Below are 144,179 nucleotides of genomic sequence, written 5' to 3'. Positions count from 1 at the left end.
ATCGATATAGCAGCTGGTGGTTCCATATGAAGAAAACCGCAACTGACGCTTACAAAATTATTGATAACACTGCTTCCCACTCACATGAGTGGCATCAAGAAAAAGATATCGTTAGATCATCTAAAGCAGCTAGAGCCGATTCTAGCCATGACTTTGATTCCATTTATGCAAAGATAGATGCTGTCGAGAGACGAATGGAAAAGATGACTAAAGATATCCACTCAATACGAATTAGTTGTGAGCAGTGTGGAGGACCACATTTGACAAAAGATTGTCTTAGTATTGAACAAACAATGGAACAAAGAGAGAATGTTTCATACATGAACCAAAGGCCTGGAAATAATTATCAGAATAATTATCAACCGCCAAGACCGATCGACAATCAAAATTAGAATTATAACCGAAATGTTCCATACAGCAACCAACAAGGTCTTAGCAATCAGCAAGTATCCAACAATACTTACAATCAGCAAAGACTATTTTTCAAAACATACCACCACAAACCGATGATAAAAAGCCAAATTTAAAAGATATGATGTCGAAGCTAGTTGAATCTCAAACGCAGTTTTTCACATCTCAGAAACAAACCAATGAACAAAATGCTCAAGCATTTAGAAATTAATAAGCTTCTATTCAAAATTTGGAACAAGAAGTGAGCAACCTAGCAAGATTGATAGGTGAAAGAAAACCGGGAAGTCTACCTAGTGATACAAATGCTAACCCCCGGAATGAAACAGCTAAAGCCATTACCACAAGAAGTGGTATTACACTTAAACCACCTGAAATGCCTGTAATTTCTGATGACTCTATTCCTACTCCACAAGAACCACAACATGAGCAAGATAAGGAAACAGAACCGGTAGTTGAAAAGGTTAATGAAAATAACACAGTTAAGGCTAAACCTTATGTTAAACCATACCAACCACCACTTCCTTACCCGAGTAAAATGAGAAAAGAAAGACTTGAATCCGAGCAATCCAAATTCTTGGATATGTTTAAACAAATAAATGTCAATCTTCTTTTCATTGATGTAATTTCAGGAATGCCAAGATATGCTAAATTCTTGAAAGATCTAGTCACAAATAGAAAGAAAATGGAAGAACTCTCAGCTGTTACTATGAATGCAAATTGTTCTGCAGTGCTGTTGAATAAGATACCAGAAAAACTCTCTGATCCAGGAAGTTTCACGATTCCATGTTTTCTAGGTAGTCTTAGTTCAATAGAAGCATTGGTAGACTTAGGTGCTAGTATAAATTTAATGCCGTATTCACTATACGCTAAACTAGACCTTGAAGAATTGAAACCAACACGAATAAGCATACAACTAGCCGATCGATCAGTAAAATATCCTAGAGGGATAATGGAGAACATGCTAGTTAAAGTTGGTACTTTAGTATTTCCAGTAGATTTTGTTATTCTGGACATGGAAGAAGATTCTCGAGTTCCTCTCATATTAGGAAGACCATTCTTAAACACGGCTAAAGTAATAATAGACGTGTTCGATAAGAAACTGACCCTAGGTATAGAGGACGAGAGTGTTACCTTTTCAGTTGATAGAGCTATGCAACAACCGCAATCTGCAGATGATACATGTTATTATATTCAAACTATAGATTCACATACAGAATTGTTAGAAGAATTTCCAGAATTACAAGGAACAGGAGAATATTCTTTAGGAGAAGGAACTGAACCAATTGATGAAACTGAAATGTTAGCTACACTTATGACTAATGGATATGAACCAACAACAGAAGAAATTCAAATGCTAAAAGAGGAAGACAGATATCGATATAAATCATCAATAGAAGAACCACCGAAATTAGAGTTAAAGCCACTTCCAAACCATTTGAAATACGCTTATTTACATGGTGAATCTGAATTACCTGTAATAATATCGTCTTCTCTTACTGTAAATGAAAAATATCAAATCATTTATATGCTAAAAGCTCATAAACCAGCTATTGCATGGAAGATTCATGATATTAAAGGCATAAGTCCTTCGTATTGCACACATAAAATCCTTATGGAAGAAGGTCATAAAACGTATGTGCAATGCCAACGAAGACTAAATCCTAATATGCAAGATGTTGTTAAGAAAGAAATAATTAAATTGCTAGATGCAGGTTTAATTTATCAAATCTCTGATAGTCCATGGGTAAGCCCAGTTCAATTCGTACCTAAGAAGGGTGTCATGACTGTCATCACAAATGAAAAAAATGAGCTTATTCCTACTAGGACTGTAACAGGATGACGTGTTTATATAGATTATAGAAATTAAATGACGCTACCAGAAAAGATCACTTTCCCTTACCTTTCATTGATCAAATGTTGGAAAGATTAGCTGAAAATAGTTACTATTGTTTTCTTGATGGTTTCTCCGGATATTTTCAAATCCCAATCGCACCCGAGGATCAAGAGAAAATCACATTCACATGCCCTTATAGTACTTTTGCTTACAAACGCATGCAATTTGGACTTTGCAACGCCCCTGCAACCTTTCAAAGGTGCATGATGGCGATTTTTCACGACATGATAGAAGAATGCATGGAAGTTTTCATGGATGACTTTTCAGTCTTCAGTGATACTTTTGAAACATGTCTAGTCAATCTTGAACGAATGCTTATTAGATGCGAACAATCAAATCTAGTTCTTAATTGGGAGAAATGCCATTTCATGGTTAAAGAAGGCATCGTTCTTGGTCAAAAAATTTCAAAGGAAGGAATTGAAGTGGATAGAGCTAAAGTAGATATAATTGCTAAACTTCCACATCCCACCAATGTTAGAGGAGTTAGGAGTTTTCTAGGGCATGCCAGTTTTTACCGACGTTTCATAAAAGATTTTTCTAAAATCGCCACTCCTATGAATAAACTCCTAGAAAAGGAGGCTCCATTCATATTTTCAGATGAATGCATCAAATCTTTTAATATTCTTAAAGAAAAACTCACTAATGCGCCGATCATGATAACTCCAAATTGGAATCTACCGTTTGAACTCATGTGCGATGCAAGTGATTTTGCAATTGGAGCCGTTTTAGGACAAAGGATTGAAAAACGATTTCAACCTATATATTATACTAGTAAGACGTTACAAGGAGCACAAATGAACTACACAACTACTGAAAAAGAACTCCTTGCTATTGTCTTTGTTTTTGACAAATTTCGTTCATATCTCGTTCTAGCTAAAACGGTGGTCTATACTGACCATTCTGCTCTTAGATACCTATTTTCGAAACAAGATGCCAAACCACGATTAATCCGTTGGATCTTACTCTTACAAGAGTTCGTTATTGAAATCCGAGATAAAAAGGGAGCAGAAAATCTCGCCGCTGATCATCTTTCTCGTCTTGAAAATCCCGAATTAGAAGTTCTAAATGAATCGGCCATACAAGATAACTTTCCTGATGAATATCTATTGAAGATAGATTATAGTGAAATTCCATGGTTTGCAGACTATGCAAACTACTTAGTATGTGGATTCCTTGAAAAAGGGTTGTCGTACCAAAAACGAAAGAAATTCTTTAGTGATATAAAACACTATTTCTGGGAAGATCCACATTTGTTTAAAAGTTGTCCCGATGGAATAATACGCCGATGTGTATTCGGAGATGAAGCTAGTCAAATCTTAAACCATTGTCACACAGGACCAACATGAGGACATTATGGGCCTCAACTTACAGCAAGAAAAGTTTACGATGCTGGATTCTATTGGCCTACAATTTTCAAAGATGTACACCTTCTTTGCAAATCCTGTGATGCTTGTCACAGGGCCAAAAAAATAAGTTAACATGATGAAATGTCACAAAATGTCATTCAAGTATGTGAAGTATTTGACGTTTGGGGTATTGACTTTATGAGTCCATTTCCAAAATCTCATAATAATCTCTACATTCTCGTTGCCATTGATTATGTATCTAAATGGGCGGAAGCACAAGCTCTCCCGACTAACGATGCACGAGTTGTAGTCAACTTTTTAAAACGTCTTTTTGCAAGGTTTGGAACACCGAAAGCTTTAATAAGTGATCGGGGTACTCATTTTTGTAATAATCAACTTGAAAAAGTTCTTAAAAAATATGGAGTAACTCATAAAATCTCTACTGCTTATCATCCACAAACAAGTGGACAAGTTGAAAATACCAACCAAGCTTTAAAACGTATTCTAGAGAAAACCGTAGGATCAAATCCGAAAGAATGGTCCATGAAATTGGAGGATGCACTCTGGGCTTTTAGAACAGCCTACAAAACTCCAATTGGAACCACACCTTTTAGGCTTGTTTATGGAAAAGCATGTCACCTTCCAGTAGAAATTGAACACAAAGCATTTTGGGCTTTGAAGACATGTAATCTTGATTTACATGAAGCCGGACGCCTACGGTTAAGTCAACTAAACGAATTAGAAGAATTAAGACATGAAGCATATGAAAATTCGTTAATCTATAAAGAAAGAATGAAGAAATGGCATGATAAAAGAATCAGAAGTTCAAAAGAATTTAAAGAAGGAGACAGAGTTCTTCTTTTCAATTCACGATTCAAGCTATTTCCTGGAAAATTGAAATCAAGATGGTCTGGACCATTCATCGTCAAAAGAGTTTTCCCGTACGGAACAGTAGAGTTAATAAATTCAAATGGGATTGAATCTAAAGTTAATGGTCACAGAGTTAAACATTACATAGATAATCCAATGGAAGTTGAAGATGAAGTTAATCACAATTTCGACACCACAGCTAACTAAGTGTGAGAAGGTTCGAATCTTTTTAGGGAAATATATATTTCTGTTAGAGTTAGATATTCTGTTTTCGTGTAGTTCTCGAGAAAGGAATCCGAATGGTCTTTCCCTAGCAGACCCTAAAGAACTAGTCTTCTCCCCCCATTCTGAATTTTTATTTTTTTTAGGTTTTACGAGATGAAGAATTACTTTGATCTGAACCATGGTCTAATGCTACACGCTATGATTACTAAACGTAATAATGACACACTTCCGAGTGACTTGGTGTCAGTAATAAGAAGCAGATGTGATGAAGTAAGGAAAGAACTCAGAAAAGATCATCATAAGATACATTTTGGTAAAGAAAAATCAAAATCCGCAACAAAAAGAAGAGCACGACACCTTGAAAGATGTTACAAATGCGGAAAATGGTCACATGAAGGTAAATGTTCAAATAATCAAACATATTCAAACACCGAATTTGTTACTATATGCAGAGAAGGACCGTTTATATGTTTAGAAGAAAAGATATTGAAGATTCGAGGTTATGCTTACGTAGCTATGGAGAACCAAATCACACGACTCTCTTATGAGTCGGCTAAAGCAGGTCTCTGAGAATTCTATCTCACAGGTAAGTATGTACAGTTTTTATTTTTACTTTTTATTGCTTTTAACCTTTTGATAATAAACGCTGAATCGTTCGCTATAAAGTATTAAAATGGTATTCAATAAAATTAGGTATGCGTAACCGAAATTATTGATATCATACAAAAATTTATTACATCACTGCGAAATTTACCATTTATTCTTAAGGTATAAATATCTTTAATCAATCAACCCAAAATATTTCAAAAATTCGTCAGGAGTAAAACTAGGTTATGGAACCGAAATTACTTTACCGAAAAGAGGGGCGTATATTTTTGATAATATTTGATTGATTAAAGTGGAATAAAAGACCAAAAAGATTTTTAATTTTAATTTTTACCATGTTTTTAAAATTAATATATAAATATTAAATTAATATTGTAAATTTTTTAAAATAAATATATTTAAGTTTGTAAATATTTGAAAAATTAATATTTTTAATATAAGTTTATATATGTATAAAAACAAAAATATAATATAAATTTGGTGTAAATTTTTAATTTTAATTATATGAATTTTTAATTTTATGCATTTTAAATTTAAGTTTGGTGTGAATTTAAAAACAAAAATGTACTTTATTTCATTAAGTTAAAAATATGATTTTTTAAAATTCGTCGTGAGTTGAAAACTAGGTCGTTGAACCGAAATTGCTTTACCCGAGGGCGGGACGAGAACTTTTATTATCATTATTTTTAATCTTATTGAATTAAAGTATGCCAAAAATATTAAAAAACCAAAAATCTTTGCTTTTAAAACGATGCTTAAAAAGTAACAAATTTTAAAATTTTGTCAAGGGACGGACTAGGACATCGATCCGAAACAACCTCATCCTAAATAACAAGGAAAACAAAATTTTTAAAATTTAATTAATTTATGTTTTATTAGTTAAAAGATTTATATATAAAAAAAAATGCCAGACCCCATGCGATCGCATGGGATTTCTTTGAAAAACTCATGCGGTCGCATGAGGACCGAATTCTGGTCAGGTATCAAAAGGTCATTCGAGTTCTGCTGTTTCCTCACTCCACACACAAATACACGAACATACTCTCCAAATCCTCTCATTTTTCATCAATTTTTCACCAAAATCAACCAAATTTCTTGCTATAATCCGCTATAATCATGAATTTGATAAGAAGTTTATCAAGAAGGGTAACAATTACACCCCTAAACCTCTTTAAATTTGATTTTTATTGTTCTTGAGATATATTTTACCTAATTTGATTTTGTTAATTTCTAGTGTAATTAGAGTTAAATTTTTAGTATATTATGCATGTATAACCTAGATTGATGCTATTTAACATGATTTGAAGCCAAAAACTTCAAAATTTTTAGGAATCTAGGGTTTGCGTTCTTGAGCAATTTAGGGCTTTTTGATATAAACAGGTTATGGCCGATTTTTATCATGAATTATTGCTAAATTAAGTAGTGTAACATGTTTAGGTAGCTAAATAATCCAAACTTTGATCCTAAACATGATTTTTGAGAATTAAAGTGGACTTTTTAGGTATAAAATTCATGAACTTAACTAAATTGATGTAAATGTCATTTGAAACTTGTTTAATTGCTAGTAATGGTTATTTTAACATGTTATTTGAGTTGAATGCTTATGAACTTTGTAAACATTTTCATATATGCTTATTTGAAAAAGTGTAGAATTGTAAAAATTGTGAAAATGTGTATAAGTTTAATTTTGATTGAACATGTTATTGTAATTGTTTCAAGTTGTTATTTTGCTAACACCAATGCATATTTGGATGCACAAAATTTGTGTTTAATGTGTTTTGCAGAGATTTACTAATACTGATGGTGCATCATCATCATCTAGACAACCTGCTCCAGAACCTGAACCAAAAATGCAATATGAACCTGAACAGGAGCAACAACAGGAACAACAACAACAACTTGATCAACACGTACCTTATTATGATCCGCAACAAGAATATATTGATGCCTACGTAGTATTTCCGATACATCCAATAGTACAACACCCAACGATTCATGAAGAACAGTTGCATCCCAATTTGAGATTTGATAGGAGTTGGAGAGATTACCCGACATATCAAAGTAACAAATTCAAATTGGTGACGAAAAATGTAGAAGTGCCAAGGGTAATTGATTGGGAGCCTTTGGAAAGGGTCCAACTAGTTATCTCAGTTAGACAGCATTTGATCCAAAGGTATGGCAGCTCTTCTTTTCCCGATTGGGAACGTTTATTCACCATTCGTAGGCCTATATATAAGGAATGGTGCATTGAGCTTATGAGTACTATTTCACTTAATGCGAATGTAGTTAGATTAGATGATAGGAGTTTTTTTAGATTTATACTTGGCCGTAGGATGCATAGGATGTCCATGCTGGACATGGCTAGGGCTTTACAGATATATACGCCCGCTGAATTACTACTACCTGATTGTATGAATTTGATTTATCATGGTGAAAGGGTAGATAGGAATTTTGATTCTAACGCCGTCTGGAGGCGTATGTCAGATTATAATGTTTTTGGGCGGGCAGGAACACACTCCTACTTACATATTCACAGAGCCGAGCTTCGTATAATTCATAGATTTCTGGCTAACTCGATTACACAGAGAGGTCACAACAAGGAGAAAATGACCTTACATGATTTATTCTACCTTAAGTGTATTCGAGACCTAAGAGGCTTTGTTAATATCCCCTACTGTATTGGTTTTTATTTGTCTAAGATAGTGGAAGGAATACAGGAAGGGGGAATAATAGAAGGAGGTATTTTTGTTACTCTCATTGGAGAGTATTTAGGTGTAGATAGGGATCAAGGGGGTCCACTCTTGGTTTGTAGGGAACAGGATGATACTTTAGGATTGAAGGTCTATCAGGGTGCTAAGGTATTGAAGAGCAGACGAAATCAGGCAGTACCATATGTTGGTCGTCATCCACATGTAGAGAGAGGTTCAGATGAGGAAATGGAGGAAGCGGATGACATTAGGGATGTCATTAGGGAGGCTATGACTGACGTCTACCAGCGTATAGATGAGGTAGAAATGACAAATGAGGATAGATTTAGTCGGTTAGAGCAGTGGCAAGCTCGGAATGAGTACGAGCATTCTAGGAAACGACAACATGATAGATGGGACTATCATCAGCGTCAGATCATGAGTCGGCTATCACCTCAGGATCACTACGTACCGACCCGACCCGCTTACTATCCTCCACACCAGCCCGAGATGAGACCACCATTTACTCTCTACGACCCTAACCAGGCCTACCAGTACACCTATCACCAACCGTGGAACCCGACCGATGACATGAATTGGAACCCCTATCCAGATTGATATAGTTCCCGTTGGTGATTATATGATTTTATCTTTTGATTATTTATTATTTCTATTTATTTATGTTTAAACATATAATATTGTGATACTTTAATGTAATGCTTAATATTTTTATTATGTTGTACTAATATTTCATATTTTGATTTGAAAGTGGGATTTTAAGCCTCATTTCAAATTACCATGCATGTTATTTGTATGTATGTATATTGTCAATTGTACACAACAGGGTAAAACAGCGCATTTTCAAAGACTGGCATTAAGTTCAGCAAAAGCTACTAATTTTGACGACAAAACAAAAAACAAATGTGATGAAACAACAAGACGGAATGAACAAATGATGTGCACCATTTATCATTTAGCAAACAAACGCCAATATGTTTGGAAATTTTGGTAAAATTTAATCATTTTTCTACGCTAATAACCCTCAATAATTTAAATTATTACTGATTTCTTGCAAATGAGGGCATTGCAAGATCTTAAGTGTGGGAAGGGGTTAAATTCTTTCGGATTTTTAAAATTTTAACTTATACACTTGGTTACCATTAAAAATACTAGTAACGCAGTAGTTGTATTAGAATCTAGTGCTCTCTGATAATAAAGAACAGCCCTAGTCTTATATACTGACTACCCAATTCTAGTAAAATTTTTAAAATTTTCAATTAAATGAATTCAAAATCATGTTTATACATATTTATGAACGATAAAACTAGGTGTTAACACCGAAATTATTGTTACCTCGGAAAGGACATAAATTGAGAAACAATCCAAAATGTTAGAATTAATTTAAAATAGAATAGAGGACAATAAAAAAGCAAAGAAAGGAAAATAAAAGCCAAGTGTGGGAAAAATTTACCAAGTTATTTAAAACATATATCACATATTTTTGTAAGTATAATTGAAGATACTTTTGTTTTGGACAAAATTAACCGTTTTACCCGGTAAATTGTAATATATTTGAAAGAAAGATGGATCTACACGATGAATCAATTCCATCATTAAAAGGAAGTAAAGTCTTCCAAAAAAGACACGCGCTTCTTGATTTAGGCCAGGAAGTTGTCGTCCAGACCAGTTGTAGAGTCTACGAAAAACCTTGAAAAGTTTTCTCGAAAATCAACTGGAAATCCACGGACCTCAGCATCAAACAGGGTCGCCAAGTGGTCAGACTTATCCTAACCATGAGAGGATCTGTCTCGTAAAATGGGGAGGGCGCCGTGCAAATTAGCTTGATAAGACTAACGAATCAGACTCCCAGAAAGGATAATCTCCTTAAAGATCAAAAATCAGCTTTTAAGACTGATATCTAAACTCAAGCTTGAACGAGAAAATATTTTGATCAAAATTACAAACCGATTTGTTTTCTGAAAACCCATTTTTAATGCGTTCATTACCATTGAACGTAAAATCCTAGGAATTCACCTGGAATTCATTAGGTCACCTGAACCAAATCGGGTGTCAACCGTAAGAACGGTGGTTACGTAGCATGGTCAAAGACAGGACCTTGTGCCAGACCGAAAAACTAAAGTGATCTTTACTATTGCTCCTACCAAGGATAGTAATTGCATCCGACACATTATAGACCATAATTAAAAGCATGTCAAGGGACATTGCCTTAACAGTTACTTATTCAACGCTTTCCTTTACAACCGGGTGGTAGTTTACCGAAAGGTAATATACGGAGCAAGTATACTGGGCGTGTTGCTTTCCCAATACAAGGTTAGCAAGTGGGTGACACAAAACCGCAAATTTTGAACTAAAATTTTCAAATCTGAAACCCACAGAAACAATTTGCAAACACCGGTGAAGGGTTATTCCGGAAAACTTATCTAGGGTAAAAGTTAGATTAAATTTTCAAAAGATCAAATGTTTTCATAAAGATCCAATTTCCTTAAGGATCTAAATTTTCATAGTCATATGGGACTGTAAACTACATCGCTACTACCATTGTTCATACCACCGCATAGAATTCACAGATGTACAAAGTGTGAAGAATAAAGAAGTGATTATAGTATTTTTATTTCAAGACTATATTGCTTGAGGACAAGCAACACTCAAGTGTGGGAATATTTGATAATGCTAAAAATGAACATATATTTCATAGCATTATCCCTCAAGAAAGACAAGCTTTTAGTTGCAATTGCTCTATTTACAAGTGATATTCGTTTAAATAATAAAAGGTGAAGACAAAAGAAAGATTCGACGAATTGAAGACGCAAACGACCAAAAAGCTCAAAAATACAAAGTACAATCAAAGTGGTTCAAATTATTGATGAGAAACATCTCAAAATTACAAGAGTACGAGTCGCAAAATGCAAAATACAAGATATTAAATTGTACGCAAGGACGTTCGAAAATCCGAAACCGGGACTAGGGTCAACACTCAACGCTCGACACAACGAACAAAAAATTATAAGTCAACTATGCACATGAATATAATATAATATATAATTAATTCTTAAAATTATATATATATATATTATATTATTATATAAAACTGTCGACAAGAAAGCAAACAAATCTGTTTGAGCTGGAAAAGCAGGCCATGTGATCGCATGGCCTGGAAGTGCAATTTCCATGCGATCGCATGGCCCCAATTTGAGGGTCAGGTCCTATAAATTTTGCAGTTTTGGTTGAACAAAAACACATCTTTTTCTCATCTCTCTATCTCACGTATATATATATATATATATATATATATATATATATATATATATATATTATAATTTTAATTTTAATTTTAATTTTAATAATAAGGGTATGTTAGCGAATGTTGTAAGGGTGTAAGTTGAAATTCTGTCCGTGTAACGCTACGCTATTATTAATCATTGTAAGTTATGTTCAACCTTTCTAAATTAATGTCTCGTAGCTAAGTTATTATTATGCTTATTTAAGCCGAAGTAATCGTGATGTTGGGCTAAATATTAAAATTGGGTAATTGGGCTTTGTACCATAATTGGGGTTTAGACAAAAGAACGACACTTGTGGAAATTAGACTATGGGCTATTAATGGGCTTTATATTTGTTTAATTAAATGATAGTTTGTTAATTTAATATAAAGATTTACAATTGGACGTACCTATAAATAACCATATACACTCGATCGGACACGATGGGCGGGATATTTATAAGTACTAATAATCGTTCATTTAAACGGATACAGGAATGGATTAATAGTCAATGGACTTATTAAAACAGGGGTGAATTATATACAAGGACACTTGGTGTAATTATAGTTTAAGTCCCCAGTTAGTTGGAATATTTGACTTCGGATATAAGGATAATTTGACGAGGACACTCGCACTTTATATTTATGACTGATGGACTGTTATGGACAAAAACCAGACGGACATATTGAATAATCCAGGACAAAGGACAATTAACCCATGGGAATAAACTAAAATCGACACGTCAAACATCATGATTACGGAAGTTTAAATAAGCATAATTCCTTTATTTCATATTTAATTGCACTTTTAATTATCGCACTTTAATTTATTGTCATTTTATTTATCGTACTTTTTAATTATCGCAATTTTATTTATCGTCATTTTATTTATCGCACTTTTATTTATCGCAATTTCATTATCGTTATTTACTTTACGCTTTAATTTAAGTTATATTTATTTTTAATATTTTACATTAGGTTTTAACTGCGACTAAAGTTTTAAAATCGACAAACCGGTCATTAAACGGTAAAAAAAACCCCCTTTTTATAATAATAATACTACTTATATATATATATATATATATATATATATATATATATATATATATATATATATATATATATATATATATATATATATATATATATATATATATATATATATATATATATATATTTTTTACAAATATAGTTTTTAAAAATATAGCGTTAAACTTGGCTAAGATCCCTGTGGAACGAACCGGACTTACTAAAAACTACACTAATGTACGATTAGGTACACTTCCTATAAGTGTTGTAGCAAGGTTTAGGTATATCCACTCTATAAATAAATAAATAACTTGTGTAAAATTGTATCGTATTTAATAGTATTTTGTAGTAAAAATATAACTATTTTGTATACACCTCGCATAACATCAAAGAACTTCCAAGCCATCAAAGATCCTTTGAAGCTCAAGTTATTTTTCTCATCATTTCTAGTAGGTTTACCTACTATACTTGAGGTAGTAATGATGTTCATAACATCATTCGATTCATATATATATATATAACTATCTTATTCGAATATTTAAACTTGTAATCACTAGAACATAGTTTAGTTAATTCTAAACTTGTTCGCAAACAAAGTTAATCCTTCTAACATAACTTTTAAAATCCACTAAACACATGTTTGATATCTATGTGATATGCTAACTTAATGATTTAAAACCTGTAAACACGAAGAACACCGTAAAACCGGACATACGCCGTCGTAGTAAAACCGGAGGCTGTTTTGGGTTGGATAATTAAAAACTATGATAAACTTTGATTTAAAAGTTGTTCTTCTGAGAAAATTATATTTCTTATGAACATGAAACTATATCCAAAAATCATGGTTAAACTCAAAGTGGAAGTATGTTTTTCAAAATGGTCAACAAGATGTCGTCTTTCGACGGAAATGACTACCTCTTTCAAATATGACTTGTAACTTATAACTTCGACTATAAACCACTAATTTTTAAGTTTATTTCTAAATACTACAGTTCATTATGAAACCATAGCAATTTGATTCACTTTAAACGGAGTTGTAATGAATATTTGGCGAGCAAAACAAAATCTGCTAAAATTAACGTTGTATGGACGAAATTTATATTGTAAAAACTATATTAATCATATCCTTGCTAACTTTTCCTATATATATTTGGACATGTTATCATTAGTATAACAAAATATTATAATCTTAGTTAATTCCGAGATTGTATATATATATATAATAATCTTGGTACATTCCATGACAATAAGTATACAATACATTTTGATAAATCCTAAGACAATAAGTATACAATACGTTTTGATAAATTCTAAGATAATACATATATAATACGTCTCTGGGTTGATGCAAAGACAATACGTATACAATACGTCGTGGGGATAATTCTAAGATTATATATATACCGATTATTGGACTGTTGGACATTTCGGACTATTTTGGACTACTAACAAAGAACTACTAACATAAAAATGATAAAAATTAATATATAAGTATTCTATGAACTTGTTTTATTTTATTCACATGTCGTATTATTATCTGAATTATTATTATTGTTATAGGTTCGTGAATCCAAGGACGACGACCATATTTTTAATAAGCTAAAAACTTATTATTAATATACTTTTACTACTGTGAGTATATAGTCCCATTTTTAAACTCTAAAAATATTTTGGAAAGAGAATACATGCATTTTATGTTTTACGCCATGGACGCAAGTACTTAAAATATATTCTACGTTGAGTTGTACCACATTGCATATCTTCCCTAATAGCTTGGTAACTAATATTTACATGTTGTAAAAACATGCAAGCGCGAATCCTATTGATAGATCTATCGGGTTTGACAACCCCAATGGGCTAGTCGCTCTAGTATCGTAAACGGTTGTATAGTACTTCGTTTTTACTACACTTGGTACAGTGTAGGGAGATTTCATAATAAAGGGAATATGCTACATTTATGGTTAAGTATGGTTACCGAAGCCCTCAACAACTTATAGAATATCTTTATTGAAATATTTATAACTATAAAATCTTGTGGTCTATATTTATATCGATGCTAGCTTTAAACCTATATATCTCACCAACTTTTGTGTTGACTGTTTAAGCATGTTTATTCTCAGGTCCTTAAGAAAGTCTTCCGCTGTTGCATTATCTGAGCAAGCTGTGCATGGAGTCTCATGCTTTTGTTTAACTAAAGTGTTGCATTCAATAAAACCTTTGTCAGGTATTATATTCGACTGTTATGTCACGTGTGTAATATTTGAAAACCGATGTATTATGGGGATTATTTCTTAAATAATCGACCACTTGTTTAAAACATGCATTATGTATAATAAGGGTGTGTCTTTTTATGAAATGAATGCAATATTTTCTAAAATGTATCATATAGAGGTCAAATACCTCGCTATGGGACCAATGAATAACGTACCGCGTTTATAGTAATATGGACGAGTCATTTCAGTTGGTATCAGAGCAGAGGTCTTAGCGAACCAGAAATTGCATTAGTGTGTCTGACCGGTATTTGTTATGATGCATTAGTGAGTATGGACTTTGACCGAACTTGTTTTTGAAAACCTTTACTTATCATTTTTGGTCGGAAATTAAATATTATAACATGTAAATATTATGTGGTATATTACTAATGTGGTAGTTAACGTGTGATGGATGTCTACTTCTAGCACCAATCTCATTATCACATTCAGAGACTCCGAAGTTGAATCTCCAGCAAAAGTACCAATCATCGAATTATCTGATAACGACGATGACCCGAAGGAAGGTGTATCAATCATCTATATAACTGATGACGATGATGACCTGGAGTCGGATGCATTTTTGGAAGACTCACAATTCCCAGAGGAACCTATAATCGACAACCCAGAAATTTCAAAAGCAGAAACTAATAAAACAATTATTGTACCAAGTGCTCCCGATACTACCATACCTAGTCAACCATGTCTTACCAATACTACAGAAATGTCATCTACTGAACCCCAACTAAAACCTAGACTTACCGCTGAAATACGCACTCTGACAGTAGGGAAGCGAAAATTCTATGATTTCCCAGATTTCTTTGAATTCCCAAGGAAGCCTCGTCGTTTCTAATTTGTTTTTGCAGCTATTCGACTTCACACCTTATATAATAATATATCATGTGCTATATTTCATCTTACATATGTTTTATGTAAATAGTGGTATTGAATTATTGTAAAATATTGTACTAAAAGAATAAGCGTGAAGTATTAATGCATTAAGTTTTTCATGATAGAATATTATCATGATTGTAGTAGTTAATTTGTGTACTAGCTATTAAGTATGAACTTTAACGGGTAGGTACTACCCGAGCTACAATTATAAAACGCTAATAAGAAGAAAATGCTTTTATAATAATTGGTTCATATTATTAATATGCAGCGATGTACCATTAATTACTTGCTACATCTATAATATTCTATGTGATTAATTATCTTATATGTTTATTGAAGAAACATGGCTCGATTAAATCGAATGACGGAACAAGAAATTGAGGAGCTTATCAACCAACGCGTAAACGACCGAATGCTTTGGGTCGAAGCGGCAAGAGCAGTAGCAAACAACACAAACCCTTGTGTTGGATGCTCATATAAAGAATTTCAAGGTTGCAAACCTTCATCATTCAGTGGAATAGAAGGACAAGTCGGTTTAACCCGATGGTTCGAAAAACTGGAGTTCGTATTTAAAATCAGTGGTTGTGCGGAAGGGGATCGGACAAAGTATGCTTCATGCACATTACAGGATGGTGCACTTACATGGTGGAAAAACTATGTAAAAGCTGTAGGGGGCGATGAAGCATATGATACTCCTTGGGAGGAATTGAAAAATATGCTAATCAACGAATACTGCCCAAGGAAAGAGGTTAGGAAGATGGAAGCCGAGTTACGAAATCTGAAAGTTGTCGGAACGGAACTTACCAACAATAACAGGTGATTCATGGAATTAGCCTTGTTATGTCCTGAATTGGTACCAACAGAAGAGCGAAAGATTGAATTGTACAAAGATGGTCTGCCAAAGAACATCAAGGCCAATATTACAACATCCAAACCCAAGACAATTCATGAAGCTATCACCATGGCAAACGAGCTAATGGATCAGATCATCCTGGATAAGGACGCATCAAATACTGATGCCAAGGTAGCGAATAACAAAAGAAAGTGGGATGGAAACCGTGATCAAGGTCACCAGCAACAATCTCACAAGAAACAGGAAACCACGCAAGGTGCGGGTAGTGGTTCAAGCTCGGGTTACAAAGGGCGTAATCTCTTATGTAACAGATGCCACAAATATCACACTAGTTTTTGCAATGTGGTGTGCAACAAATGTAATCGAATGAGTCATCTTGCTGAAGATTGTTGGGTACCTGTTACAAATACAAATGGCACCAAGACTCCTGCCACCAATGCAAATAGAACTGCCCTGGCTACTATTACTTGTTACGGGTGTGGGAAACAGGGTCATATTAAGAGCCAGTGCCAGAATCCAGAGAAGAATAACGGACCTGCGCGAGGAAGAGCATTTGTTATTAATGCTAGAGAGGCATGTGAAGACCCGGAGCTTGTTACGGGTACGTTTACCATTAATGACTTATTAGCATCTATTATATTTGATACTGGTGCCGATAGAAGTTACATGTGTAGAGACTTTTACGCTAAATTGAATTGTTCATCATTACCTTTAGATGCTAAGTACATGATTGAGTTAGCTAATGGTAAACTAATTAAAGCCGATAAAATTTGCCGTGATTGTAAAATAAAGTTAGCCGGAGAAACATTTAAAATTGATTTGATACCCGTAGAATTAGGAAGTTTTGATGTAATAGTCGGCATAGACTGGATGTCCAAAATAGGAGTTGAAGTTGTGTGTGCCAAGAAGGCAATTCGCATTCCTCGTAAGGATAAAACGGCAGTAATGATATATGGAGAGAAGGGTAACTCAAAGCTAAAACTCATTAGCTGCTTGAAAGTCCAAAAGTGCTTGAAGAAAGGGTACTATGCTATCTTATCACATGTTAATAAAGTCGAAACAAAGGAAAAAGAGAAGAGCATCAACGACGTGCCTGTGGCAAGAGATTTTCCTGAAGTCTTTCCGGAAGAGTTTCTGGGAATACCTCCATTTAGATCTGTAGAGTTTCAAATAGATCTAGTACCAGGAGCTGCACCAGTGGCTCGTACTCCATACAGACTTACACCTTCTGAGATGAAAGATTTACAAAGCCAGTTACAAGAATTACTGGACCGTGGATTCATTCGACCGAGTACTTCACCGTGGGGAGCTCCAATTTTATTCGTCAAGAAGAAAGATGGATCCTTCCGAATGTGTATAGATTACCGCCAATTAAACAAGTTAACTATCAAGAATCGGTACCCATTACCGAGAATTGATGACTTGTTTGATCAGCTGCAAGGATCACGTGTTTACTCCAAAATCGATCAAAGATCGGGATATCATCAGTTGCGTGTCAAAGAAGAAGATATTCCGAAAACCGCATTTCGGACACGCTACGGTCATTATGAATTTTTACTCATGCCGTTTGGGCTGACAAACGCACCAGCTGTATTCATGGACCTCATGAATCGAGTATGCAGTCCGTATTTGGATAAGTTTGTTATCGTCTTTATTGATGATATTCTTATTTATTCCAAAAATGAACAAGAACATGAGCAACATTTAGGGTTGGTGCTGGAACTGTTGAAGAAAGAACAGTTATACGCAAAGTTTTCAAAGTGCGCCTTTTGGTTAAAGGAAGTATAATTCCTTGGTCACATCGTGAGTAGTTAAGGAATTCAGGTCGATCCTGCGAAGGTTGAAGCCATTGAAAAATGGTAAACCCCAAAGACTCCGACGCAAATACGCCAATTTTTGGGTATTGCTGGCTATTACAGAAGGTTTATTCAAGATTTTTCCCGGATAGCCAAACCATTGACAGCATTAACACATTAAGGGAAGAAGTATGAATGGACTTCTGAGCAGGAAGCCGCATTTCAATTATTGAAGAAGAAGTTGACTACATCGCCTATTCTATCGTTACCTGAAGGAAACGATGATTTTGTAATTTATTGTGATGCTTCGCGACAAGGTTTTGGTTGTGTCTTCATGCAACGAAAGAAGGTTATTGCATATGCATCCCGACAACTGAAGATTCATGAACAAAATTATACGACTCATGATCTAGAATTGGGAGCAGTGGTGTTTGCATTAAAGATTTGGAGACACTACTTGTACGGGGTTAAATGTACTGTGTATACCGACCATAAAAGCCTTCAAAATATCTTCAAACAAAAACAACTGAACATGAGGCAACGTAGGTGGGTCGAGCTGATAAATGACTATGATTGTGAAATTCGCTATCATCCCGGGAAAGCAAATGTAGTAACAGATGCTTTAAGCAGGAAGGAAAGAGAGCCGATTCGAGTACGGGCAATGAATATGAAGATTCATACAAACCTGACTACACAAATAAAGGAGGCTCAACGTGGAGCTCTTACTGAAGAAAACTTTGAAAATGAGATGCTCAAGGGTTTAGTCAAGCAACTTGAGATACGAGAAGATGGAACCCGGTATTTTAATGGACATATTTGGGTACCGAGGTTTAAAGGGTTAAGAAAATTGGTTTTGGATGAGGCATATAAGACGAGATACTCGATACATCCCGGAGCTGGAAAGATGTATCAAGATCTTAAGGCACACTTTTGGTGGCCAAATTTGAAAGCTGATATTGCAACATACATTGGAGAATGTTTGACTTGCTCCAAAGTCAAGGCGGAACATCAGAAACCATCAGGTTTGCTTCAACAACCAGAAATCCCTGAATGGAAATGAGAATGTATTACTATGGATTTCATCATGAAGCTACCAAAGACTGCATGGGGTTATGACACCATTTGGGTAATTGTCGATCGTCTCACAAAATCTGCACATTTCCTACCTATGAAGGAAATGGATAAGATGGAGAAATTGGTACGATTATACATGAAGGAAGTTGTTTTAAGACATGGAGTACCTATTTCCATTATATCTGATCGCGACAGTAGGTTTACGTCAAGGTTTTGGCAATCACTACATGAAGCTCTAGGGACTCGTCTGAATATGAGCACTGCATATCATCCTCAGACCGATGGGCAAAGTGAAAGGACCATTCAAACTCTTGAAGACATGCTTAGAGCATGTGTGATCGATTTCGGAAACGGATGAGATAAATATTTACCATTGGCAGAATTCTCGTATAACAACAGTTATCATACGAGTATTAATGCTGCACCATTCGAAGCACTTTATGGAAGAAAGTGTAGATCCCCTATCTATTGGAATGAAGTAGGTGACAGACAACTGACTGGTCCCGAGATCATACAGGAGACTACTGAAAAGATTGTGCAAATCAAGGAGAGATTGAATACCGCCCAAAGTCGTCAAAAGAGCTATGCTGATGTTCGAAGGAAGCCGTTAGAATTTTAGGTTGATGACTTGGTTATGTTAAAGGTGTCACATTGGAAAGGTGTGATACACTTTGGTAAGAGGGGTAAATTGAACCCAAGATACGTAGGACCATTCAAGATCATTGAACGTATTGGACCGATGGCTTATCGACTTAAGCTACCACAACAACTTACTGGAGTACACAATACCTTTCATGTCTCGAACCTAAGGAAATGCCTTGCAAAAGAAAACCTCACTGTTCCTCTTGAAGAAATCCAAATCGACGAGAAACTGCATTTTATAGAAGAGCCTGTCGAAATCATGGACCGTGAAGTCAAACGGCTCAAGCAAAGTAACATACCTATAGTTAGGGTTCGTTGGAATGCTTGAAGAGGTCTTGAGTTCACTTGGGAAAGAGAGGACCAGATGAAATAGAAATATCCACAACTATTTACAAACACCGCCCATTGAATAGGTATTACTTCAAATTTTGAGACGAAATTTCTTTAACGGGTAGGTACTGTCATGACCCGGATTTTTCCATGATTATATATTGAACAATATTAATATTTACATGATTAAATGTTTCCAACATATTAAGTAATCAAACTTTTTAAGACTTGATTAATTGAAACGAATTTTATGTAAACGTGTGACCACCCAACTTGTCCGATGATTCACGAACGTTATAACTTGTAAATAACATGATAATATATATATGAACTTATATATATATATTTAACATGATGAAATGATAATTAAGTATCTCATTAAGTATATTAACAATGAACTATATACATAAAATGAGACTACTAACTTAAGGATTTCGAAACGATATATATACGTAACGATTATCGTTGTAATAACGTCTTAATATTTATATATCGTATTAATATATATTAACACATTATGTTATCATGATAATATAACAATTTAACATCCCATTATATATAATAACAATGGGATTAATTACATTTAACAAGGTCGTTAACTTAAAGGTTTCGAAACAACACTTACATGTAACGACTAACGATGATTTAACGACTCAGTTAAAATGTATATATATATAGTGTATTAAGATGTATTAATACACATTTGAAGGACTTAAATACAAATATCAAAACACTCTTACTTAACAAAAATAATCACAATTGTATTCCCATTTGTTTTCATCAAGAATTCTACTCGTATTCGCTCGGTATTTGCACTCGCATTATACCCAGATTCTAGATATATTTACTATTGGTATATACCAATAAAAATCTACTCCTTAGCAGCCTTAAATGATTAAGGAATATGTGGAACCAATCATTTGTCAAGTAGCATAAATTATTTAGCAAGAAAACAAAATTAGGAATCTTTTCTTTCTTTATAAACTAAAAACATTTTTATGCATACATACCATTTCTTCATTCCATTTTCTCATACTTATACTCCCAATTCTCTCTCAAAATACTCCTAACTTCATACTTGATCATCTCCAAGTATTTTTTCCATCATTTAGCTTCAATTACAAGCTTTAATCATCATAAAACAACCTAGAATCAAGAAGTTGCAAGATTACTTCCAATCTTTTTAATCCAATCCAAAAACTCATCAAAGATCAAGAACTTCCATCTAATCTCAGTCACTTTTCATTCTTAATCAAGGTAATAATCATATCCAAGCTTTGGTTTAATTCCTATAAACATAACTACCTTAAATCAAGTAGTAATCTTACTTGAACTTGTTTTCGTGTCATGATTCTGCTTCAAGAACTTCCAAGCCATCAAAGATCCTTTGAAGCTCAAGTTATTTTTCTCATCATTTCCAGTAGGTTTACCTACTATACTTGAGGTAGTAATGATGTTCATAACATCATTCGATTCATATATATATAACTATCTTATTCGAAGATTTAAACTTGTAATCCCTAGAACATAGTTTAGTTAATTCTAAACTTGTTCGCAAACAAAGTTAATCCTTCTAACATAACTTTTAAAATCCACTAAACACATGTTCTATATCTATGTCATATGCTAACTTAATGATTTAAAACCTGTAAACACGAAGAACACCGTAAAACCGGACATACGCTGTCGTAGTAAAACCGGAGGCTGTTTTGGGTTGGATAATTAAAAACTATGATAAACTTTGATTTAAAAGTTGTTCTTCTGAGAAAATTATATTTCTTATGAACATGAAACTATATCCAAAAATCATGGTTAAACTCAAAGTGGAAGTATGTTTTTCAAAATGGTCAACAAGATGTCGTTTTTTGACGGAAATGACTACCTCTTTCAAATATGACTTGTAACCTATAAATTCGACTATAAACCACTACTTTTTCAGTTTAGTTCTAAATACTACAGTTCATTATAAAACCATAGTAATTTGATTCACTTTAAACGGAGTTGTAATGAATATTTGGCGAGCAAAACAAAATCTGCTAAAATTAACGTTGTATGAACGAAATTTATATTGTAAAAACTATATTAACCATATCCTTGCTAACTTTTCCTATATATATTTGGACATGTTATCATTAGTATAACAAAATATTATAATCTTAGTTAATTCCGAGATTGTATATATATATAATAATCTTGGTACATTCCATCACAATAAGTATACAATACGTTTTGATAAATCCTAAGACAATAAGTATACAATACGTTTTGATAAATTCTAAGACAATGCGTATACAATATGTCTCTGGGTTGATGCAAAGACAATACGTATACAATACGTCGTGGGGTAATTCTAAGATTATATATATACCGATTATTGGACTGTTGGACATTTCGGACTATTTTGGACTACTAACAAAGGACTACTAACATAAAAATGATAAAAATTTACGAGTTAAAACCATTGTCTAAAACAACCTGGAATTAATGATTATCAATTTACGAGTCAAAGATTTTGAGTAAAAAGTCAACCGAAAGTTCTAAGATCAAATTTGAGCTCTAGGTGTCGTTTCTGTTAAAATTAATGATTCATAAAGTTTTATCAAATCATTTGCAACACAATTCGTGTTAAAACCTTTGTCTAAAACAACCTGGAATTTGAAATAGGATAATGAGTTCATCGTGACCATTCGAAGACTGTTACAGTCTTTAATTCTTTATTTATTTTTTTTTTTTTTGCTGTGTTGATAAATCAATTTCCTCACTTTCGGCTTATTCACGTTTCATTTTCACGAATTAATTAAATCCTTAAATTGTTGATTGATTCACACGATGGTCGATTTCCAAGTTTGAAGAAGAGGAATAGAGATAATAAATAATACGGTTAAATAAGTCTGGTTCTGTAATATTTCGGAAATAGGGCAGCAGCCCAAATGGTTTAGAGTGTTTGAGGGTGTGCTAGTGTGACGACCCAGAAATTTCAGACCAAATGTAAACTTAATCTTTAAATGATTTCGATACGATAAGCAAAGTCTGTAATATTGAAGTCTCAGAAATTTTGAACTATGTTCATGTAATCATTTACCCTTTGACAAATCCCGATGATTCACGAACCAGTGTTTGTAAATATATATATATATATATAAATATGTGTAGATATATATATATAAATATTACTTGTATATATATATATATATATATATATATATATATATATATATATATATATATATATATATATATATATATATATATATATGTTGGTCCCTTGATAACAACAGGAGTATTGTAGAGGGGGGGTGAATACAATATTCCTTTCAATTAACTAAACAGTTAAACTCGATTAGTATTCAAGCATGCAAGTAAATAGAGTCACAGGTAATTTTCAACAGTTATTTTTTATTGATTGAATCACAAAGAATCACAACTATCCTTGGCGGAATGATAGTTGGTTGATACAGATTACCTAGATTATAGCTAAGAGGTAAACTAACAGCTATTACACGTTTTGACTCTATAAAATAAACCCACACCACTAGTTGTAACAATAGTGGATACAACAATTTATAGTAGTCCTATTAACCGTGTAATGGTTCTATTGTCCACTGGTACATAGGATGTCTGTACTTGTGGAGACAACTATATCAGAGAGCATGCTCTCTTCTTTCCTCTTTGGTAGCTATTTGCAGGAACACCCCAATTCGGTTTGGCACCACTATTTAATTAAACAAATAGAATGTTGTGTTCCCTGGGTGATGACAAAGTATAACCCATGTCTGCACATGCGTTAACCTTCTGCATTCCCACGTGGTCTTGTAAGGTCACTTGTCAGCCGCCGACGCGTGTCCTTTTCTGTTCAACTTTGTCTTTGACTTCTGTTGAATAGTACCATTGATGTAGACCACTCGGGAAATGACTATGCTTATAATGGAGCATAGCTGTCTTGTGTAGTGAGCTGCATTCCAGCTGTGCTGGTTCTTCATTGCTGAGCCACTTCATGTTCTTGATTTGCTGAGTACACATCCTGTGCTGATTGAAGAACACTATCTACCTTGTGCTGGTAGACTGAGCAGCAAACTAAACACTCGACACAACAATATCTGCTGTCTATACATGAACAAACTTGTGCTAACTGCACATAACACTTTAGTGCAAATAAATTACAGTTTTGTCATAATTAAATCCTTAATTATTTTGGGGACTCAACAATCTCCCCCTATTTGATGATGACAAAAACTATGACATGTAGAGAAAACACTAAAGTCAGCACGGAGGGACCTAAAAAAAATAGGCAGTAAATTTGTCCATTTTTAAGTTTGTTTTGGGATCTTTTGCTGAGTTATCCACATCTTATAATTTGATATGATTTTGAAGATAAACTCATTTCACTTTCATTGCAGCACAATATGTACATTAATTACAACAACAGCAGAATGAAAAGTGAATTAAACAAAAGCTACAATTTGAGCACATATGAGACTATCTATCTTTATCTTTTTCTCGTTCTTCTTCAGATAGCTCCTCTTGTTTGATTCTCCAGGCTTCAGGGAACAGATAAGGTACATCAGCAGGGTCAAACATAGGGATATGAGGAGGTAGAATGATTGGGCCTTTTCCGGTTGGTCCTTCACCAGTGGATTGCTTTCCTTTAGGTTTTTGAGAGAGGACTTCATCTATATTTACCACTGGTGCATTCCCAAACCTTGTTGCTTTCTTGAAGAGCTGTTGGAGTTCAGATTTAAGTGTATTTTTGATAGCACTTTCACCTTTACCAATGAAATACTCCAAGATCTCCATCCATTCACTAAATCCAAGGGATCTTAACTCATCATAGTTTATTCTTTCTTGAACTTTATTCTCCCTTACAACATTGAACGCTCTTTTTGACCCTCTATTTACTTTGATGATCCTGCTGGGATTGGATCTTCTATTCATCACATCACCATACCTACTCCTATAATAATGATCAAGAAATTCACTGGTATGAACAGATTCTATAGGAGCAGTAGCAGGTGCTTTCTCAGCAGCTTCAATCTTATCAAATGCCTTATCCTGTTCTTTGACAATGGCTTTGGCTAATTCTAGAGACTCAGCCTCTTGCTTTCTATCAGCAGCCAATTTGTCTTCTATATCCTGGAGCCTTACCCTCTCAGTGAGTTCAGCATCAGCAGCTTCCCTTCTTTGAATTTCATCTTGTAGACCCAACAAATACACGTCGGCAGTGATTTTTAGGGATTTTGCTGTTTCAATCATCTTTCTACCCTCTTCAGTTCTAAGGGCAGCACGATACTCCCTTAGATCCATACCCAGCTGGTGAGCCTCTTGAAATTGAGCTTTCTCCTCATCAGTAGAGAGCCTTTGACCACTGTTGTTTAAGTATACACCAATTTCAATGCCATAAGTCAAGGCAGTGATTTAGAGTGGCTGATCAAGGGGATGATGCAGCAATCTAACTTGGCGTATCCTTTCATTGATAGCAGCTTGTCTTTGCTCAAGCAATTCCTGTACAGTGATCTCCAGCCGGTAAGCATCTCTTTCATCTGGATTCATTTTAAATAAGTCTAGCTCACCACGGGTAACTGAATCATCTTCCCAAGTTCTGTGTTTATCATGACGTTTTAGGGAAGATGGAGGATACATGATTGATTCACCTATGCCAGATGAACTCACTGGAAACTGATTGACACGATTATCATTTGTTATGTTAAAATAGGTGAGGGTCTGGGGAGAGATAGGTGATTGAACAAATAAATGATCTCCACTACCCCAGACTGTAAAGTCAGTAGGAATAACCGTATCATCATCTTGATTAGCACCCAGCTCAACCACCTTGGCTGGGTCTTCAACACTTGTAACACCCAGCAGCACACTTCTGGCTGGGTCTTCATTTACAGCACTCCTTGCTGTGTCTTCAGTACCAGCTGACTGATTAGTATCAGCTGGCATAACCACCTCAGTATCTTCATCAGCTGCCTCAAATAAGGGTCCTTTCCTTAGGGGCTAATTGTCCCTAGGAGCAGATTTCACCCTTTGTTTATCTATGGGCATGGGTTCAGCTGATGGTTCTTGTGTTGATACTGGCTCAAGTGGAGGCAGGTAGGGAACGATAGTAAGATGCTCCCCCTGAATATCATCATCATCAAGATTGATTGTTTCTTCTGGCTTATGTTGTGTAGCTGGCTGTGCAGAAGATGTTGGGCGGGAAGATGAGCTGGTTTCTAACATAGCATCTAACCACTTCATATAAATGTCAGCTCTAACTCCTCCCCCTGACTCAGTAGATGCAAGATAATCTTTCATTTCTTTTGGAGTCATCCGTTTGATCCTATCTGCTCGCTCAGCATACAATTTTGCCCTCTTTTTGTCGTATTTGACCATGAATTTGGAATTTCTTTTTCGTGCATCCTTTTTGAATTTATCAATGCCAATCAGGTCATCATCAATGTCCCTCTTTTTCGGGGTCAGCCATCTCCTATGCTCAATTCTGTGGCGTTTAAGAGCAACATAGGCATCCCATTTGACATTGAAGGCGTCATTTAATTCTTGCTGTCTCTTCTGATGTCTCTCTAGTTTTCTTTTCATTCTTCTTTCAATAGTTTGAGAGACAACAAAAACTTCAGCAAAAGCCAGTGTAGAAACATCACTGGGCTTACTACCAGAACCAATATCATCCACTGATGTGGCAGACACACTGGGTTGAGATTCACCAGCTGCCTGTACACCAGCTTCAGTATGAGCGTTGCTGGGCTTAGTGCCAGAGTCTTGACCAGTAGAACCATCACCACCATCATCATCACCATCTCTCCTTGGTTGTTTTGGAGCCTTTTCATGCTCATGCTCCCCCTCTGATTGTTTTCTCTTTTTGAGTTTCTTTTTAGATTTCTTCTCCCCCTTTTTGTCATCAGCAGGGGCAGAAAGGTGAACAGGGGAGACCTGTGCATCAAGGTCACTATCTGAATCTGGAACAGAGAATGCAAAATTGTTCCAGTCAGCAACTTCAGGAGTAAGATGGGCATCAGGATCCACGCCAAATTGTCGAAGAAGGAGGTTGGAAGACCTAACTTCATTCCTTGCAACACCCATCGCCATCTGCTCAACCATGGCCCTAACATCACCCTGTAGGGTAGCCAGTCGATGCATATTTTCAACCATTTGAACATAGGCAGAAGCAGGAATCATGTTAGCCATTTGCTGTTCCTGTGAATCCAATCTCTCATGTAGCACCGTATTTTCTTCATTAAGAAAAAGAATTCTGCGATTAGCAGCATCTAAATCAGCTTGAAGACGGGCAATGTCCTCAGTATACTCATTATGAGAGATGATTCGTTTCTTTAAATCCTCCTCCTCTTCATGTTGTTTGACAATGGCAGCCACCGCAAGATCTGCAAAGGCACATACTTGTTTGAGCTGGGCTTCAATATTAGAAGTGGTAACCTGCCCAGCATTACGTATGGCTTCAGTCACACTATCAACAATAGCAGTGCGAATGGTGGCCTGTAGATCAGGTGTAACCTCGGCGAGTGTCTTGTAGACAGCCAGGGTGGAGATGTCAGCCACATCATCAACATTAAATTTAACATAGCTGGTTGAGGGGTGGTCAGAAGCAGCTAACACAGAACTACCTCCGTGGGGTGGTGGAGGTGGAAGGTCAGAATCTGACTCGTCACCATGATCACCATCATTTTTACCTTCACCCGAAGGTTTAGAACCACTGGTATTCTTGTCAGTATCATGAACAGCATCATCAGTGAGATCCACTGGTTTATATTTGGTACCAGGCACATTATCATGAGTGACTGGTTCATCCTTACCAGTACCTTTATCAGCATCACCATCAGAAGAAGAAGATGATGAGGAAGAAGCTGATGAATCAGAAGGTACTGGTGAATCAGGAATATTCTGCATAACATATTTACCAGTAGAGGGATCTCTGATGAACTTGAGAGGCCTCCATGTACCAGGCCATGGAGAAGCAGTTGGAGCTATGCCAAAAAAATGATAATATGGCTGCTCGTTGATCCGTTCCCACAGAGCCAACGGTGGATACTGATGCTACTACTGGAGATGCTACTTCTTCACCTACTGCACAGTTACCTACCACTGCTACTGGTTCTACGGAACCCGTTATGGATGCTGGTATCTCTGTTTCTGCCACTACTGACTCTTTTCAGGCTACTGTTTCTGCTGAGAAGAAACCTTATGTGTGCCAGGTGCTCTCTTCTTTCCTCTTTGGTAGCTATTTGCAGGAACACCCCAATTCGGTTTGGCACCACTATTTGATTAAACAAATAGAATGTTGTATTCCCTAGGTGATGACAAAGTATAACCTATGTCTGCACATGCGTTAACCTTCTGCATTCCCACGTGGTCTTGTAAGGTCACTTGTCAGCCGCCGACGCGTGTCCTTTTCTGTTCAACTTTGTCTTTGACTTCTGTTGAATAGTACCATTGATGTAGAACACTCGGGAAACGACTATGCTTATAATGGAGCATAGCTGTCTAGTGTAGTGAGCTGTATTCCAGCTGTGCTGGTTCTTCATTGCTGAGCCACTTTATGTTCTTGATTTACTGAGTAAACATCCTGTGCTGATTGAAGAACACTGTCTACCGTGTGCTGGTACACTGAGCGGCAAACTAAACACTCGACACAGCAATATCTGCTGTCTATACATGAACAAACTTGTGCTGACTGTACATAACACTTTAGTGCAAATAAATTAGAGTTTTGTCATAATTAAATCCTTAATTATTTTGAGGACTGAACAATACATATATATATATATATATATATATATATATATATATATATATATATATATATATATATATATATATATATATATATATATATATATATATATATATATATATTGTTATATCAAATTTAATTGTTTAAAATATATAATTAATAAATGTATTTACTTAGTAAAATTTATTATTTAAAACTGTTCTTATATATATAAAGAGCATATTGAATAAATATGATTTTGGACCTATTCTGAAAACGTCTGTAACACTCGGTTGATATTTCGTTAGTGTTCATATAGATATAATATATATATATACGAAAGATCAAGATAAAAGTTGGACTGTAAATTGATTACAAAGATTTTAGATTTGTTAAAAATATTTTTACCTTTTTAAGTTTAAATATCAGTACTCCGTACATATAAATTGGAACAGAAAATAAATAATTATCAAACCTTTTTGATCAGGTTTCAAACAGATAATGACTGAAATACTTAAATATATTTACGCCAAAAATTTGGGATTTTTAGGAACACTTTTATATGTTAACTGTTTAGCAAAGGACAAGATATTTCCATCCGTGATAAACTGTCGGTAGGTTAATTTAAATATCTTCGGCTGCTGTCCTATTGAATGATTGTTAGGCATGTGTTAAACTTCTTAAATATTAAATTATATTATTATAATATATTATGTCATTTACTATATACATATAGGTGAGCATATATCACTTGATAAACAAAATTATCCACACTACAACCATCAAATACCTTCACATCCGGATTTAAACCTACCATCACCATGGTTACTACTTACTAGCTATTTACTTGTTGTTCTTAATCGATTTACCGTTGGAACAACACCATCGAAAGAAACACCATCATCTAGTACTCATTTCTTTTCTATTTTAAAATCGCAATACCAAACCAACATCAAAAACCACCCACTTAATTCACCACTGATCAGTTGTTTTCGTTTAATCATCCACCACTAGACAACCACCCTATCCGCCACACTAGAATCACATAACCACTACCATCTCTATAAATCAAAACCCACTTTATTTTTCTTCTTTGTATCGAGCCACAAGTCACAACCAAGACCATACATCTTCTTCGTGATCCACTGCTACTAGCATTCCTATAAAATGTTTGGGTTGACGTGCTAGACAAAAATACAAATCAAAACTAACTTTAAGATTTACGACTACTACTACTATTACTTTGGTTATTTTCCTTCAGGGATGTACACCCATTTAATATTACTGTTAACTACCTCTTTTTAATCAAACAACAAACTAAACATTACACATCAGTTTTCTAACTGCTACTATCTTGGGCCGCCATTAACTACCCTCGTCTACTGATTTCATCCGCTGCTATAACTGATCTTGGTTTCATCAACACATACAACGAATTACTCATTGTCGACTTGATAAAATCCACCACCATCATAAAACTTCTGCTGCTATCTTATACGTTTTCTGTTACTATCGTGAAACAACCAGCCTTAAGCCACCATATTCACACTACTGCTCGTTTCTTAGTTGCAGCTCAAACACCATACAACCCATCGAACGTGCTATTGATCTTCTTGGATACTTGTTGTTGTTCAAACTAAACTGCAGGTCGAACGGCTAAGGATACAAATTGGAACTGTTCATCATCTTCTTGAGCTACCGTCGATCACTGTTCCTGTTTCTGTCGAAAGCCCAACCACAATCATCCTCACCATCTTCATCAATCGCCACCGGACTCCATTCAACCATCATGAAACAACCTGCCATTCGATAATCTTTGTTACTTAATTATATTTTTTTCTTGCTACGCTATTCTAGCCATTACTACTGTTATCCACGATCAAACTACAATTCGAATTGCTTTTGCGTGTTTCCTTTTTACTTATTGGCCGACAGTTCATAAATAAGAAAACCCCACATTAAACCCTAGTGTATATATTCGAATGCAATTACAGGCATACCGTTTATATATATATATTTTGGGTCAATGATTGAGATTTTAATTGGATCACTCAAGGTACTTGAGCCGTATTTATTGGTGTAGTTGGGCCAAGGTTGTTTGGGCCATGTATAGATTTTCGGTTGGGCCAGATGTTATGAGGAATAAGTGAACGGAAACAAATACGGGATATATATTTATAGTAGTTTATTTAATTCAGAAAAGCTGAAACAGTGTTATGGTTAAGGGTGATGTTGGGGAGTGAGAGGTCGCGGGTTCGAGCCCGTGCTGGGGCATTATTTTAAAAAGCCTATTCTTTTGAGGTAGCATGTTATTATTATTATTATTACTCTTATCATTGTTATTTTTAATATTGTCATAAGTATTAGTATTATTATTAGTGTTATTATTATCATTATAGTTATTAAAATAAAAATTAGTATTATTATTAGTAGTAAAATCATTATTTTTATAAGTATTATTATTATTATTATTATCATTATATTTTATGACCATTACTATTTATTATTATAAATATTACTAATAGTATTACTAATATATCAGATAAAGATTTTTTTATATAAAAATATATTATTAACATAAAACATAACTATATTGAGATTTTTGTAATAAATACTAGTTATCTATTTAATGTATATAAAGTAAATATATTAATTAAGTTATTAACAAAACATATAATTTATTAAGACAACATTTATATCACTAATAATATATAATTTTGTTCGATTACAATTATGTGTGTTAATATATATATAATTGACATAGGTTCGTGAATCCAAGGCCAACCCTGCATTGTTCAGTATCGTCGTATGAATATTTTTACTACAAAATATCGTATTGTAAGTTCATTTGATTCCCTTTTACTCTTTACATTTTTGGGACTGAGAATATATGCGTTACTTTTACAACTGCTTTATTAAATGTTTTTGAAATACATTTTGAACTGCGAATACATGAAATGCTTTTATAAATGTTTGACGAGATAGACACAAGCAAAACATTCCTCGAATGAATTATGTAGACGTGATAATTGCCACCATTTAATTATGTAGACGTGATAATTGCCACAATTGATATGAATATTTTTCCCCTGATTATTATTGCTTGGTAACCTAAGAATTAGGAAACATCACTAATTTTGAGAATTAGTGCACTCCTAATTGACGTGAATCCTAAAGGTAGCTACCGGGTTTAACACACCCACCTAGAATGTTCACTAGATGGAAGGGCTAGTAGGCGTGGTGTTTAGTACTTCAAAGTTTATATGATTATTATACAGACAAGATGTTCTATTTTGGGGATATTATTATGCGCATTATATATTAAGGTCGGTTACCAAGCCAAGCTATGAAAGAAATGAAAAGTGAATGTTATGTATCGAGAGAATGATTTTATACACATGTTATGTGTATGTTATTTTTGTGCATGAGATATGTGTACGGTTACTAAAATTTATGAAAGATTATTTCGTACACAAGAAAGGTGTACTGTATTTAAAAGATATCGCATGTACATTACAGGTGGGTATAGGATTCGGGCCCATTTGTACCATGCAGGATTTAAATCTTGTGGTCTATCAAAATGATGAATTTTATTGTTTTATGATAAACTAATGAACTCACCAACCTTTTGGTTGACACTTGAAAGCATGTTTATTCTCAGGTATGAAAGAAATCTTCCGCTGTGCATTTGCTCATTTTAGAGATATTACTTGGAGTCATTCATGACATATTTCAAAAGACATTGCATTCGAGTCGTCGAATTCTTCAAGATTATTATTAAGTCAATTATAGTTGGATATATTATGAAATGGTATGCATGCCGTCAACTTTCGATGTAAAGAAAGTTTGTCTTTTAAAAATAAATGCAATGTTTGTAAAATGTATCATATAGAGGTTAAGAACCTTGCTATGTAATCAACTATTGTGAATCATTTATAATCGATATGAACGGGGAATTTCAGTTGGTATCAGAGCGGTGGTCTTAGCGAACCAGGTCTTGCATTAGTGTGTCTAACTGATAGTTGTTTAGATGCATTAGTGAGTCTGGACTTCGACCGTGTCTGCATGTCAAAAGTTTTTCTTATCATTTCGTATCGAAAATTATTTGCTTTTCATCCTTAAAGTCTAGACACGTCTTACTGCCTCTATTGCATAGACAGTGTATAGATAAATTCATATCTTAGCGTATCTGTTATTGTTACCATTGCCTGACAGCTTTCGTAGATTCCTCCGTAACTTATGGGATTTTAGTATTATATATGTATATATAAATTATGTATTGCAGGGTACTAATCTACATCCTATAATCTCTTTCTTATCAAAAATCCTTCATCTGATCGTACGAGGTGAATCCCTCAACTAGTTCGAGTCCCTTAGATTCCGACAGCTATTCCGACATGGATGTTCACCTAAGCTCCGGAAGCAGCGTCACCAAAATGAATAAACCAATCAGCCATCCCCAATTCATCTGATGGGTTCGTAGTCGACTTAATCAATGGAGACGTGAAGAAGGCGATCCTTTTCACCAACCGAACTTACCTCTTGGCGATGAACCTGAAGCACTTACCGGTGAACCTGTTCGTAACACCATTTCCACCCTCATTTCCCGAATATCTCGCCATGACTATATCATAACTCAGATTCTAAACCTTATTCATTCACCCGTTCTTACCGACAATCATCCCGGAGTAAAAAGTCAACGAACTACGCGCCCGAATTGTAGCCTTGAAAAATATGGTGCAAAACGTACCAGCTTCAGCAACATCAACGGCACCAACAGTACCACCAACATCAATACCAGTACCATCAACAACACACGTAATAATGCTAAAAACGAACATATATTTCACAGCATTATCCCTCAAGGAAGACAAGCTTTTAGTTGCAATTGTTCTATTTACAAGTGATATTCGTTTAAATAATAAAAGGTGAAGACAAAAGATTGATTCGACAAATTGAAGACGCAAACGACCAAAAAGCTCAAAAGTACAAAATACAATCAAAGTGGTTCTAATTATTGATAAGAAACGTCTCAAAATTACAAGAGTACAAGACGCAAAACGCAAAGTACAAGATATTAAATTATACGCAAGGACGTTCGAAAATCCGGAACCGGGACCAAAGTCAACTCTCAACGCGCGACGCAACGGAGCTAAAATTACAAGTCAACGGAGTACAAGAATATAATATAATATATATAATTATATTTAATTATATATATTATATTATATAATAAATAAATAAGCAGCCCACATTTTTAAAGACTTTTGAGCTCTCCCAGCTGGCTATGCGATCGCATGGCCTGGAAGAACAAAAACCATGCGATCACATGACCCTGAAATCCAGGCCTGGTCCTATAAATTCGCGTGTTTTGGCTCAGTTTATATATCATATATCCATCTCTCTATCTATACGTAAATATATTTATATTTATATTATAATTTTAATTTTAATTTTAATTCTAATAATAAGGGTATGTTAGCGAATGTTGTAAGGGTGTAAGTCGAAATTCTGTCCGTGTAACGCTACGCTATTTTTAATCACTGTAAGTTATGGTTAATGTTATTTTTAAATTAATGTCTCGTAGCTAAGTTATTATTATACTTATTTAAAATGAAGTAATCATGATGTTGGGCCAAAATATTTAAGATTGGGTAATTGGGTTTTGGACCATAATTGGGGTTTGGATAAAAGAACGACACTTGTGTAAATTAGACTATGGGCTATTAATGGGCTTTATATTAACTAAATGATACCTCGTTAATTTAATATATAGACTTATAATTTGACGTATTTATATATAACCGCATACGCTTGACTGGGCACGGTGGGCGGGATATCTATAAATACCAATAATTGTTCATTTTACCGGACACGGAACTGGATTAATAGTTAATAGACTTGTTGAAATAGGGGTGGATTACATTCAAGGGTAATTGGTGTAATTGTTAACAAAGTATTAAAACCTTGGATTACACGCAGTCGATATCCTGGTGTAATTATTAAACAAAGTATTAAGACCTTGTTAAAGTTTAAGTCCCCAATTAGTTGGAATATTTGACTTCGGATATAAGGATAATTTGACGAGGACACTCGCACTTTATATTTATGACTGATGGACTGTTATGGACAAAAACCAGACGGGCATATTAAATAATCCAGGACAAAGGATAATTAACCCATGGGAATAACCTAAAATCAACACATCAAACATCATGATTATGGAAGTTTAAATAAGCATAATTCTTTTATTTTTATATTTAATTGCACTTCTAATTATCGCACTTTTATTTATTGTCATTGTATTTAATTGTACTTTTAATTATCGTACTTTTTAATTATCGCACTTTTATTTATCGCAATTTCATTATCGTTATTTATTTTACGCTTTAAATTAAGTCTTTTATTTATTTAATATTTTACATTAGGTTTTAACTGCGATTAAAGTTTTAAAAATCGACAAATCGGTCATTAAATGGTAAAAACCCCCTTTTTATAATAATAATATTACTTATATATATATATTTGTTTTTTTATAAATTAAAACTAATATAGCGTTAAGCTTGTTTAAGTGTATCCCTGTGGAACGAACCGGACTTACTAAAAACTACACTACTGTACGATTAGGTACACTGCCTATAAGTGTTGTAGCAAGGTTTAGGTATATCCATTCTATAAATAAATAAATATCTTGTGTAAAATTGTATCATATTTAATAGTATTTCGTTATAAAAATAATACTATTTCCTAGTACACCTCGCACACATCAAGTATTTTTGGGTCCGCTGCCGGGGACAATTCTGCTTAAATGCAGGAAGCGCAAAGCTATATATAAAAAAAAGATTTTTATTAATTTTTAGTTTACTTTTATAAAAATACGTTTTTGTAAAAATACATTTTAAATATACAAAAATATAAAAGAAAAACAAAAATATAAATATTTTTAAGAGTTTGTTAAATATATAAGTTTTATAAAGTTTCTTTATTTTTATTTTTAAGTTTGTAAAAATATAAATTTTATTTAAATATTTTTTATTTATTTAAAACAGAAATTTAAAACAGAAAATTGAAAAAAATATATAATAAAAACACTCGAGGCCCGTACTGTAGCAGCCCAAAGTCTGGCCCGAAATCTTTATCCATGCGATCGCATGGATTTTTAAGTTGAGGACCATGCGATCGCATGGCCCTGTCAGACACGCCAGAGTTGACTAAAACTGCAATAATTACGGAGTATTATTATTAATTATAAAACCCTAATTAGGGTTTTATTATTTAATTAATTAAGTTAGTTTTAGTATTTTAATTTGTATTATTTAGTTAATTTGGTATAATTAAATTATAAAATTAATACTTTTATAAAATAAATAATATAAAAATAATATTTTTATAAAAATTGTGCTTTTTACAACTTTAAGTATTTTTTTATATTTTGTGTCTTTTTATTTGTTTTAGCGTAATATTTATATTTTTTGCTCGTTTTTAGTTTTAAGTCATAGTTTTTGCCATAGTTATTTTTATTTCTAGATTTTTAGGCTTCGCCGTAAAATCCCTTAAGTGCTTTTTCTTTAGACTAAGATTTAGGTGCTTTAGAATTTTGCGACACCGTTTTTAAGTGTTAGTACCTTTTTAAGTTATTGCCATTTGGGATATAGTATTTCTTTTAAGCTTTAATATTTTTAGACGCAACTTTTAATTCTTAGTTTTTAGTTTCTTTTTAAGTTTCGACGCGCTACTTTCTTATTTTTATTTTTCGACCTTTTATTTTTTTTCAACGTTTTTCGACGCGCTCTTTTTCTTTCTTATTTCTCAACGCTCTAGTTTATAGGACATAGAATTGTTTTTCTATTTCTTATCTAAAATTTCTTTAAATTTAAACGAAAAATTATTTTAAGTTGTTAAATTGATAGACATCAAAATTTTCTGGTTCGTAGTAATAGTTGGATTTGTACGTGAACCGGGTTATTGGAGCCAAACAGTATTCAATTATATTGAGACCAAATGAATCATGCCCCTCTGCTGCATTTTTTGGCTATTCAAAATGTGGGCAAAATCAGAAAAGTCTATTAATTTGATAACTTATATAATTTTTCTTATTTTTAAAAACTAATAGGATATTCAGTGAATGCACCGAGCAAAACTTTCACCACCTTTTGTACGTTCACCACCTGTAACTCGATCAAGACATCTAACAAATATTGTCGCCGTTGATTTTTCTTTAGAATCGTCATCCAGTCGACCAAGTACTCCAATTTAAATTTTCAATAATCCATTTTTTGAACCCGACCTCACAATTGAGAATCCGGAGAATATTCAGGGACGATTCTGAGATCCTGAACCACTAATCTTTCCTCCGGAACCACCAATCATTCAAACAGAGATTGTTGAGGAACCAACCATTAAATCAGAATACTCTAGTGATTCAGATTCAACAAATTCAATTATGGAAAATCTGGAACCTCTAAATATGGAAGACCGAATGAGAGCTAAACGCACTGGCCAAGGTCACGCAATTACTCAACCAGACATTAATGCGCCAGATTATGAAATCAAAGAAAAAATTCTACACATGGTAACTAATCAATGCCAATTTAGTGGTGCACCGAAGGAAGATCCAAATGAACATCTTCGTACCTTTAATAGGATCTGCACACTATTTAAAATAAGAGAAGTGGAGGATGAACAGATATATCTCATGTTATTTCCCTGGACTTTAAAGGGAGAAGCCAAAGATTGGTTGGAATCGTTACCTGAAGGGGGGATTGATACATGGGATGTTTTAGTTGAAAAATTTCTTAAACAATTCTTTCCGGCATCTAAAGCCGTGAGACTTCAAGGAGAAATTGTTACGTTTACACAAAAGCCAAATGAAACTCTATATGAGGCGTGGACCAGATTTGGAAAATTATTAAGAGGATGTCCGCAACATGGTTTAGACACCTGTCAAATAGTACAAATATTCTACCAAGGATGCGACATCACTACAAGGAAAGATATCGATATAGCAGCTGGTGATTCCATTATGAAGAAAACAGCAACTGATGCTTACAAAATTATTGATAACACTGCTTCCCACTCACATGAGTGGCACCAAGAAAAAGATATGGTTAGATCATCTAAAGCAGCTAGAGCCGATTCTAGCCATGACTTAGATTCCATTTCTGCAAAGATAGATGCTGTCGAGAGACGAATGGAAAAGATGACTAAGGATATTCACTCAATACGAATTAGTTGTGAGCAGTGTGGAGGACCACATTTGACAAAAGATTGTCTCAGTATTGAACTAACAATGGAACAAAGAGAGAATGTTTCATACATAAACCAAAGGTCTAGAAATAATTATCAGAATAATTATCAACCGCCAAGACCAATTTACAATCAAAACCAGAATTATAACCGAAATGTTCCATACAACAACCAACAAGGTCCTAGTAATCAACAAGTATCCAATAATACTTACAATCAGCAAAGACCTAATTTTCAAAACAAATCACCACAAACTGATGATAAAAAGACAAATTTAGAAGATATGATGTCGAAGCTAGTTGATTCTCAAACTCAATTTTTCACATCTCAGAAACAAACGAATGAACAAAATGCTCAAGCATTTAGAAATCAACAAGCTTCTATTCAAAATTTGGAACAATAAGTAAGCAACCTAGCAAGGTTAATAGGTGAAAGAAAATCGGAAAGTCTACCTAGTGATACAAATGCTAACCCCCGAAATGAAACAGCTAAAGCCATTACCACAAGAAGTGCTATTACACTTAAACCACTTGAAATACCTGTAATTTCTGATGAAGCTATTCCTACTCCACAAGAACCATAACCTGAACAAGATAAGGAAACAGAACCGGTAGTTGAAAAGGTTAATGAAGATAACACAGTTAAGGCTAAACCTTATGTTAAACCATACCAACCACCATTTCCTTACCCGAGTAAAATGAGAAAAGAAAGACTTGAAGCCGAGCAATCCAAATTCTTGGATATGTTTAAACAAATAAATGTAAATCTTCCTTTCATGGATGTGATTTCAGGAATGCCTAGATATGCTAAATTTCTGAAAGATCTAATCACAAATAGAAAGAAAATGAAAGAACTCTCGGCTGTTACTATGAATGCTAATTGTTCAGCAGTGCTGTTGAATAAGATACCAGAAAAATTATCTGATCCAGGAAGTTTCACAATTCCATGTTTTCTGGGTAGTCTTAGTTCAATAGAAGCATTGGCAGACTTAGGTGCTAGTATAAATCTAATGCTGTATTCACTATACACTAAACTAGACCTTGGAGAATTGAAACCAACAAGAATAAGCATACAACTAGCCGATCGATCAGTAAAATATCCTAGAGGGATAATGGAGAACATGCTAGTTAAAGTTGGTACTTTAGTATTTCCAGTAGATTTTGTTATTCTGGACATGGAAGAAGATTCTCGAGTACCTCTCATATTAGGAAGACCATTCTTAAACACGGCTAAAGCAATGATAGACGTGTTCGGTAAGAAACTGACCCTAAGTATAGAGGACGAAAGTGTTACCTTTTCAGTTGATAGAGCCATGCAACAACCGCAATCTGCAGATGATACATGTTATTATATTCAAACTATAGAATCACATGCAGAATTGTTAGAAGAATTTCCAGAATTACAAGGAACAGGAGAATGTTCTTTAGGAGAAGGAACTGAACCAATTGATGAAACTGAAATGTTAGCTACACTTATGGCTAATGGATATGAACCAACAACAGAAGAAATTCAAATGCTAAAAGAAGAAGACAGATATCGATACAAATCATCAATAGAAGAACCACCGACATTAGAGTTAAAGACACTTCCAAACCATTTGGAATACGCTTATTTACATGGTGAATCTGAATTACCTTTAATAATATCGTCTTCTCTTACTGAAAATGAAAAATCTCAACTCATTTCTGTGCTAACAACTCATAAACCAGCCATTACATGGAAAATTCATGATATTAAAGGAATAAGTCCTTCATATTGCACACATAAAATCCTTATGGAAGAAGGTCATAAAACGTATGTTTAACGTCAATGAAGACTAAATCCTAATATGCAAGATGTTGTTAAGAAAGAAATTATTAAACTACTTGATGCAGGTTTAATTTATCCAATTTCTGATAGTCCATGGGTAAGCCCAGTTCAATGCGTACCTAAGAAAGGTGGCATGACTGTCATCACGAATGAGAAAAATGAGCTTATTCCTACTAGGACTGTAACAGGATGGCGTGTTTGTATTGATTATAGAAAATTAAATGACGCCACCAGAAAAGATTACTTTCCCTTACCTTTCATTGATCAAATGTTGGAAAGATTAGCCGAAAATAGTTACTATTGTTTTCTTGATGGTTTTTCCGGATATTTTCAAATTCCAATAGCACCCGAGGACCAAGAGAAAACCACGTTCACGTGCCCTTATGGTACCTTTGCTTACAAACGCATGCCATTTGGACTTTGCAACGCCCCTGCAACCTTTCAAAGGTGCATGATGGCGATTTTTCACGACATGATAGAAGAATGCATGGAAGTTTTCATGGATGACTTTTCAGTTTTCGGTGATACATTTGAATCATGTCTAGTTAATCTTGAATGAATACTTATTAGATGCGAACAATCAAATCTAGTTCTTAATTGGGAGAAATGTCATTTCATGGTTAAAGAAGGCATCGTTCTTGGTCATAAAATCTCAAAGGAAGGAATTGAAGTGGATAGAGCTAAAATAGATGTAATTGCTAAACTTCCACATCCCACCAATGTTAGAGGAGTTAGGAGTTTTCTAGGGCATGCCGGTTTTTACCGACGTTTCATAAAAGATTTTTCTAAAATTGCCACTCCTATGAATAAACTCCTAGAAAAGGATGCTCCATTCATCTTTTCAGATGAATGCATCAAATCTTTTAATATACTTAAAGAAAAACTCACTAATGCGCCGATCATGATAACTCCAAATTGGAATCTACCGTTTGAACTTATGTGTGATGCAAGTGATTTTGCAATGGGAGCCGTTTTAGGACAAAGGATTGAAAAACGATTTCAACCTATATATTATGCTAGTAAGATGTTACAAGGAGCACAAACAAATTACACAACTATTGAAAAAGAACTCCTTGCTATTGTCTTTGCTTTTGACAAATTTCGTTCATATCTTGTTCTAGCTAAATCGGTGGTCTATACCGACCATTCTGCTCTTAGATACCTATTTTCGAAACAAGATTCTAAACCACGATTAATCCGTTAGATCTTACTCTTACAAGAGTTTGATATTGAAATCCTAGATAAAAAGGGAGCAGAAAATCTCGCCGCTGATCATCTTTCACGTCTTGAAAATCCCGAATTAGAAGTTCTAAATGAATCGGCCATACAAGACAACTTTCCTAATGAATATCTATTGAAGATAAATTATAATGAAATTCTATGGTTTGCAGACTATGCAAACTACTTAGTATGTGGATTCCTTGAAAAAGGATTATCGTACCAAAAACGAAAGAAATTCTTTAGTGATATAAAACACTATTTCTGGGAAGATCCACATCTGTTTAAAATTGTCCCGATGGAATAATACGCCGATGTGTATTCGGAGATGAAGCTAGTAAAATCTTAAACCATTGTCACACAGGACCAATAGGAGGGCATTATGGGCCTCAACTAACAGCAAGAAAAGTTTACGATGCTGGATTCTATTGGCCTACAATTTACAAAGACACACACCTTCTTTGCAAATTATGTGATGCATGTCAAAGGGCCGGAAAAATAAGTCAACGTGATGAAATGCCACAAAATATCATTCAAGTATCTGAAGTATTTGACATTTGGGGTATTGAATTTATGGGTCCATTTCCAAAATCTCATAATAATCTATACATTCTCGTTGCCATTGATTATGTATCTAAATGGGCGGAAGCACAAGCTCTCCCAACTAACGATGCACGAGTTGTAGTCAACTTTTTAAAACGTCTTTTTGCAAGGTTTGGAACATCGAAAGCTTTAATAAGTGATCGGGGTACTCATTTTTGTAACAATCAACTTGAGAAAGTTCTTAAAAGATATGGGGTAACTCATAAAATCTCCACCGCATATCATCCACAAACAAGTGGACAAGTTGAAAATACCAACCGAGCATTAAAACGTATTCTAAAAAAAAACCGTAGGATCAAATCCGAAGGAATGGTCCATTAAATTGGAGGATGCACTCTGGGCTTTTAGAACAGCCTACAAAACTTCAATTGGTACCACACCTTTTAAACTCGTTTACGGAAAAGCATGTCATCTTCCAGTAGAAATTGAACACAAAGCATTTTGGACTTTGAAGACATGTAATCTTGATTTACATGAAGCCAGACGTCTACGGTTAAGTCAATTAAACGAATTAGAAGAATTAAGACATGAAGCATACGAAAATTCGTTAATCTATAAAGAAAGAACGAAGAAATGGCATGATAAAAGAATCAGAAGTTCAAAAGAATTTAAAGAAGGAGATAGAGTTCTTATTTTCAATTCACGATTCAAGCTATTTTCTGGAAAATTGAAATCAAGATGGTCTGGACCATTTATAGTCAAAAGAGTTTTCCCGTACGGAACAGTAGAATTAATAAATTAAAATGGGATTGAATTTAAGGTTAATGGTCACAGAGTTAAACATTACATAGATAGTCCAATGGAAGTTGACAACGAAGTTAATCACAATTTCAACACCACAGCTAACTAAGTGTGGGGAGAATCAAGTCTTTAAAGGATAATATGTATTTCTGTTAGAGTTAGATGTTCTGTTTTCATGTAGTTCTCGAAAATGGAATCCGAATGGTCTTTCCCTAGCCGACCCTAAAGAACTAGTCTTCTCCCTCCATTCTGAATTTTTATTTTTTTAGGTTTTACGAGATGAAGACTTCCTGTGAACTAAACCATGGTCTAATGCTACACGCTTTGATCACTAAACGTAATAATGACATCCTTTCAAGTGAAATAGTATCATTAATCAGAGGTAAATTGGACGAAGTAAGAAAAGAATTCAGGAACGAAAATAATAAGTTACAGTTTGGTAAAGGAAAATCAAAATCCGCAGCGAAAAGAAGAGCACGACACCTTGAAAGATGTCATAAATGCGAAAAATGGTCACACAAAGGAAAATGTTCGACGAATCAGACATATTCCAATACCGAATTTGTTACTTTATGCAGAGATGAACCGTTCATATGTTTAGAAGAAAAAACATTGAATGCTCGAGGTTACGCCTATGTATCTATGGAAAATCAATTAGTCCGACTATCTTATGAGTAGGCTAAAGCATATCACTAAGAATACTATCTCACAGGTAAGTATGTACAGTTTTTATTTTTATTTTTATTTTTAACCTTTTGATAATAAACGCTAATTTGTTCCCTATAAAGTATTAAATTGGTATTCGATAAAATTAGGTATGCGTGACCGAAATTATTGATATCATACAAAAATTTATTACATCACTGCGAAATTTACCGTTTATTCTTAAGGTATAAATATCTTTAATCAATCAATCCAAAATATTTCAGAAATTCATCAGGAGTAAAACTAGGTAATATAGCCGAAATTACTTTATCAAAAATAGGAGCGTATGTTTTTGATAATATTTGATTGATTAAAGTGGGATAAAAGACCAAAAATATTTTTAATTTTATTTTTACTTTGTTTTTAAAATTAATATTAAAATAATATTGTAAACTTTTTAAATCAATATATTTAAAATTGTAAATATTTGAAAAAATTAATATTTTTAATATAAGTTTGTATATATAAAAACAAAAATATAATTTAAGTTTGGTGTGAATTTTTAATATGAATTTTTAATTTTATGCATTTTAAATTTAAGTTTGTTGTGAATTTAAAAACAAAAAAAAATTTACTTTATTTCGTTAAGTTAAAAATTTGATTTTTAAAATTCGTCGTGAGTTGAAGACTAGGTCGTTTAACCGAAATTGATTTACCCGAGGGAGGGACGAGAACTTTTATTATCATTATTTTTAATCTTATTGAACTAAAGTATGCCAAAAACATTTAAAAAACCCAAAAATCTTTACTTTTAAAACCACGCTTTGAATTGACGAATTTTAAAATTTTGTCGAGGGACAGACTAGGACATCGTTCCGAAAAGCCCTCGTCCTAAAAATGAACAAATTTTTAAAATTTTATTAATTATATGTTTTATTAGTAAAGGTTTTTATATATAAAAAAAAAGCAAATGGTACTGTACCCGGACCCCCATGCGATCGCATGGGAAGTGAACTTCAACCTCATGCGATCGCATGAGGCTGGATTCCAGGCCACAAACAAAAAGCTCAGCGAGTTCTGTCTTCTCCACAAACACACACACATATACACGAAACTCTCTCAAATCTTCACCAAATTTCACCATTTTTTCACTATAATTCGTCAAATTTCTCGCTCTAATCATGAAATTGTTCAGAAGTTTATCAAGAAAGGTAACAATTACACCCCTAAACCTCTTTAAATTTAATTTTTAGTGTTCTTGAGCTATATTTTTCATAATTTTATTTTGTTAATTTCTAGTGTAATTAGTGTTAAATTGTTAGTATTTTATGCATGTATAACCTAGATTGATGCTATTTAACATGATTTGAAGCCAAAAACTTCAAAATTTTTAAAAATCTAGGGTTTGTGTTCTTGAGCAATTTGGGGCTTTTTGATATAAACAGGTTATGGCCGATTTTTGTCATGAATTATTGCTAACTTAAGTAGTGTAACATGTTTAGGTAGCTAAATGATCCAAACATTGATCCTAAACATGATTTTTGGAGATTAAAGTGGACTTTTTAGGTGCAAAATTCATGAACTTGATTAATTTGATATAATTGCCATTTGAGACTTGTTTAATTGTTAGTAATGACTATTTTAACATGTTATTTGAGTTAAATGCTTATGAACTTTGTATACATTTTCATATGTGCTTATTTGAAAAAGTGTAGAATTGTAAAAAAATTGTGAAAATGTGTATAAGTTTAAGTTTGATTTAACATTTTATTGTGATTGTTTTAAGTTGTTATTTTGCTAACACTAATACATATATGGATGCACAAATTTTGTGTTTAATGTGTTTTGCAGAGAGCTGATACTGGAGGTTCATCATCGTCATCATCTAGACGACCCGCTCCAGCTCCAGAACCAGAACCAGAAATGCAATATGAACCCGAACAAGAACCACAACAGGAACAACAACATCAGCCTGATCAACACGTACCTTATTATTACCCGCTACAGTTACCTAATGAATTCATAGTATTTCCGATGCATCCGCCTGTAGAATACCCAACGATTCCTGAACACACGTTGCATCCTAATTTGAGATTCGATAGACGATGGAGAGATTACCCGACATATCAAAGTAATAAATTCAAATTAATAACGAAAGATATAGAGGTGCCTAGGGTAATTGATTGGGATCCTTTGGAAAGGGTCCAACTTGCTGACCGTGTTAGGGAGCATTTGATACAAAGGTATGGCAGTTCTTCTTTTACAGATTGGGAACAATTATTCACCATTCGTAGACCTGTATATAAGGAATGGTGTGTAGAACTTATGAGTACTATAGCGTTAAATGTAGATGTAGATAGATTAGATGATATAAGTTTTCTTAGGTTTATACTTGGCTGTAGTATGTACAGGATGTCCATGCTGGACATGGCTAGGGCATTACAGATATATACGCCCGCTGAATTGCTACTACCCGATTGTATGAATTTGATTTATCGTGTTGAAAGGGTAGATAGGAATTTTGACGCGAACGCTGTCTGGAGGCGTATGTCTGACTATAATGTTTTTGGGCGGGGAGGAACACATACCTACTTACATATTAACAAAGCCGAGCTTCGCATAATTCATAGATTTTTGGCTAACTCGATTACACAGAGAGGTCACAACAAGGAAAAATTAACCTTACATGATTTATTTTACCTAAAGTGTATTCGAGACCCAAGAGGCTTTGTTAATATCCCCTACTGTGTTGGTTTTTATTTATCTAAGATGGTTGAAGGAATACAGAAAGGGGGGATAATTGGAGGAGTTATTTTTGTTACTCTCATTGGAGAGTATTTAGGTGTAGATAAGAACCAAGGGGGTCCACTTATGGAATGTAGGGAACAGGTAGAGCTTTTAGGATTGAGGGTTTATGCGGGTGCTAAGGTATTGAAGAGTAGACGCAACCAGGCAATACCCTATGTAGGTAGTCATCCTCAGGTAGAGAGAGGCTCAGATGAGGAGATGGAGGAAGCAGATGACATTAGGGATGTCATTCGAGAGGCTATGACTGATGTCTACTAGCTTGTAGATGAGGTAGACATGACAAACGCGGAGAGATTTCGTCGGATGGAGCAGTGGCAAGCCCGGAATGATTACTAGCATTTCAGGCAACGACAGCATGATAGATGGGACTATCATCAGCATCAAATTATGAGCCGGCTGTCACCTCAAGAGCCCTACATCCCGACCAGACCAGCTTACTATCCTCCACACCAGCCCGAGATGAGACCGCCTTATACTCTCTACGACCCTAACCAGGCATACCATTACACCTATCACCAATCATGAAACCCGGACGATGACATGAACTAGAACCCCTATCCATGATTGATATAGTTCCTGTTGGTAATTTTTATGATTGTTATTTTTTTTTATTATTTCTGTTTATTTATGTTTAAACTTATGATATCGTGATACTTTTATTGTAATATTTAATATTTTTAATTGTTGTACTAATGTTTAATATTTGATTTGAAAGTGAGATTTTAAGTCCCATTTCAAATTACCATGCATGTTTATATTTGTATGTATGTATATTGTCAATTGTACAAAACATGGTAAAACAGCGCATTTTCAAAGACTGTCATTAAGTTCTGCAAAAGCTAGTACTTTTGACGATAAAACGAAAAACAAATGTGATGTAACAACAAGACGGAATGAACAAATGATGTGCACCATTTATCATTCAGCAAACAAACGCCAATATGTTTGGAAACTTTGATAAAATTTAATCATTTTTGTACGCTAATCACCCTCAATAATTTAAATTGTTACTAATTTCTTGCAAATGAGGGCATTGCAAGATCTTAAGTGTGGGAAGGGTTAAATTCTTTCGGATTTTTAAATTTTTTTTATTTATACACTTGGTTACCATTAAAAATACTAGTAAAGCAGTAGTTGTATTAGAATCTAGTGCTCTCTGATAAAAAAAGAACAGCCCTAGTCTTATATACTGACTACCCAATTCTAGTAAAAAATTTCAAAATTTTCAATTAAATGAACTCAAAATCATGTTTATACATATTTATGAACGATAAAACTAGGTGTTAACACCGAAATTATTGTTACCTCGGAAAGGACATAAATTGAGAAACAAACCAAAATGTTAGAATTCATTTAAAATGGAATAGAGGACAATAAAAAGGCAAATAAAAGGAAATAAAAGCCAAGTGTGGGAAAAAATTACCAAGTTATTTTGAACATATATCACATATTTTTGTACAAATAACTGAAGATACTTTTGCTTTAGACTAATCTAAATAGTTTTACCCAATTTACTGTAATATATTTGAAAGAAAGATGGATCTACACGATGAATCAATTCCATCATTAAAAGGAAGTAAAGTCTTCTGAAAAAGAAACGCGCTTCTTGATTTAAGTCAAGAAGTTGTCGTCCAGACCAGCTGTAGGTTGACGAAAAATCTAGAAAAGTCATCACTAAAATCAGCAGAAAATTCACGGACCTCAGCATCAAACAGGGTCGCCAAGTGGTCAGACTTATCCTAACCATGAGAGGATCTGTCTCGTAAAATGGGGAGGACGCCGTGCAAATTAGCTGGATAAGACTAATGAATCAGATCCCCAGAAAGGATAATCTCCTTAAAAGATCAAAAATCAGCTTTTAAGACTGATATTACTCAATCCTAAAGATTGACTTTTAAAGATTGAGAATTACAAACTCATGAAATTCGATGATATCTAAACTCGAGCTTGAACGAGAAAATATTTTGATCAAAATTACAAACCGATTTGTTTTCTGAAAACCCATTTTCAATGCGTTCATTACTATTGAACGTAAAATCTTAGGAATTCATCTGGAATTCATTAGGTCACCTGAACCAAATCAGGTGTCAACCGTAAGAATGGTGGTTGCATAGCAGGGTCGAAGACAGGACCTTGTGCCAAACCAAAAAAATTATAAGGGTGAGCTTTACTATTGCTCCTACCAAGGATAGTAATTGCATCCGACACGTTATAGACCATAATTAAAAGCATGTCAGGGGACATTACCTTAACAGTTGCTTGTTCAATGCTTTCCTTTACAACCGGACGGTAGTTTACCGAAAGGTAATATACAGAGCAAGTATACTGGACGTGTTGGTTTTCCAATACAAGGATAGCAAGTGGGTGACACAAAACCACAAGTTTTGAGCTAAAATTTTCAAATCTGAAACCCACCAAACCCACAAAAATATTTTGCAAACACTGGTGAAGGGTTATTCCGGAAAACCTATCTAGGGTAAAAGCTAGATTTAATTTTCAAAAGATCAAATGTTTTCATAAAGATCCAATTTCCTTAATGGATCTAAATTTTCATAGTCATGTGGGACTGTAAACCACATCGTTACTACCATTGTTTATACCGCCGTAAAGAATTCACTGATGTACAAAGTGTGAAGAATAAAGAAGTGATTCTAGTATTTTTATTTCAAGACTATATTGCTTGAGGACAAGCAACACTCAAGTGTGGGAATATTTGATAATGCTAAAAACGAACATATATTTCATAGCATTATCCCTCAAGGAAGACAAGCTTTTAGTTGCAATTGTTCTATTTACAAGTGATATTTGTTTAAATAATAAAAGGTGAAGATAAAAGACATATTCGACAAATTGAAGACGCAAACGACCAAAAAGCTCAAAAGTACAAAATACAATCAAAGTGGTTCCAATTATTGATAAGAAACGTCTCAAAATTACAAGAGTACAAGACGCAAAATGCAAAGTACAAGATATTAAATTATACGCAAGGACGTTCGAAAATCCGGAACCGGGACCAAAGTCAACTCTCAACGCGCAACGCAACGGAGCTAAAATTACAAGTCAACGGAGTACAATAATATAATATAATATATATATAATTATATTTAATTATATATATTATATTATATAATAAATAAATAAGCAGCCCACATTTTTAAAGACTTTTGAGCTCTCCCAGCTGGCCATGCGATCGCATGGCCTGGAAGAACAAAAACCATGCGATCGCATGGCCCTGAAATCCAGGCCTGGTCTTATAAATTCGCGTGTTTTGGCTCAGTTTATATATATCATATATCCATCTCTCTATCTATACGTAAATATATTTATATTTATATTATAATTTTAATTTTAATTTTAATTCTAATAATAAGGGTATGTTAGCGAATGTTATAAGGGTGTAAGTCAAAATTCTGTCCGTGTAACGCTACACTATTTTTAATCACTGTAAGTTATGGTTAATGTTATTTTTAAATTAATGTCTTGTAGCTAAGTTATTATTATGCTTATTTAAAACGAATTAATCATGATGTTGGGCCAAAATATTTAAGATTGGGTAATTGGGTTTTGGACCATAATTGGGGTTTGGATAAAAGAACGACACTTGTGGAAATTAGACTATGAGCTATTAATGGGCTTTATATTAACTAAATGATACCTCGTTAATTTAATATATAGACTTATAATTTGACGTATTTATATATAACCTCATACGCTTGACTGGGCACGGTGGGCGGGATATCTATAAATACCAATAATTGTTCATTTTACCGGACACGGAACTGGATTAATAGTTAATAGACTTGTTGAAACAGGGGTGGATTACATTCAAGGGTAATTGGTGTAATTGTTAACAAAGTATTAAAACCTCGGATTACATGCAGTCGATATCCTGGTGTAATTATTAAACAAAGTATTAAGACCTTGTTACAATTTAAGTCCCCAATTAGTTGGAATATTTAACTTCGGATATAAGGATAATTTGACGAGGACACTCGTACTTTATATTTATGACTGATGGACTGTTATCGAAAAAACTAGACGGGCATATTAAATAATCCAGGACAAAGGACAATTAACCCATGGGAATAAACTAAAATCAACACGTCAAACATCATGATTATGGAAGTTTAAATAAGCATAATTCTTTTATTTTCATATTTAATTGCACTTCTAATTATCGCACTTTTATTTATTGTCATTGTATTTAATTGCACTTTTAATTATCGTACTTTTTAATTATCGCACTTTTATTTATCGCAATTTCATTATCGTTATTTATTTTAGCTTTAAATTAAGTCTTTTATTTATTTAATATTTTACATTAGGTTTTAACTGCGATTAAAGTTTTAAAAATCGACAAATCGGTCATTAAACGGTAAAAACCCCCTTTTTATAATAATAATATTACTTATATATATATTTGTTTTTTTTATAAATTAAAACTAATATAGCGTTAAACTTGTTTAAGTGTATCCCTGTGGAACGAACCGGACTTACTAAAAACTACACTACTGTACGATTAGGTACACTGCCTATAAGTGTTGTAGCAAGGTTTAGATATATCCATTCTATAAATAAATAAATATCTTGTGTAAAATTGTATCATATTTAATAGTATTTCATTATAAAAATAATACTATTTCCTAGTACACCTCACACACATCAACACGCTTCAGCATCACAATCTGTACCTCGAGCATAATCATCATTCTACATGACGTTCTACATCATTTATCTTCGTTCGACATGACAATTATGTAATCTCTAATGTTTTAGAGATTATTTATACTAGTTCTAACCGAAAACTAAATGAGATTAATATCACATTAACTCATTAAATCCACGATTATATCCGAAGAAAATATATATGTATATATTTTCATAAAGATTGTAATTAAAATTTCTCTTATACAAACTGTTAATGGTGAAAATATTTTAACGGGTAGGTAATACCCGAGGAATATTTAGATTTCACATTAATAAGTTACACTTACATTCTTCGAATCTGATTCAACAGTCATTTACTATCCTACTTACATCCACAGTTATACGAATCCGTTCACAACAGAATAACCAGTTTCAATCAATTTCATATTTGGATTTTGATCTATCAGAATCCAACAAGTGGCATAATGAAGAAAACATTGGACAAAATAAAATTTGATAGAAACAAAAAAATTAACTACGAAAAATTTTGGTAAGAATCCACGCTAACTGTTTCCAGCTAACTGTTCCTAGCTAACTGATTACATTTTATTTATCGGAGTTTATTTATCGCAATTTAATTATCGCAATTTTATTTATCGTCATTTAATTTCTGTTATTTACTTTACGCACTTTATTTATCGTCATTTAATTTCTGTTATTTATTTTACGCACTTTAAATATCGGGACACGTATACAAGGTTTTGACATATCATATCGACGCATCAATATATATTATTTGGAATAACCATAGACACTCTATATGTAGTAATGCTGGAGTTAGCTATACAGGGTTGAGGTTGATTCTACAATAATATATATACTTTGAGTTGTGATCGAGTCTGAGACATGTACACGGGTCACGATACGTATTAATTAATTCTAATATTATATATTAAACTATATATGAATGATTGGACTGTTAACTGTGGACTATCGAATGTGGACGAATAATATTGGACAATTAAAATGAATTAAAATACTGATTATAACATATGAAACTAAATAATTCTTCAAGTTTGCCACTTGATTTCGTCTTAAACCTCATTGGTATTTTGATGGTTACAATATGCGTTCAAACCTTTCATAATTCTTGAAAACACCTCAATCGAGAGGATGAACCAACCGCACTTCATCTACGGAAGAAAAGATCGATGCATATAGTTATGCACCTGAAAACTCTCGAAAACTGAGTAAGCGTTTAACGCGTAGCTGTGATAATTCCTTTAGTGTTATTATTGTAACACCCCAGCTTAACATGACCACAATATTGTCCGCTTTGCCCGCAGGCGCACGGCTTTTTCTTGGCGACCACACACGAGAAGAACTTTCCCAGGAGGTTACCCATCCTGGTAGTGCTCTCGCTCGAGCACGCTTAACTGCAGCGTACTCATACATCTGCTCTGCCTGTGGTCCCAAAACACGTTGTGTCATTTAAGCGTGAGTATTACCTTATAATCCCATGTGTAACATGCCGCATTTTTCCGTTAAATTATTTTAACGCCCGTCTTTTTCTTTTTAAATAATACCCTTCGTGTCTAGATTCGTATCCTTTGTTAAGTAACATTTTAAATATTCTCGTTATCGGATTTTAATATCTCCCGTACTCCCGTGAAATTTAAAATAATTCGTTCGGTTATTTCCCGCACCCGATTCATAGTTGAGGGACCAAACTTGCCAAGGGTTCAAACCTTTGACTAGGTCAAAGGGTCAAACCCTTTCCACCCTTTCATTATCACCTCCTCCATTTTATTACTTCCTCCATTTTCTCTCTAACTCCAAACACAAAGATTCATCATCCATTTATGATCTAGCGGGTATTTTGCAAAACAAATTACATATTTGAGCTCCTTACAACTTCCTCTTCGTTTTGGTACCAACTTCATCTCATTTGGGTAACATTTCTAAAACACTATATTTCTTTAAATTCGTGTTCTTGACTTATAAAGTAGTTAATTAGTGTCTATGGCTCATTGTGATGTCGTGTATGTAATTTGTATGCTCGATTTGTTGTTTTTGGTGTAACTAGTTCATTATGAAAATTGCTTGCTAAATCTTTGATTTTGGATGATCAAATGTTGTTAGATTGTTAAAGTGCATGTTTTAAAAGTGTTACTAGTATCATTAGCTTCGTTTTGATGTATAGGTTGATTAAGGAAACTCCAAGAACATGATTAGTGATTTTGTGAACTTGGATTAGGGTTTGATAAGCTTTACATGAACTTTTGATGCGTCAAATGCTATGAGATATTGTTGTTAAGTGTTTTGTTGCAATGTGTGTTTGATCACCTTCGAAACGGCATATCATACATGTAAAACGGTTGCCCGAATCATGAAATGCATATTTGGAACTTGAACTTTGATTATGGACGTTTAAATGCGGTTTTGGGGTGTGTAAGTGTTGAATTGCTTGATGAAATGTGTCTAGGTGTTTTCCTCGTCAAATTACCTTTCCGGTGATATAAAATACATGTTCTAATTGTTTGCGGTTTGTAATTTGGGTTGGTTTGATTGTTGGTTCGTGCACTTAGAGTTGCAGCAAACAGGGCCTGGAAACCAACCAGGACGCCGTCCAGAAACTCAGGACGCCGTCCCACTTCTAATACCTGGACGCCGTCTAGGTACTCAGGACGCCGTCCCACTCTTCAATATAGGACGCCGTCCAGTTATCTGGGACGCCGTCCTAATGGCCTAAAACTGGCTGTTCGCTTAGTCTTTTGACGAAAAATGTTTGGCATGTTCTAGACCTCAAATTCACGTGCAACTTGTTTTAACATGCTTATATATGAATAACTAGCATAGAAAATTTGTCCGAGACCCGACCCGACCATGTTGACTTTTCCGTTGACTTTGACCCGACCAAGTTTGACTTTTTGTCAAACTTAACCAATTAATTATGCAATCTTTCTAACATGATTCCATACTTGTATCTTGCATGAAACTTGACAATTTTCTTCACATGCTAATATAATCGAGTCGTAACGAGCCATAGGACTAATTGAACATCTTTGACCGTTTGTGTTTACCGTTATTGATATAACCTATATGTTTAGGTCAAGACTAGCTTGGCTTTGCACGCGTTTACTTGTTGAAGTACTTTATTAACTCTTGCACTCGAGGTGAGATCATAGTCCCACTTTTTACTCTTTTGAACTTACTTTTGGGATGAGAAAACATAAACATTTCTTTTGAACTAAGTGAACACAAGAACGGGAAAACAAACATTCTACATACGAGTTTAGAACAAAAATCCTCAATTAAATTATCATTAGTTACATCAGATGGTGTAAGCGAGAACTTATGTTATATGGCCATATGGGTTTGACAACCCTCATCTTTGACGGTTCGCTACCGTCTACGGATGAAATATATTTTCGGGAGCAGTGTTGTTCTAGCACTAATTTATGGGGTATTCAACGGACGGAATGTTAAGCTTTGATAATTGGGTGCTCGTGAATATTAACTTTAGAATGTATTACTATTATTTCAACTTTACAAATCTTGTGGTTCGGCTTACTTTACTTTTACTCACATACTTACTTACTTAAACCTATGATTTCACCAACGTTTTCGTTGACAGATTTCTATGTTCTTCTCAGGTCTTGCACGATATGTGAAACATGCTTCCGTTCATTATTTGATACTTGCATTGGATGTCGAGTATACTTGCATTTCATGGAGCGTCTTTTGACTTTACTTTAAACCGTGTCGCCTAGATTTCATTTGTACTTATAACCTTGTAACTTAACTTTTGGGTTGAACAATTCTTGTAAACTTTGGAAACAATCTTTATTTTGAAATGAAGGCGACATATTTTGGTCAAACGTTGTCATAAAGACTTATGACCAGGTAATGGGACCCACGTAGACGACGCCGTCACTTGACGATTTGTCGGGGTCGCTACACCATGATCACTCATGTCCGTGGTCGATGTGGGATTTGCCTAGGGTGTTACATTCACCCTCCCTCAGGGACTCATCGTCCTCGATGAGGTTTGCCCCACCACCCCCAATGGCACATGAGTGGCTCTGATACCATTCTGTAACACCCCAACTTAACATGACCACAATATTGTCCGCTTTACCCGCAGGCGCACGGCTTTTTCTTAGCGACCACACACGAGAAGCACTTTCCCAGGAGGTCACCCATCCTGGTAGTGCTCTCGCCCGAGCACGCTTAACCACAACGTACTCGCACATCCGCTCTGCCTGTGGTCCCAAAACGCGTTGTGTCATTTAAGCGTGAGTATTACCTTATAATCCCATGATCACTCATGTCCGTGGTCGATGTGGGATTTGCCTAGGGTGTTACAATTATTATCGAAAATAACTTTGCAATCTCTTTCCAAATTAGCCAATTTTGTCACAGCTCCAACAAGTCAACTTCAATTTTTCGTTCGAAACAACTTTATTATAACCTTGATATATATGTGTGATCTTTTATTGTTACCGGGGAAATTTTTATATTCCATCATATTACCAGCAGACGTACCAGCAACCTCGTTGCTCCTTGGCTTAAATCTCTTCGACAAAACACTGTATTTATCTATTTAAGTCTTATCATGAACTCATCGGCATCTTGTAACAAGAATTGCCATACCAAGTATCGGGAAATCAGCAATCAGTATTTAGAATCTCGCAGCGTTTCTACATCAAAAGTTATATATACATATAACATTTATCTCTTAGAATTATGATCTCTCATTCTAAAACTCTGAACAAATCACAAGGACTAAACTTGTACATAAAGAATCCTGATGATTCTGTTAATGATGAAATCTTTAGTGAATACCTTGCTCCTTGATCGCTCTAAATCATCATGAATGAATTTCTTCATCACAATTTGATTCTAAAATTCTAAGATATTATCGTATCTTTCAATATTAATATCCTCAATATTTCTGAAGATATCTTCATAAATATTCTTATCCGAAATCATCTATTTTCTCGCGTTATCAGTATTATACCATAAAGGAAACTGTATAGTTTCTATATTTTGTAAACCTTTGAGTTTAAATTATGAATATTTTTGAAGAAGTGTTGGGAACTGAAGCATGAGTTAGTATAATATAATGACACTTGATTAACGTGATTATATTACAGTAAGTCATGCTGAGTTTCTAATGGAACGTGATGATTCACAGACTATACCATCATCATGTGCCATATTACATGACTCTTACATTCTATCTAATCTCCAAACATATCAAGAACATATTTTCCTGATAGTTCTATTTTTTTTTCTTTCTAGAATTCTGATAATTTAACCAATCAAGATCGTGCTATTACGTTCCTTTCTACTTAGAACTTTAGGATTGTTCGGAACTTCATACCTACGAATTCTGGACCGTTATTCGCTTGACTTAAAGTCGGGAAGACAAAACAAAAGTATAGAACTCCAAAATATAAAGGAAATGAAGAGGGTGGATTTATAGAAAAATATCCGACAGAGCAACCGAGACAGATAATCGCATTTAACCAAAGAAGATCCTAATTTCCTTAATTATCGAAGAATCAAATCTTATACGAAGATTTTCTCTAAATTCCTTTAATTCCGGAAAATCCACCGTGACTACGTCAAAAATTAAGACAAATTCCTATTATCTCATTCCACTCTTTTGTGATAGCTTCAACCATACGCTTCGGGTAAACAAATTGTTTTATCCATATACTTACCGATGATAAAACCCTAATTTTCTACTCATATGGGTCATGAAAACATACTTAATGTCAGTCATAATGATCCCACTCAAATTTCGGGATGAAATTTCTTTAACGGGTAGGTACTGTGACGACCCGGAAATTTCCTACCAAATGTAAACTTAATCTTTAAATGATTTCGATACGATAAGCAAAGTATGTAATATTGAAGTCTCAGAAATTTTGAACTATGTTCATGTAATCATTTACCCTTTGACAAATCCCGATGATTCACGAACAAGTGTTTGTAAATATGTATATATATAAATATGTGTATATATATATATATATATATATAAATATTACTTGTATGTGTATATATATATATATATATATATATATATATATATTGTTATATCAAATTTAATTGTTTAAAATATATAATTAATAAATGTATTTACTTAGTAAAATTTATTATTTAAAACTGTTCTTATATATATAAAGAGCATATTGAATAAATATGATTTTGGACCTATTCTGAAAACGTCTGTAACACTCGGTTGATATTTTGTTAGTGTTCATATAGATATAATATATATATACGAAAGATTAAGATAAAAGTTGGACTGTAAATTGATTACAAAGATTTTAGATTTGATAAAAATATTTTTACTTTTTTAAGTTTAAATATCAGTACTCCGTACATATAAATTGGAACAGAAAATAAATAATTATCAAATCTTTTTGATCAGGTTTCAAACAGTTAATGACTGAAATAATTAAATATATTTAAGCCAAAAATTTGGGATTTTTAGGAATACTTTTATACGTTAACTGTTTAGCAAAGGACACGATATTGCCATCCGTGATAAACTGTCGGTGGGTTAATTTAAATATCTTCGGCTGCTTTCCTATTGAATGATTGTTAGGCATGTGTTAAACTTCTTAAATATTAAATTATATTATTATAATATATTATGTCATTTACTATATACATATAGGTGAGCATATATCACTTGATAAACAAAATTATCCACACTACAACCATCAAATACCTTCACAGCCGGATTTAAAACTACCATCACCATGGTTACTACTTACTAGCTATTTACTTGTTGTTCTTAATCGATTTACCGTTGGAACAACACCATCGAAACAAACACCATCATCTAGTACTCGTTTCTTTTCTATTTTAAAATCGCAATACCAAACCAACATCAAAAACCACCCACTTAATTCACCACTGATCAGTTGTTTTCGTTTAATCATCCACCACTAGACAACCACCCTATCCGCCACACTAGAATCACATAACCACTATCATCTCTATAAATCAAAACCCAATTTATTTTTCTTCTTTTTATCGAGCCACAAGTCACAACCAAGACCATACATCTTCTTCGTGATCCACTGCTACTAGCATTCCTGTAAAATGTTTAGGTTGACGTGCTAGACAAAAACCCAAATCAAAACCAACTTTAAGATTTACGACTACTACTACTATTACTTTGGTTATTTTCCTTCAGGGATGTACACCCATTTAATATTACTGTTAACTACCTCTTTTTAATCAAACAACAAACTAAACATCACACATCAGTTTTCTAACTGCTACTGTCTTGGGCCGCCATTAACCACCCTCGTCTACTGATTTGAGCCGCTGATATAACCGATCTTGGTTTCATCAACACATACAACGAATTACTCATTGTCGACTTGATAAAATCCACCACCATCATAAAACTTCCGCTTCTATCTTATACGCTTTCTGTTACTATCGTGAAACAACCAGCCTTAAGCCACCATATTCACACTACTGCTCGTTTCTTAGTTGCAGCTCAAACACCATACAACCCATCGAACGTGCTATTGATTTTCTTGGATACTTGTTGTTGTTCAAACCAAACTGCAGCTCGAACGGCTAAGGATACGAATTGGAACTGTTCATCATCTTCTTGAGCTACTGTCGATCACTGTTCCTGTTTCAGTCGAAAGCCCAACCACAACCATCCTCACCATCTTCATCAATCACCACCGGACTCCATTCAACCATCATGAAACAACCTGCCATTCGATAATCTTTGTTACTTAATTATATTTTTTCTTGCTACGCTATTCCAGCAATTACTACTGTTATCCACGATCAAACTACAATTCGAATTGCTTTTGCTTGTTTCCTTTTTACTTATTGGCCGACAGTTCATAAATAAGAAAAACCCACATTAAACCCTAGTGTATATATTCGAATGCAATTACAGGCATACCATTTATATATATATTTTTTGGGTCAGTGATTGAGATTTTAATTGGATCACTCAAGGTACTTGAGCCGTATTTATTGGTGTAGTTGGGCCGAGGTTGTTTGGGCCATGTATAGATTTTCGGTTGGGCCAGATGTTATGAGGAATAAGGTGAACGAAAACAAATACGGGATATATATTTATAGTAGTTGATTTAAATCAGAAAAGCTGAAACAACGTTATGGTTAAGGGTGTTGTTGGGGAGTGAGAGGTCGCGGGTTCGAGCCCGTGTTGGGGCATTATTTTAAAAAGCCTATTCTTTTGAGGTAGCATGTTATTATTATTATTATTATTATTATTATTATTATTATTATTATTATTATTATTATTATTACTCTTATCATTATTATTTTTAATATTGTCATAAGTATTAGTATTATTATTAGTGTTATTATTATCATTATAGTTATTAAAATAAAAATTAGTATTATTATTAGTAGTAAAATCATTATTTTTATAAGTATTATTATTATTATTATTATCATTATATTTTATGACCACTACTATTTATTATTATAAATATTACTATTAGTATTACTAATATATCAGATAAAGATTTTTCTATATAAAAATATATTATTAACATAAAACATAACTATATTGAGATTTTTGTAATAAATACTAGTTATCTATTTAATGTATATAAAGTAAATATATTAATTAAGTTATTAACAAAACATATAATTTATTAAGACAACATTTATATCACTAATAATATATAAATTTGTTCGATTACAATTATGTTTGTTAATATATATATATAATTGACATAGGTTCGTGAATCCAAGGCCAACCATGCATTGTTCAGTATCGTCGTATGAATATTTTTACTACAAAATATCGTAGTGTGAGTTCATTTGATTCCCTTTTACTATTTACATTTTTGGAACTGAGAATACATGCGCTACTTTTACAACTGCTTTATTAAATGTTTTTGAAATACATTTTGAACTGCGAATACATGAAATGCTTTTATAAATGTTTGACGAGATAGACACAAGCAAAACATTCCTCGAATGAATTATGTGGACGTGATAATTGCCACCATTGAATTATGTGGACGTGATAATTGCCACAATTGATATGAATATTTTTCCCCTGATTATTATTGATTGGTAACCTAAGAATTAGGGAACATCACTAATTCTGAGAATTAGTGCATGCCTAATTGACGCGGATCCTAAAGGTAGCTACCGGGTTTAACACCCCCACCCAAAATGTTCACTAGACGGAAGGGCTAGTGGGCGTGGTGTTTAGTACTTCGAAGTTTATATGATTATTATACAGACGAGATGTTCTGTTTTGGGGATATTATTATGCGCATTATATGTTAAGGTCGGTTACCAAGCCAAGCTATGAAAGAAATGAAAAGTGAATGTTATGTATCGAGAGAATGATTTTATATACAGGTTATGTGTATATTATTTTTGTGCACGAGATATGTGTACGGTTACTAAAATTTATGAAAGATGATTTCGTACACAAGAAAGGTGTACTGTATTTAAAAGATATCGCATGTACATTACAGGTGGGTATAGAATTCGGGCCCATTTGTACCATGCGGGATTTAAATCTTGTGGTCTATCAAAATGATGAATTTTATTGTTTTATGATAAACTAATGAACTCACCAACCTTTTGGTTGACACTTGAAAGCATGTTTATTCTCAGGTATGAAAGAAATCTTTCGCTGTGCATTTGCTCATTTTAGAGATATTACTTGGAGTCATTCATGACATATTTTAAAAGACGTTGCATTCGAGTCGTCGAATTCTTCAAGATTATTATTAAGTCAGTTATAGTTGGATATATTATGAAATGGTATGCATGCCGTTAACTTTCGATGTAAAGAAAGTTTGTCTTTTAAAAACGAATGCAATGTTTGTAAAATGTATCATATAGAGGTCAAGAACCTCATGATGTAATCAACTATTGTGAATCATTTATAATCGATATGAACGGGGCATTTCAGCGAGAGGTCACGGGTTCGAGTCCGGTCTCGGGCAATTCTTTTTGGAGAGGCTTTTTAAAAAGGGTATACATTTTTTTTTCTCTATTATTATTATCATTGTTAATATTATTATTACTTATTATAATTATTATTGTTATTATTATGATAAATGTTTTTATTATGATTATAATTATTATTGTTATAATTATCATTATTATTATTATTATTATTGTTATTATTATTATTGTTATTATTAGTAATTATTATTATATATACCAAGACTAGTAATATAATTGATATTATCACTAATATTATTATCATTATCATTATTAGTATTATTATTATTAACATAAATATCATTCTTAACAATATTATTATTATTATTATTATTATTATTATTATTATTATTATTATTATTATTATTATTATTAGTATTATCATTATCATTATTATCATTAGCAGTAAAATTATTAAAGTTATTATTGTTATCAGTATTAGTATTATTGTTATTATTATCATTAATATTAGCATTATTATCACATGTATAATTATTAATGTCATTATTATCATTAAGTATCATTATCATTAATATTAGTATTATAAGTACCATTTAACATTAATTTTAGTATTATTAATTATATGATCATTAAAATTTCTATGAAAATGATAATTATTATTAAACTTACCATTACAATTAATGTTGCTAAAAGTATTATTTTTACTTTATCATTATTAGTTAAATTACCATTTTTATTAAAATTACTATTATCAGTATTATTATTATCTTTAAACTAGTATTATTACAAGTAATAATTTTACAAAACAAAAGATATATATATAAGTAGAAATATATTTATTATATATAAAGTATACTAATACTACTTAAAATTTCGTTTTTAACTTATAACATTAATTAAAAATTAAATAAGTATCATAATGTAATATAAGTATTAATAAAATCAGATATATATATATATATATATATATATATATATATATATATATATATATATATATATATATATATATATATATATATATATATATAAGAATATTAATCTTAATACATAAAATAATATGTATACATTTGTTTAATTATGATTATTAATTTATATATATATACAAATGATATAGGTTCGTGAATCCGAGGCCAACCCTGCATTGTTCAGTTTCGTCGTATGAATATTTTTACTACAAAATATTGTAGAGTGAGTTTCATTTGCTCCCTTTTTAAATGCTTTTGCAATATATATTTTCGGGACTGAGAATACGTGCGCTATTTTTATAACTATTTTACGAAATAGACACAAGTAATTGAAACTACATTATATGGTTGAATGAATCGAAGCTGAATATGCCCCTTTTAGCTTGGTAGCCTAAGAATTAGGGAATATCACTAATTTTGAGAATTAGTGCCTCCCTAATTGACGCGAATCCTAAAGGTAGATCTACGGGAACTAACAACCCCCATTCTGGAATTTGGAATGCTTTAGTACTTCGATTTTATCATGTCCGATGGGTGTCCCAGAATGATGGGGATATTTTTATATGCATCTTGTTAATGTCGGTTACCAGGTGTTCAATCCATATGAATGATTATTTTTGTCTCTATGAATGGGACGTATATTTATGAGAAATGAAAATGAAAATCTTGTGGTCTATTAAAATGATGAAAATGATTGATTATGATAAACTAATGAACTCACCAACCTTTTGGTTGACACTTGAAAGCATGTTTATTCTCAGGTATGAAAGAAATCTTCCGCTGTGCATTTGCTCATTTTAGAGATATTACTTAGAGTCGTTCATGACATATTTCAAAAGACGTTGCATTCGAGTCGTTGAGTTCATCAAGATTATTATGAAGTCAATTATATTTGGATATATTATGAAATGGTATGCATGTCGTCAACTTTCGATGTAAAGAAAGATTGTCTTTTAAAAACGAATGCAATGTTTGTAAAATGTATCATATAGAGGTTAAGTACCTCACGATGTAACCAAATATAATGTATTCGTCCAGATGGATTAGGACGGGTCATGAAATGTTACACTTTAAATCATACTGTAACACTTTAACTGTTATGAATACACTTATATTCAATCACAACAGCTCCACACTTTACTAATTAAAACAACACTTGTTGTGGACAATCACTTAATCACCTCTCTGCAACTCTAATTTCCTCAGTTGTTCAGTTTTTTTCTCGTGCTCTATGCCTCTATCTTTAAACTCTGAGCATTCCCGCTGAAACAGAATAATAGCCGACAACATTTAACTCCAAAGTTTATGAACCATAACAATAAAAATCATAAAAAAAAACAAACCTTAACCTCGGGATAAAGCTCCTTCTCCCATTCATATAGTCTTGTTACCGTAGAAGATTGTTACCTTAATGAGATTTACAGTGACTCTTTCTACCATCTATAACAATTCAAAGTCTAATTCAATATAGCATACCAAAAATTACAAAAATATAAAATCAAAGCTTAAACCATAACCATAAGTAACAAAATCGTAACAAAAAATACAAAGTCTAATCCATAACTTGTTGAGTTTATTTTTCCGTTTCAATATAGTGTATAATACAGAGTCTAATCCATAACTGCTTGTTTTCATTTTTCTGTTTCAATTTAGAAAATCCTAAACTTTTATGAAAAACCCATATCCGATCTCATCTCAATAATCAAAATATAACGCCTAATAAAATCAAGCAATCCAGCATTATTCAAGATTACGCCAAAACAATATAAGAGTACTCAAGATAAGTGAAACCCTAATATCTTATACCTAAATAGCCACTTAATTAAGTCAAACACCTTTATTCTTATACACAGAATAATCTTTATCTATAATCCCACAAGCAAACCCTAATATCTTATACCTAAATATACACTTTGATAATTTAAACGGATTGACTTATACTCAAGTTAATCAAATATGTTTTAGGATAATATACATCGATTTTTAAAATTAAAGAATACTAATTTTTCAGCATAATGCATACGGGTAAACAATACATCGATTATTAAAATTCAAATAAAAATCGATAACCTGAAATTGTGAATGACTGCTTTATACCGAAACAATGTTGATCAAGTATCTTGAATCAACAAACGTTTGAAACCGATGATCTGACCGGAATAGCTTCAACCGATGACATTTTACTTGTGGGTTCTGTATTCCAGACTGACCTAATTATGGTCAACATACTCAATGAGATGTATTACAATAATCACCTACTATCCTTAAATATAAGTACTAAAGGAATTAGTAAAAGTAAGAAAACTACCTGTGGGCAGTGAGATTGTTCACTGATTAACATACTTGACATTCAATGGTAAGTGGTATTAACCTATAAGAGAACACAAACAGGTTAAAAAGGGATCACACATCACTTTGATACCATTACCTGCATCAAACATCATACACTTCATACGCTATATTATACGGAGTAGTTCATATGACTCTCATGGAGGATGGGTTTAAATCAAAATGTCATATTCATTAAAATATCTCTAAATAGCATAGCATTTATGATGATAATATGATTTTAAATCCTAATAATAATCTCGTGCATATCACAATCGTATAGTAAATTAGGACTGTAGTATATCAATCAGCTTCATCTTTTAACTGATGAGTACATAATTTAGGTAGCAAGAGTAAGGGAGGACTGTATCATATCAATATCTCACAGAGTTCTAACTTAACCTTCTCAAAAAAATAAAAAAATAATAATAAATAATTAAATAGATAGATAAATATAGCCATCTAACACAGTCAAGTTTAGGCCATTTACCTTTTAACCAACCTGCCTGACCCGCCCATCTTGTCATTCCTAACATTAAAGGAAGAAAATGCAAGTGAAAACTAACATGTAAACTTCTGTTACATCAAAATGTCATATTCATAACTACCAACATTACCATAACTTGAAAGCAGATAATCATAAAGTTAATCCGAAAACCACAACGCGCACGTTCTGAACCTTCATTTTGAATACAGAGAGTCCAATAAGACTTATAGTACTACACAAGCATACTGCATATAACTACAATAAAAGACGTCCTAAACGGGAAAATACACTTTAAATAGTGATTTCTACACAATGTCTTCAAGGTGCAAAAAGGTCCCATAACTGACTACACAAGGTCAGACCTAGGAACCACTTGACATCATCATAGAGAAGACAGTTCCTAACTTGGACCTGTATGAATTTATTCACCCGATTCAACATAGGATAATTAGGTACCATCCTATAAGTCATTATAGCTGCTATAACCCTAGTTCACAACATTCAAGTCATCTTGAAATCCGAATATATAAACTTGAGTACTCGACATACAATATGACTTAGACCGAACACATAAACAATTATCAATTATTATTTGATATATGTATCATTTATATACTAAAATATATCAAATTATTCTTTAAAGAGATTTGAAATTGATAATCAGTTATCAATTATCAATTATCATTTAATAGTTTATTTAATTTTTTTTGTTGTTGTTGATATTATCTAAACTCACACATGTAAGTAAATCTAGTTACAAATTATTAAATTTGTTACATTTTTAAATTTAAATTTGTTGTTGTAACAATATAAGTTGACATTTTAGATATACCCATTATTGTTCAACCTACTTTTACCCATTGAGTAAGCTGGCTTCCCCATTTTGTAGCTAACTGTTCTGGCTAGAACTGTATGTTGACTGAAACTAAAGCGCCAACAATGAAAATAAACCCGACTCTCAAAGCATTTAAGTTAACTACCAAATGGTCATTCTTGTTCGAAAAAACCAAACAGTAGTCATGGCTTGCAAACCTACAAAATAGTTGACTTTGGTCATTGTAATAAACAAACCAAAAGTGACCCAAATGGTCCATAGGTTGTAGCCTAAATGAAAGGACCCATTCATATACATTATAAACGATTCACAATAGTTGATTACATCGTGAGGTATTTGACCTCTATATGATACATTTTACAAACATTGCATTTGTTTTTAAAAGACAAACTTTCTTTACATCGAAAATTGACAGGCATGCATACCATTTCATAATATCCACTATCCAACTATAACTTGACTTAATAATAATAATCTTTAATGAACTCAATGACTTGAATGCAACGTTCTTCGAAATATGCCATGAAAGACTCCAATTAATATCTTTAAAATGAGCAAATGCACAGCGGAAGATTTCTTTAATACCTGAGAATAAACATGCTTTAAAGTGTCAACCAAAAGGTTGGTGAGTTCATTAGTTTATCATAATCATTCATTTTCATCATTTTAATAGACCACAAGAATTTCATTTCCAGTTCTCATAAATATACGTCCCATGCATAGAGATAAAAATCATTCATATGGATTGAACACCTAGTAACCGACATTCACAATATGCATATAAGAATATCCTCATCATTCCGGGATCCTCCTTCGGACATGATATAAATTTCGAAGTACTAAAGCATCCGGTACTTTGGATGGGGCTTGTTGGGCCCAATAGATCTATCTTTAGGATTCGCGTCAATTAGGGTGTCTGTTCCCTAATTTTTAGATTACCAGACTTAATAAAAAGGGGCATATTCGATTTCGATAACTCAACCATAGAATGTAGTTTCACGTACTTGTGTCTATTTTGTAAACCATTTATAAAACCTGCATGTATTCTCAGCCCAAAAATATAAAGGGTAAAAAGGTAAATGAAACTCACCATACTGTATTTCGTAGTGAAAATACATATAACATCATTGAACTAGTGCAAGGTTGACCTCGGATTCACGAACCTAAATTAATTATATATAATTATATGTTGGTCAATATTTGTCTAACAATTAGGTCAGGTCATAGTGTACCACAATCCTAATGCTCGAGACTAATATGCAAAAGTCAACAAAAGTCAGTTTGACTCAAAATGATTTACAAAATTTATACATGATTATAATATATTTTAAATATCGTCGTTTTATATTTTTAAATATTTTTAAAAGATTTATTAGAGTAAATAATATAATTCATTTATTAATAAATAAAATTTTATATTAAAATTTATATAATAAAATATACTTTTATATATATTAAGTAATAAAATTTATAGGGTTCATTTAATATCATAAAGATAATATGATAGGTATTATTAAAGTAATTTATTACGCGTAGTAAAATATGTTTGTATTACATATTTATTTGATAAAATAATATCTATAATGTTAGTAAGTAAAAGTTGTATTATTTTGTAATAATAATTATTATTATAAAAATATCAATATTTATAGTTACTAAGATGATATTATGATAAAACGATAATTCTAATTATGATAACTTTAATATTTACGATAATTTTTAATATTATCTTTAAAATAATAATTCTATTTAAAATGATAATAAAAATGATATTTTATAGTAACAATGACATTTCTATTAAAATGATAATTTTTGTTAAAATGATAATTTTTGTTAAAATGATAGTTTTGATACTAACGATACTTTTAATAATAATAGTAATGATATAAATAATAAGAACGATAATTTTATCTAAATCAATATCTTATAATATTTTAATTTTATCATGATACTCTTACTCATTATTTCCTAATCGTTTCGTTTAATAGCTTTTAATCGTCTTTTATATCGTGTTCATAATAATGATAATAATAGTAATCAAAATAATTAGGTGTTACTAATATTAGTTTTAATTACAATAATACTAATAATGATAATTACTATGACATTATTAACGATAATGATAATATAATAATAATAACAATAACCATTTTTAAATAATGATATATATATTAATAATGATAATAATAATAATGATAATAATAATAATAATAATAATAATTAGATAATAATAATGATTAGATAATAATAATAATAATAATATTAATTATAACTTTAATGATAATAACGATAGTAATAATAATAAAAATAACAATTTTTAATGATAAATCCTTTTATTGATAAAGATAATAATAATAATAATAATAATAATAATAATAATAATAATAATAATAATAATAATAATAATAATAATAATAATAATAATAATAATAATAATAATAATAATAATAATAATAATAAGATAAAACTAGAACGACGATAATAACGACGATAATAATAATCATTTTTAATAATAATACAAACATTCGATGGACTATAACTTCAAATACGTTCATCGAAATCATTCGATATCTAAATGAAAAGTTCTTAATTTTTCGCTAGCTTTCCAACGAAATGCATATCTTATACCTTATCTCAGTCGCATATATAACTAATTCAGGATTCAACATAACCTAACTAAAGGCAATATCAAAAGTACAAACATGCATAATCCTATATACTCGAGCACTAGTCAGGGATACACTATTAGTATGTAAAAGTTAAATTATGAGTACTCACGTATCAATATTGAGATTCAATATTGCAGGAAAGGTACGTTGAAGCAACGGAGATGATAAACACTATATTGACCTCACGAGCATACCCATGAACCATAACCAATCACCTCCATAGCTATAACCCATAATTTCCTTAATCCAATCCCACTCGAAAAACAATTTCGAAATCACTCGGACAGCACTCCGACGTAATATTTTATGTATACTAATAATATTTTGAAATAATACGGAGTAAATATATATATGTAAATCGATTGAGAGAGTTTAGAGAAAAATATTTTCAAGTTTTATGAAATAATGAAACCTATTGAATTCTATTTATAATAGATTTTTGAATTATTAAAGTGAATTATTAAAGTATGAATTATTAAAGTATGAATTATTAAAGTGAATTATTAAAGTATGAATTATTAAAGTGAATTATTAAAGTTAAAGTAAAAATAAAGTAAAGGTAAAGTTTAAATATAGTAAAAGTATAAAACTATGTACGTATAATACACGTATAAATATATATAATATTAATTTAAATCGTTATATATATTTAATAAAATAAAATATAAATATCGTTATCTTTATCATACTGGTTAAGTAATGAGTTGTCAAAAGTGGTTCTAGATTTTTATAAAAGTTATATACGTTTTAATAATAAAGTTCTTTTTAAACTGAAAACGTTTTTGTACGTTTGAAACTAAATCAAATAAATATAATAATTTTGTTTTCCAAAACCAAATATATTTTTAAGAATCATTTTGTTTAAAGGTTAAAATAATGGAAATTGTTATATCATAAAACGTTTTAGAAAAGTAGAATCATATATATTCATAATAGGTTTCAAGTTTTTAAATTACAGTCTGTTGGTGAAGCATGGGATAAAGTTCAAAGGTTAAATAAACGTATGAAATCATCTTAATGAAAAATGTCGAGTTACTTAACTTGTCGATATCCAATATCTAAGTTAGTTACACTTCACGTTCTTACTTATAAATCACTTTACCATTTTTCGAATGTTGTCAAAAAGAATAGATTTCTTAAATTACAGTGGACCTCATAACATAGACCCGTAATCATATCACAATGTATCTGATAAATCAATCATTTGATATTATCTTCTAATTCCATCGATAAACATATTGAAACAATACGTTCATGTAAAGTATTATACGTTTAATACTTTATTAATATTCTCAAGTTATAATATATATATATATATATATATATATATATATATATACATATTTATTTATATATAACGGTTCGTGAATCGTCGGAATTTGGTCGAGGTTATAATGAATGTATGAACACAATTTAAAATTCTTGAGATTTAACTTAACAAACTTTGCTTATCGTGTCAGAATAATATAAAGATAAAGTTTAAATTTGGTTGGAAATTTCCGGGTTGTCACAGTACCTACCCGTTAAAGAAATTTTGTCCCGAAATTTGAGTGGAAAGGTCGTGAATGATAATAAGTATGTTTTCATGATGCATACAGGCTGAAAATTAGAGTTTTATCATCAGCGAATAATTTGGATAACCAATCCATTTATATGAAGAGTACGAATGAAGCTAACATAGAAGAGTGAAATGAGTAAGTGTAGATTCATCTTATCATTTGACGTAGATATGGTTGATTTCCAGATTTCAAGGGATTTGAAGAAAATCTTTGTAATAAGATTTGATTCTCCTGTAACAAAGGGAATTAGGATCCGCTTTAAATGCGATCGTCCATTTAAATTGTTCTGTCGGAGATTTTCTTATAAATTCACCTCCTTCGTTTTCTTACAACTCACACCTTATGTTGATGCATTTTATGCAAGTCCCTAGACATCTACCCACGTCCATTGCAGGTACAATAGTTTACAGGCCACCATGATCGTTCGTTATTATCCTATCCGTGTTTGTATGTGGTTACAGGAACTGCAGGAACGAGATTTGGATGTTTGACTATGTTAAACTTAGTCAGACATCCGAGTGAAGCCTCACTCGTACGGCTGACAGGCTCATACGCACGGTTGATGCTGAGCTAAATCACAATTACAACCTAAATGAGAAGACACGAGTGAGTGATCACCCGTACGGCTGATGAAGCCAACTCGTATGTATGATGGATGAATCGTACGGGTGAGTCAACAGCAGGGGTATATAAAGTCTTATGTTCTTCATTTTAGGTTAAGCCTCTCATTTGTTACACACACTCAGATCTGGTGAGCTCCTCTGATTCTCTCTCAACCCAAATCACCCAGGTGGTGAATAATAGCTCTAGGTGCTGATCTAATCACACTTGATTTAGTTGTGGTATGACTAAATTAATCCCAAAAAGCTTAACCTATTCACTAGAGGTTTTGATTCACTTATTCCGTCATTGTGTGAGTTAAATCTGTTGATTTCTAAGTTCCTAGTCATGTTTCATCACCTTCTATTCTTTCCCCCTCAACTCATATTTTAAAGTATTCATCAATATGCTCCATCCAGTTCTGATTCTCGATATACTTCTAACTTTCATATCGGTCATTCTTCTTTTTCATCTACCGCCGGAAGAATCTATTTACTTCTACTATACTCTTGGGTTTATAGTGTTTCTAGTTATCCCGTGTCTTTATATTGCTATATGCATCGATATATATGGTTTATAACTTTTGGTTTGTCGTTGGGCTTTATATCTTCCCTTATATTTCAAAGTCGCTGTTTCTATCTTCTATAATCATTGTCATCCACAGTTAATGCTCTCTTTTATTTGCTGCAATTTATACCCCAATTTCTATTTCGGAGTTTTGTCCTTTCGTTTCTTCTTTTTGCGATTAAGCACCGCTTGTAATGGTCCAGAATTTGCAGATATGAATTTTGGAATGAACATTGTTAATGTTCTAGGAAGAAAATTGTAATGGCACGATCTTGACTTGTCAAATTACCAGAATACCTCAGAAAAAGCCGAATCATCAAGAAATATTTTCTTGATATTTTAGAGGTTAAATAGAATACAAGAGTCATATAACATGGCACATGATGATGTTATGATCTGTGAATCATCACGTTCCATTTAGAAACTCAGCATGAATTACTGTAATATAATCACGTTGATCAAGTGTCATTATATTATACTAACTCATGCTTCAGTTTCCAACACTACTTCAAAAACATTCATATTTTAAACTCAAAGGTTTACAGAGTATAGGAACTAAACAGTTTCCTTTTTTATGTAATACAGATAGCGCAAAGAGATAAATGATTCCAGATAAGAATAGTTATGAAAATATCTTCAGAAATATGGAGGATATTTATAATGAAAGATGCGATGATATCTTAGAATTTCTAATATCAGAGGATGATGAAGTATATTGTCTGTAAAGGTTTAGTGTCAGGACCAAGGTATTCGTTAATGACTTCAGCAGACACTGAATCATTTGGATTCTTTGAAGGCAGGTTCAGTCTTTGTGATTTGTCCACAGCCTCCTTCATACTTTGCTCAATCCGTTTTCCAGTTCCAAAACTTCTCTATTTCTGAGCTTTGCTAATACACTAATCTTTATCATCAAACTTTTTACTGCTAAGGTCGTTTACAGTTTTTGTTGCTTCATCAGCATTTCGAGAACTAGTTCGCGGTTCAGAGTGTTTTTCAGAAACTTCACATTCGAAGTATGTAAGCCTTGGAAATAGACGTTGTGTATAACTGTTGGCGTCAACATGCTGTGAGATTTCAAAATACTGATCGCTAATTCCCAATGATTGGTATGGAAATTCTCGTTACAAGAGGCAGATGAGTAAATGATGAGGTTTCGATAAATATAATGATTCTTCGGAATGCCCAAGATCAGTGAAGTTGTTGGTAAGTTTATTGCTAATGTGGTGGAATATGAAAGGTTCTCCGGTAACAAAAGGGTAATCACATATATCAAAATTATGATAAGGCTACTCCGAATGAAAAAATCGAAGTTGTCTTGCTGGAGCTGTGATATAATTTGCTACTTTGCAAAGGAATTGCAAGGTTATTTTTGCTAATAAATGCCAAAAGATCTGACACAGATATGTGTTGAATTATGACTTTGGTTTCGAGAGCTTTTTAAGTACATAACAGTGGGTAATATGTGGTTGGATCATCATCTCGATTGCTCATTATTTGAAGTGTCTTCAGAGATTTTCGAAGGGTTTAAACACAGATTGTAATCGTTTGTATACATTTGATGTTCTAACACACTTTTGAAGTCAAAGTATAGCTTTGAAAGATATAGGAATCTAAAAGTGATGGTACCGGTTATATCTCAAATTGAATTCTGAGATTTTAAAATCAGAATATGTAATTGGGTTTGAATGAGTATGGTTGTTTTGATTTCTATGAAAGAATGTATATTATTGTGAAAGTAGGAAGTATAATTGATAATTTGCTTAATCTGATTCGAAGAATGTAACATATTAATTGTGAATTTTTATATATCGCTCGGGTATTACCTACCCGTTAAAAAAATTTTCACAATTAATATTTTGTACATAAGAATTTTATTACAGTCTTTATGAAAATATATATGTATATATTCTCCTCAGATGTAACATAGATTTTAATGAGTTAATACTAAATTAAACTCATTCGATTTACGGTTGGAACTAGAATTGAATAATTCCTTGAAGGCTTTAGAGGTTACATAAGTATTTCTTCAATAATATTGAAATTATGAATCAATACTTCATTATTTGTTGAGATGTGATGTTGGTTTTCGTTAAATTCTTGTGAACTTCGCAAAGTACGAATGATGTTATCTGAAAAGTTTCGGTTACATCAATGATGAAGTGTAAAATCAAATATATACTTGATTTATTAGGAATTGGAATTTGTTGAATTGAGACAGAGATTGTAGTTAACGATGGTTAAGTCGCGGGTGAGGGATGTACATTATTGCATATTTGTAATATGAATTAACCGAGTAGTTAAGATTCACACACAATAGCTTAGCACGGAAAGATTTATTTTTTATTTCAATATATATATATATATATATATATATATATATATATATATATATATATATATATATATATAATTTCTTGAGAGGGAATGAGTTAATTCTTCATAACTTATTGATACAATATACACGTTATTGATTCGTAATGATGTCCACAGTGATTCTTGAACTGACGGAGTTTTTGATGTTATAAGTGTTGTTGATTCTGATGTTGACTGTACTGACGATGCTGGTGACGTTGACGGTACTGTTGATGTTGTTGGTAAAACAAGTTTAACTTGTTAATCACACACCATTTTTGTCAGGGTTTCTACTCTTCCTTCTATCATTTTAGTTCGCTTAACTGATTTATGGTTAGGGCTAGATTAGATAATCTCTAAGACTTTACAGATTGTATAATCGCCGCGGAATGTTTCTCCAATGAAGTTATGAATTAATACTTCGTCAGTTATTGCTGTTGGTACTCCTTGGTATCTATGGTGCGTATGACGTTGATGCTCGTGGGACAGATTGTGAAGTTGAGGTTTACAACGCGGTTGTGGTTGGAGGTGGTAATGGTACTGTTGGCGTTGATGATGGTGGTACTGGTTATGCTGCTGGTGCTGCTGCTGGTGTTTGTAATCTCTGCACCATATTCTCCAAAGCCACTACCCAAGCGCGAAGTTCGTTGACTTCTTCTATTATTCCAGGATGATTGTCGGTCGGAACGAGCGAATAAATAAAATCTAGAATTTGATGTAGTATATAATCGTGACGAGATACCCTGGAAATGAGAGAGAAAATGGTGTCTCGAACAGGTTCGCCGGTAAGTGCTTCAGGTTCTTCGCCAAGAGGGCAATGTGGTGGATGGAAAGGATCGCCTTCTTCTTGTTTCCAATGATTGAGGAGGCTACGAACCCATCCCCAATTCATCCAGAATAGGTGATGACTGATTGGTTGATCCATTCCGGTCACACTGCTTTCGGAGCTTGAGTGAGATTCCATTTCGGAATCCGAGTGACTTGAACTGATGACAAATTCCATTTCGTACGATTGGATAAAGGATTTTTCAATATAAAATGATTTTTCGGCTATCGGGTGGTATTCTATTTACATAGGATATCTATATATAGAGATCAAAAGATTTCATAGATTACGGAGGAATTTGCGGGATATATCAGGCAAAGTTTAAAGTAACAGATACGATAAGATATGATTTAGTAGATACGCTATGTAACGACCCCGACAAATCGTCAAGTGACGGCGTCGACTACGTATGGTCCCATTACATGGTTATAAGCATTTATAACAAAGTTTGACCGAAAATATGTCGCATTCATTTCATAAAAGGATGTTTCAATGTTTACAAAAGTAATTCCCAAGACAAGTACATAACAAAAGTTATAGTTCATATGAAACACGTGCGACATAGTTTAAAGTAGCCAAAAAGACGCTCCACGTATGCAAGTATACACGACATCCAATGCAAGTATCAAAAAGTATGAGCGGAAGCATGTATCACCTAAGTTCAAGGACCTGAGAAAAACATAGAGAATCTGTCAACGAAAACGTTGGTGAAATCATAGGTTTAAATAAGTAAGTGAATGAAGGTAAGTCGAACCACAAGATTTGCAACATTAATAAAGTAGTAATACATTCTAAAAGTTAATATTCACGAGCACCCAATTATCAAGGCTTAACGTTTCCTTCCATTAAACCCCATCATAATAGTGTTAGAACATACACTGTTTCTCGAAAATATATTTCACCCGTAGACGGTAGCGAACCGTCCGAAGTGAGGGTTTGTCAAACCCATATGGCCATATAACATAAGTTCTCGCTTACACCCGTCAAGTGTAACTAATGATAATCGAATTGAGGATTTGTGTTCAAACTCGTATGTAGAATGTTTGTTTTCCTGTACTTGTGTTCACTTAGTTTAAAAGAACGTTTATGTTTTCTCATCCCAAAAGTAAGTTCAAAAAAAAAGTAAAAGTGGGACTATGATCTCACCTTGTATGCACGAACAAAAAGTACTTCGACAAGTAACGTGTGCAAAGAACAATGCTAGTCTTGACCTAAACAAATAGGTTGTATCAATAACGATAGTCACGAAGGGTCAAAGATGTTCAGTTAGTCCTATGGCTCAATACGACTCGATTAATAAAGCATGTGAATCAAATTGTCAAGTTTCATGCAAGATACAAGTAGTTGAGCATGTTAGAACGATTGTATAATCGTTTGGTTAAGGTTGACTAAAAGTCAAACTTGGTCAAAGTCAAAGTCAACGAGGTCGGGTCGGGTGTCCGACAATTTTCTCATGATTAGAAGTCATATACGAGCATAATAGTCAAGTTTCATGTTAATCGGAGTTACGGTTAAGCGGGAAACATTTTGGGAGCGTTTAAAGACAAGGAAGTTGGCCTGGGCCATTTGCGCGGTGCGCAATGGGTTGCGCGGCGCGCACCCATGTGCAATACCAGGTCAGAACTCGACCAAGGGAACCATTTATTTGGTTTTTCTGATTTGCGCGGTGCGCAGGTGCACGCGCGGCGCGCATAACCTGGGGAAGTGCTGATTGCAGAAAAAAATAATTTAAGTAACGAACCAAAACTCATTTTAACATATTTCATGCACCGAAAACACTTAAAACGCATATCATATAACATGAGAAAGGTAATTTGACAAGGAGAATAACTAAACGCATTTACTCAATCAAAACCAAACAACTTATATCAAAATCACCATTAATGCTCATCATTTATTACTTCAAGTTCATAAATGCCATATTATGATTCGGTAAATTAATGCACATGTGTAATACGCCGTTTTGAAGATAATCAAGCATACAACACAACTAGACACTTACAATTAACATTGCTAAGCATTTAATGCATCAAATATTCAATTTACTTTTATCAAACCCTAACCCAAAATCATAAAATCAACAATCTTGCTTATGAAACTAATCCATGTCAAACTACATACCAATTTGAAGCTAGTGATGTTAGGAACATAATTAAAACATGAATTTTCATCATCAAATAACATATGTACACCTAAAACTCAAGATTAAACAAGCATTCTTTCAATATGAGCTAGTTACACCAAAATAGCAAGAACAAGCATACAAAACACATAATCATACTAGACTTGAGCCATAGACACTAATTAACAACCTTTTAACTCAAAAACTCAAGAACGCATAAAATTAGTGATTTTAGAAAGTTACCCAAATTTGATGAAATCGGTATGAAATCGAAGAGGAGATCACGAGGAGTTCAAATATGTAATTTGTTTGGCCCGAAGCTTGATCGATTGAATATGGATGATGAATTGCTTTTTGATGGAATTAAAGAAATGGTGGAAGTATTAGATGAAAAGGAAAATTAAATGGAGAAATGAGGTGGAAGAGGTTGACTAGTCAAGTGGCTAGTCACCACTTTGGTGTCTTGGCGAAACTAGTCCCTCAAGTTGCAATCGGGTGCGTTAAATTACCTAAAACAAGATAATTGAAACGCGTATTAACGGGAGATGTTATAAACATATAACGGAGTTTAAAATAGTTAAACGGAAAAGTTGACGGAAAAAGGCGGGATGTTACATTACCTACACCTTAAAAGAAATTTCGTCCCGAAATTTAGGTAGGCGTAGTAGTCGTTGTTTCTTCCTCGGAATCTGACGTTTCCGGAACCGGGAATAGATGAGGGTGTTTCTTTCGCATTTGATCTTCTCTTTCCCAAGTAAACTCGGGTCCCCTTTTGGCGTTCCAACGGACCTTGACAATCGGGATCCGGCTTTGTTTCAATTCCTTCTCGACGTAGTCCACAATTTCAACCGGTTCCTCCACAAAATGAAGTTTGTCATTAATAGTAAGTTCCTCGAGAGGAACGACGATATCGGGCTCGGCAAGACATTTCTTCAAGTTAGATACATGAAAAGTAGGATGGACGGAGCTTAGTTGAGGCGGAAGATCCAAACGATACGCAACGGTTCCAACACGTTCTAAGATTTCGAAAGGACCAACGTACCGCGGATTTAGTTTCCCACGTTTCCCAAAACGGATGACACCTTTCCAAGGTGCGACTTTTAACATGACGCGGTCACCGACTTGAAATTCGAGGTCTTTGCGTCTTTTGTCGGTATAACATTTTTGACGACTCCGGGCCGTCCGAAGCCTATCTCGAATTTGAAGAATCTTCTCGGTGGTTTCGTGAATGAGGTCGGGCCCGGAAATTTGCACGTCACCCACTTCGGCCCAACAAAGAGGAGAGCGACATTTTCGGCCATATAATGCTTCAAAAGGTGCGGCCTTAATACTCGCGTGATAACTATTGTTATATGAGAACTCGGCGAGGGGTAAGTGCTTGTCCCAAGCTTTTCCAAAATCAACAACGCAAGCCCGTAACATATCCTCCAATGTTTGTATGGTACGTTCACTTTGCCCATCGGTTTGGGGATGATATGCGGTACTCATGTCTAAACGCGTCCCCAACGCTTCTTGTAACGTACGCCAAAATCTAGAGATGAAATGACCATCTCGGTCGGAGATAATCGATAAAGGTACACCGTGTCGGGCTACAATATCCTTAACGTAAAGTCGTGCAAGTTTCTCCATTTTTTCGGTTTCTTTCATGGCAAGAAAGTGCGCGGATTTAGTGAGGCGGTCAACAATGACCCAAATAGTATCATAACCGCCCGACGTTTTCGGTAGTTTGGTGATAAAATCCATCGTGATCCTTTCCCACTTCCATTGTGGGATCTCGGGTTGTTGAAGTAACCCGGACGGTCTTTGGTGTTCGGCTTTGACTTTAGCGCAAGTCAAACATTTGGCAACGTATCTAGCAACTTCCTTTTTGACATTCGGCCACCAATATTGTTCTTTAAGGTCATGGTACATCTTATTGGCGCCGGGATGAATCGAGTATCGCGATTTGTGGGCTTCGTCTAGGATGAGGTTTCGTAAGTCGCCATATCTAGGCACCCAAATTCTTCCGGCGTAATATCGAAGTCCGTCCTCCTTAACTTCGAATCGAGAGACGAGGATGTTTAAAAGTTCACGTCCGATGTGGTTGTCTTTAAGAGCCTCCTCTTGGGCTACACGAATTTGGCTATTAAGGTTGGAGTGAATGGTGATGTTTAAAGCTCGGACACGAAGAGGCACCGCTCTTTCTTTTTGACTTAAGGCATCGGCCACTACATTTGCCTTCCCGGGGTGGTAACGAAGCTCGCAATTATAATCATTCAAGGTCTCAATCCACCTTCGTTGTCTCATGTTTAGTTGCTTTTGATCGAAGATATGTTGGAGACTTTTGTGATCGGTAAAGATGGTACTTTTGGTACCAAGAAGATGGTGTCTCCATAACTTAAGTGCAAAGATGACGGCACCGAGTTCAAGATCATGTGTCGTGTAGTTTCGTTCGTGAACCTTGAGTTGTCGAGAGGCATAAGCAATGACTTTCTTTCGTTGCATTAGCACACACCCATAACCGTTTTTCGAGGCATCGCAATATACAACAAAATCATCATTGCCTTCGGGAAGTGACAAGATAGGAGCGGTGGTTAGCTTAGTTTTCAAGATTTGGAATGCGGTTTCTTGTTCGGATGTCCAAACGAATTTTCGTTCCTTGTGAGTTAACGCGGTTAAAGGACGAGCGATTAAGGAGAAGTCCTTGATGAATTTACGGTAGTATCCGGCAAGACCCAAGAATTGACGAATTTGAGTAGGAGTAGTAGGAGCCTCCCATTTACTAATGGCTTCGATCTTTGCGGGATCGACTTTAATGCCTTGATCACTTACGACGTGACCGAGGAATTGAACTTCCTTCAACCAAAATTCACACTTGGAGAACTTGGCATAGAGTTGTTCTTTTCTCAAGAGTTCAAGCACGAGTCGGAGATATTCTTTGTGTTCCTCTTCGCTTTTAGAATAGACCAAAATATCGTCAATGAACACGATAACGAATTTGTCGAGGTATGGTTTGCACACGCGGTTCATGAGATCCATGAACACCGCCGGAGCGTTAGTGAGACCAAAAGGCATGACAAGGAATTCGTAACTACCGTAACGAGTCCGGAAAGCGGTTTTGGAGACATCTTCCCCCTTAACCCTTAGTTGATGATAACCCGAATGGAGATCGATTTTTGAATATACACAAGACCCTTGTAGTTGATCAAAGAGGTCATCGATGCGAGGAAGAGGATATCGGTTTTTAACCGTCAATTTGTTTAGTTCACGATAATCAATGCACATTCGTAGGGATCCGTCTTTCTTCTTAACGAACAAAATCGGAGCGCCCCATGGTGAATGGCTAGGTTGAATGAAACCACGGTCAAGTAACTCTTGGATTTGACTTTGCAATTCTCGCAATTCGGATGGAGCGAGTCTATACGGTGCACGCGCTACGGGTGCGGCTCCTGGAATAAGATCGATTTGAAATTCAACCGGTCGATGAGGTGGAAGACCCGGTAATTCGTCGGGAAATACATCGGAATAGTCACTAACAATTGGCACATCATCGATGCGCTTTTCATCGGCCTCGACTTTCTTAACGTGAGCAAGAATCGCGAAACAACCCTTGCGAAGTAGCTTTCGAACTTTAAGGCACGAAACGAGATTGAGTCCGGTGCAATTTTTGTCGCCATAGACAATCAATGGTTCACCATTCTCGATAGGAATTCGGATTGCGTGAAGATCGCAAAGAATGTGAGATTTATTTTTGACCATCCAATTCATACCGATTATTACATCAAAACTCCCTAGTTCCATGGGTATCAAGTCAATTTCAAATTTATTACCCAAAATGTTTAAAGTACACCCCCGGTAATATGTGTCGGCACTTAAGCGTTTTCCATCAGCCACTTTGATGGAGTAAGTAGTATCTAAAGGGTGTGGTGGAGTGCAAAGAGTAGGAGCCAAAGTCTTAGACACAAAACATTTATCGGCACCCGAATCGAATAAGCATGTAACATAAGTGTTGTTGAGAAGAAACGTACCCGTGACTAATTCGTTATCGTCTCGGGCTTCCTCGGTGTTGATGTTGAAGGCTCGGCCTCGGTTGTTGGGGTTGGCTTTCTTCTTCGGGCATTCGTTCCTATAGTGACCCGGTTGACCACATTCATAACAAGTGGCCGTTCTTAGAGGATTGGGCCCCTTTCGAGCGACGGGGGCGGTGCTTGTGCAATTGTTGGCCCTATGACCAACTCCTTGGCAACGGTGACAAACTAGCTTGTTACATTCGCCGTAATGATGTTTGTGGCATTTGTTGCAAAGAGGTAAGTTTCCGACATAACCCTTCTTGCCGTCGTTGTTGAAAGGCTTTTTGGTGAAGGTGTTGTTGTTGTAGTTAGTTGATGGAGTGGCTTCCCATTTCCTTTTGTTGCCACCCGACTTGTCCTCGGCCTTAGGAGCCGGTACTACGATTTCGTCAACCGTTTCAATTAATTGGCGAGCCATGTTCATAGCGGCTTGATGAGTAGTGGGTTTGGATGACATCACCCCTTGTTTGATGCTTTTTGGAAGACCGAGCATGTAGAGCTCAATCCTTTGAGATTCGGGGTTAACAAGATTAGGACACATCAAGGATAGTTCGGCGAAGCGTTGATTATAAGCTTTAAGATCGTTTCCGACCGCTTTCAAAGCTCTTAGTTCTTCCTCAAGCTTGCGGGTTTCTTCACGCGGAAAATATTCAACAATCATCTTTTCCCTTAGATCGGCCCAAGAGAGGGCATGAGCTTCATCTGTACCCACCGATTGAACATAGGTGTTCCACCATGTTAGAGCAATCCCGGAGAAAGTGTGGGTGGAGTATTTGACCTTGTCTTGATCCCGACAACCGCTTATGCTAAAGACGGCCTCGGTTTGTTCAAACCAACGAGTAAGCACAACCGGTCCACCGGTCCCATCATAAGAGTGAGGTTTGCACCCCATGAAAGCTTTGTAGGAGCACCCTTCGCTAGAGTTACCAGCTCCTTGGTTGTTGTTGTTATTATTGTTGTTGTTGGACGAGTGACCGGCCATGGCCGCATCCACGGCGGTGGCTATCATGCGTTGCAAAGCTTGTTCGGGAGTTTCGGGAGGGGCGCGTCGACGAGCCATTGTTCCTTCAAAACACAAGAATACCGTTGGTTAGTATTCTAAATAATACTAACCGTGATATGGAATAAAGATAAAGAGAAAATTATCCTTGACTTGCCTTAAATTCTTTATGTCATAATGTCGGTATGTTCATATGAGTCACCGTAATATAATTTCCGGGAATTATATTACCCTAATTCATATGTGCATTCGACATTACATCATATAGTCAAGGTGGCGTGTCAATTAAATTATACAACGCAAGGTTTAGATAGAATAAGAGTAGATATGAGTGAGAGAGTTCGAGTATAAATGCACAAGTAGTCAAGTAATTCCTATGTCAAGTCTATATGCCGGTTGTAGTCTAGACTCACCAATGTACCCTATGACTTGGGTTTGACACCAATGAACTCTAAATCCCTACAACCAAGGCTCTGATACCACTTGTAGCGACCCCGACAAATCGTCAAGTGACGGCGTCGACTACGTATGGTCCCATTACATGGTTATAAGCATTTATAACAAAGTTTGACCGAAAATATGTCGCATTCATTTCATAAAAGGATGTTTCAATGTTTACAAAAGTAATTCCCAAGACAAGTACATAACAAAAGTTATAGTTCATATGAAACACGTGCGACATAGTTTAAAGTAGCCAAAAAGACGCTCCACGTATGCAAGTATACACGACATCCAATGCAAGTATCAAAAAGTATGAGCGGAAGCATGTATCACCTAAGTTCAAGGACCTGAGAAAAACATAGAGAATCTGTCAACGAAAACGTTGGTGAAATCATAGGTTTAAATAAGTAAGTGAATGAAGGTAAGTCGAACCACAAGATTTGCAACATTAATAAAGTAGTAATACATTCTAAAAGTTAATATTCACGAGCACCCAATTATCAAGGCTTAACGTTTCCTTCCATTGAACCCCATCATAATAGTGTTACAACATACACTGTTTCTCGAAAATATATTTCACCCGTAGACGGTAGCGAACCGTCCGAAGTGAGGGTTTGTCAAACCCATATGGCCATATAACATAAGTTCTCGCTTACACCCGTCAAGTGTAACTAATGATAATCGAATTGAGGATTTGTGTTTAAACTCGTATGTAGAATGTTTGTTTTCCTGTACTTGTGTTCACTTAGTTTAAAAGAACGTTTATGTTTTCTCATCCCAAAAGTAAGTTCAAAAAAAAAGTAAAAGTGGGACTATGATCTCACCTTGTATGCACGAACAAAAAGTACTTCGACAAGTAACGTGTGCAAAGAACAATGCTAGTCTTGACCTAAACAAATAGGTTGTATCAATAACGATAGTCACGAAGGGTCAAAGATGTTCAGTTAGTCCTATGGCTCAATACGACTCGATTAATAAAGCATGTGAATCAAATTGTCAAGTTTCATGCAAGATACAAGTAGTTGAGCATGTTAGAACGATTGTATAATCGTTTGGTTAAGGTTGACTAAAAGTCAAACTTGGTCAAAGTCAAAGTCAACGAGGTCGGGTCGGGTGTCTGACAATTTTCTCATGATGAAAAGTCATATACGAGCATAATAGTCAAGTTTCATGTTAATCGGAGTTACGGTTAAGCGGGAAACATTTTGGGAGCGTTTAAAGACAAGGAAGTTGGCCTGGGCCATTTGCGCGTTGCGCAATGGGTTGCGCGGCGCGCACCCATGTGCAATACCAGGTCAGAACTCGACCAAGGGAACCATTTATTTGGTTTTTCTGATTTGCGCGGTGCGCAGGTGCACGCGCGGCGCGCATAACCTGGGGAAGTGCTGATTGCAGAAAAAAAATAACTTAAGTAACGAACCAAAACTCATTTTAACATATTTCATGCACCGAAAACACTTAAAACGCATATCATATAACATGAGAAAGGTAATTTGACAAGGAGAATAACTAAACGCATTTACTCAATCAAAACCAAACAACTTATATCAAAATCACCATTAATGCTCATCATTTATTACTTCAAGTTCATAAATGCCATATTATGATTCGATAAATTAATGCACATGTGTAATACGCCGTTTTGAAGATAATCAAGCATACAACACAACTAGACACTTACAATTAACATTGCTAAGCATTTAATGCATCAAATATTCAATTTACTTTTATCAAACCCTAACCCAAAATCATAAAATCAACAATCTTGCTTATGAAACTAATCCATGTCAAACTACATACCAATTTGAAGCTAGTGATGTTAGGAACATAATTAAAACATGAATTTTCATCATCAAATAACATATGTACACCTAAAACTCAAGATTAAACAAGCATTCTTTCAATATGAGCTAGTTACACCAAAATAGCAAGAACAAGCATACAAAACACATAATCATACTAGACTTGAGCCATAGACACTAATTAACAACCTTTTAACTCAAAAACTCAAGAACACATAAAATTAGTGATTTTAGAAAGTTACCCAAATTTGATGAAATCGGTATGGAATCGAAGAGGAGATCACGAGGAGTTCAAATATGTAATTTGTTTGGCCCGAAGCTTGATCGATTGAATATGGATGATGAATTGCTTTTTGATGGAATTAAAGAAATGGTGGAAGTATTAGATGAAAAGGAAAATTAAATGGAGAAATGAGGTGGAAGAGGTTGACTAGTCAAGTGGCTAGTCACCACTTTGGTGTCTTGGCGAAACTAGTCCCTCAAGTTGCAATCGGGTGCGTTAAATTACCTAAAACAAGATAATTGAAACGCGTATTAACGGGAGATGTTATAAACATATAACGGAGTTTAAAATAGTTAAACGGAAAAGTTGACGGAAAAAGGCGGGATGTTACACGCTAAGATATGAATTTTATCTATACACTACTCATGCAATTAATGTAGCAAGACGTGTCTAGACTAATAATGATAAGCAGGTAATTTCCTATGGATGATAAGCAGATGATTTTCGACTAGAAATGATAAGCAAAACTTTTGACATGCAGACACGGTCGAAGTCCAGGCTCACTAATGCATCCTAACGACTTATCAGTTAGACACACTAATGCAGACCTGGTTCGCTAAGACCACCGCTCTGATACCAACTGAAAGGACCCGTTCATATACATTATAAATGATTCACAATAGTTGATTACATCGCGAGGTATTTGACCTCTATATGATACATTTTACAAACATTGCATTTGTTTTTAAAAGACAAACTTTCTTTACATCGAAAATTGACAGGCATGCATACCATTTCATAATATCCACTATCCAACTATAACTTGACTTAATAATAATAATCTTTAATGAACTCAATGACTTGAATGCAACGTTCTTCGAAATATGCCATGAAAGACTCCAATTAATATCTTTAAAATGAGCAAATGCACAGCGGAAGATTTCTTTAATACCTGAGAATAAACGTGCTTTAAAGTATCAACCAACAGGTTGGTGAGTTCATTAGTTTATCATAATCATTCATTTTCATCATTTTAATAGACCACAAGAATTTCATTTTCAGTTCTCATAAATATACGTCCCATGCATAGAGACAAAAATCATTCATATGGATTGAACACCTGGTAACCGACATTCATAATATGCATATAAGAATATCCCCATCATTCCGGGATCCTCCTTCGGACATGATATAAATTTCGAAGTACTAAAGCATCCGGTACTTTGGATGGGGCTTGTTGGGCCCAATAGATCTATCTTTAGGATTCGCGTCAATTAGGGTGTCTGTTCCCTAATTTTTAGATTACCAAACTTAATAAAAAGGGGCATATTCGATTTCGATAATTCAACCATAGAATGTAGTTTCACGTACTTGTGTCTATTTTGTAAAGCATTTATAAAACCTGCATGTATTCTCAGCCCAAAAATATAAAGGGTAAAAAGGCAAATGAAACTCACCATACTGTATTTCGTAGTGAAAATACATATAACGTCATTGAACTAGTGCAAGGTTGACCTCGGATTCACGAATCTAAATTAATTATATATAATTATATGTTGGTCAATATTTGTCTAACAATTAGGTCAGGTCATAGTGTACTACAATCCTAATGCTCGAGACTAATATGCAAAAGTCAACAAAAGTCAGTTTGACTCAAAATGATTTACAAAATTTATACATGATTATAATATATTTTAAATATCGTCGTTTTATATTTTTAAATATTTTTAAAAGATTTATTAGAGTAAATAATATAATTCATTTATTAATAAATAAAATTTTATATTAAAATTTATATAATAAAATATACTTTTATATATATTAAGTAATAAAATTTATAGGGTTCATTTAATATCATAAAGATAATATGATAGGTATTATTAAAGTAATTTATTACACGTAGTAAAATATGTTTGTATTACATATTTATTTGATAAAATAATATCTATAATGTTAGTAAGTAAAAGTTGTATTATTTTGTAATAATAATTATTATTATAAAAATATCAATATTTATAATTACTAAGATGATATTATGATAAAACGATAATTCTAATTATGATAACTTTAATATTTAATATAATTTTTAATATTATCTTTAAAATAATAATTCTATTTAAAATGATAATAAAAATGATATTTTATAGTAACAATGGCATTTCTATTAAAATGATAATTTTTGTTAAAATGATAATTTTTGTTAAAATGATAGTTTTGATACTAACGATACTTTTAATAATAATAGTAATGATATAAATAATAAAAACGATAATTTTATCTAAATCAATATCTTATAATATTTTAATTTTATCATGATACTCTTACTCATTATTTCCTAATCGTTTCGTTTAATAGCTTTTAATCGTCTTTTATATCGTGTTCATAATAATGATAATAATAGTAATCAAAATAATTAGGTGTTACTAATATTAGTTTTAATTACAATAATACTAATAATGATAATTACTATGACATTATTAACAATAATGATAATATAATAATAATAACAATAACCATTTTTAAATAATGATATATATATTAATAATGATAATAATAATAATAATGATAATAATAATAATAATAATAATAATAATAATAATAATAATAATAATAATTAGATAATAATAATAATTAGATGATAATAATAATAATAATAATAATAATAATAATAATAATACTAATTATAACTTTAATGATAATAACGATAGTAATAATAATAAAAATAACAATTTTTAATGATAAATCCTTTTATTGATAAAGATAATAATAATAATAATAATAATAATAATAATAATAATAATAATAATAATAATAATAATAATAATAATAATAATAATAATAATAATAATAATAATAAGATAAAACTAGAACGACGATAATAACGACGATAATAATAATCATTTTTAATAATAATACAAACATTCGATGGACTATAACTTCAAATACGTTCATCGAAATCATTCGATATCTAAATGAAAAGTTCTTAATTTTTCGCTAGCTTTCCAAAGAAATGCATATCTTATACCTTATCTCAGTCGCATATATAACTAATTCAGGATTCAACATAACCTAACTAAAGGCAATATCAAAAGTACAAACATGCATAATCCTATATACTCGAGCACTAGTCAGGGATACACTATTAGTATGTAAAAGTTAAATTATGAGTACTCACGTATCAATATTGAGATTCAATATTGCAGGAAAGGTACGTAGACGCAACGGAGATGATAAACACTATATTGACCTCACGAGCATACCCATGAACCATAACCAATCACCTCCATAGCTATAACCCATAATTTCCTTAATCCAATCCCACTCGAAAAATAATTTTGAAATCACTCGGACAGCACTCCGACGTAATATTTTATGTATACTAATAATATTTTGAAATAATACGGAGTAAATATATATATATGTAAATCGATTGAGAGATTTTAGAGAAAAATATTTTTAAGTTTCTATGAAATAATGAAACCTATTGAATTCTATTTATAATAGATTTTTGAATTATTAAAGTGAATTATTAAAGTATGAATTATTAAAGTGAATTATTAAAGTATGAATTATTAAAGTGAATTATTAAAGTGAATTATTAAAGTATGAATTATTAAAGTGAATTATTAAAGTTAAAGTAAAAATAAAGTATAGGTAAAGTTTAAGTATAGTAAAAGTATAAAACTATGTACGTATAATACACGTATAAATATATATAATATTAATTTAAATCGTTATATATATTTAATAAAATAAAATATAAATATCGTTATCTTTATCATACTGGTTAAGTAATGAGTTGTCAAAAGTGGTTCTAGATATTTATAAAAGTTATATACGTTTTAATAATAAAGTTCTTTTTAAACTGAAAACGTTTTTGTACGTTTGAAACTAAATCAAATAAATATAATAATTTTGTTTTCCAAAACCAAATATATTTTTAAGAATCATTTTGTTTAAAGGTTAAAATAATGAAAATCGTTATATCATAAAACGTTTTAGAAAAGTAGAATCATATATATTCATAATAGGTTTCAAGTTTTTAAATTACAGTCTGTTGGTGAAGCATGGGATAAAGTTCAAAGGTTAAATAAACGTATGAAATCATCTTAATGAAAAATGTCGAGTTACTTAACTTGTCGATATCCAACATCTAAGTTAGTTACACTTCACGTTCTTACTTATAAATCACTTTACCATTTTTCGAATGTTGTCAAAAAGAATAGATTTCTTAAATCACAGTGGACCTCATAACATAGACCCGTAATCATATCACAATGTATCTGATAAATCAATCATTTGATATTATCTTCTAATTCCATCGATAAACATATTGAAACAATACGTTCATGTAAAGTATTATACGTTTAATACTTTATTAATATTCTCAAGTTATAATATATATATATATATATATATATATATATATATATATATATATATATATATATATATATATATATATATATATATATATATATATATATATATATACATATTTATTTATATATAACGGTTCGTGAATCGTCGGAATTTGGTCGAGGTTATAATGAATGTATGAACACAATTTAAAATTCTTGAGATTTAACTTAACAAACTTTGCTTATCGTGTCAGAATAATATAAAGATAAAGTTTAAATTTGGTTGAAAATTTCCGGGTTGTCACACTAAAAAATAGTTGTCTTTGATCATTGTGGTAGCCAAATTTAAACATGTAGTAGAGTAGACATAGAATTGCTACAGTTAAAAACTTAACTTTCAGCAAACTGTTGGAGGATTATACACTCTCTACACATAGAATTGCTACAATTGCAGTTAATTATGTGAAATCGAAAATACTTATCTTTTAGCAATTCAATTCCTACACGTAAATTGTTACAAATTAATAATTTATATCGCAACCATGTACCAGATTCAGTCAATGTCAATAAAGCAATTGATTTATATGCAACGAAAATGTATGGTACCGGAAGGCTACCTGGACCACCATTTGCAAGAGAGGTTGAGATGTTCTCTAGTGGCCGCATTCGCAATCTCTACAGCCCATTTCTGTAAACTAATATTTTCCTTCTCTAAGAGAGATCATGTAGAATATAACATATGTGAATACATTAAGTGGTGAATATTAGGTCCAAGTCTATAATGTGAAGTTCATTAATTTTAAAGACTATTTATAAGACAAATGTAACTTTTAACCCTAACCCTTGCACAACTGAGGAAAGAATTTTTATACCAAGGAAATGTCAATACAAAAGTGCATTCTGTAAATAAAAAGAAAATTTTGGGATTACAAACTCTCCGAAGGAACCACTAAATTAAACTCTACCTGCCGATTCAGTCTATTTGCAGCTACAGGATCATTATTTCCATCGGCCGTTGGCTAGTCAAATAGGTACAATTCATTAAATCAGTCTCTAAAATTCACCCGTTAGAGTTATGACCCTGAATCAAACTAACCAATGACTAAAAACCAAACTACTGTTAATGAACTTATGGGGCAGAGAATAATTGAACAAGGCATATACAAAAATATCAAGCTTATAACATGATTGATTGGAAAATGAACCGTAAAATAGAAGTATTGCATTCACCACGACTTCACGTTAATACCCTATTGGAATCGAATTTGAATGATAAGATTGATTGATACGCCAAATAGAAACCGAAAATTAAAATTGTTTTCAATAATAAATCAACTCACGACAATCAATCAACAAATACCAAGCAAATAAAAGCCCTAAATTAAATCAGATAGCAAACGTAAAACGTAGAAAAAGCTATATTCAAATCATTTTTTCTCGTTAATTGATACCGTCGCTACGATTCGTTGTATCGATAATCCTGGTATAAGTATTGTCAATTAGTTGCTGGTTAAACATCTTGCAATCTCGTTTTTGTGATTGATTGTTTAGAAAATCAGAATGAAGATTGGAGAAGAGGAGTAAACTGATGTGAATTGGATCCGGTGGTTTCCATTGAAGAAGAGAAAGGGGGACGGTTTTAGCAGAATATTCAAACGGGTTTTCTATGCAATTAAAATATGGACGCGTGTCATCAGCAGAATATGTTATTAAAACTTAGGTTAAAAAAAATTAAGTTTTTTTCTGGACTGACACGTGTGTCAGAATTTACGGACCCCACTGAGAGGCTGCCACGTATTGATTTACTCCCACGATTTATATATGTTAGAGATATATTCAAATAAAAAACACAAGAAGATAAAAAATTGACACTATTTTATTGGGACCCAATTGTAATAAAACTCAAGTTCAAGTCTCGACTTTTAAACCATATTTTTTCGAATTAATATATATTAAAAATTGTAAATTAAATTAGAAATGTATAAATAGCTGGATGGTTGTGGCGTCTCTTTCCGAACGAAGGGTTGCGAGTTCGACCCCCATCTTGGTCATATTTTATTTCTAATAAAAATATACAAATTCACTAGATGTATACTCCTACTTCTTAATATTTAACATATGTGAATTGTTGTTTGGGTGGTTAAGGGTGTTACTATGCTTCATGTAGTTCTAGGTTCAATCTTTAACAGCAGCTTTTTTTTAATTGATTAAAACTTACCCGTCGCAACGCTCGGGTAACCCAAAAACTTGTTTCTTTTCAAAATAAAACTTTGAAACAGAGCGAAAAAGTGAATTGTTAATTGTTTTAATATAAAAGAGTGTAAAATTAGGTTCTTATAAGAGCATTTTTATCGGTTAGTCATTGGATCCGTGGTTGGATCCGCCAACCACTCACATCAATATTAGCAAAATGTGGTTGGTTAGTGGTTGGACCACCGTTGTTGGAATTTTTGTTGGATGAAAAATTGAATCACGGGGGTTGCAATTTTTTGTTGTACATAATGCTTTTAGAGCACCCGGTGTGGCAAAATATAGTTCGGCGTCGGATTGCAATTTGGAACCAACCGACGGTCAGCCGATACCGACTCGATGTCGGTTCGGCGTCGTCTGGTTCGACGTCGTGACCAAGACTTCAGTCTAGCGAATTTTAGTGGGGCCTGTTTTCAAATTTATATCCGTTAAGTGCCCAAGATTTTTTTTTTTAAATCATTTCTTCATCCCTATATAAAACACCACAATCTCATTATTTACGCACACAAATTTTTTTCTATTTTCTTCATTATTTTACACATTCAAAAAAAATATGGCCAATCGTTGCTTGATCAACCTCGACGTCCATCACAACGGTGAGCTTTCCAATAACCGCCAATATTGGTACGACGGGTACACACAATCGTTCGAAGCTCTAGATGTTATCGGCTTCGATGTAGAACGCGTTGTAAGCTTTATACGCGATAGGGTAGATTGCGAAGCCGACGACGTTTGGGACTGTGACGAGATCACGAATTTGTTCAAGGAATTTCAATCCGAAGCCGTGTGGGAACGAATGGTCGGAAAGGCCAAACTGACGAACAAAAATATCACGTTGTACTGTAGGAACATGTGGAGCCTTCCGGCTTCGAACGGTCGAGATGATGATACGTCTTCGCATGAATCAGGATCTCCGACTCGCTATGGCCGTTAAATTGTTGTTATTGTTAATAAGTAATTTTTAGGATTTAATAAGTAATTTTAGGATTAATAAGTAATTTTAGGACTTTTTTTAATAAGTAATTTGTAATCGTTTTAGGACTTTTTTTTGTAAATAAAAGTGTATTTTAGGACTTTTAATGTATTTTTTAATTTAATATTTGCTCGTATTTTTATTAATTCTATTTAACGATATGGTAAATACTACGTATATATATAAGAAAATGTATAAATAAATAATTGGTGGACTCTATCTTCTCTCTCCAAGACACTGAACTGACAATCATCCCAATTCCCCTGTTTTTCACCAATGTCAGTTTACAATGTCAGTCCAGTCAGCGTCCAGTCATCAGCAAGACACTGAACTGACGCGTCACCACACCCAGTGCTCTTAAACTTGTACCGATAAATAAATAATTAATTTAGTGGGTGTGAGGAAGTGTCTGATGGGTATGTCATGGTTGTTAGCAGTTAGTCTTTGGTTAGTGAGCGGAAGGAAGTGTTGATGTGACGCTAATATGATAGTCAGTGATACCATGACATAATGTCCTGGTTAAGAATGGTCTAAGGGTGGATTTAAAGGGCTGATGACAGTTGCCCCTCAAATAATTTCAATTAACATTTCATAATTGTCATTATATAAATTTTTTTTTTTTAAAAGCAAATATATTATTAAATGAAAACTCGACTGTACAAACACAAGGGAGCCGCCGAAGGCCACCCCTCACAATGAACAAAGAAAGAAAATTACACACAACAAGATGCTAAGATAGCAACCAAAACTAATGAAAGCTACAAAAGAAATCTTGATGGATTATGTAACCAAGAATGCCAATCAATATCTTTCGATTTGCATCTTTTCGCAATCCAATCAAAGCTTAATACGTGGATCTCATTGATGGCGTTTGGAGTAGTCCAACATTTCTTCTTGAAAACTTTAAGATTCCGATTTTTCCAAATTAAATATCCACAAACCCACTCCACAGCTTGCCAAATCTTCGCACCTAGAACCAAATCTCCTTGGACGAAAGATCCACGCAATACAATATCAAAGCTAAAATTAGTAGGAAAAGATAATCCCCACCAATCAAACACTTTGGACCAAACTTCCTGCACAAAGGGACAATGAACGAGGGCATGTTCCACCGTTTCAATGTTATTGCCACAAATCGGACAAAGAACCGAATGTAGATCGGTGCCCCGCTTGTCCAACTCAAAGAGTGTTGGAATCCGCCTACGTTTAACTCTCCATACAAAAACCTCAACTTTTTTAGGAACCAAATTATTTCTCAAAGTTTCACCGGACCTTATCCCGAGACCTAATGTTTTCTCATACAATAAACCCACCATTCGTCGAGTACAAACAGGAATTGCATAATGACCATCTCCAAGAATCTTGTTTGTCTGGATGAATGACAAAGCCGCATAGCATACCCTCTAGCTCCGCAAGTTCATCACTCGATCTACCACCTGTCACCCTGATCCAATTTGCTGTAAGCTCGCAAGCCGAAGAACCCATTCTCAGACGCTCCGAAACAGTTGTTGAAACATTACTTTCCAAATGATACAACCTGCTAAATTTGTCTCTGAGTACCCCATTAAACAGCCACGTATTGCCCCAAAATGAGATTGAGCTTCCGTTGCCGATAACTTTGGAGAACGAATTACTAAAGTTGATCCCCATGGCGTCTATGACGAAACTTGTTTTCAGAATATTAATCCAACACGATTAAATTGTCACTATATAATTAAATTTTTTTCTTTAGTAAACATACACTAAAATTTTGTGAAATGAAAGTTATCTATTGTTGATTAGTATATATTATTATTAATCATTCACTTTTTAATCATGAGATGAAATGAATGATGATATAAGAAATAATAAAAATGTTGTACCTTAGGTTTATGGCATATTAGGAATATACCATTGCTGCAAGTTGAAGATTCATATCATATTGTTATTGTTGTGACTTGATTTATAAATCATTACTTCAATATACTAAAATTTTGGCCATGTTCCAATGATCAAAATACCCCCCTCTTACTATTCACTAGTGATGGTATTTTAATAGTTTTTCTGACGTTATGTTGACGTCGTCTAACTTCATGCTGACGCCATATTTTTTATTAAGGTATTAAGTATAGAGCGTAATTATTTTTCGCAACAACGCGCGCGAGTTCTTTCTGCCTGTTTAAGTTAACTCTTCGTATTGATTATGTTGCATGCTATTTATCACAGTACCTTTTAGACTGCTTCTAAAGCGGCGTCAGCTGCTATCTGTCAAGCTGAGGTGTCACCGTCTGACGAAATGTAATGAAAATAAGGTAGCGTCAAAAGTTGACGGAAAACGGCGTGTGTCGAATTTTCAATGGAGCGTAAGGTTGCGTGAGTTGAAGAGTCCAGCCAATCACAATTTAAAGCCATTTATTTATATTATTAATTAATTTTTTTTCCCAATCCACTTCCAATTATATTTTACCACATCACCCTACAAATATTTGACTTAGGGTTAACAAATGTCGAATACAGTCACAATCAAAAACCCACTTTTTTACCAAAAAGTACACAATTTGACTCTGACATCACAATCAGGGTTGGAAACAGTCTTAAAGGTTTAATGAAATTGCTAAGAAAGACATGAACTCAATTATCACTACCGATTTACAAATATATATTTTTCCATAAATATATACATATTTTTACCCACTTAACTTGAACTCACCATCTCATGATTGAAAAGTGATCTTAAAAACGATATGTAAGTGACCATTTCGTTTCAAAGTACTCCGTACATTTTATTTGTACATTTTCTCGCTTTGGTAAACATCGATTCAAAATTTACAGATTTATCATTATGTAACAACGATAAATTTAGTGGTTAATTTTTGTAAATAAGTGGCAACACGTTTAGACCCCATAAATTAGTTAAGCCATAAATCGATGCATTCTCTCATGTTTTTCTAACAAAAATCATGGTTTTGGAATTGTAACTTGGACTAAAATAACAAGTGAACAAAATGGTTGAAAAAAAGACTAATTTTAGATACGAATCAAGCATCTTAACTGAAAAACACTGAACAATCATAGAGAAATCTAAATCACGTAAAGTTATCAATTATTTTTTTGAACGTTAAATATATTACAAATACTAGAAGAGGAGGAAAGCATAATAATAACAAAGACTTACAAAAGTAAGAGTTCAAACAAATTAAACTCGATTATTTAGTTATGCAGGACGAGGGAGAACACGAACTTGAAAGTAAAATTTGTTGCATTTGTGCAACAATTGAGTAATCCATAAAGTCGTTTGCTTGCCCAGATCTATGTACTGGACCTATGAATCTCTACATGTACTCGATATTAAAGGTTTAAAAATGAAGAACTGTTTCAAGAAAAGAACCAAAAACTACATACATGTATAGAATATGTTCATGATACAACTATATGATAACAAATCAAATACTGAATGATATATGAAGTGCATTGGCTCTGATTAAGGTTTTAGTGTCTTAACTACATCCATATCACCAAATAAAATCATATAAAGAAAAATGTATAACCATATGAAGTTTTTTTATATAAGATATATGTACACATTCAACACAAAATGTTTTGTAAGCAGAACAGTATGTCATAGTTAAAAAGCAGTCAGGTGTAACGTTGTGAATGTTAGCGTACAAGAAACAAGGCTTCATACATCTTCTGAAGATGTAACAAGTGGCTCCCGACTTTCCAAATCCGCATTTGTAGATTTCACCGTGTTTAGGGCCCGGTAGAACACATAATGTTGCAAGATGAATAGGAGGGATAACACATTATGTAATTGGGTCAAAAACTTAACCAAAATCAGCCATTTTAGCTAAATGGGTTAAAATTTATATATTTTTTTTTTTTGAAAGGCAAACTCACACACACCATTAACACGAATATTTACAACCACGAATATGTCTCAAATGGGACTTGAACCCTCAACCTCTTGGTTGGAGGGCCACCTCGATACCGCTGGGCCAAATGCCATTTGGTGGTTAAAATTTATATATAACTAACACAGTTTTTTGAGAATATCATTGACAAAATGAAAGTCAACATACCAAAGAAAGCAACGTCTTGCCTATATTTCCATAGAAGTTCACCCATGAATCTGAGAAATAAACGTAAAAAGGAAGCAATATTAGGTCTCAGATTGTATATTCGTATCACCAAATCGAACGTGCATTTGAATAAAAAGAGAACGTACGCTGATCTATAGATTGGACAGCCATTTGGGCGTAATTTGCTATTCCTCCAAGCAGATCAAGCAATATGTTGCCAATGCTAAATCCAATTGTGCTCTTTCTTTTAAAGTTCATAACCGCCTGCATACATAAAACATACTTAGTTGGCACCTTAGTTCATTCTTAAAACAAATGAAACCTCAAGTTTCATATTTAAATTATGAAAGATAATCCTTACTTGGGGTATGTATTTGATCACTGTCATGACAACTTGTAATGAGCTGCAATTTAAAAGTATTTGAGCACATTATGATTTATGATCTGTGTATAGATATGCAATAAAAACAGTGTGATTCCGATACAGTTGACTAAGTTTGACTTTGGTCAATATTGACCAATTTTTTTACCGATTTTCTGAGTAACCCCTAGTTTTGGCCAAGTTTTGACCGAATTTACGAGTAATCCCGAGTTTTGGCCGAGTTTTGACCGATTTTGATCGAGTTTTGATTGATTTTAACCAAGTTTGACTAAGTTTGATTACTCGGCTCGGAGGTCTCCAAAAACCGAGTACTCAGTGAGTAATTTTGAATTCTACGACCTTGTGTGTGACATACACCCAACAACTATCATTCAATTCGGCTGGATCGTAACTACCATGTAATGAGAAACGGAGATAATAAAAAAGAATTTTGGAAGTACAACTCATAAATTCAAAATGGATATTACCTAAAGCAGGAGGCCAACCAGAGCCATGAATGTTCGGGTATAGCAATGAACACACAAATAATGACAATTAACCATGCTACTGAAAGTATTGAAATACTAGTCTTGGACACTTTCTGACCTCCACGCTGTTAAAAATCGTAAAAACGATCAATAGTGAAAAAGGGTTCTTATAACTATAAGCAAATTTTAAATTTATGAAATTTTATAGTTGCATAACTATCCTCTTGTATACATTCAATCAGACAATTTGGTTACATATCTGGTACGATAAATTTAAGTAAAATGAATGGTTACTTACATCATAGATGGCAATTTGAAATAAGGTAAACGCGGTTGAAACAACTGCGTGAATGGAGAAAGCTACATCGTTTGCAGCTACAGGTATCATCTGCATAGCCAAATAAGTGAATGTAAATACATCAACTAGTGATTGTTTCATACAAAAATAATAAGTTCATAAAAAACTACATACTAAAATAACACTAATTTTATAGGAAGTGATAAATATTAAAATATATAAGAACCTCGTTGAAGCCGTATTTCTCATGATACTGGCGTTGAACAGCAGAGCTAAAGAATACAGAGGCATTGTATATGAGATAAGATGTATGCTTTGTGAGATTAAGCGCCACGAAATCGAAATTCAACCCTACCACACTACAAGTTTCAATCCCATTGCAAATTCAGCACACTAAACAGATGAATAAATGGGTAATAGCAACCTACTTAAGCTGATATATAAATTACTTTATGTACATAAAGTATATGTATGCATGTATGCATCAAGATACATAAAACACACAGTTGAAAACTTGTAAATTTGTTCATCTTGATGCAAAAAGGCTATATACAACACTTGAAAATTGAGATATAAAACAGTGTCACGAAACTGATCTAGGTAGCTTGTATAATACAATTAACAGGTGAATAACATTTTATTATTAATAATTAATAATAATGATAATAAGTAAGTAAAGTAAAGTTAACCTTTTTCTTTTGTAATTGAGGATGATTTGGGGATAGAAGCTAATAGACCAAGAACAAAAAGCGATCCATCCAAAAACACTTGATAAAACCTCCATTTCTGTTGAATTCCATGATCCCATGCTTTGATCGATCACCTCTAAAACACACTCACTCTGTGTGTGTTTGATCGGTGTGACTTTATAAATTTATTTTGGTTGTGGTTTTGGTTTTTGATGACGTGCGTTCGAATTTATATGTTTGGTTTGGTTTTCATCCAGTGCGGGAATGGGATACTAACAGGGTCCCAATTATGTGCAGACACGTGGCTACTGAAGAAGATAGGAACAAAAAAAAGAGGCAGAATGAATGTGTACGGTATCTTCAACTAAAGGGGTGGTTCGATTTGTGAGGATGTGGGTCAAAATGACGACACAAAACTATAAATTTTGTCAAGGGTGACGTTGTTCTTTCCTTAAATAAAATTTTACTCCAAAATGTTTACGACGTTGTGTTAATTTCTTAAGGGTTTTTATATAGTCTATGTTATAATATATAAATATATATATATAAATGGATAGTCAATTATTGATACACAAAAGTAATATTATTGTATTACCTAAACTTGTGATATTTTTGCTATAAATAGCCATGAATGCAAGCATTAAACTTGCACCATTTCTCACACTTACAAAGTGTTTCTTTCTTTCTCTCCATTATCATCTTTGTTCTTACACTTCATTATTAGTATTCTAAATCAAGAATCAAATCACTAAAGGTAGTTATAAGCCTACTGAATTATAACATCAAGAATCAAACCACTAAAGGTAGTTATAAGCCTACTGAATTATAACACGTTATCAGCACGATAATCTTAATACTAATTATGGTTGGCTCTGCCACCTAAATGATATATGGTCGGTTATACCACCTGAATAATATATGGTCGACACTGTCGTTTAATTATCACTTATGTTACTAACATTTATATTTAAATTATCTAACATTTATATGGCCGACACTGTCGCCTAATTATCATTTATGTTACTAACATTTATATTTCTATTATCTAACATTTATATGGCCGACACTGTCGCCTAATTATCATTTATGTTTACTAATATTTATATTTATGTTATATAACATTTATTAATGATTGCTTACATATGGTCGACACTGTCACCTACTTATCATTTATGTTATATTAAATTTATGTTTAATTTTTATATACTTATGAATATAAAGTGACTATAATTTATCATGTTGTTTGTTTTAATAGAAAATGTCGAATCTGGAAAAGCTTAAATTTACTCCTTTAGAATCAACTGGAAACAACTACATGCCATGGGTTATAAAAGTAAAAATGCATCTTAAATCAATGGGTATTCTTGAAGCCATAAATGAAAACAACACTTGTTCTGAAAAAGAACAAGCAACGGCATGTTGCTTTATTCATCAACATATTGATGAATGCTTACAAAATAATTATGTGACTGTAGAAGATCCCCATGTTTTATGGGAAGGTCTCAAAAGCAGATTCAATAATCAAAGAGAAATTTTACTCCAAGCTGCTATGGAACAATGGAGAACATTAAGGTTCCAAGACTTTAAGAAAGTAAATGAATATAGCTCAGCTCTGTATAATACATGTTCACAACTTAAATTCTGTGGACATGAAATAAGTGATGCAGACATGATGGAGAAAACTTTCTCCACAATGAATGCTGCAAACATCACAGTGCAAAGAAATTTGAGAATGCTAAAGTTCAAAACATATCCTGAACTTAATTCATATCTCTTAGTTGCAGAGCAAAATGATGAGCTATTAATGAAAAATCAGCAATCCCGTCCTACTGGTACACTTGCAATCCCTGAAGCAAATACTGCAAATAATTATAAACAGGGACAAGGACGCGGGCAAGGTCGTGGTTATAATAACCATCACCATCATCATGCCAAAAGCCATAACTATGGTAGAAACCATCCTTATGGTAATGGTAATGGGCGAGGACGTGGTCGTGGTCGTTGCCGTGGTGGTCAAAGAAATAATAATCCACGAAAATATAAATATCAACCACAAAACAAGCCCACTAAACAAGATGTTGAAGAAAATTCTTCTAAAAATTCTGAAGAATCTTGCTACAGATGTGGTAGAATGGGCCACTGGGCTAATACTTGCCGAACATCTAAACATCTTGTTAAGATGTATCAGGATTCGCTGAAAGATAAAGAAAAGGAAGTAAACTTTGTGGATAACGTCGATCCAACAGTCACTGAGAAACCATCTGATTTATATGAAGATTTCTTGAATGTTTAAGTTGTGTGTCTTTCGAAAAATAAACGATTTAATATCGTCTGTCTTTGTCATTATGTTTGCTAAATGTTTCAGTACTATCTATTTGCGTTTAAAATATTGTGTAATATTAATGTACTCACTATTTATTTCTTATATATGAAGTTCAATATGAATTTTGCTGGAATACAACATCAATCAAGTGGTGGAGATCTCTGTATAGCAGACAGTGGAACTACACACACTATACTTAAATCCGAGAAATATTTTATTGATCTAAAACCAACGGAAGGAACTATACATACAATATCAGGATCTGCTAACTTGATAAAAGGGATATGAAAGGCAAATTTCATACTACCAAATGGTACAAAATTTTTAATAAATGATGCCTTATTTTCTCCCAAGTCAAGCAGAAATTTATTGAGTTTCTCCGACATATACCTTAACGGGTATGATTATCAGTCAGTGACAACAGAAAATGAGAAATATTTAAGTATCACTGACAAGAGTCATGTGGTTGAAAAACTGCCAAGACTTAGTTCTGGATTACATTATACACATATAAATGTACCAGAAATACATATGGTAGTTAACGAAAAATATATTGATCCTGGTGTATTCAGTTTATGGCATAACAGATTAGGCCATCCAGGATCAACAATGATGAAAAGGATTATTGAATGTACTCATGGACATCCACTAAAGGATAGAAAAATCCATCATGATACAATGGTTCCATGTACATCTTGCTCTCTTGGAAAATTGATAACTAGACCCTCACCACTTAAGGTTGAGAAAGAATCACCAATGTTTCTTGAAAGAATTCAAGGTGATATATGTGGACCAATTCATCCACCATGTGGACCATTTAGATATTTCATGGTTCTAATAGACGCATCTAGCAGATGGTCTCATGTTTGTCTGTTATCAAGCCGTAATGTGGCATTTGCAAAATTTCTTGCCCAAATTATTAAATTGAGAGCTCATTTTCCTGATTACACCATTAAAAGGGTGAGACTTGATAATGCTGGTGAATTTACATCTCAAGCATTTAATGACTATTGCATGTCTATAGGAATTGTTGTTGAACATTCTGTTGCTCATGTGCATACACAAAATGGTTTAGCCGAGTCATTGATTAAACGTTTACAGTTAATCGCTAGACCATTGATAATGAGAACAAAACTCCCTGTATCTATATGGGGTCATGCAATTTTACATGCTGCTGCATTGATTCGCATCAGACCAAGTGCAAGTCATAAATATTCCCCCCTACAACTTGCTTTTGGTCAAGAGCCAAATATTTCCCATCTTAGAACATTTGGTTGTGCAGTGTATGTTCCAATTGCGACACCACAACGTACAAAAATGGGTCCTCAAAGGAGGTTGGGAATATATGTTGGATATGAAACATCTTCAATATTAAGGTATATTGAACCTATGACAGGTGACGTTTTTACAGCACGTTTTGCTGATTGTCATTTTAATGAAACATTGTTCCCTAGATTAGGGGGAGAAATGAAAAATAAAGAAAATGATGTTTCATGGTGTGAACCTCAATTAAAGTATCTTGATCCTCGCACAAAAGAATGCGAGACAGAAGTTCAAAAGATAATGCATATACAAGAACTTGCAAATCAATTGCCTGATGCATTTACAGATACAAAAACGGTGACAAAATCATATATACCAGCAGTAAATACTCCAGCTCGAATTGAAATTCCAAAAGCTGGCAATAACGTCACTCATGAATCTTTGCCACGTCAGAAACGTGGAAGACCAATTGGTTCAAAGGATAAAAATCCTCGAAAAAGAAAATCAGCTGATAATGAAGTAAAAGAAAGTGTTCAAGAAGAACCACAAATCAGTACTCCTACTGCAGAGGAGATTGATGATGTCAATACAGAAATTGCAATCAATTATGCATATTCAAAAATATTATGGAACCGAAATGAAATGAAAAATCTTGATGAGAAATTTTCATTTAATGTTGCATATGACATCATGAATAATGATGATGATCCAGAACCAACATCTATGGTTGAATGTCAAAATAGACATGATTGGGCTCAATGGAAAGAAGCAATACGAGCTGAATTAGAATCACTCAATAAAAGAAAAGTTTTCGGATCCATCATTCTCACTCCTAAAGATGTGAAACCTGTAGGATACAGATGGATTTTTGTCCGAAAAAGAAATGAGAAAAATGAAGTTACAAGGTATAAAGCTAGACTTGTAGCTCAAGGTTTTTCTCAAAGACCGGGAATTGATTATGAAGAAACTTATTCCCCTGTTATGGATGCAATTACTTTTAGGTACTTAATCAGTCTGGCAGTTTCTAAAAATTTAGAAATGCATCTCATGGATGTTGTGACTGCTTACCTATATGGATCACTTGATAGTGATATATATATGAAGATACCTGAAGGATTTAAGGTACCAGAAGCATCAAATGCAAAACCCAAAGAAATGTATTCGATTAAATTACAAAGATCTTTATATGGGTTAAAACAATCGGGACGTATGTGGTATAACCGATTAAGTGATTACTTGATAAGCAAAGGGTATACAAATAACCTTACTTGCCCTTGTGTTTTCATTAAGAAAACAACATCCGGATATGTGATCATAGCTGTTTATGTTGATGATCTTAACATCATAGGTACAAATAAAGAGATCTATGAAACCATTCAACTTCTAAAGAAAGAATTTGAAATGAAAGATCTCGGAAAAACCAAGTATTGCCTTGGTTTACAAATTGAGCATATGCCTAATGGTTTACTTGTACATCAAACAACATATACTGAAAAGATTTTGAAACGTTTCAATATGGACAAGGCAAAACCATTAAGTACTCCTATGGTTGTTAGATCACTCAATGTTGAAACTGATCCATTTCGTCCATGTGAAGATCATGAAGATATTCTTGGACCAGAAGTACCATATCTTAGTGCAATTGGAGCTCTTATGTATCTTACAAATTGTACAAGACCTGACATTTCTTTTGCAGTTAATTTGTTGGCAAGGTTCAGCTCTGCTCCTACCAAAAGACACTGGAATGGGATCAAACACATATTTCGATACCTTCGAGGAACTACTGATTTAGGATTATTTTATTCTAACGAATCAAAACAAGATTTGGTTGGTTATGCTGATGCAGGTTATTTATCTGATCCACATAAAGCTAAATCTCAAACTGGATATGTATTCCTAAATGGAGGTACTGCAATATCATGGCGTTCTCAAAAACAAACACTTGTTGCTACATCATCAAATCATGCCGAAGTGATTGCATTACATGAAGCTACTCGGGAATGTTTTTGGTTGAGATCAATGACACAAATCATTACTGATTCTTGTGGACTAGAACGCGATAAAAGTCCAACAATTATCTATGAAGATAATGCAGCTTGCATAGCACAGATGAAAGAAGGGTATATCAAAAGTGACCGAACCAAACACATACCTCCTAGATTCTTCTCATACACTCAAAATCTCATTAAGGACAACGAGATTGAAATGAGATATGTTCAATCCAGCAAAAACTCTGCTGATCTTTTCACGAAAGCACTTCCAACTGCTATTTTCAGAACACACGTTCATAACATTGGCATGAGACATGTTCAAAAGATGTAACAACCGAAGCGATGTCTACTTGAGGGGGAGTCAACTCCATGCTGCACTCTTTTTCCCTTAGCTAAAGTTTTTCCCACTGGGTTTTCTTTAGCAAGGTTTTTAACGAGGCAGTAACTTACAGTTGATCTTCAACAAACAAAATTGTTATCCAAGGGGGAGTGTTATAATATATAAATATATATATATAAATGGATAGTCAATTATTGATACACAAAAGTAATATTATTGTATTACCTAAACTTGTGATATTTTTGCTATAAATAGCCATGAATGCAAGCATTAAACTTGCACCATTTCTCACACTTACAAAGTGTTTCTTTCTTTCTCTCCATTATCATCTTTGTTCTTACACTTCATTATTAGTATTCTAAATCAAGAATCAAATCACTAAAGGTAGTTATAAGCCTACTGAATTATAACATCAAGAATCAAACCACTAAAGGTAGTTATAAGCCTACTGAATTATAACAGTCTAATTATATATCCACCAAACAAAAAAATTATTTAAATGAGCACCACCTATTACTTCCTTCCTCTCATATTAATAGTTCTCAAACAAAAAATATATGGTTTAAAAAATTTTCATAAAAATATTATACTTTTTAGTTTTACTTTTACTTTTTTTTTCTCTTTAATCTGATGCACATACATTAAGAGCATAATAGAACTTTACTTTATTATTCTATATATGAAAGTGAACTATTAATATGGAACAAACCAAAATAAAATATTGGACTATCAATATAGAACGGAGAAAATAATACATAGTATAGTTTATGATGGATTAAGTGATTTGAATGGTAAAAAATCAAGCTCCTTTTATCATATCATATCATACCTTTTATCTTTTTTTTTTTTGAAAGACAAGTAGTCGGCATCGAATACTCTCAATTGTCACGCATGCACGCGCTTTCGGGAAGAACAGGGTCGGTCCAAAGATTTTGCATGTCCCGGCCGAAATGATTATAAAATGCCCCAACAAAATTGTGTTACACATACATATATATTTATGAGGTTTAAACTATCGAGGTTGACAACTCATTTACATCGATATCTTGTTAATAACTGCACTAATAACACTACAAGTTATTAAATAAAAATATACCTTTAATATGTTTAAATTTCTATTAATAACTTTTTTCAAAACGATGCCCCTCACCACGGGAAGCCCCGGGCCATCGCCCGCTTCGCCCATAGGCTTAGCCGGCCCTGAGGAGGAAACTCGTATCACATTGCAGGAACCTGATCCTTAAACCATCCCGATGGGCAGACGGACCGGGTTTGAATTCTGAATGAATTCGTGAGAAAACCCCCATGGAGTTAACCTGAAGCTCCATCTTTCAGACAGATTGATTAATAGAATGGGCAGAGCGAAGCTCGAACTGATGACATAAACATTAAGCCCCACACACAAGGTGTGGAGATACAGTGAAGCAAGCCTGCAATTAAAAAAAAAAAAAAAAAAAAAAGATATCCCATCACTTTTCTATAATAACCAATTTAATTAATTGTTAAAAAATAATAATGATACTCCGAAATACTATTACTCCGTACTCCATAAGCATTACATTACATTTGTTTTATAATTAAACCCAGACTCTATATTATGACTCGTGAAATCATGAAATACTGCTAGTTTAAAAAGTTTTATAAAAATATTTATTTAAATTATATAGAACAAAACTAAATTTAAATGTAGGACCCTTATACTTTTTTAAATTTATAGTTTTTTTTTTCAGACACTATATACTATTCGTTTTTGTAGTTTTTTAAAGGTAAACAGCCAATAAAATAGTATTCAAATATAATTAGTACTGAAACGATGGATCTTATAGATTTTTTTTATTTTACCTTTTTATAAAGGTAAAAATTCTATATTAATGATGCTTAAAGTTCGTGTTTCGTTGCAAGGTGATTTTGGTTGCTGAAACAAATATAAATAATAAAGTAAATATTTATTTTAGGTCAAAATTCAAAACAAAAATCACATTATTGACTTGACAAAGAAGATTAAAATTATTTATTAAAGAATTTTGCTAACAACAACCTCAAGAAGTGTCATTAACGTACATAAAATGGTCTTATCTGGAAATTATATATTCACTTTATATTAATGATTATTGTCATATACAACTCTTTACTTAAACAACGTATTTGTGTCAGAGGACTATTAATATAGGACGGAGGATTGTTTTTTTTTTAAATATATATATAGGACGGAGGAAATATTATTATTATTATTATTATTATTATTATTATTATTATTATTATTATTATTATTATTAATTTTTTAATTGAATTTATTATAAAAAGTGATGGGACAATAGATTATAAAGTTAAGAGTTACTACGTAAAAAGCTAGTATAAAAATAATGAAAATGGAGATATAAAAATAACTAGTGAAATGACCCGTGAAACCACGGGTTTGTTTAAACGAAACAGTTTAATGATATGTTTTAAGTATTAAGTGAACGTAAATGCTAAAGTTATTTAGTTTAATGACTCGTGGAGCCACATAGTCCGACTAAGAAACTCGTCAGCTGAACATTTAATCAAGCACCTAAAATGCATATTAAACAATTCACATCCAATCATAAGAGATAATATTGGCTCTCAATTTATTTTAAAAGTGTAAATTAAAATATAAATTTAGAATTGATTTCCTTCTGTCTAGCTTTTATACTTTCTCGTAGTCAATTCAAAATAATTAATTAAAATAATTCAAAATTATTTAATTTTAATAATTAAAATAATTATTAATAAGATTTAATAATAATTAATTAATTAATAAGATTTAATTTTAATTCAAAATTATTTAGATTAATAACATCACCTACCATTCTTAGATTTTTTTTTTTTTTGATTTTCTTTTAACAAAGAAATTAGCCTGATAATGCATCATCATACACCGGTCATCAATAAATGTTTATATTAATTAATATTTGTGTATAATTAATAATTATATTATTATTGTTATTATTATATTATTATTATTATTATTATTATTATTGTTAATAAATAAGTATATATATATATCAAATCAAAAACTATTATTTATATAAATTTAATATTATAACACTTTATTTATGAAATTAAATGTTATAAACTCGCTTCATTTATTATTAAATCCGTTTATACGCACAATAACATACAGTATTAGATATATCAACAATTTTTCTTATTATAGTAAGTACTTCATAGGCTAATATCAACCCTTTAAAGTAAAAGACTATTTTGATAATGTAGTTATTAATATAAAATATATTAACATCGGTTAATACTTTTGATTTTGTAGTGGAACCTCCCTGGCGACCATTCATGATAGATTACCCAAAATTTAATGTAGAAGGTGGTAATGCTACTGCAGTTATTTCATCTAACTACATGTCACTTAAAGTAAATATTGATTTTTGAATCAGCTTATTTATAAAACTGTAAGTGCTTATTGCTAAATCATGAAAGCACTTCTTCCATTGCTTATTCCCAACACACAAAGAACATCCATCCTTACCATTTATTCTATTGATCTCAATATATTGTGTGAAAACATGTTGTCTAATTTGATGATAACCCCCGTGAGTAATTGTATGTAAACAATAAGCACAATATGATGAAATATGTTGAAGGGATATAGGAACAAATACATGAACAAAAAATGAGCTAATATGTAATCTTAACACAATTTGAGTGACTATTTTGAACAGTTTGAACAGTCTGACTATTTTGAAGTCACAATTTGAGCTCACATCAACCCACTTATAACTTGCCCATAAAGAAAGAAAGAAAAAAAAGACAGTACACGTTAATAAAGAGAATTATAAGTAAACAATAATGTGAACTAAGAAATTTATATACCTCGTATAACTCCAATGACATATTGAAGGTAGCTTGATGTAAGATCATCAATAGTAGGAGAATAGAGGCTTTCTTTCTTCTTTGTGAAGAAGATGTGGGTTTAGTGACTCGGTTGTAGCTTTAGAAACAACTTCCTTTTGGTAGACCTCACCTATTCAGCTATCATACCATGGTCTGCAAATCAATTATGATGGTTTTAGTTTCATATAACTGTTTTACAGCGTATGAATGTAGTATTTGAAAAGCAATTGTTTGGTTTGCATTAATACTCCAACATTTCTATATGATTAAAGGGAAAGTCAAATTTTAAAGTAGCGCTTTATCGTGAGGTCTATGATTTAGCCACATGATGTCTCTGGGTTTTTTTTTTTCACACGGTGTAGTAGTTGCAGCAAGTTGTTGCAAATGACGTATAAATGAACGTAGGGTCCAGTGGCGGATCCAAGAAAATTTTTCACCGGGGGCGAATTTTTTTTTTTTAAATGTAGGGAATTTTTTTTGGCAAAATATAGTGGTTTTGGGGCAAAATATAGAGTTTTTTGAGCAAAATTTGGAGATTTTTGGGCAAAATACGAAGGTTTTGGGGCAAAATATGAAGGGTATGGGGCAAAAAAAAATTCCACCGGGGGCAAAATCGAAAAACTGAAAAAATTTGCAATAAAATTTCGAAATCCACCGGGGGCGGCCGCCCCCCTCCTTAACCCTTTGGATCCGCCTCTGATAGGGTCTCCGGGAACTTTCAATGTCTGTAGAATTCTTTATTGATTTCCGAAGGGTACTTTATAAGCATTAACCTCTGCGAAATAAATTGACCTTGAAACCAGTTTATGTATAGCAGGAAGATTTATACATTATAAATTAGACAATACCTTCTTAGGCTTTTAAACAATCCGGATAATGTTCAATTTGCACAGCATCATGAATTTGGCATATCTGCAAAATTCCTTTCAACTCAGATTTTTTCATTACATTTAAAATTCCTTCTTCTCATTACTAAATCTATAAATAATATTACTTGTCAAACTACGAATCCTATAATGAAATCTAATATTACTTGTCAAACTATGGATCCTATAACGAAGAGAAATTTCAACATGATTTGCAATAATCAATTGAGTCGTGAAAAGACTGAAACAATGCCATTAAACACAAACATGAAACCGACTTATTAATAGGCCAACATATTACACAATATATTATTCTCACAAACATATAACTACAGTTTGTAGTTGCAATCATCAAATTAATAGCAATAAGAACTCCAAAGTGTGAAAAGGGTAATAGAATATTGACCTTGATATATTATCAGCATCCATGGAGATAACATACTTGGTCCAAGTATTCATCCGAGTTTTGTTCAGAAGGCAGAAACTTCCCATTCTCAGCCAGCAAAGTTGCTGCAAAACCAAATATCAGCATAACATCATAGTTTCAAGTTTCTGCAACCCTAACAAACTGCATTATAAGAAAACAAAATCACACAAATCGAGCCCGAAGAAAGAGCATAAACATAATTATGAAACACTACCTTGAGCTTATATACAGTAAAAGATGACATGTAAATATCAAATTATCCCTCTTATTATAAAACTAATTACAGTAGTAGTTTATAACACTAAAAGTTAAATCCATTAATAACAATCATATTAAATAAGAGTATGAGCAAGAATATATAAGATTTATCACCGTATAATGGTCAAAATACTATATAATATAAGAATTATAACTGATCATAAACTCATACATCATAGAATTATCGTGAAAGACTTATCACAGATCATAAACTCATAAATCATAGAATTATCGTGAAAGTAGAACTATATAAGCTACCCGTTGAATAAACCTAACGCCTTCAGTACTTCAGATCCATAACGTATAGCACGACAAAAATTACGCTGCAAAACTTATTCACGACCTTCATCGCTTGAAAATCATGAATAGTATCATAATATTAGTGTAAAATCATATGGAAGTGAGAATTTAATTATAACATAAACAACTAAAGCTAACATTTAACAAAACCTCATAAATCAGAATAATAAATGAACAACGACCTCCTACCAAATCATGACGTTTCGACTCAATCAACACCAAAAAAACAGCTTAAAATTGAAGCAGGTGAACTGAACATACCTGATAGTAAAAACATCGCAGGACATGGGCTAGAGAAGCACGGTTTGATGGTTTGAAGAGGAATTTTTTTAACCCTAATTTTTGAAAGTAATTGACTGCACCGTGTTTATTAAGACTCCGTGTTTATAATTTTTTTAATTGTTTAAATTAATTAATTAAATAAATTAATTAATTAAATAAATTAATTAATGACATCAGCTTAGCTTAGATTTTTTTTTTTTTTTTTTTGATTTTTTCTTAAGAAAGGAATTAGCCTATTAATTACATCATCATTTTAACATTTTAATAGAAACTATAGATGTCAGGGATATGGGAGGGGGTGGTTTTAGAATTTCCGTTTTTCTATTCATACATTCCCTGTTTAGTTTAAGGTACAACATCTCAGCTTAATATACCTCATTCCTGTTATAAAAGTTAAATTGGATGTTAATTTTATTATTATTATAGATATTGTATAGTAGATTTTTTGAGTATAAATATGTGTGTTATGAGTTTATAAAAGACACACTAAAATATATATTCTCTCATATTCTCTTATTAGTCTACAGTCAAGAACATAGGCCACTAAAGGTAGTTATAAGCCTACTGAATTATAACACGTTATCAGCACGAAGTGCTCCGTATAATCAAGGTTTATCTAAGCAAGCACACGTCACTAATCAAGGTAAGAAATTATCTAACTTTTATTAACTTCACTAACATTTATATTTATGTTATATATGGTCGGTTATACCGCCTGAATTATATTTCTGTAATCTAATTTTTATTAACTTCACTAACATTTATATTTATTTTATATATGGTCGGTTATACCGCCTGAATTATATTTTTGTAATCTAACTTTTATTAACTTAACTAACATTTATATTTATGTTATTTAAGTTATATATGGTTGGTTATACCGCCTGAATTATATTTCTGTAATCTAACTTTTATTAACTTCACTAACATTTATATTCATGATATTTAAGTTATATATGGTCGGTTATACCGCCTGAATTATATTTTCTGTAATCTAACTCTTATTAACTTCACTAACATTTATATTTATGTTAATAAGACTTCATGATTGTACGCAACACGTCATTTGACAACACGGTACTTTATGTACGCAACACGTCATTTGACAACACGGTACCATGGGTCGAGATTAATTCCGATCAATACGAATACGATGGGGTCTTTATATGTTATCTAACATTTATGATTACTTATGCAATTAATCATTATTTATTTCATGCATACTAATGTTTATTCTTAAATTTATAATCTTAAAAGTTAAAATAAGAAAAAGTAGTTTGTATTTTTATTAAAAATAAATCTTAAAAGTTAAAATAAGAAAAGTAGCTTGTATTTTTATTAAAAGTAAATCTTAAAAATTAAAATAAGAAAAGTAGTTTGTATTTTTATTAAAAGTAAATCTTAAAAGTTAAAATAAGAAAAAGTAGTTTGTATTTTTATTAAAAGTAAATCTTAAAAGCTAAAATAAGAAAAAGTAGTTTGTATTTTTATTAAAAGTAAATCTTAAAAGTTAAAATAAGAAAAAGTAGCTTGTATTTTTATTAAAAGTAAATCTTAAAAGTTAAAATAACAAAAAAAAAATCTTGTCCTTTATATTACTCATACGCGTTTTGATATAGTGACTTTATTCGTTAACGTCAACTAACGACGTTACAACGGTCATATATACATAACGGTTGTTAACGTCAACTGACGACGTTACAACAACTATATTTTTCAAATATAAAATAAACATCTCCGTTTTCACATTTTCACAAATCAATCTTCATTTTTCAGATTACTACTCTCAAAAAGTTTTTGTAAAAATGATTCACACAAGGATGATTTTTCCTATTGTATTGGTCATATTAACTATCATCATTGTTGCTAATATACCACCGGGTGAACCTATATTCTATCATGCCCTTGTGGTTTTATTATTTGAAATCATACCATTATTCTGTTGTTTGCTACTTATGAATTTAAAATGATTCTAATTTCATTTTATTATTTGTCTATGAATAGAAGTTGATTATGATTATGATTTATGTTATTCATCTTTTTGATAATAGAAAATGTCGAATTTGAAAAGGCTTAAATTTGCTCATTTAGAACAAGTGGGAACAACTACTTAACATGGGTTATGAATGTAGAAAAACATCTCGAATCAAAAGGTATTTTAGAAACCCTGAATGAAAATAACAATTATTCCGAACAAAAGAAAGCAATAGTAAGTATTTTTCTTAGCAAACATATTGACGAGTCCTTAGAATCTACATATTATATGATCGAAAATCCAAGTGTATTATGGAAAATACTCAAAGATAGATACGATATTAATTATCAAAAAAAAAAATAACGGTGATCCATGAAAGAATAAAATTAAAGATATTAGTAGACGCTCTTAAGAATTCCTGAGATTCTTATTAATGATCTGGTAACGTGGATCATCAGTCTAGTATTTCTTGAATACATGAACATCTTGTTTAGCTCTACAAATAAGTCCCAAAAGAAAAGAAAACGAGAGTGAATCTGTTGACAAATCTTGATTAAATTAACCCTGAGCTACCTTGAGACTTGAATGGTTTGAATTTTCTAAGATGCCTAGTTTTTTATGTATCACTCATAAATAAATGGTTTTAGACCATAACGCATATGTTTTATTAAGTGTTATCTTTTATGTACTTCAGATTATAACTTGTTTGCAGGTAATATAATTTGATTATCTTGCTGAAATATAACTCATTATTTGCTTATCTTATTTGAAGTTTTAGTATGAATCCTGCTGAAATACAACATCAATTAAATGGTAAAGACCTGTGTATTGCAGATAGTAGTAACTGATAATGCTAAAAACGAACATATATTTCATAGCATTATTCCTCAAGAAAGACAAGCTTTTAGTTGCAATTGTTCTATTTAAAAGTGATATTCGTTTAAATAATAAAAGGTGAAGACAAAAGACAGATTCGACGAATTGAAGACGCAAACGACCAAAAAGCTCAAAAGTACAAAAGACAATCAAAGAGGTTCCAATTATTGATAAGAAACGTCTCGAAATTACAAGAGTACAAGATTCAAAACGCAAAGTACAAAATATAAAATTGTACGCAAGGACGTTCGAAAATCCGGAACCGGGACCAGAGTCAACTCTCAACGCTCGACGCAACGGACTAAAAATTACAAGTTAACTATGTATATAAATATAATATAATATATAATTAATTATATTAATTATATATATATTATATATATAAAATAAATCGTCGGCAAGAAAGACTCCAAACATGGGTGAGCTGTAAAAGTAAACTCCGCGACTCGCGGAGTTTGAAGGCAAAATTGGCCGCGAGTCGCGGAGCCCCAAAAGTCGAAAATTCCTATAAAAGCAAACGAATTCTGATCGCAAAATCATCATCTATCTTTCTCTTTTCTCATTCATACGTAAAATATATATATATATATATTTATAATTTATATTTTAATTTTAATTATAATTCTAATAATAAGGGTATGTTAGCAAATGTTGTAAGGGTGTAAGTCGAAATTCTGTCCGTGTAACGCTACGCTATTTTTAATCATTGTAAGTTATGTTCAACCTTTTTATATTAATGTCTCGTAGCTAAGTTATTATTATGCTTATTTAAGATGAAGTAATCATGATGTTGGGCTAAAATACTAAAATTGGGTAATTGGGCTTTGTACCATAATTGGGGTTTGGATAAAAGAACGACACTTGTGGAAATTAGACTATGGGCTATTAATGGGTTTTATATTAACTAAACAATACCTTGTTAATTTAATATACAAACTTATAATTCGACGTATTTATATATAACCACATACGCTTAATCGGACATGATGGGCGGGATATTTATAAGTACGAATTATTGTTCATTTGACCGGACACGGGGATGGATTAATAGTCAATGGACTCATTAAAACAGGGGTGGATTACATTCAAGGGTAATTGGTGTAATTGTTAACAAAGTAGTAAAACCTTGGTTTACACGCAGTCGATAACCTAGTGTATTCATTAAACAAAGTATTAAAACATTGTTACAATTCGAATCCCCAATTAGTTGGAATATTTGACTTCGGGAATAAGAATAATTTGACGAAGGCTTTCGCTCTTTATATTTATGACTGATGGACTATTATGGACAAATCCGTATGGACATATTAAATAATCCAGGACAAAGGACAATTAACCCATGGGCATAAAACTAAAATCAACACGTCAAACATCATGATTATGGAAGTTTAAATAAGCATAATTCTTTTATTTCATATTTAATTTCCTTTATTTTATATTTAATTGCACTTCTAATTATCGCATTTTTATTGTTATTGTATTTAATTGCACTTTTAATTATCGTACTTTTTAATTATCGCAAGTTTATTTTATCGCACTTTTATTATTCGCAATTTCATTATCGTTATTTACTTTACGCTTTAAATTAAGTCTTGTATTTATTTATTATTTTACATTTGGTTTTAACTGCGACTAAAGTTTTAAAATCGACAAACCGGTCATTAAACGGTAAAAACCCCCCTTTATAATAATAATATTACTTATATATATATTTGTATTTTTATAAAAGTAAACTAATATAGCGTTAAGCTTTGTTTAAAAAGATTCCCTGTGGAACGAACCGGACTTACTAAAAACTACACTACTGTACGATTAGGTACACTGCCTATAAGTGTTGTAGCAAGGTTTAAGTATATCCATTCTAAAAATAAATAAATATCTTGTGTAAAATTGTATCGTATTTAATAGTATTTCCTGCTAAAATTTAATAGTATTTTATATACACCTCGCACGACGTCAAGTTATTTTTGGCGCCGCTGCCGTGGAACTCTCTTAAAAGCCGGAAGCGCAACGCTACATAAAAAAAAGATTTTTATTTTTATTAAAATTCGTTTTTATAAAAGTACGTTTTAAATATTCGAAAATATAAAAAGAAAAATAAAAATTTATATATTTTTAAGAGTTTGTTAAAAGTTTTATAAGTTTCTTTATTTTTATTTTAGTTTGTAAAAATATAAGTTTTATTTAAATATTTTATTTTTATTTAAAACATAAAATCAAAAAACCGAAAAAAAAAAATATTTTTATATATATAAATCTATTTTTAAGATATTTTTAAATTTATAAAGAAGTTCTATTTTTATTTAAGTTTTTAAATATAAATTTTTTTTTATTATGCAAATATTTTGATATAAACATAAAATATAAAAACAGAAAATAGAAAATAAAAAAAAATAAAAAAAATAAAAAAAACGCGTCAAATTCAAACTGTACCAGAGTTGAATTTTTGAACCCCGCGACTCGCGGGGTTTGCTGCATTGAATACCGCGACTCGCGGAGTTTCTCTGACGCCACCGACAGAACCCTAACTCTGCATTAATTACGGAGTATTTATTAATTATTATTATTATAAACCCTAATTATCTATTATTATTATAATTAGTTTTATTTTAATTTAAGTTTTATTTAATTTATATTTTAGTTTTTTAAGTTTAATTAAATTGTAAAATTAATATTTTTAATAAATAATTAATATAAAAATAATATTTTTATAAAAATTGTACTTTTTACAACTTTTTGTATATTTTTATATTTTGTCCCTTTTTCAATCGTTTTAGCGTAATATTTGTATTTTTCGCTCATATTTAGTTTTAAACTTAGTTTTTGCCATAGTTATTTTTACTTCTAGATTTTTAGGCTTTGCCGTAGAATTCCTTAAGTGCTTTTTATTTAGAATAAGATTTAGGTGCTTTAGAATTTTGCGACGCCTTTTTAAGTTTTAGTTTCTTTTTAAGTTAATTCCATTTGGGATTTAGTTTTTCCTGTAAGCTTTAATATTTTTAGACGACTTTTACCTATGTATCAATTATCATTCCAATTAGTAATTTCAATTTGCGATTATAATTTTAAGTTAGTTGTAGTAATAAGGTTAGGTTAGTCAAGTAATTTTAAGTTTTATAAGTTTCTTTAATTTTTCCGTCACATTTTATTTTTCAACCATTTTTCTTTTTCGACTTTTTTGGACGAACTCTTTTTCTTTCTTATTTCTCGCTATTCTAGTTTTTAGGACATAGATTTTTATTCTACTTCTTATCTAAATTTCTTAAAATTACGAAAATTTATTTTAAGTGGTTAAATTGATAGACATCAAAATTTTCTGGTTCGTAGTAATAGTTGGATTTATACGTGGACCGGGTTATTGGAGCCAAACAGTCCTCAATTATATTGAGACCAAACGAATCCTGCCCCTCTGCTGCATCTTTTGGCTATTCGAAACGTGGGCAAAATCAGAAAAGTCTATTGATTGGATAACTTATTATAATTTTTCTTTCCTTTTAAAAACTAATAGGATATTCAGTGAATGCACCGAGCAAGACGATCACCACCTTTTGTACGTTCACCACCTGTAACTAGATCAAGACATTTAGCAAATATAACCGCCGTTGATTTTTCTTTAGAATCGTCATCCAGTCGACCAAGTACTTCAGTTCAAATTTCCGATAATCCATTTTTTGAACCCGACCTCACAATTGAGAATCCGGAGAATATTCAGGAACGGTTTGTAGATCCTGAACCACTAAACTTTCCTCCGGAACCACCAATCATTCAAATAGAGATTGTTGAGGAACGAACCATTAAATCAGAATCATCTAGTGATACTGATTCAACAAATTCAATTATGGAGAATCTGGAACCTTTAAGTATGGAAGACCGAATGAGAGCTAAACGCACTGGCCAAGGTCACGCAATTACTCATCCAGACATTAATGCGCCAGATTATGAAATCAAAGGACAAATTCTACACATGGTGACTAATCAATGCCAATTTAGTGGTGCGCCGAAGGAAGATCCAAATGAACATCTACGTACCTTTAATAGGATCTGCACACTATTTAAAATCCGAGAAGTGGAGGATGAACAGATATATCTCATGTTATTTCCCTGGACTTTAAAGGGAGAAGCCAAAGATTGGTTGGAATCGTTACCTGAAGGGGCGATCGATACATGGGATGTTTTAGTTGAAAAATTTCTTAAACAATTCTTTCCTGCATCTAAAGCCGTAAGACTTCAAGCAGAAATTGTTACGTTTACACAGAAGCCGAATGAAACTCTATATGAGGCATGAACTAGATATGGAAAGTTATTAAGAGGATGTCCGCAACATGGTTTAGACACCTGTCAAATAGTACAAATATTCTACCAAGGATGCGACATCACTACAAGGAAAGACATAGATATAGCAGCTGGTGGTTCTATTATGAAGAAAACCGAAACTGATGCTTACAAAATTATTGATAACACTACTTCCCACTCACATGAGTGGCACCAAGAAAAAGACATCGTTAGATCATCTAAAGCAGCTAGAGCCGATTCTAGCCATGACTTAGATTCCATTTCCGCAAAGATAGATGCTGTGGAGAGACGAATGGAAAAGATGACTAAAGATATTCACTCAATACGAATTAGTTGTGAGCAGTGTGGAGGACCACATTTGACAAAAGATTGTCTCAGTATTGAATTAACAATGGAACAAAGAGAGAATATTTCATACATAAACCAAAGGCCTGAAAATAATTATCAGAATAATTATCAACCGCCAAGACCGATTTACAATCAAAACCAGAATTATAACCGAAATATTCCATACAACAACCAACAAGGTCCTAGCAATCAACAAGTATCCAATAATACTTACAATCAGCAAAGACCTAATTTTCAAAACAAACTACCACAACAAACTGAAGATAAAAAGCCGAATTTAGAAGATATGATGACGAAGCTAGTTGAAACTCAAACGCAGTTTTTCACCTCTCAGAAACAAACCAATGAACAAAATGCTCAAGCATTTAGAAATCAACAAGCTTCTATTCAAAATCTGGAACAAGAAGTAAGTAACCTAGCAAGGTTAATAGGTGAAAGAAAACCGGGAAGTTTACCTAGTGATACAAATACTAACCCCCAGAATGAAACAGCTAAAGCCATTACCACAAGAAGTGGTACAACACTTAAACCACCGAAAATACCTGTAACTTCTGATGAAACTATTCCTACTCCACAAGAACCACAACTTGATCAAGATAAGGAAAAAGAACCGGTATTTGAAAAGGTTAATGAAGATAACACAGCTAAGGATAAACCTTATGTTAAACCATACCAACCACCACTTCCTTACCCGAGTAAAATGAAGAAAGAGAAACTTGAAGCCGAGCAATCTAAATTTTTGGATATGTTTAAACAGATAAATGTAAATCTTCCTTTCATTGATGTGATTTCAGGAATGCCTAGATATGCTAAATTCTTGAAAGATCTAATTTCAAATAGAAAGAAAATGGAAGAACTCTCGGCTGTTACTATGAATGCTAATTGTTCAGCAGTGCTGTTGAATAAGATACCAGAAAAACTATCTGATCCAGGAAGTTTCACAATTCCATGTTTTCTGGGTAGTCTTAGTTCAATAGAATCATTGGCAGATTTAGGTGCTAGTATAAATCTAATGCCGTATTCACTATACGCTAAACTAGACCTTGGAGAATTAAAACCAACAAGAATAAGCATACAACTAGCCGATAGATCAATAAAATATCCTAGAGGGATAATGGAGAACATGCTAGTTAAAGTTGGTACTTTAGTATTTCCAGTAGATTTTGTTGTTCTGGACATGGAAGAAGATTCTCAAGTTCCTCTCATATTAGGAAGACCATTCTTAAACACGGCTAAAGCAATGATAGACGTGTTCGGTAAGAAATTGACCCTAAGTATAGAGGATGAGAGTGTTACCTTTTCAGTTGATAGAGCAATGCAACAACCACAATCTGCAGATGATACATGTTATTATATTCAAACTATAGATGCACATGCAGAATTATTAGAAGAATTTCCAGAATTACAAGGAACAGGAGAATGTTCTTTAGGAGAAGGTAATGAACCAATTGATGAAGCTGAAATGTTAGCTACACTTATAGCTAATGGATATGAACCAACAACAGAAGAAATTCAAATGCTAAAAGAAGAAGACAGATATCGATATAAATCATCGATAGAAGAACCTCCGAAATTAGAATTAAAGCCACTTCCAAACCATTTGGAATACGCTTATTTACATGGTGAATCTGAATTACCTGTAATAATATCGTCTTCTCTTACTGAAAATGAGAAATCACAACTCATTTCTGTGTTGAAAGCTCATAAACCAGCCATTGCATGGAAGATTCATGATATTAAAGGAATAAGTCCTTCGTATTGCACACATGAAATTCTTATGGAAGAAGGTCATAAAACGTATGTGCAATGCCAACGAAGACTAAATCCTAATATGCAAGATGTAGTTAAGAAAGAGATTATTAAACTGCTAGATGCAGGTCTAATTTATCCAATCTCTGATAGTCCATGGGTAAGCCCAGTTCAATGCGTACCTAAGAAGGGTGGCATGACTGTCATTACAAATGAGAAAAATGAGCTTATTCCTACTAGGACTGTAACAGGATGGCGTGTATGTATTGATTATAGAAAATTAAATGACGCCACCAGAAAAGATCACTTTCCCTTACCTTTCATAGATCAAATGTTGGAAAGATTAGCCGGAAATAGTTACTATTGTTTTCTAGATGGATTTTCCGGATATTTTCAAATTCCAATAGCACCCGAGGACCAAGAGAAAACCACATTCACGTGCCCTTATGGTACTTTTGCTTACAAACGCATGCCATTTGGACTTTGTAACGCCCCTGCAACCTTTCAAAGGTGTATGATGGCGATTTTTCACGACATGATAGAAGAATGCATGGAAGTATTCATGGATGACTTTTCAGTCTTCGGTGATACATTTGAATCATGTCTAGTTAATCTTGAACGAATGCTAATTAGATGCGAAAAATCAAATCTAGTACTTAATTGGGATAAATGCCATTTCATGGTTAAAGAAGGCATCGTTCTTGGACATAAAATTTCAAAAGAAGGAATTGAAGTGGATAGAGCTAAAGTAGATGTAATTGCTAAACTTCCACATCCCACCAATGTTAGAGGAGTTAGGAGTTTTCTAGGGCATGCCGGTTTTTACCGACGTTTCATAAAAGATTTTTCTAAAATTGCCACTCCTATGAATAAACTCCTAGAAAAGGATGCTCCATTCATCTTTTCAGATGAGTGTATCAAATCTTTTAATATTCTTAATGAGAAACTCACTAATGCGCCGATCATGATAACACCAAATTGGAATCTACCATTTGAACTAATGTGCGATGCAAGTGATTTTGCAATGGGAGCCGTTTTAGGACAAAGGATTGAAAAACGATTTCAACCTATATATTATGCTAGTAAGACGTTACAAGGAGCACAAATAAACTATACAACTACTAAAAAAGAACTCCTTGCTATTGTCTTTGCTTTTGACAAATTTCGATCATATCTCGTTCTAGCAAAAACGGTGGTCTATACCGACCATTCTGCTCTTAGATACTTATTTTCAAAACAAGATGCTAAACCAAGATTAATCCGTTGGATCTTACTCTTACAAGAGTTTGATATTGAAATCCGAGATAAAAGAGGAGCAGAAAATCTCGCCGCTGATCATCTTTCTCGTCTTGAAAATCCTGAATTAGAAGTTCTAAATGAATCGGCCATACAAGACAACTTTCCTGATGAATATCTATTGAAGATAGATTATAATGAAATCCCATGGTTTGCAGACTATGCAAACTACTTAGTTTGTGGATTCCTTGAGAAAGGATTATCGTACCGAAAACGAAAGAAATTCTTCAGTGATATAAAACACTATTTTTGGGAAGATCCACATCTGTTTAAAAGTTGTCCCGATGGAATAATACGCCGATGTGTATTTGGAGATGAAGCTAGTAAAATTTTAAACCATTGTCACACAGGACCAACAGGAGGGCATTATGGGCCTCAACTAACAGCAAGAAAAGTTTATGAAGCTGGAATCTATTGGCCTACAATTTACAAAGACGCACACCTTCTTTGCAAATCCTGTGATGCTTGTCAAAGGGCCGAAAAAATAAGTCAACGTGATGAAATGCCACAAAATGTCATCCAAGTATGTGAAGTATTTGACATTTGGGGTATTGACTTTATGGGTCCATTTCCAAAATCTCATAATAATCTATATATACTCGTAGCCATTGATTATGTATCTAAATGGGCGGAAGCACAAGCTCTCCCAACTAACGATGCACGAGTTGTGGTCAACTTTTTAAAACGTATTTTTGCAAGGTTTGGAACACCGAAAGCTTTAATAAGTGATCGGGGTACTCATTTCTGTAATAATCAACTTGAGAAAGTTCTTAAAAGATATGGAGTAACTCATAAAATCTCCACCGCATATCATCCACAAACAAGTGGACAAGTTGAAAATACCAACCGAGCTTTAAAACGTATTCTAGAGAAAACCGTAGGATCAAATCCGAAGGAATGGTCCATTAAATTGGAGGATGCACTCTGGGCTTTTAGAACAGCCTACAAAACTCCAATTAGAACCACACCTTTTAGACTTGTTTATGGAAAAGCATGTCATCTTCCAGTAGAAATTGAACACAAAGCATTTTGGGCTTTGAAAACATGTAATCTTGATTTACATGAAGCTGGACGTCTACGATTAAGTCAACTAAACGAATTAGAAGAATTAAGACATGAAGCATACGATAATTCGTTAATCTATAAAGAAAGAACGAAGAAATGGCATGATAAAAGAATCAGAAGTTCAAAAGAATTTAAGGAAGGAGACAGAGTTCTTCTTTTCAATTCACGATTCAAGCTATTTCCTGAAAAATTGAAATCAAGATGGTCTGGACCATTCATAGTCAAAAGAGTTTTCCCATACGGAACGGTAGAATTGATAAATTCAAATGGGATTGAATTTAAAGTTAATGGTCACAGAGTTAAACATTACATACATGATCCGATGGAAGTTGACAACGAAGTTAATCACAATTTCGACACCACAGCTAACTAAGTGTGGGGAGAATCAAGTCTTTAAAGGATAATATGTATTTCTGTTAGAGTTAGATTATCTGTTTTCGTGTAGTTCTCGAAAATGGAACCCGAATGGTCTTTCCCTAGCAGACCCTAAAGAACTAGTCTTCTCCCCCCATTCTGAATTTTTATTTTTTTTAGGTTTTTACGAAATGAAGACTGCCTGTGAACTAAACCATGGTCTAATGCTACACGCTTTGATCACTAAACGAAATAATGACATACTACCGAGTGAATTAGTATCAGTAATCAGAGAAAGAATGGACGGAGTTAGAAAAGAATCCAGATACGAAGATAATAAGTTACAATTTGGTAAAGGAAAATCAAAATCCGCAGCGAAAAGAAGAGCACGACACCTAGAAAGATGTCACAAATGCGGAAAATGGTCACATGGAGGTAAATGTTCAAATAATCAAACCTATTCAAATACCGAATTTGTTACTTTATGCAGAGACGGACCGTTCATATGTTTAGAAGAAAAGACACTGAATGCTCGAGGTTACGCCTATGTAGCTATGGAAAACCAATTAAACCGACTATCTTATGAATGGGATAGATCATATAACTAAGAAATCTATTTCACAGGTATGTCTGTACAGTTTTTATTTTTATTTTTTATTTTTAACCTTTTGATAATGAACGCTAATTTGTTCGCTAAAAAGTATTAAATTGGTATTGAATAAAATTAGGTTTGGCGACCGAAATTATTGATATCATACAAAAATTTATTACATCACTGCGAAATTTAACGTTTATTCTTAAGGTATAAATATCTTTAATCAATCAACCCAAAATATTTCAAAAATTCGTCATGAGTTAAATTAGGTTTTGGAACCGAAATTACTTTACCGAAAAGAGGGGCGCATATTTTTGATAATATTTGATTGATTAGAGTGGGATAAAAAGCCAAAAAGATTTTTAATTTTATTTTTACCATGTTTTTAAAATTAATATTTGAATCTTAAATTAATATTGTAAACTTTGTAAAATCAATATTTTAAAATTGTAAATATTTGAAAAATTAAAATAAGTTTGGTGTGAATTTTTAATATGAATTTTTAATTTTTAAAATATAAATGTTTAATTTTATGCATTTTAAATTTTAAGTTTAGTGTGAATTTTTAATATTAATTTTGAATTTTATATTTAAATTGTGTGAATTTAAAAAAAAATTTACTTTATCTCATTAAGTTAAAAATATAATTTTTAAAATTCGTCGTAAGTTGAAGACTAGGTCTTTGAACCGAAATTGCTTTACCCGAGGGAGGGACGAGAACTTTTATTATCATTATTTTTAATCTTATTGAATTAAAATATGCCAAAAACATTGAGAAAAAAAAAAAAAAACTCAAAAATCTTAGCTTTTAAAACAATCGCTACAAAAAGACAAATTTTAAAATTTTGTCGAGGGACGGACTAGGACATCGATCCGAAACGACCTCGTCCTAAATAACAAGGGAAACAAAATTTTAAAATTAAGTACTTAATTGTTTTATAAGTTAATGATTTAAAAAAAAAAAAATAGCAAACTCCGCGACTCGCGGAGTTTGAAGGGTCCAAACACCGCGAGTCGCGGGAGGACCGAAAATCAGAAAAAAATAAAGAGCTGAAACTGATCAGTTCACTCCCCACAACAGAAAATAAACCCAAAATACTGCGCGAAAATACACAAAAAACACCCCCAAAATCACAATTTTTAACCGTTAATCATCAAATCTTTTACTAAAATCATGTTGAGAAGGATGCTATCTAGGAATTACTCAAGAAAAACGGTAAATTTCTACACCTAAACACCATTTAATCCGAAATTTGGTGTTCTTGAGCAATTTTTTCCCCAATTTGATTTTGATGCTTTTTAGTGTAATTATGCTTAAATTGTTTATGTATTATGCTTGTATAACCTAGATTGATGCTGTTTAACATGATTAGAAGCCTTAAACTTCAAATTTTGAGTAATCTAGGGTTTGTGTTCTTGAGCAAATTTGGGGCTTTTTGATATAAACAGGTTATGACCGATTTTTGTCATGAATTGTTGCTAAATTAAGTAGTGTAACATGTTTAGGTAGTTAAATGATCCAAACTTTGAGCCTAAACATGATTTTGAGAATTAAAGTGGACTTTTTCAGGTCTAAAAATTCATGAACTTGATTTTTGAAAGATAATGCCATTTGAGACTTGTTTAATTGCTAGTAATGATTATTTTGACATGTTATTTGAGTTGAATGCTTATGAACTTGGCGAACATTTTCGTATATGCTTATTTGAAAAAGTGTAGATTTGATGAAAATATGAAAATGAGCTTAAGTTTGATATAAATTGATCATGTCATTGTAATTATTTTGATTGATGATTTTGCTGACACTAATGCATATTTGGATGCACAAAAATTGTGTTTGATGTGTTTTGCAGACTGAAAGGGGTGAATCTTCATCCCAAGCTCGCAATGCTCCTGCTGAAAATGCGGAACAACAGGAGGTGGATAACTACTACAAGCAGGATATACCTCATCCAGTCATGACCTTTTCTGATATGCACTTGGAAGAGTTGCACCCGAACCTGAGATTTGACAGACTTTGGATAGATTATCCAAAATATCAAAGGGGTTTGCATACTCTTCATTCTAAGGTTGTTGAGGTACCGAGGGTCATAGAATGGGGACCCTTAGAAGCTGTAGAATTGGCCGGGCCAATTAGGGAATTACTTGTACAGAGGTATGGTAATTCTACTTTTAATGACTGGGTACGTTTATTCACCATGCGTAGACCTGTATATAAAGTATGGTGTGAAGAATTATTGTGTAGTATAGAGTTGAATGATCGGGTAACTAGTTTAACCGATCGATCTTTTATTAGATTTTTGTTAGGCGGTTCGATGCGCCACATGTATTTACTAGACATGGCTCAGGCTTTACGTATATATACGCCTGAGGAGTTAGCATCTGCCGATTGTAGAGGGTTGATACTAAACGGTAGAAAGATAGATGAAAATTTTGATGCACACGGTGTGTGGAGTCAAATGACAAGCCATAACCGTTTCAAAGGGGGAAATTACTCTTATTTGGATATAGATAGAGCCGAATTAAGAGTGATTCATAGGTTTTTAGCTAATTCGATTACACAAAGGGGTAAGAACAAGGAAAAAGTAAATGAACAAGATTTGTTTTACCATATGTGTATTCGAGACCCACAAAGCACTGTAAGTATACCACATTGTGTGGGTTATTATTTATCAGCTATGGTTAGGGGGATGAGACCACATAGAATAATAGGAGGTGGTATTTTTATTACTTTGATTGGTGAATATCTCGGTGTGGATATAAGTCGGGGGGGATTATTAGTAGAAGAACCAGAACCCCGCGATACTATAGGTTTAAATGTATACCATGGTGCGAAAGTTTTGAAGAGGCGAAATAACGCCGCAGTACCATACCATGGTAGACATCCACAGGTTGAGAGAAACCAACAGCAAGGTAATGTAGGAGGGGGGAATGAGATGCAAGAAATGCAAAGGTTTATAGCTTCTCAGGAGTATGAAAATGCTAGACAGAGAGCATTTGAAGATTGGTAAGTTCATCAGAACCAAATCATAGCTCATTACCAACATATAGGTAGAAACTATATTCCTACACCGAAACCCATCTTCCCTCCCTGGTCTATAGAGATGCAACCACCGTAACATATGTATAACCCTGCCGAAGCATTCTATAGCACCTATGGTTATGCCTGGAACCCCTATTGGTACCAGTATCATCCCTAGTATACTTATTTTTTTTTATTTTGTAATTTGTAATGTTGATACGTTTAATACTTATGTTAATATTGTAATAGTTTTTATAACTTTCTAACTTTTATTCTTAGATTTTAATAATTTTTGAATGTGGGGTAATATACCAAACTTCAAAAATATGTATATATGTTTGCAGTTTATCTTATGTACACAACAGGGTAAAACAACGCATTTTCAAAGACTGGCATTAAGTTCAGCAAAAGCAACTAATTTTGACGACAAGATGCAAAATATATGTGAAATAACAACAAGACGGAATGAACAAATGATGTGCACCATTTATCATTCAGCTAAGAAACGCCAATATATTTGGAAACTTTGGTAAAAATTTAATCATTTTCACACAAATCACCCTCAATAATTTAAATTATTACTGATTTCTTGCAAATGAGGGCATTGCAAGATCTTAAGTGTGGGAAGGGGTTAAATTCTTTCGGATTTTAAAATTTTTACTTTATACACTTGGTTACCATTAAAAATACTAGTAAAGCAGTAGTTGTATTAGAATCTAGTGCTCTCTGATAATAAAGAACAGCCCTAGTCTTATATACTGACTACCCAAATCTAGTAAAATTTTTCAAAATTTTCAATTAAATGAACTCAAAATCATGTTTATACATATTTATGAACGATAAAACTAGGTTTTAACACCGAAATTATTGTTACCTCAAAAAGGACATAAATTGAGAAACAAACCAAAATGTTAAAATTCATTTAAAATGGAATAGAGGACGATAAAAAGGAAAATAAAAGCCAAGTGTGGGAAAATTTACCAAGTTATCTTAAACATATGTCACATATATCTGTAACAAATAACTGAAAATACTTTTGCTTTGGACTAAACTAAACTGTTTTACCCGATGAAAGAAAAGAAAAGATGGATCTACACGATGAATCAATTCCATCATTAAAAGGAAGTAAAGTCTTCCGAAAAAGACACGCGCTTCTTGATTTAGGTCATGAAGTTGTCGTCCAGACCAGCTGTAGGTTGACGAAAAATCTAGAAAAGTCATCACTAAAATCAGCAGGAAATCCACGGACCTCAGCATTAAACAGGGTCGCCAAGTGGTCAGATTTATCCTAACCATGAGAAGGATTTATCTCGTAAAATGGGGGGCACCATGCAAATTAGCTGGATAAGACTAATGAATCAGATCCCCAGAAAGGATAATCTCCTTAAAGATTAAAAATCAGCTTTTAAGCCTGATATTACTCAATCCTAGAGATTGATCTTAAAGATTGAGAATTACAAACTCATGGAATTCAATGATATCTAAACTCGAGCTTGAACGAGAAAATATTTTGATCAAATTATAAACCGATTTGTTTTTTGAAAACCCTATTTTCAATGCGTTCATTACCATTGAACGTAAAATCCTAGGAATTCACCTGGAATTCATTAGGTCACCTGAACTAAATCGGGTGTCAACCGTAAGAACGGTGGTTGCATAGCATGGTCATAGACAGGACCTTGTGCCAGACCGAAAAATTATAAGGGTGAGCTTTACTATTGCTCCTACCAAGGATAGTAATTGCGTCCGACACGTTATAGACCATAATTAAAAGCATGTCAGGGGACATTGCCTTAACAGTTGCTTGTTCAACGCTTTCCTTTACAACCGGACGGTAGTTTACCTAAAGGTAATATACGGGACAAGTAAACTGGACGTGTTGCTTTCCAAATGCAAGGTTAGCAAGTGGGTGACACAAAACCATAAGTTTTGAGCTAAAATTTTCAAATCTGAAACCCACCAAACCCACAAAAATATTTTGCAAACACCGGTAAAGGGTTATTCCGGAAAACTTATCTAGGGTAAAAACTAGATTTAATTTTTAAAGATCAAATATTTTCATAAAGATCCAATTTCCTTAATGGATCTAAATTTTTATAGTCATGTGGGACTGTAAACCATATCGTTACTACCATTGTTTATACCACCGTATAGAAATCACTGATGTACAAAGTGTGAAGAATAAAGAAGTGATTCTAGTATTTCAAGACGATATTGCTTGAGGACAAGCAACGCTCAAGTGTGGGAATATTTGATAATGCTAAAAACGAACATATATTTCATAGCATTATTCCTCAAGAAAGACAAGCTTTTAGTTGCAATTGTTCTATTTAAAAGTGATATTCGTTTAAATAATAAAAGGTGAAGACAAAAGACAGATTCGACGAATTGAAGACGCAAACGACCAAAAAGCTCAAAAGTACAAAAGACAATCAAAGAGGTTCCAATTATTGATAAGAAACGTCTCGAAATTACAAGAGTACAAGATTCAAAACGCAAAGTACAAAATATAAAATTGTACGCAAGGACGTTCGAAAATCCGGAACCGGGACCAGAGTCAACTCTCAACGCTCGACGCAACGGACTAAAAATTACAAGTTAACTATGTATATAAATATAATATAATATATAATTAATTATATTAATTATATATATATTATATATATAAAATAAATCGTCGGCAAGAAAGACTCCAAACATGGGTGAGCTGTAAAAGTAAACTCCACGACTCGCGGAGTTTGAAGGCAAAATTGGCCGCGAGTCGCGGAGCCCCAAAAGTCGAAAATTCCTATAAAAGCAAACGAATTCTGATCGCAAAATCATCATCTATCTTTCTCTTTTCTCATTCATACGTAAAATATATATATATATATATTTATAATTTATATTTTAATTTTAATTATAATTCTAATAATAAGGGTATGTTAGCAAATGTTGTAAGGGTGTAAGTCGAAATTATGTCCGTGTAACGCTACGCTATTTTTAATCATTGTAAGTTATGTTCAACCTTTTTATATTAATGTCTCGTAGCTAAGTTATTATTATGCTTATTTAAGACGAAGTAATCATGATGTTGGGCTAAAATACTAAAATTGGGTAATTGGGCTTTGTACCATAATTGGAGTTTGGATAAAAGAACGACACTTGTGGAAATTAGACTATGGGCTATTAATGGGGTTTATATTAACTAAACAATACCTTGTTAATTTAATATACAAACTTATAATTTGACGTATTTATATATAACCACATACGCTTAATCGGACACGATGGGCGGGATATTTATAAGTACGAATTATTGTTCATTTGACCGGACACGGGGATGGATTAATAGTCAATGGACTCATTAAAACAGGGGTGGATTACATTCAAGGGTAATTGGTGTAATTGTTAACAAAGTAGTAAACCTTGGTTTACACGCAGTCGATAACCTGGTGTATTCATTAAACAAAGTATTAAAACCTTGTTACAATTCGAATCCCCAATTAGTTGGAATATTTGACTTCGGGAATAAGAATAATTTGACGAAGGATTTCGCTCTTTATATTTATGACTGATGGACTATTATGGACAAATCCGTATGGACATATTAAATAATCCAGGATAAAGGACAATTAACCCATGGGCATAAAACTAAAATCAACACGTCAAACATCATGATTACGGAAGTTTAAATAAGCATAATTCTTTTATTTCATATTTAATTTCCTTTATTTTATATTTAATTGCACTTCTAATTATCGCATTTTAATTGTTATTGTATTTAATTGCACTTTTAATTATCGTACTTTTTAATTATCGCAAGTTTATTTTATCGCACTTTTATTATTCGCAATTTCATTATCGTTATTTACTTTATGCTTTAAATTAAGTCTTGTATTTATTTATTATTTTACATTTGGTTTTAACTGCGACTAAAGTTTTAAAATCGACAAACCGGTCATTAAACGGTAAAAACCCCCCTTTATAATAATAATATTACTTATATATATATTTGTATTTTTATAAAAGTAAACTAATATAGCGTTAAGCTTTGTTTAAAAAGATTCCCTGTGGAACGAACCGGACTTACTAAAAACTACACTACTGTACGATTAGGTACACTGCCTATAAGTGTTGTAACAAGGTTTAAGTATATCCATTCTATAAATAAATAAATATCTTGTGTAAAATTGTATCGTATTTAATAGTATTTCCTGCTAAAATTTAATAGTATTTTATATACACCTCGCACGACATCAGTAACATACACACTATGATCAAATCTAAGAAATATTTCATTAATTTAAATCAAATGAAGGAATTATAAATACTATATCAGCTCTTGCAAACTTGATATAAGGAACGAAAAAGGCAAAATTTCATATTACCAAATGGTACGAATTTTTTGGTAAACAATATCTTGTTTTCTCCCAAATCAAAGAGAAATTTGTTAAGTTTCTCTGATATATATCATAATGGATATGATTATCAGTCAATGATAATCGAAAATGAGAAATATCTATGTAGCACCGAAAAGCGCATATGATAAAAAGCGCATATGATAAAAAGCGCATATGATGAAAAGCACAGCGCATATAATTAAAAGCGCATATAATGAAAAGTGCATATGACGAAAAGCACAGCACATATGATTAAAAGCGCATATGGTGAAAATGATATATGATGAAAAGCACATATGGTGATTAATGAAAATCACATATGGTGATTAATGAAAAGCACATATAGTGATTAATGAAAAGCACATATAGTGATTAACGAAAAACACATATGGTGATTAATGAAAAGCACATATGGCGATTAATGAAAAGCACATTGAGAAATAATCACCAATGTTTCTTGAAAGAATTCAAGGGGATATATATGGACCAATTCATCCATCATGTGGACCATTTTTCTAATAGACGCATCTAACGCATGGTCTCATGTTTGTGTATTATCAAGCCGTAATATGGCATTTGCAAAGTTTCTTGCAAAAATTATTAAATTGAGAACACATTATTCTGATTACACCATTAAAAAGGATGAGACTTTATAATGCTAGTGAGTTAACATCTCAAGCATTTAATGATTATTATATGTCTACAGGAATTGTTGTTGAACATCCAGTTGCTCATGTGCATACACAAAAATTGGTTTAGCTGAATCAATAGATAAACGCTTGCAGCTAATAACTAGACAATTGGAAATGAGTACAAAACTCTCAATATTTATATGGGGACATGTAAATTTACATGATGCGACATTAATTCGCATTAAACCAAGTGCAAGTCATAAATATTCTCCATTACCAACTTAATTTTGGTCGATAGCCAAATATTTTCTATCTTAGAATATTTGGTTGTGCGGTTTATGTTCCTATCGCACCACCACAACGCACTAAAATGAGTCCTCAAAGAAGGATGAGAATATATGTTGGATATGAAACATCTTCAATAATAAGATATATTAAACCCATGACGGGTGATGTTTTTACAACACGTTTTGCTGATTGTCACTTTAATGAAACATTATTCCCTAGATTAGGGGGAGAAATAAAAAAAAAAGAAAATGATGTTTCATGGTGTGAACCTCAATTAATGTATCTTGATCCTCGCACAAAAGAATGCGAGACCGAAGTTCAAAAAATAATGCATATGCAAGAACTTGCGAATAAATTGCCTGATGCATTTACAGATACAAAAAGAGTGACTAAATCATATATACCAGCAGCAAATGCTCCAGCTCAAATTAAAATTCCAAAAACTGGCAATAATGTCATTCTTGAGTCTTTGCCACACCAGAAACGTGGGAGACCAATTGGTTCCAAAGATAAAAATCCTCGAAAAAGAAAATCAGCTGATAATGAGGTAAAAGAAAGTGTTCAAGAAGAACTACAAATCAATACTCCTTCTGCAGAGGAGATTGATGATGTCAATACGGAATTTTCAACCAATTATGCACATTCAAAAATATTATGGAACCGAAATGAAATGAAAAATCTTGATGAGATATTTTCATATAATGTTGCATATGACATCATGAATGATGATGATGATCCAGAACCAAAATCTGTCATAGAATGTCAAAATAGACATGATTGGGATCATTGGAAAGGAGCAATACGAGCTGAATTTGAATCGCTCAATAAAAGAAAAGTTTTCGGATCTATCATTCTCACACCTAAAGATGTGAAACCTGTGGGATATAGATGGGTTTTTGTGCGAAAAAGAAATGAGAAAAATGAAGTTACAAGGTATAAAGCTAGACTTGTAGCTCAAGGTTTTTCTCAAAGACCAGGAAATGATTATGAGGAAACTTATTCTCCTGTTATGGATGCAATTACTTTTAGATACTTAATCAGCCTGGCAGTTTCTAAAAATTTAGAAATGCATCTCATGGATGTTGTGACTGCTTATCTTTATGGATCACTTGATAGTGATATATATATATATATATATATATATATATATATATATATATATATATATATATATATATATATATATATATATATATATATATATATATGAAGATACCTGAAGGATTTAAGGTATCAGAAGCAACCAATGCAAAACCCAAAGAAATGTACTCAATCAAGTTACAAAAGTCTTTATATGGGTTGAAACAATCGGGTCGCATGTGGTATAAACGATTAAGTGATTACTTGATAAGCAAAGGGTATACCAATAATCTTATTTGCCCATGTGTTTTCATTAAGAAAACAACATCCGAATATGTGGTCATAGCTGTTTATGTTGATGATCTTAATATCATGGGTACAAATAAAGAGATCCATGAAGCCATTCAACTTCTAAAGAAAGAATTTGAAATGAAAGATCTCGGAAAAACCAAGTATTGCCTTGGTTTACAAATTGAACATATGCCTAATGGTTTACTTGTACATCAAACAACATATACTGAAAAGATTTTAAAACGTTTTAATATGGACAATGCAAAACCATTAAGTACTCCTATGGTTATTAGATCACTTAATGTTGACACTGATCCATTTCGTCCCTGTGAAGATCATGAAGATATCCTAGGACCAGAAGTACCATATCTTAGTGCAATTGGAGCTCTTATGTATCTTACAAATTGTACAAGACCTGACATTTCTTTTGCAGTTAATTTGTTGGCAAGGTTCAGCTCAGCTCCTACCAAAAGACACTGGAATGGGATCAAACACATATTTCGATACCTTCGAGGAACTACTGATTTAGAATTATTTTATTCTAACGAATCGAAACAATATTTGGTTGGTTATGCAGATGCAGGTTATTTATCTGATCCACATAAAGCTAAATCTCAAAATGGATATGTATTCCTAAATGGAGGTACCGCAATATCATGGCGTTCTCAAAAACAAACACTTGTTGCAACATCATCAAATCATGCCGAAGTGATTGCATTACATGAAGCTACTCGGGAATGTTTTTGGTTGAGATCAATGACGCAACTCATTACTGATTCTTGTGGACTATAACGCGATAAAAGTCCAACAACTATCTATCAAGATAATGTAGCTTGCATAACACATATGAAAGAAGGGTATATCAAAAGTGACCGAACAAAACACATACCTCATAGATTCTTCTCATACACTCAAAATCTCATTAAGGACAACCAGATTGAAATGAGATATGTTCAGTCCAGCAAAAACTCTGCTGACCTTTTTCACCAAAGCACTTCCAACTGCTATTTTTAGAACACACATTCATAATATTGGCATGAGGCATGTTCAGAAGATGTAACAAATCAGGCGTTGCCTACTTGAGGGGGAGTCAACTCTATGCTGCACTCTTTTTTCCTTAGCTAAAGTTTTATCCCAATGGGTTTTCTTTAGCAAGGTTTTTAACGAGACAGTACTAGTTATTCTCTAATAAAATTGTCATCCAAGGGGGAGTGTTATAAAAGTTAAATTGGATGTTAATTTTATTATTATTATAGATATTGTATAGTAGATTTTTTGAGTATAAATATGTGTGTTATGAGTTTATAAAAGACACACTAAAATATATATTCTCTCATATTCTCTCATATTCTCTTATTAGTCTACAGTCAAGAACATAGGCCACTAAAGGTAGTTATAAGCCTACTGAATTATAACAATTCCATTATTATATCTATATACAGTTATATACTAAAAGACGTATTTTATTTTTTTACAGATATATTTTAATCTTTGTATTCTGTTTTAATTCCACCTTTTACACCACCAATAACAACATCCTGCCAATACTACGAATAACATAAGTGAACCTCCACGTAAAGGCTAGAGACCAAAATATCCAAAACTTATTTATATATACTAACAGCCACCATCTTTTTGGTCGTTTAGGGCCAACAAAGAAAAAAAACGACACACAAAAAAACAAATGGAAAAAAACAACTTTGACCCCCCAAGTTCTAACAATATGCAACTTCACCCCACAAAACAGGGGTACAAAAAGTCAAATCCTTATTTTAATTAATAACCTCCACCCGCTTTTTCATATACACATATCTTCTCGCTCGGTGCCAGTTAAATTTTTCCGAGACCACCGTTCAGCTTTAAAAAATCTCAAGAACCCAACGGAACTAACTACACGCGAAACGGACATCGTTAAAAAACACTAAATAACGGGCCCTATATTCTCGCTCGGTGCGAGTTAAATTTTTCCGAGACCACCGTTCAACTCGAAACAATTTTACGAACACAACGCGACTAACTATACGCGAAACGGACATCGTTAAAAAAGCTTTACATACATATACATACACGTCCAACAAACAACCCAACCTACTAGATATATTAGGTACCAAACAACGTATATCCAAATTCGACCGCGCGTCGAATACAACCGCAGCAACGCGCGGTCGAATTTTCTCTAGTTTTAAACATTTGGAAATGTAATACCCAAAAGATCAAAAAGGTATTGTTAGCCAATATGTACTTTGATCCCAAGGGTGGACTTAGTATTGCTTCAATGGTAGCACATGACACTACTAAAATACGCAATGCAGTGAAATTTTTTAGGTTTTTAACTAGTGACACCAAGGTTGTAAAAGTCGCGAGTCGGGAACGCATCGGTCGAGACCTAAAAAGGACGCGTCGGCCGAGTCGGGGGACGCGTCGTGGGCGCATCGGTCGTTAACGTTGACTTTATTAATAATTTCTTAAATATATGTTTATATATATATATATATATATATATATATATAATAGTTGATTATGTACCATAAATTTCTTAAATAAGAATTTGAATTTAAAAACAATCAAACTTCAAATTCAATTAATGTTATCGAGTACATAATCAGTAAGGACACAGAAAAGAGCGGCTCAAAAAATGAAAACAGACCCTAATTTTAAAATATATCAGATTTTGACAAAAATTTGATTGACTTTGACCGTTTTTGACCAACTTTGACCGTCTTTGACAGACTTTGGCCGAACTTTTAGATTTGACCATCTTTTGAGTCGTTTTAAAAAAAAACGGAACGGAGAACCCAAAAAAAGATGCATCGACCGACGTGTTGTAAAAGTCGACCGACTTTTACAACAATGAGTGACACCATTAGATAGTGTAAATCTTTTCTATTAACATCATTAAAATAAACCATCTAGTGATTTTATTTTTTTAGAGTTTTACATCACTGCAACCAGTGACTTATTCCTAGATCTGCCATTATTTGATCCGAGACAGTTTTCACCGATGTTTGATGTCACAAACGGTTAATTGATTGATTTAAGCAAGTTAAGTAAATGCCTTTTTGTTAAAGTTAACTACAAGCTTCTTTTAGTTAAAATCCATACATATAGTTTCTTTAAAAAAATACTTGCTCAACTAGAGTTATGTGGTTGCCTCCTTGCCAATTATTTGTGTGCGATAACTAAAGCGAAGTTGCCTTTCTGGATAAGCAAACTGGATTAGTTTTGTAGAATTTCCATTTAAATAATAAAAAATATGTGTTGAGATGAGTCGGGTAGCTTTACTAGTTCCAAACTTCTAGAAAGGGTTGTCTATAAGAATCATGTTTTTAACAAAAGGACTACTACGAAGACCCCTCTTCTCTATATTCAAAATCTTAAATCTTGAATACTTTTTTATGTGTTTCAAAATACGCTTAACCAACATGTTAATTAATCGATTACCTAGATTGGATCAGATTTTAGAGTTTATCTTCTGTGGTACCTCGATGTGACATGGGCGTTTAATCGGGCGAGGCATTAGAAAACCTAGAGCCGCTATGCCCTAAGAGCACCAGGAGTCGAGCTCGAAAACCGCCGTTACCATGATTTAACGGTGGGGACGGTGACAAACACCACTCCGCCCCGCCGTTAAATCGGCGTTAAATGCTATTAACGGTGGCCACTGTTACCTGGCCAACGGTGAGAAATTGATCTATTTGAGGGGTTTGACCGTTGAACGGTCGAATTCCTTTTTTTTTTATTAATTTATTTTTTATCCTAAAAATACTCACCATTTCTCATCATTTTTTCACACATCTTTCACTCTTTTTCTCTACATTTCTATACATAAAAAATTTAATCAAAAAAAATGTCTAGCAATCAAGGAAATTCCAACTTTCCCAACCAAATTAATCCGAACTTTTCCAACCGAGGTGGTCCGAACTATCCCGCAAACCATCCAAACCATCCAAATAATTTAAACGATCCCTTAAACCCATACTCTAGTCAATGGAATCCGTTTACACCCTTTCACAACGTACCAAACGCGTTTCAAAATTACGCTCATCAAACACAAATTCCACAAACTCAAGTCCTACAAACCCCATTGATGATTCCCGAAGACATGGAACAATTTATGGCTTGAAAGTCTAGTCAACAACTTAGCGAATCGAACACGCAATCGGTTCAATACGAAGTCTCAACATCAACGTCTCAACGTGTTCGCGGTAAAGGAAAGGAAAAGATGGTTGAGGAAGAACCGACGAAAAAAACGAGGGCAAGACGTACCGGAGTCGTGATGAACCCGTGGTCCGAGCTAGATGAGTTATGTTTGGCGAAAGCTTGGGTTCATACTTCCGAAGATTCACTAAAAGGAAACGCCCAAACCGGTATATATTTATTTTATATTTTTGTGAGTTAAATATTTATATATAAATATATAATATATATATTATATTTATACTTTATATATAAATATATACATATACGTACTGTTAACACACACACACACACACACACACACACACACACATATATATATATATATATATATATATATATATATATATATATATATATATAGTGGTAGGATCAAGAGAGAAGTAACCAATCGGGGGGAAGCAATTTTTTTTTTTTCGTTTTTTGAAAAAACTTTGTTCACAAACATTATAGATTTGATGAAAATAAGAACATTTAGAAAAGACACTTCGTGATGAATGTTATTATTTTGGCGGGAAAATGCTCGAAGAAGTAATATATAACAATTATCGTGTTTTTCGAGCGTATGTTGAGGTTTTAGACATTAGGGTTTAGATATTAGGGTTTAGATATTAGGGTTTATAGGGTCTAGATATTAGGGTTTAGCATAAACCCAAAACACCAAACCCTAAACCCTAAACCCTAAACCCTAAGCTCTAAATCGGGCTAAATTTTACTTCACAAAACATGGGGAAAAAAAACCGCTAACATTCTTCACGAACAATATTATCTTGAATGTTATATTTGTCGATCATTTTCCCGCCAAAATAATAACATTCATCACGAAGTGTCTTTTCTAAATGTTCTTATTTTCATCCAATCTATAATGTTCGTGAACAAAGTTTTTTCAAAAAACAAAAAAAAAAAATTGCTTCCCCCCGATTGTTTACTTCCCCATTAATCCTATATATATATATATATATATATATATATATATATATATATATATATATATATATATTAAATTTATATTATAATTATAAATATCTATATGTATTATATATATTATATTCATATTATAATTCGTTATAGAATTTTGTAGGTGCGTCGTTTTGGTTTTTGGTTACGGACGATTACAACGAACGAAATCCGCCATGTGCTCGATCTAAGGATGCGTTGTCGTCTAAGTGGACGAATTAAACGATCGGTCCTAATCCTCCCGGACGTAGTCTTCAACAGTTGGTCCCATTACGATGATCGACTCCAAATAATATCTTTAACATGAGCTAATGCACAGCGGAAGACTTAATTCGTACCTGAGAATAACATGCTTTAAAACGTCAACATAAAGTTGGTGAGATATATAGGTTTGATTCTAGCAGCGTTATAACAATGGACCACAAGATTTAAAGTTTATACATAATACACTCCTCGTGTATAGAAAAGACGTTGAGCACTTGGTAACCATACTTAACATTTAAATCACAGCAGCATACTCTTAAATAAACCCTACATCGTACCAAGTGTAGTAACGAAACGAAGTACTGTGCAACCGTTAAATGCTGGTCGTCCAGCCCGGTTGGGGTTGTCAGGCCCGATAGATCTATCAACAGGATTCGCGTTTACGCTCCTCACGTAAATATTAGCTACCAAGTATAAAGAGATATGCCATGGTACAACTCAACGTAGAATTTATATTTTTGATCACTTGTGTCCATAACGTAAATCATTTATAAAAACAGCGCATGTATTCTCAGCCCAAAATATTTAGAGTTAAAAGGGAACTATATACTCACCTAATGTATTTTGTAGTAAAAATACATATAACATCATTGAACATGTGTAAGGTTGGCCTCGGATTCACGAACCTATATCATTTGTATATTTATTAATACATATAATTATAATCAAACAAGCCTTTATATATATTTTTATTATTATTGATAAGATTTTTATATCAATACTTAGATATTTTATTATTTAACTAAATAACTCCATTTTTATATATAAAAATATTAATATAGTTAAGTTATACATATTAAATATCTTTTTATATGAAGATCATTTGTTTGTGAAGTTAATAATTTTGGTATTACTAATATTAATAATAATAACGATACTATATAATGATAAAAGTAGTAATAATAATATTGTTATTATGGATAATGATATTCATAATGATAATGATACTTAGTTGAATTATATTATAATAACTATAATAACAATAATTATAATAATTTTAACGATTCCTCTTTATTTAAAATTTTAATCATTTTCATAATAATATCACAATTTCTATATTTGTAATCTTAATAATATCACTAAAAATCTTTATTTTTGTATCCATAATAATCATAATGGTTATAATACATATAATAATGATAATAATAATAATAGTAATTTTAACCATTTTATTACAACTAATGGTTTATTAATAATACTTACGTTTATAATAATAATTCTAATATTTAATATTATTCAATATGATAATTAATTTCATTAGGTTATTAGTAATTACTATAATTGTAATAATCATAATAAGTGATAAATAAAATTGTTAAAAATTTTAAGACTAATAATACTAATAATAATAATAAACATAATAATAATAAATTTGGATGGAAAACTACCTCAAAAGGAACCTTTAAAAAAATATTGTCACTAACGGGACTCGAACCCGCGACCTCCCGCTCACACCCTAACACGCTTAACCAGTCGTCTGGATCTGTTTTTCTAATTTTTATGCCGTGGTTTAAATATATATTCAGTATATTCCTGACACCATGTTCTTCTTCTTCCTTACCCGTTAAATCATCCACATCAGATTAATCAAGGTGACTTAAGTAATTTCGTAAATTTTAGTTCTTCCAATTAATTTAAAACTAACCCAAGGTGATTGAAGTAATTAAAACAAGAATGAAAAAAAATATATATAACTGAAATCTGCTTACTGCAGTTCGCAAAAAAAAAAAAAATACAATTCGTGATTTTGATTTTTAGGACGTTTTAGATAATGGTTTCTTCACGAAATAGGTAACAAAACTCATTTGAAAACTATCTGTATCTTTAATTGAATCTGAAACATCAAAACAAAAGCGAATTTTTGCGAAGAACAATTCTGTTGACTTTTTATTTTAAAACTTTGATTTTAAAATTAACGATCCATATGAGGAATTTGATGCTCAAACTTTGCAGATAGTTTACTTAGATAATTCCTAACGACATGGCATTAATACATTTTTAAATTAACCTCGATTTCATAGTTTATGGAAAAATGAAACAAAACAGAGTTATCGAGTTCTTTTTTTTTTAGAAACAGTTTAATTCAACAGACTTAAATAGATACTAATTGTTGTAATCGATTTTGATAGTGGAAGGGAATTGGAATAACTGAAATAATCATTTGGATGGATCGAGTATATAAAGAAAATTAGGCGTCGGTTTCTCTTGACCAAACAACAAGACAAGGATAAAAAAAATGAATAAATAAATATATAAAAATAAAGACTAGATACAATGTATAACAAATTTGGCTGTATTGAGACTTTTGGGAAGATAAAGCTTCACGAGCGAGATATAATATCAAGAAAAAAAATTACAGTGAAACAAATACTGATAACGACACATTTATCTGTTTCTTTATTCACTTTGAAAACCCGTTATATAAATAATTAGATATGATTCAGGTTAATTTATACTGATTATTTAATTACATTTTAATTTATTAAATATAATACAGATTAATTTATAAGAAGATATCTGTATTTAACTTAGTTTATACAGATTAATTTATTTTATTAAATATAATAACCTTTATATATTATTCATAATAATAATAATATTGATAAATAAAATGATAACAATAAATAATCATAATAACTAAAAATTAAAATACAGTTTTATATATTATACTAAATAATAGAATAATGATATTAATCATTAAAATTAATAATGAAAGTAAATATGATGATATTAATATAACATGTACTTTAACTTGTAATTAAATATATATGTTACAATTTCTTAATCATGTAGTATTTAATATAATACATACATATATATTTATATATATATATATATATATATATATATATATATATATATATATATATATATATATATATATATATATATATATATATATATATATATATATTTACCAACATTTGTTCGTGAATCGTCGGGCATGGTCAAAACGGTATCTAATTGTCTGAATATAGTTTCAAAACTTTCTAGACTCAACATTACAGATTTTGCTTTTCGTGTCGGAAACATATAAAGATTAGGGTTTAAATTTAGTCGGAAATTTCCAGGTCGTTACAGTACCCACCCGTTAAAGAAATTTCGTCCCCGAAATTTGATCGAGATCGTCATGACTAACAATAAAATGTTTTTATGACGAATATGAATTGATTGCAAGAGTTTTATCACCATTTAGTAATAGTGGTAAAACAATTCGATTATGTGAAGCGTACGAGTGAAGCTATCATAAGAGATTGAGATAGAGATTTAACTTTTGACGTAGTCACAGTGAATTTTCCGGGATTTAAGGGATTTAAAAGAAAATCTTGAAAATCTAAAAGATTTGATTCTTCGGCGAATAAGGAAATTATGATCTTCTTTGATTTAATGTGCCAATCTATTTTGATTTCCCTGTCGGATATATTGTTATAAATTCCCCCCTTCGTTTTTCTCATTCTCCACACCTTTAATTCTTTTTCCCTCTACTCATTCCTTAATATGCTCCATCCAATCCTGATTCTTGATATACTCTTAATCTTCACATCTGTCATCCTTCTCTTTCATCTACCACCAGAAGAATCTATTTACTTCTACTATACTCTTGGGTTTATAGTGTTTCTAGTTCTCCCGTGTCTTTATATTGCTATATGCATTGATATACACGGGTTATAGTTTCTGGGTGGTTGTTGGGTTTTATATCTTTCCTTATATTTTGATTTCCCTGCTTCCGTCTCCCTTAATCATTGTCATCAACAGTTAATACTCTCTCATATTTGCTGCAATTTATACCCCAATTTCTATTTCAGGGTTTTGTCCTTTCGTTTCTTCTTCTTGTGATTAAGCATCTCTTGAAATGATCTGGAATTCGTAGGTATGAAATTTGGAATAAACATAGCTAATGCTTTTAGAGAGAAATGGTAATGGCACGATTTTGATTTGTCAAATTACAAGAATATCATGGGAAAGACCGAATCATCAAGAAATATTTTCTTGATATTTTTAGAATTTAGATAGAATGTAAGAGCCGTGTAACATGGCACATGATGATGGTACTGTGAATCATCACATTCCATTAGAAACTCAACATGACTTACTGTAATATAATGAAGTTGATCAAGTTTCATTATATTATACTAATTCATGCATCAGTTCCCAACACTGCTTCAGAACATTCCTATTTTAAACTCGAAGGTTTCAGGATTTTAGAAACTAACACAGTTTTCTTTATATTGTAACGCAGATATTACAGAGAGATAAATGATTTCAGATAAGGATAGTGGTGAAAATATCTTCAGAAATATTGAGGATATTTTTAATGAAAGATATGATAATATCTTGGAATTTCTAATGTCGAAGGATGATGATGAAGATTGACCCGTAAGGGTTTAGATTCAGAAGCAAGGTGTTTGCTACAGAATTGTCATAATTCTTTATGTACAAGTTTAGTCCTTGTAACTTGTTCAGAGTCTCCTTCACGGTTTGCTCAATCCGGTTTTCAGTACCAAATTTTCTATCGAGCGTTCCTAATACTTCCTTCTTTTATCATCAACTTTTGGTCATTAAGACCATCTACAACATGCTGCTTCGTCAGCATTTTCAAAGTTATCGGATCTGGGTCATTGGTTATCAAACCAAGATGGTTTCAGGAGAATTGTATTTTTAGATGATTAAACGCTGATGGTAATATGATGGGATATAAAAGGTTCTCCGGTAACGATGGCGAAAGGACAAAGTATAAATATCGAGATTATAATAGGAGTAGTCTCACTGAGAAGTCGAAGTGGAGCTGTGACAAAATTAACTTCCTGAAAAGAAATTGTAGGGTTTTTTTTTTTTTTTGCTAATAAATGGCAAAGGATTCAACACGATATGTGTTAAACTATGAATTTGGATTCGAAAGTTTTTCAGATGCATAAATCTTTTTTTTTCCGTAGATGAAGTGTGGTTGGTTCATCTTTCCGATCGAGGTGTTTTCAAGAATCATGAAAAGTTGTGAATGCGAATTGTAATCGTCAAGATACGAATGAGGTTTAAGATAGAATCAAGTGGCAAACTTGAAGATTAGTTTAGTTTCATATGTTATAATCAATATTTTAATTCATTTTACTTGTCCATAGTTAGCAGTCTATTAGTCCGATTGTCCAATGGTCCGATAGTTCAACAGTTCAATATATTCATATATAATTTAATATACATAATTAATATGAAACAACCCAACCCGTACTCCGTACGATATAATTTTTTTTTTATATATTACACATTTACGCGCCAATTAAATATGTAGACCAAATCACAAGTTCCATTAAACCATACAACCATTACCAATGTTTACAAAAGGGCACAAAGGCCATTAGTTAAGTAAATATAAGTTTGACCGAATACAATGATAGTTTATTAACCAAACGACCCAACGAGCATGGTTTGGGACTAAACTACCCAAAAGGTGGTCAACTTCCAAAAGCTCCTACAAGCACATCATCAAGGACATCTAGTGTCCGACAATCCCCTTCCCTTTATCCTCGCCTGCAACTAAAAAGATAAACAACGAGAGGGGTAAGCTAACGCTTAGTGAATGCAATAATTATACATGATCATATATAACCTACTTACTTGCATACACTTACACAATACCACATACAAGCTAGCAACTCAACCAACATGAAATCCATCATGCATAAACTACTATCCACGTTCCACATCAAGCTAGCAATAGTATTAGCATATAGTTCACAATATAATATGCTAAGTACAATTCGCACAACCATGGTTAACCATGTATACAAGAGAACGGTACATGAAGGTCCGTTGGAGTTCATAACATCCACTAGTGTTACTTATACACCGCGTAATTACTAGTCCCCCGGGTGATGTCTTAAACACCGCGACTAACTCACCCTTACAACAATGTGGCGTCTTAAACACCGCGACGAATCCACACTTCATTCAATACAATGAGTGGTGTCTTGAACACCGCGACACTTCCACTCTCACGACATTGTGGTGTCTTAAACACTGCGACAATCCCACAAGTCAATTACACAAGGAGTAGTGTCTTAAGCACCGCGACAATACTACTCGTTACCTAGAATGTGGTGTCTTGAACACCGCGACACTTCCACATTCATACCACACAAATAAATACATTATATACGTTCACGCATAATTATTCCACTCACCTTGACACAAGGATGATGAATATTCGCTTCCAAACTCAAAGCCAAGTACCTAATACATTAAGTACCAATTCAATACATAAACTAGTGGAATTAACCACATTACAATTACTTGGGCATTTAATGACTCAATTCGCATTAAATGACCCAACTACATCATAACCGCCCTCTTAATGGCCAAGACTCGACTTTAGTTACCAACATTAGTGCATTAAAGTCTACTAGCCTCACTTGACATCCACCTAGGGTAATTTACACCCATTTTACCCAAACTAGGTCAACTAGTACATTCTTGACCCATTTCGACACTTTCACATCCAAACTAGTCAAACATAACCCAAATGACATCTCTTTTAATTTTAACAAATGTTTAATGCTTTTAATATCATTAACACTTTCAACTCACAATTACAAGGCCAAAACCCTAGATTATGGCCATTAGGGTTTCATTACAACAACCTAACCCAAATTCACCCATTTTACTCCCAAATGGGTCATACAAGCTTCTATTAACCAAAACCCTAGCCATAATCAATTAAAACTCGAAACTTAGAGTTAGAACTTACCGAGACTATCACCACGTAGCTAGAGTCACAAGGAACAACTTTAATACTTGCTCCAAAGATCAACCCTAAATCCTTCCTCTCTCAATCTCACTTTGAATCCAAATGGGTGTTAGAGTTTTGGGAGAGAAATTGAAAGAAAATGAAAAAGGAAAATGAAATAAATGAACTAGTGGACCAGATATAATGCACCCATCTGATCTATACGTCCATTTACCATTTTGCCCCTCAAAATCTCTTAATTTAACCTAAAACCGGGACCTGGCCAGCAGGCCTGCCGCGGCGCGACGAATCAAAGTAAAATTCACCATGCTTAAGTCCTGTTCTGATCTGGAAACGCTTGATGGGTGGCGGCGCGGACCCGTTTGTCGCGGCGCGACATACGCCTGGGTCTGGCCACTTCGACTAGTTAGTCAAATTTCCAAGGTTTCCACAACTAATTCCTTCATTCTCGTTCCCAATACACGTCTAAGCCTCACATCTAAGTCTCACGAGACCTAACACTACACAAGCTCATTTGTACACTTATATACGCACATGTTAACTAGCACACAATAAATTATATATATACGTTTATCTATACAATTACGCATAAGCTTCCGAATCATAACGTACAAATGGTTAAATATGTACCTTTAGTCACGTACGGGAAAAACGGGATGTTACAACTCTCCCCCACTTAGATCGGAGCGCGTCCTCGCGATCCAAGCCGCATGACAAGCCGGAAGATAAACCAAAGCAAACTCTTCGGATTCCCATGTAAACTCGGAACCCTTTCGATGTCGCCATTGCACTTTGAAGGTTCTAACTTCCTTGTTCCGCAACATCTTAACCTTTTCATCAAGGATTGCAACCGGTTCTTCCGCATACTCTAACTTGTTATTCAAAGTAATCTCATCCAATGGCACCCAAGTCGAGTCATCCACAAGACACTTGCGAAGATGGGAAACATGGAACGTATTATG

General features: G+C 32.9%; 2 protein-coding genes and 2 long non-coding RNA genes across 6 annotated transcripts; all 4 read right to left on the bottom strand.

Moving 5' to 3' along the window:
- Positions 1 to 62,539: 62,539 nt before the first annotated feature.
- On the bottom strand, positions 62,540 to 89,440 carry LOC139867094 (uncharacterized). The gene is made up of 6 exons (XR_011765751.1): positions 88,746 to 89,440; positions 88,398 to 88,491; positions 63,868 to 63,930; positions 63,630 to 63,769; positions 62,903 to 62,999; positions 62,540 to 62,822 (listed from the first exon to the last, which is right to left on the bottom strand). It is a non-coding gene; the product is annotated as an uncharacterized lncRNA (long non-coding RNA).
- A 2,321-nt stretch (positions 89,441 to 91,761) lies between these two features.
- On the bottom strand, positions 91,762 to 92,653 carry LOC139868569 (uncharacterized). The gene is made up of 2 exons (XM_071856904.1): positions 92,404 to 92,653; positions 91,762 to 92,288 (listed from the first exon to the last, which is right to left on the bottom strand). The coding sequence occupies exons 1-2, from the start codon at positions 92,651 to 92,653 to the stop codon at positions 91,762 to 91,764; spliced, it is 777 nt and encodes a 258-aa protein (XP_071713005.1).
- A 2,340-nt stretch (positions 92,654 to 94,993) lies between these two features.
- Positions 94,994 to 97,125, bottom strand: LOC139866958 (cystinosin homolog). Its single transcript, XM_071855260.1, has 7 exons — positions 96,898 to 97,125; positions 96,435 to 96,567; positions 96,209 to 96,298; positions 95,911 to 96,035; positions 95,423 to 95,465; positions 95,208 to 95,325; positions 94,994 to 95,111 (listed from the first exon to the last, which is right to left on the bottom strand). Exons 1-7 carry the CDS (start codon positions 97,014 to 97,016, stop codon positions 95,053 to 95,055), a joined length of 687 nt encoding a protein of 228 aa, XP_071711361.1. The 5' UTR covers positions 97,017 to 97,125; the 3' UTR covers positions 94,994 to 95,052.
- Positions 97,126 to 106,382: 9,257 nt separating this feature from the next.
- LOC139867637 (uncharacterized) lies at positions 106,383 to 108,862 on the bottom strand. 3 transcript variants are annotated; one of them, XR_011765904.1, is made up of 6 exons: positions 108,794 to 108,862; positions 108,491 to 108,583; positions 107,954 to 108,057; positions 107,530 to 107,593; positions 106,661 to 106,834; positions 106,383 to 106,567 (listed from the first exon to the last, which is right to left on the bottom strand). It is a non-coding gene; the product is annotated as an uncharacterized lncRNA (long non-coding RNA). The 3 variants fall into 3 exon arrangements; XR_011765902.1 differs by having other exon boundaries at positions 106,383 to 106,834; XR_011765903.1 differs by lacking the exon at positions 108,794 to 108,862 and adding an exon at positions 108,722 to 108,789 and having other exon boundaries at positions 106,383 to 106,834.
- Between the last annotated feature and the right edge of the window lie 35,317 nt (positions 108,863 to 144,179).

Source organism: Rutidosis leptorrhynchoides, chromosome 9, assembly GCF_046630445.1.
Source record: "Rutidosis leptorrhynchoides isolate AG116_Rl617_1_P2 chromosome 9, CSIRO_AGI_Rlap_v1, whole genome shotgun sequence".
In the NCBI taxonomy this organism is placed as follows: Eukaryota; Viridiplantae; Streptophyta; class Magnoliopsida; order Asterales; family Asteraceae; genus Rutidosis; species Rutidosis leptorrhynchoides.
This window is presented reverse-complemented; position numbering and strand designations above follow the sequence as displayed.

Bases quoted from the DNA above. Each gene is read 5' to 3' on its own strand.
- LOC139868569 (XM_071856904.1), bottom strand. From the start codon at position 92,653: ATGGGGATCAACTTTAGTAATTCGTTCTCCAAAGTTATCGGCAACGGA. The intron at 92,289-92,403 runs GTATGCTATGCG...AGAAAACATTAG, and splicing joins TGAACTTGCGGAGCTAGAGG to GTCTCGGGATAAGGTCCGGT.
- LOC139866958 (XM_071855260.1), bottom strand. From the start codon at position 97,016: ATGGGATCATGGAATTCAACAGAAATGGAGGTTTTATCAAGTGTTTTT. The intron at 96,299-96,434 runs GTTCTTATATAT...TTGGCTATGCAG, and splicing joins AGAAATACGGCTTCAACGAG to ATGATACCTGTAGCTGCAAA. The intron at 95,326-95,422 runs GTAAGGATTATC...TTATGTATGCAG, and splicing joins TGATCAAATACATACCCCAA to GCGGTTATGAACTTTAAAAG.